The sequence below is a fragment of the Aquarana catesbeiana genome, linkage group LG06 (genome assembly GCF_042186555.1).
Source record: "Aquarana catesbeiana isolate 2022-GZ linkage group LG06, ASM4218655v1, whole genome shotgun sequence".
NCBI lineage: Eukaryota > Metazoa > Chordata > Amphibia > Anura > Ranidae > Aquarana > Aquarana catesbeiana.
In genome coordinates, this window is record NC_133329.1 from 2,938,163 (window position 1) to 3,060,058 (window position 121,896).

At 46.6% G+C, this 121,896-nt stretch overlaps 1 protein-coding gene across 2 annotated transcripts; it reads right to left on the bottom strand.

The window, feature by feature from the left end:
* Positions 1-27,335: 27,335 nt before the first annotated feature.
* Positions 27,336-117,652, bottom strand: LOC141148136 (integrin alpha-D-like). Of its 2 annotated transcripts, XM_073635319.1 has the most exons (30): positions 117,515-117,651; positions 115,009-115,111; positions 114,747-114,832; positions 113,310-113,380; positions 108,431-108,545; positions 106,754-106,881; positions 98,814-98,959; positions 74,802-74,955; positions 74,339-74,483; positions 63,570-63,643; positions 63,104-63,236; positions 59,743-59,882; positions 57,144-57,278; positions 56,726-56,953; positions 51,880-52,010; positions 51,581-51,735; positions 50,901-51,058; positions 47,594-47,698; positions 47,442-47,515; positions 45,958-46,099; positions 45,782-45,877; positions 42,193-42,272; positions 41,555-41,638; positions 38,412-38,478; positions 38,085-38,192; positions 37,767-37,850; positions 36,892-37,005; positions 36,294-36,386; positions 32,637-32,747; positions 27,336-28,841 (listed from the first exon to the last, which is right to left on the bottom strand). In XM_073635319.1, exons 1-30 carry the CDS (start codon positions 117,549-117,551, stop codon positions 28,764-28,766), a joined length of 3,375 nt encoding a protein of 1,124 aa, XP_073491420.1. In that variant the 5' UTR covers positions 117,552-117,651; the 3' UTR covers positions 27,336-28,763. The 2 variants fall into 2 exon arrangements, with proteins under 2 accessions (XP_073491420.1, XP_073491421.1); XM_073635320.1 differs by lacking the exon at positions 38,085-38,192 and having other exon boundaries at positions 117,515-117,652.
* Between the last annotated feature and the right edge of the window lie 4,244 nt (positions 117,653-121,896).

Sequence of the window (121,896 nt, forward strand, 5' to 3'; positions counted from 1 at the left end):
GTTGTGTCTCTGCCCCTCCCACAATGGGGAGATTTCCTTCAGTAGTTTTTGTCTCTGCCCCTCCCACAATGGGGAGATTTCCTGCAGTAGTTTGTTTCTCTGCCCCTCCCACAATGGGGAGATTTCCCTGCAGTAGTTTTTGTCTCTGCCCCTCTCACAATGGGGAGATTTCCTGCAGTAGTTTGTTTCTCAGCCCCTCCCACAATGGGGAGATTTCCTGCAGTAGTTTGTGTCTCTGCCCCTCCCACAATGGGGAGATTTCCTGCAGTAGTTTGTGTCTCTGCCCCTCCCACAATGGGGAGATTTTCTGCAGTAGTTTGTCTCTGCCCCTCCCACAATGGAGAGATTTCCTGCAGTAGTTTGTGTCTCTGCCCCTCCCACAATGGGGAGATTTCCTGCAGTAGTTTGTGTCTCTGCCCCTCCCACAATGGGAAGATTTCCCTGCAGTAGTTTGTGTCTCTGCCCCTCCCACAATGGGGAGATTTCCTGCAGTAGTTTGTGTCTCTGCCCCTCTCACAATGGGAAGATTTCCTGCAGTAGTTTGTTTCTCAGCCCCTCCCACAATGGGGAGATTTCCTGCAGTAGTTTGTATTTCTGCCCCTCCCACAATGGGGAGATTTCCTGCAGTAGGTTGTGTCTCTGCCCCTCCCACAATGGGGAGATTTCCTTCAGTAGTTTTTGTCTCTGCCCCTCCCACAATGGGGAGATTTCCTGCAGTAGTTTGTTTCTCTGCCCCTCCCACAATGGGGAGATTTCCCTGCAGTAGTTTTTGTCTCTGCCCCTCTCACAATGGGGAGATTTCCTGCAGTAGTTTGTTTCTCAGCCCCTCCCACAATGGGGAGATTTCCTGCAGTAGTTTGTGTCTCTGCCCCTCCCACAATGGGGAGATTTCCTGTAGTAGTTTGTCTTTGCCCCTTACACAATGGAGAGATTTCCTGCAGTAGTTTGTGTCTCTGCCCCTCCCACAATGGAGAGATTTCCTGCAGTAGATTGTGTCTCTGCCCCTCCCACAATAGGGAGATTTCCTTCAGTAGTTTGTGTCTTTGCCCCTCCCACAATGGTTAGATCCTCCCCATTAGTTTGTGTCTCTGCCCCTCCCACAATAGGGAGATTTCCCTGCAGTAGTTCGTGTTCCTGCCCTTCCCACAATGGGAAGATTTCCTGCAGTAGTTTGTGTCTCTGCCCCTCCCACAATGGGAAGATTTCCCTGCAGTAGTTTGTGTCTCTGCCCCTCCCACAATGGGGAGATTTCCTGCAGTAGTTTGTGTCTCTGCCCCTCCCACAATGGGGAGATTTCCTGTAGCAGTTTTTGTCTCTGCCCCTCCCACAATGGGGAGATTTCCTTCAGTTTTTTTTGTCTCTGCCCCTCCCACAATGGGGAGATTTCCTGCAGTAGTTTGTGTCTCTGCCCCTCCCACAATGGGGAGATTTCCCTGCAGTAGTTTTTGTCTCTGCCCCTCTCACAATGGGGAGATTTCCTGCAGTAGTTTGTGTCTCAGCCCCTCCCACAATGGGGAGATTTCCTGCAGTAGTTTGTGTCTCTGCCCCTCCCACAATGGGGAGATTTTCTGCAGTAGTTTGTCTCTGCCCCTCCCACAATGGAGAGATTTCCTGCAGTAGTTTGTGTCTCTGCCCCTCCCACAATGGAGAGATTTCCTGCAGTAGATTGTGTCTCTGCCCCTCCCACAATGGGGAGATTTCCTGCAGTGGTTTGTGTCTCTGCCCCTCCCACAATGGGGAGGTTTCCTGCAGTAGTTTGTGTCTCGCCCCTCCCACATTCGTGACATTTCCTGCAGTAGTTTGTATCTCTGCACCTCCCACAATGGGGAGAATGCCTGCAGTAGTTTGTGTCTCAGCCCCTCCCACAATGGGGAGATTTCCTGCAGTAGTTTGTGTCTCTGCCCCTCCCACAATGGGGAGATTTTCTGCAGTAGTTTGTCTCTGCCCCTCCCACAATGGAGAGATTTCCTGCAGTAGTTTGTGTCCCTGCCCCTCCCACAATGGTTAGATCCTCCCTAGTATTTTGTGTCTCTGCCTCTCCCACAATGGGGAGATTTCCTGCAGTAGTTTGTGTCTCTGCCCCTCCCACAATGGGGAGATTAACTGCAGTATTTTGTGTCTCTGCCCCTCCCACAATGGGGAGATTTCCTGCAGTAGTTTGTGTCTCTGCTCCTCCCACAATGGGGAGATTTCTCTGCAGTAGTTTGTGTCTCTGCCCTTTCCACAATGGGGAGATTTCCTGCAGTATTTTGTGTCTCTGCTCCTCCCACAATGGGGAGATTTCTCTGCAGTAGTTTGTGTCTCTGTCCCTCCCACAATGGTGAGATTTCCTGCAGTAATTTGTGTCTCTGCCCCTCCCACAAGGGTGAGATTTCCTGCAGTAGTTTGTGTCTCTGCCCCTCCCACAATGGGGAGATTTCCTGCAGTAATTTGTATCTCTGCCCATACCACAATGGGGAGATTTCCCTGCAGTAGTTTGTGTCTCTGACCCTCACACAATGGTTAGATCCTCCCCATTAGTTTGTGTCTCTGCCCCTCCCACAATGGGAAGATTTCCCTGCAGTAGTTTGTGTCTCTGCCCCTCCCACAATGGGGAGATTTCCTGCAGTAGTTTGTGTCTCTGCCCCTCTCACAATGGGAAGATTTTCTGCAGTAGTTTGTGTCTCTGCCCCTCCCACAATGGGGAGATTTCCTGCAGTAGGTTGTGTCTCTGCCCCTCCCACAATGGGGAGATTTCCTGCAGTAGTTTTTGTCTCTGCCCCTCCCACAATGGGGAGATTTCCTTCAGTAGTTTTTGTCTCTGCCCCTCCCACAATGGGGAGATTTCCTGCAGTAGTTTGTGTCTGTGCCCCTCCCACAATGGGGAGATTTCCCTGCAGTAGTTTTTGTCTCTGCCCTCCCACAATGGGGAGATTTCCTGCAGTAGTTTGCGTCTCTGCTCCTCTCACAATGGGGAGATTTCCTGCAGTAGTTTGTTTCTCAGCCCCTCCCACAATGGGGAGATTTCCTGCAGTAGTTTGTGTCTCTGCCCCTCCCACAATGGGGAGATTTCCTGCAGTAGCTTGTCTCTGCCCCTCCCACAATGGAGAGATTTCCTGCAGTAGTTTGTGTCTCTGCCCCTCCCACAATGGAGAGATTTCCTGCAGTAAATTGTGTCTCTGCCCCTCCCACAATAGGGAGATTTCCTGCAGTAGTTTTTGTCTTTGCCCCTCCCACAATGGTTAGATCCTCCCCATTAGTTTGTGTCTCTGCCCCTCCCACAATAGGGAGATTTCCCTGCAGTAGTTCGTGTTCCTGCCCTTCCCACAATGGGAAGATTTCCTGCAGTAGTTTGTGTCTCTGCCCCTCCCACAATGGGAAGATTTCCCTGCAGTAGTTTGTGTCTCTGCCCCTCCCACAATGGGGAGATTTCCTGCAGTAGTTTGTGTCTCTGCCCCTCTCACAATGGGAAGATTTCCTGCAGTAGTTTGTGTCTCTGCCCCTCCCACAATGGGGAGATTTCCTGCAGTTGGTTGTGTCTCTGCCCCTCCCACAATGGGGAGATTTCCTGCAGTAGTTTTTGTCTCTGCCCCTCCCACAATGGGGAGATTTCCTTCAGTAGTTTTTGTCTCTGCCCCTCCCACAATGGGGAGATTTCCTGCAGTAGTTTGTGTCTCTGCCCCTCCCACAATGGGGAGATTTCCCTGCAGTAGTTTTTGTCTCTGCCCCTCTCACAATGGGGAGATTTCCTGCAGTAGTTTGTTTCTCAGCCCCTCCCACAATGGGGAGATTTCCTGCAGTAGTTTGTGTCTCTGCCCCTCCCACAATGGGGAGATTTCCTGCAGTAGTTTGTCTCTGCCCCTCCCACAATGGAGAGATTTCCTGCAGTAGTTTGTGTCTCTGCCCCTCCCACAATGAAGAGATTTCCTGCAGTAGATTGTGTCTCTGCCCCTCCCACAATAGGGAGATTTCCTTCAGTAGTTTGTGTCTTTGCCCCTCCCACAATGGTTAGATCCTCCCCATTAGTTTGTGTCTCTGCCCCTCCCACAATAGGGAGATTTCCCTGCAGTAGTTCGTGTTCCTGCCCTTCCCACAATGGGAAGATTTCCTGCAGTAGTTTGTGTCTCTGCCCCTCCCACAATGGGGAGATTTCCTGCTGTAGTTTGTGTCTTAGCCCCTCCCACAATGGGAAGATTTCCCTGCAGTAGTTTGTGTCTCTGTCCCTCCCACAATGGTTATATCCTGCCTAGTATTTGGTGTCTCTGCCCCTCCCACAATGGTTAGATCCTCCCCATTAGTTTGTGTCTCTGTCCCTCCCACAATGGGGAGATATCCTGCAGTAGTTTGTGTCTCTGTCCCTCCCACAATGGGGAGATTTCCTGCAGTATTTTGTGTCTCTGCCCCTCCCACAATGGGGAGATTTCCTTCAGTAGTTTGTGTCTCTGCCCCTCCCACAATAGGGAGAATTCCTGCAGTAGTTTGTGTCTCTGCCCCTCCCACAATGGGGAGATTTCCTGCAGTAGTTTGTGTCTCTGCCCCTCCCACAATGGGGAGATTTCCTGCAGTAGTTTGTGTCTCTGCCCCTCCCACAATGTGGTGATTTCCTGCAGTAGTTTGTGTCTCTGCCCCTCCCACAATGGGGAGATTTCCTCCAGTAGTTTGTGTGTCTGCCCCTCCCACAATGGAGAAATTTCCTGCAATATTTTGTGTCTCTGCCCCTCCCACAATAGGGAGATTTCCTGCAGTAATTTGTGTCTGTGCTCCTCCCACAATTGGGAGATTTCCTGCAGTAGTTTGTGCCTCTGCCCCTCCCACAATGGGGAGATTTCCTGCAGTAGTTTGTGTCTCTGCCCCTCCCACAATGGGGAGATTTCCTGCAGTAGTTTGTGTCTCTGCCCCTCCCACAATGTGGAGATTAACTGCAGTAGTTTGTGTCTCTGCCCCTCCCACAATGGGGAGATTTCCTGCAGTAGTTTGTGTCTCTGCCCCTCCCACAATGGGGAGATTTCTCTGCAGTAGTTTGTGTCTCTGCTCCTCCCACAATGGGGAGATTTCCTGCAGTAGTTTGTGTCTCTGCCCCTCCCACAATGGGGAGATTTCCTGCAGTAGTTTGTGTCTCTGCCCCTCCCACAATGGGGAGATTTCCTGCAGTAGTTTGTGTCTCTGCCCCTCCCACAATGGGGAGATTTCCTGCAGTAGTTTGTGTCTCTGCCCCTCCCACAATGGGGAGATTTCCTGCAGTAGTTTGTGTCTCTGCCCCTCCCACAATGGGGAGATTTCTCTGCAGTAGTTTGTCTCCCCAGGACCTTCCACTTTTCTTTGCATTATGAAAAAAATCTGTTATTTGCCTTGTAGATCTCTGGCTGTTGTCTGGATCTGGAACCTCTGATGGGGAGTCACACAGAAAGGTTATATGGGGGTTGGGTGGAGATGGTCTCGTGTTGTTTTCATGTTTTTATTTTGCTTAATGGCAATAACTCTGAGTCACCACGTAGCCGGACACGTTGTGGTTTTCAGTCCTTCCTCTTATGGTTGGTCCCCGTGGACGGAGCCGCTCTCCTTCCTCTTATGGTTGGTCCCGGGGGATGGAGCCGCTCTCCTTCCTCTTATGGTTGGTCCCGGGGGATGGAGCCGCTCTCCGTCCTCTTATGGTTGGTCCCGGGGGACGGAGCCGCTCTCCTTCCTCTTATGGTTGGTCCCCGGGGACGGAGCCGCTCTCCTTCCTCTTATGGTTGGTCCCGGGGGACGGAGCCGTTCTCCTTCCTCTTATGGTTGGTCCCCGGGGACGGAGCCGCTCTCCTTCCTCTTATGGTTGGTCCCGGGGGACGGAGCCGCTCTCCTTCCTCTTATGGTTGGTCCCCGGGGACGGAGCCGCTCTCCTTCCTCTTATGGTTGGTCCCCGGGGACGGAGCCGCTCTCCTTCCTCTGTCTATAGTGCTCACTCCTCCGTCATCTAATCATTTAATGGTAACATTGGAGACATTCTGCATTTTTCCAGACTGGATTCCACTGCCATGTTTTCCTCCTATCAAAGCCGAACTCCAAGCTTCAAGATGGAGTGTGGAAAGCTAGGACCTTCATCAGGTTTTTATCATATGTGAGCCCATTGTGGAGATTTCCTTTGACTTCCTGTCCCAATGACAGCAGGACAAGAAATGAGTGGAGGGCATTGGGAAGACACAGTGGATCTCGGTCTTCCTTACTCTGCTTTACACTAATGTTAAAGCTTTGGCAGGAGATCCCTTTATTAAACCTGTAGGTGGAGCCCTGACCTCCTTTCTTAGCCTCCTGGTCTCTGGTTTCCTTCTTATGCCCCGTACACACGGTCGGACTTTGTTCGGACATTCCGACAACAAAATCCTAGGATTTTTTCCGACGGATGTTGGCTCAAACTTGTTTTGCCTACACACGGTCGCACAAAGTTGTCGGAATTTCCGATCGCCAACAACGCGGTGACGTACACCACGTACGACGAGACTAGAAAAGGCCGGTTCAGAACCAAGCGCGGCACCCTTTGGACTCCTTTTGCTAATCTCGTGTTAGTAAAAGTTTGGTGAGAGACGATTCGTGCTTTTTCAGACTCGTGGCTTTCAGATCGCTTTCTGCCGTTCAGTTTGTGCTTGTGGGTTTGTATCTGTTCTTCAGTGCGTGCAGTCAGTTCGTATCGGAGTTTTCTGTGCGATCTTGTCCGCTCGTTGCTGTTTTTCAGGTCGCTCTTCACAGGCCTTGCTGTTCTTCAGTGCGTTCTGTTACTTTGTTCTGAGCAGCCGACCGTTTTCTAGCCATGTTTCGTATGCGTACTCCTCGTAGAGTTCGTGCTGTGCGGGGGCTTGGTGTTGGGGTCCTGACCTTGACACAAGTCCAGTCCATGAACAGGGTGGGGAGGAGTTCATGGACCAAGAATTGGTTGCTTCAGCGTGACCAGTTCTGTCATATGCCTTTGTTCCGTGAGATCCGTGAGAATAATCCTGATGATTTCAGGAACTTTCTCCGGATGACGACCCCGTGTTTCACAGTTTGTTGGCTTCGCTGACCCCCTATATCAGCAGGCAGGACACCTGCATGAGGCAAGCCATCACTCCGGAGCAGAGGTTGGTCGCTATCCTGCGGTATTTGGCCACAGGGAGAAGTCTGCAGGACCTCAAGTTCTCGACAGGCATCTCCCCCCAGGCTCTTCTTTGTGTACATTTACTGCTTGTGTTTGTTTTAGCTGACCCTGACAGAAATGTGTGGAGTCCAGAAAATGTCGTGATTGTGTAACCTTATACAAAGCACTGTTGGCTGTTATTTACTAAATGCAAAGACACTTTTCACTACAAGTGCACTTGCAACTGCACTGAAACTGCACTTGTAGTGCAAAGAGGATTTGCCCTTAGGAAATAACCCCCATTTTCTCATCAAACAACAATTACATCACCCCAAAAGTGTTGTAGTGTTGAGACAATAATCCACACATTCTTGATGAGCAATCTTTTTAATACCTGCACAATCACATGTGCATTTACCAAAGGTTTTTCTGACAAACCAACATGTTTGTTGTATAACAATTTTTGTGGTGTCATTATCCCAAATCAAAATGTGCATTTTATAGAAAACAGGCATGTGTAAAACCCACAAGAAAGACACAAATCTTGATCTTACAAAGTTCACATTTGGTAGAACTGGAAGGCAATATCAGACATGAGTATTTAGGAACTGTGTTTGATATTGCGTTCAGATGGGGGGAAATCACCCCTGGAAAAGCCAAATTTGGAAGATGCACACAAATTTCCCAATGTCAACATGTGCTATCTGCCATCACGGGGGATCAAGGAACGTGTTTTGGGGGAGCAAGCCCTTCCTCACCGCTACTTTATTATTGAGGAAGGGGTTGCACCCCCAAAACGCGTCCATTGATCTCCCGTGATGGCAGATAGCACATGTTGGCACACTGTGTGCATCCTCCAAATTTGGCTTTAAGAAAAATCACAAAAACATTTCGCACATTGTAGCAGACAAAAGAAGAAAGTGATTTGGAGGGGCTTTAAACTCGCCCCAAAACATCAATGATGTTTTTATATTTTGGAATAACATCATTGATGTTTTTCTTGATGTTTTCCAATTGTAAATTACACCCCATGATCTCCCCGATCAGGATCTGGGCACTTTCTGATGTGAAAGGATCTTCATCCACAACCTCACGATCACCTAAAAAGAGAGGAACCCAAAATAAATTAGTTTTCAAAAAAATGCCGCCATCCATCTCTTATCTGAGCCTGTGGTCGCAGACACTCACCTGTTGTGGTGACTACTTCCACCACGTCTTCCTCCTCCTGCTCAGCTTGTGTTGGGGGGATTTCCCCTTCTTCCAGAGGGGGGGGGGGCTCTGGTCTCCTCGGATGAGGGGTGTCCTCCGAGTCTTTTCTCCCCTATGTAAAACAAAAATGGTATAATTAGCACACAGATATTTGATGGCAGAACTATAAAGATGAAACATTGCTTGGAAGTACGGTACAATGATCTATTTTAGCAGAGTTCCAACATGTAGCTTTTTTAGTGTCCTTTGTCAAGCTGCAATACTTTACCTGTTTGCTACAAGCTTCACAGATGTAGCCCCCCCCATAGTATACACTGGAGCACCTGTGTGGCCCCCTAATAAAAATGGTGTTCTTGTGTCCCACACTAGTGCTCCAGTGTCCAGATGTGAAAACAGCTGCTCAGTGTCCTCTCCTTACACACAATCTAGTTTGCATTTCATTCTAGTAACAAAGCCATCTACACAACACAATTCTTTGAAGACAAGTATAGGGCGTCAAAATGGTGGCCAAATGCATATGGGCTAAACAATGGTATTTTATCGTCCGAAATAACAATGTGTGATCCGAACGAATAATGTGCCCATGAACATGAAAGTTGCCATTTTAAACTGTACAACAGTTCCTAAAAGCACATGGAGCAGCACGAACGTCATAAACATAAAGAATAGGAACACAGCACAACTACTTACTTTTTTGCAGCACTCTCCGGATCTTTCTGTACTGCTCATGTTCTCGTAATTTCAGGTCCGACCACTGCTTCCTGAGCTGATCTTTCGATCGTCGTACCCCGAATTTCCGGTGCAGACTCCTGACCACTTTCGCCATGATCTTGGCCTTTCGGACATTGTGGTTGGGGTAAGGCCCATACTTTCCATCATAGTCGGCCTTCTTCAGGATGTCCACCATTTCCAACATCTCCCCAAAGGACATATTTGAGTCCTTTAATCTCCTTCTGGATCGGGACGTTTCAGGCTCCGGCCTTTCCTCCCCCTCCTCCTCGTTGCTGTACTTAGCACGATCCTGCTGTCTATCCGCCATGTGCTCTTCCTCCACTGCACCGAACGAAAAGGGGCGGGGAATAGAATAGAAAGAACGTCAGGGGCGGGCGGAGTTATACGCATGCGCAGTGTGTATAAATCGTAACGCGCGCGTCTTACGTACGATCTGTGAGCGGAGGAAGGAGCATCGGAGACGCCGATCGTGCTAACGAAGGTAGGATCTAAACTTGGGCCTATACTGCTTCGAAATTGAAGCCTATATTGTAACAAGATTAGGGGAGTTTGGCCTGACATTAGGGTTTGTCTTGTGTTGTGTCTTGCAGAGAAAATGGATGGGTTCAACGACCACAATTTCCTGCCCCTGTTTATTGACAAGTACAGAGAGATGCCCTGTCTGTGGCAGGTGAGACACCCCCACTATAACCACAAACAGAAGAGGCAGGCAGCGCTGGAGAAACTGCTGGAGTTGGTGAAGCCGGTGTTCCCCACAGCAACCATCCCCTATTTGAAAGCTAAAATTGGTGGCCTGAGGAGCACTTATCTTAGGGAGCGCAAGAAGGTCACAGATTCCCAGAGATCCGGAGCTGCAGCAGATGACGTTTATGTCCCCAGGTTGTGGTACTACGAGAGACTGCGATTTCTGTCAGACCACACTGAAGTCAGGGAATCCCTCTCTACTCTTCCTTCCACTCTTCCTTCCATCCCAGCTGAGGCTTCCGATGTCCAACCTGGGCCTTCCAGCCAGGAAGAAGTGGAGGAGCCCAGCTGGAGTCAGGTATAGCATTCTTCTACAGATTTCTGGGCAATAAAGAAATGATGTTTACTAGATGTTATTATTGATCACTAATTGCTGATTGAAAAAAGTGTTTTACATATCAATAGACAGTAGTGGGCACCCAAAATTGGGACAAGAATGCAAAATGCTGGGCTCAGAAGGATAGTCTGTTATATTTGTTAACATTGAATTTGCAGCAGTCAGGAGGTGAAAATTGTGTGTGATTGATGAAAACAATACTAAAACTATGTCCCTTTTTCATACACAGGAAGACCTCAGCCAGGAGGAGGCTGTGGAATGTGGCAGCCAGGAGGAGGCGGGGATTAGTGGCAGTCAGGAGGAGGCGGGGATTAGTGGCAGCCAGGAGGGGGCGGGGCTAAGTGGCAGCCAAGAGAAGCCAGGGACAAGTCGCAGCCTGACTGAGTCTCAGGTTCCTCCCCTCCACCTGCCATACAAAAGGGCCAGGAAGGCCACTCCCAGTCCTGTGCAGGATTCAGCATACAGGCTGATCCAGGAGGCTTCGGCGTCCCTCCGAGCCTTCCCCAGTCCTGAAGAGGCCTTTGCCTGCATGGCTGCCACAAAAGTGCAGGGCATGCAGGAGGGCCAACGCAAGATTTCTGAGGACCTGATTTATAAAGTCCTACGTAAGGGGTTGAGTGGGGAACTGACACACAAGACGGATGTCATGGAGAGGGACGATCCTCCTCCTCCTCCTCCTGCTGCCACAACTCCACCACCACAGCCAAAGGCTGGAAGGAAGCGTGGAAAGAAGACCAAAGAGTGATTGCCCTGGGTTCAGTCTGGTCTGACAGAAGATGCAGTCTCTTGTATGACCACAGCCTGGGGACACAGATGTCATCTGCTGCTTTCCGGATCTCTGGGACTTCTGGACCAGACTGCCCTCCCTTAGATATGGACTCCTCAGGCCACCAATTTTGCTTTTAAATAATTGATGTCTGCCCTGGGGGTCCAAGGCTTCGCCCACTTCTGCAGTTTCTCCAGCGTTGCCTCCCTCTTTGTTTATAGTTGTGACCCCTTAATAAAATATTTTTCGGTAAATTCTACTCTCCTGTGTGTATTTTCATCCAAAAAGGACAGTTTGTTGGTGACGATTCAGGTACATTTCTAAAGTACAATGTGAAATTAACAAGGGACAACAACACCAAACAATCTCCTGCAGATTAAATAGAACAACATATCAATGGTGTTGTGGGAACTTGTCACCAAAAACACACACAAACATTTTCGGGAGTACAAATCAAAATCACCAAAAAAAAAAAATAAAAAGAGAAACACAAAAAAAGATTCTACATTAAAGTAAAAAAAAAAAAAAAAAAGATGTTGTCAGATGTGAGAAATCAAAATATATTGAGGGAATCCCGATAAATAGTAACGAAAGAAGTTTGTGAGAAGTGTGTGTGAATATGAGCATCAAAACTACTTAATTCTTGTCACATTATAAAGAAGAAGAGAGTGTGCTGTATTAAACCATTTTGAACATTGCAGCGTGACGAAAGTGCTGTATCCATTACGAACGCTAAGTTTACCAGAACGAGCTGTCCTGTGTCGGAATTTCTTCTGAGCATGCGTGGCACTTTGTGCGTCGGAACAGGCCACACACGGTCGGAATTGACGCGATCGGATTTTGTTGTCGGAAAATTTTATCTCCTGCTGTCCAACTTTGTGTGTCGGAAAATCCGATGGAAAATGTCCGATGGCGCCCACACACGGTCGGAATTTCCGACAACACGCTCCGATCGGACATTGTCCATCGGAAAATCCGACCGTGTGTACGGGGCATTAGGCTGGCTTTGTTCCCCTAGTGAGTTTTATGAAGCACTGCAGTCTTAACCTGATGGTTCCTCTTAAACGTCCAAAGATAATCAGGATTGCTCAACCAGCGCCACATTCCCCTTTACCTTCAGCCCTGAAGGAACTCTGGAGATCAACCTCTACTGACAACACTGCTAGAACTCCTTCATACACAAGACAAGGGACAGACTAAGGATAGCGGACCTCCAACACTTAGGATTTGAGGCCTTGCCCAGGAGGTATTTGGACCCATGTCTAGCATTTGTTTTAGTGCTCTGCTGGAGCATCAACAGGCAGTGAGACTTTGGCTTCGCTTCACCTCCAGCCCACAGAAACTCCAGGGATCACCCTCTACTGGCAGCACTGCTGAAACTCCTTGATAAGCAATAACAAGTCATGGGGCAGACTAGGGATAGGAGGACCTCCAAGGATTGGAGACCTTGCCCAGGTGGTATGGAAACCCCATGTCTAGCAGGAGTTTAAGTATTCTGCTGGGGCATCAGGACTTTGGCCAACGCACATCTTGTTTTCCTTTACCTCCAGCCCCGCAGGGACTCCAGGATCAACCTCTACTGGCAGCACTGCTGGGACTTCTTCATACACAACAAGGCATTGCTAGGGGATAGGGGGACCTCCAACACTTATGATTTCAAGCCTGGCCCAGCAGGTATGAGTAGGTGTGAGTAGGAATGTAGTATATTATGGGTATAATTGTATATACAGTATCTCACAAAAGTAAGTACACCCCTCAATCTCATTTTTATAAATCTATTCTATCTTTTCAACACACAGCCATTAATGTCTAAACCGATGGCAACAAAAGTGAGTACACCCCTAAGTGAAAATGTCCAAATTGGGCCCAATAAGCCATTTTCCCTCATCTGAGAAAAGGTCTCAGATGTGAATGGGGAGCAGGTGTGTTAAATGTGGTGTTATTGTTCTCACTCTCTCATACTGATCACTGGAAGTTCAACATGGCACCTCATGGCAAAGAACTCTCTGAGGATCTGAAAAAAAGAATTGTTGCTCTACATAAAGATGGCCTAGGCTATAAGAAGATTGCCAAGACCCTGAAACTGAGCTGCAGCACGGTGGCCAAGACCATACAGCGGTATAACAGGACAGGTTCCACTCAGAACAGGCCTCACCATGGTCCACCAAAGAAGTTGAGGTCACGTGCTCAGCGTCATATCCAGAGGTTGTCTTTGGGAAATAGACGTATGAGTGCTGCCAGCATTGCTGCAGAGGTTGTAGGGGTGGGGGGGTCAGCCTGTCAGTGCTCAGACCATACACCGCACACTGCATCAAATTGGTCTACATGGCTGTCATCCCAGAAGGAAGCCTCTTCTAAAGATGATGCACAAGAAAGCCCACAAACAGTTTGCTGAAGACAAGCAGACTAAGGACATGGATTACTGGAACCATGTCCTGTGGTCTGATGAGACCAAGATAAACGTATTTGGTTCAGATGGTGACAAGCGTGTGTGGGGGCAACCAGGTGAGGAGGACAAAGACAAGTGTGTCTTGTCTACAGTCAAGCATGGTGGTGGGAGTGTCATGGTCTGGGGCTGCATGAGTGCTGCCGGCACTGGGGGGCTACAGATCATTGAGGGGACCATGAATGCCAACATGTACTGTGACATACTGAAGCAGAGCATGATCCCCTCCCTTCAGAGACTGGACCACAGGGTAGTATTCCAACATGATAACCACCCCAAACACACCTCCAAGACCACCACTGCCTTGCTAAAGAAGCTGAGGGTAAAGGTGATGGACTGGCCAAGCATGTCTCCAGACCTAAACCCTATTGATCATCTGTGGGACATCCTCAAACGGAAGGTGGAGGAGCACAAGGTCTCTAACATCCACCAGCTCTGTGATGTCATCATGGAGGAGGGGAAGAGGACTCCAGTGACAACCTGTGAAGCTCTGGTGACCTCCATGCCCAAGAGGGTTAAGACAGTGCTGGAAAATAATGGTGGCCACACAAAATATTGACACTTTGGGCCCAATTTGGAGATTTTCACATAGGGGTGTACTGACTTTTGTTGCCAGCGGTTTAGACATTAATGGCTGTGTGTTGAGTTATTTTGAGGGGACAGCAAATTTACACTGTTATACAAGCTGTACACTCACTACTTTACATTGTAGACAAGTGTCATTTCTTCAGTGTTGTCACATGAAAAGATAGAAGAAAAGATTTACACAAATGTCACTTAGGGGTGTACTTACTTTTGTGAGATACTGTATAAAGAAAAGACTGTACCTTAATGAGGAAATGGCGGCGTTTGTCTCACATACAATCCCGGAAGGTAGCAACCGCATGGAGCAGATGCGTCATCCAGGATTATATAGGAACGTCTTTTGTTATTTGTTGGGTTACAGGAGAAGTTCCATCTTGTTTTGCTCATATGCTACACATGAATATTGTACACTATCTTGTACATTACTGTCATGTTTGTTTATGACAGGGTTTTTATGTAATACATTTTTATATTTTTCTATATATCTGTTTATTTTTCTCAAAAAGTTCGCCCCTAAAGTCCCTTTTTGTACCGGGGGTGGGGGGAGGGGGGGGGGCCGTACTTACCTTTTTACAGTGGGGCAAAAAAGAGTAGAAGTCAGCCACCAATTGTACAAGTTCTCCCACTTAAAAAGATGAGAGGCCTGTAATTGTCATCATAGGTAGACCTCAACTATGAGAGACAAAATGTGGAAACAAATCCAATCACATCGTCTGATTTTTGAAAGAATTTATTTGCAAATTATGGTGGAAAATAAGTATTTGATCAATATGAAAAGTTCATCTCAATACTTTGTTATAAATGCTTTGTTGGCAATGACAGAGGTCAAACGTTTTCTCCCAATCCTCTTCTGGATCATCCAAATGCTCTCTAGCAAACCTCAGAGGGGCCCGGACATGTACTGGCTTAAGCAGGGGGACACGTCTGGCACTGCAGGATCTGAGTCCCCGGTGGCGTAGTGTGTACTGATGGTAGCCTTTGTTATGTTGGTCCCAGCTCTCTGCAGGTCATTCACTAGGTCCCCCCGTGTGGTTCTGGGATTTTTTCTCACTGTTCTTGTGATCATTTTGACCCCACAGGGTGAGATCTTGCGTGGAGCCCCAGATCGAGGGAGATTATCAGTGGTCTTGTATGTCTTCCATTTTCTAATTATTGCTCCCACAGTTGGTTTCTTCACACCAAGCTGCTTGCCTATTGCAGATTCAGTCTTCCCAGCCTGGTGCAGGGCTACAATTTTGTTTCTGGTGTCCTTCGACAGCTCTTTGGTCTTCACCATAATGGAATTTGGAGTGTGACTGTTTGAGGTTGTGGACAGGTGTCTTTTATACTGATAACAAGTTCAAACAGGTGCCATTAATACAGGTAATGAGTGGAGGACAGAGGAGCCTCTTATAGAAGAAGATACAGGTCTGTGAGAGCCAGAAATCTCGCTTGTTTGTAGGAGACCAAATACTTATTTTCCACCATAATTTGCAAATAAATTCTTTCAAAAATCAGACAATGTGATTGTCTGGATGTGTTTCCACATTTTGTCTCTCTGACTCGCTGACTAAATACTTTTTTGCCCCACTGTATATACAATTTGGTAAATTGTCATCAATTATAGCTGAATGCAAAGCTATGAGCACCAGGACCATCAGAGGTACACATTTCTTTGGAGGACTCTATACATAAATATGAGCAGTCATTGAAAATGCTAAGACCAGGCGATGGAGGATAAATTTGGGTACTTAGCATACAATTAAGGTTGAAGAACATACATTTGGCACCTCCAGAGTTGCAGGAAAATGGACGTGTACCTGGCTAGGGTCTTCTTATAACAAATATGACCATTAGGACGTGAGGTCCACTCTCGGGAGGCCACAGTGGGCATCAGTGTTCTTTTTTTATTACGGGGGGCAGAAGAAGAAACAAGGATTGCAAATAATAACTGTTAAACATCTTCCAAAGAGGCACAATGTTAAATTAAACCGATCTATTCATCAGATAAACCTGACTTACTGGAATCTTTCCACATGGTATCATCAAATAAACACAGGGCGCTAAAACATCATTGATTAGCAGTGTAGGCCTCACCTCGGTCACTGGACACAGGTACACCCGTCCCCCTGGGGCTTCTGGAGAATAATACTTTGGGGCCCCAACCACAAGAAGAGAGTGTGTGAAATTCAAACCGAGAACACTCAGCACCGACCCAAAGTACGGCCCAATCTAAGAAGATAGGTTGCATTAATGGAGGACTAGAAAGAATTCTCAGATGTTCTTATCATAAATGTCTTCCCGAAAATGAGACTCGTTCTTTTCCCATCCATTCCCAGAAACATCTTAATAATCTATATAGAGAGGAAGAGGAGGGGGGGGGGGGGGTAGAAAGGAAAAAACAGGCAATCCCCCTCCTCAAATAAATGGGACTTTGCTAGAAGAATACAGGACCATTTATACTACCTAGACGCAGGGTTACTCTATACCCCCATTTGTAAACATATTGGTCTACGACATAGCTACGACCCTAGTTTTGTGTCCTTCTTTGCCCTGGAGGTGATACCCGACCCAGAGAGGGGCGGGAATGTGGATAAAATGATCTTGCAGCGTGAGGCCAGGTGGATATATAACCAACGGGCGACCAGTCCGCCTGGCCTCAACACTGCACTTGCATTCAACCCCTTTCTGTGATGTTTTCCCTGCAAAAAACGTCTATATGACTAAATAACAACTGAAATTATGGTTGGAACCTATTTTTTATATCTATATCTGCCATTTGATACTATGAGCCGACCTTCACCCATTTTCAGTTGTAGAATACTATCAATACTCACTAGATGTTCATTTTTCATATATGACCTATCCTGTAGCAAAGGGTTATGCTATTCATAAACAATTGGAATTATAGGTATAATCCATTACATACTTGCCATACATGCTACCTGTAGAATACTGCAGGCAGACTCCCAGCCACCTCTAGTGGCATAATATCATTAATGTCCACTAGATGGTGCTATTTTCCAACTATGATATGTTGATTACAATATAGGTTGATTAAACCAACAAACCTCTCCCCCCTTTCATCTCCCCCCCCCCCCCCCCCCCTTTTTTTTTTTTTTTTTTGGAAGAGTATTTAGGGGGGAACCATGCATAAATGATTTTTATATTGTATTTTGTTGTTCTACAAAAGTTTCTGTATTAACTCAAGGTATCCGGTTTATGTTAGAGCTGTCTATATGTTCTCTGCCATTCTCTGGACTTCCTCCGCTGCTTGCTAGCAATGGTCGCCTGTTATGGTAGAGGGACTCGGACGTCCCTGCCCAGGGGGCGGAGCCTCTTTTTCTTTCCGCCCCCAGCTGCCCGTCACGCCAATGACGTAGTATGGGCAATGTGCGCGCATCGTTGGGGGTGGAACGCGGCTGCGTCCGCTCCCCTGATGCGCGCGCATTCCGACAGGGACGTCCGGACCGGAAGCAATGCCGGAGGTCAATCCTGACCTGATTGCTTCCGGTGGGACCACATCATTTAAAAGATGGAGGCGCCGGTGCTGTCTGTCAGACGCATCCTGCGGCCATCCATCGCAAACGGGCGGACGCCCGATCCTGCAACTAGGAGCCATTATAGCCCCCTTCCCTCTATTCTCTACACTCAGGGGTAAGTGAAGATCATTTTGGACGCACTTGTCTTGCTGTATTTGGATATGTTCTGTACTGGGGGGCCCCCTGCCGTACTTTAAGGGGTTATTTTACAGGGTCCTTGCACTACCGTTATTATAGGCCTACTATGGACACAGGTATGACTTCCTCACTGGCCCCTTATTATAGATGGAACAATGTTCATTGGCCCCTTTCCCCCTCCCTTTCCCCCCCCCTCCCCCCCTAGTCAAAATAATCACATACCCAATAGACTTTTTTTGAAGTGGCTCAATATATCCTATGTACAATGTACCCTAGTGGGCGTCATCCGAATTTTTCTTATGTGTTCGACCATTTATGGTCACTGCAGCATTATTTACCACTGATTTTAACTAGTGTGATTCATGGGTTTTCCGTCTTTATTTCAGTACGGGCTATCAGCATATAGTGCCCTAAGTGTGTGGTCCAGGCCTCCTACTGGCATTGTCTGTCTGGGATCTGGCACCCAGAGACAGTCCGTATTGGTTGGTTCAGCGGTTGGTGTCCAGTGAATGGTGGCTATAGCCTTATTCATTTTGAAATTGTAATAGTAGGTGAGCTATGATTTCAAATTATTGATGTCTGTTAGGATCTGATGTTGTGTATGACCATTGTATAATCTGAGACTGTTTATTATTTACACAGTTTAAATGAATCAATTGCATCGTGTCTAGCCCTGATGAAGCAAAATTTCTTTTGCGAAACATGTTGGCTTTAGTCACGCACGAATTTTGGATTCTACTACTGGATGGTCATATGTTTGTATATGTATTGATAATACTATCTTTTATTATATTTCAATAAATATTGTTAAATTTTATCAAGCCTGTTTGATTCTCACCTACGCAACTCAGTCTTTTTCCTTTAAAGTCCCATTTATTTGAGGAGGGGGATTGCCTGTTTTTTCCTTTCCCCCCCCCCCTCCTCTTCCTCTCTATACAAGTTATACTATAACCAGGGATGGAAAAACTGCCTGAGTTGTTTTCCTGATATAGTCCAACCATTTCTCCTTTATTACATATATCTTAATAATCTATATCTGTGGTCCGTTACCTCTCCAACCTTTGACCCTCCCACTCATGCACCCCTCGGTCACCTTGTCTGCGCTGAATGCAGTCACCCGGCTCCACTCCGATGTTGTTGGGTTATTCTTGTAGATGAAGACACTGCCCAGATGTTGGTATCTTGGTGCTCCAATGGCCAACGTGTCCCACTGCAACTGCTGGACTGTGTAACCTGTAGAAGGAGAAGAGAAGAGTCATGGTGGAGATAATTCCAAACTTATCATTTTACACTTTTGTAGCAACTTCTAGAATAACCATACAAAAACACCACATCACGAAAAATGTATCCCTGTACCGTCACGCCACCCAGGGCCGTTTTTAAGGCAGGGCAAAAGGGGCAGCTGCCCTGGGCCCTGTCAGTGTTGTGGGGCCCAAAGCATCTGTCTCATACTTGCCAACTATCCTGGTTTAATTTCCCTCCTCCCTTGAGGTTTTTAGTCCTGTGCTGTGTACCGATATCTCAGTGTGAAGTGCTGCTACTAATGCTTCCCAGCTCTGCCCTATTGTTGTGTACAGATGATTCACCTGCAGACCCTCTGTTTACATGCAAATTACCAGCATTCATATGTAAATAGCGACGGCATTCATATGTAAATAGCGGCGGCCAGCGGCATTGATATGTATATCATGCCCCCCTGAGGTCATATCCACAGTAATCTCTAGCAACCAATCAACAAGCAGAAATCATGTGTTGTAACCTCTAGCAACTAATCAGTGAGCAGTAATGTGTGCTGTAACCTCTAGCAACCAATCAGTGAGCGGTAATGATACACTGTAACCTCTGCCAACCAATCGCAATCGCTGCCTGATCTGATTCAGTAAACTGATTTTGAGTCTAGCTGCTATTTATTGTACGTTTTAGAGCAGGTGGAGAGCAAAACTGAAAGAAAAGTTTTGCCCAGGGTCCAATCAATATTAAAGACGGCCCTGACGCCGCCAAAAGGTAAAGACACAGAGGTCGCTGCCTAAGGATGCAAGCTGAAGAAAACACCCACCAGCCTTAGGTTAGACTTTCCATATCTACCATTTGTAGTATTTCAATGATCATTGATGCCAGTTTGTAGACAGGTGCAGTCTACTTTCTCAACTGCAGGTGGCTCTGAAGCACATCTGCATTACAGAGGGAGAGGTCGTCAAGAGGAACATAGTTCCTCTATGGTTTCCTGGGTCACTGGGGGAGATATTCAATTGGATGCTGGTGCCCCATGTGACTTTGGCGACCATCTTGGGTCAAGCTGAATTTATTTAAGACCCTGGCTCCCAGTCTTGGTGTGCATTTCATGTGTGGGTAGGGTGGGGACAGGTCACCTGTCTGTCAGGGACAGTAATTAGCAGCATAAAGAGGTTCCAGACCAGTAGGGAAAGAGCAGTAACACGCCATCCTTCCTAGAAGCCTCACTGTTTAGGCTTGGACCGGCCAGGCCGCATTCTGCCCCTCAAGACAGATGCTGTTGGTGCACCCGAGACCTACTGCTTTACTCTTCGCTACAACAATTTGTGAGTGCGGCCAGTCGGTTTGTTTCCCCATGCTTTGCTGAACTTTAACTTTAATACAGTGTGATCAATGCCGCCGCACCATGCTGCACCTCCCCACAAGTTAAGGAATTATCTGACATTATACTGTAATCTTCTGACATCGGTATAATTCTATAACCCCTGGTTTTCTCACCCATGTAAGAATCCTTCATCTCCGTACGATCCTTCGTAGCATTTATCCAGGTGCTATTCTGCCGACCGTCCAAGTACAATGATATCCCTCCAGACCAATCATAAACACCTACAGTCCTAGGGGTGGGCCCTCTCTGTGGAGGAGAAGAAGGTATTAAAGGAGGATTACAGCTTTGGTTTGGGGTTTATTACCACTTGTACCCTCTGATCCTAGATTTAATCAACTGATATCCCAAGCATTACAGGGGCCCCACTGCAATGGTGGACTTTCTTATTTCTTATTTATTTTCTTGGAGTTGGGATGTAAACCTTTGTAATGAAAGAGAAAGTCAGATAAGACACCTGGGTCAGGCAGGTACATGGGTGGTTTTATGTACAAAAGTATTGGGACGCCTGCCTTTATACCCTCATGACCTTTAATGACATCCCAGTCTTAGTCTTAGGGTTCAATATTGAGTTGGCTCCGCCCTTTGCAGCTATAACAGCTTCAACTCTCCTGGGAAGGCTGTCCAGAAGGTTTAGGAGGGTGTCTATGGGAATGTTTGACCATTCTTCCAGAAGAGCATTTGTGAGGTCAGGCATGTTGGATGAGAAGGCCTGGCTCGCTCTAATTCATCCCAAAGGTGTTCTATTGGGTTGAGGTTAGGACTCAGGGCAGGGCAGTCAAGTTCCTCCAGTCCAAACTCGCTCATCCATGTCTTTATGGACCTTGATTTGTGCACTGGTGGGCAGTCATGTCCGAACAGGAAGGGGCCATCCCCAAACTGTTCCCACAAAGTTTGGATCATGAAATTGTCCAAAATGTCTTGGTATGCTGACGCCTTAGGAGTTCCCTTCACTGGAACTAAGGGGCCAAGCCCAACCCCTGAAAAACACCCCCCACCATAATCCCCCCTCCCCCCACACCATAATCCCCCCTCCACCCCCCCACACCATAATCCCCCCTCTATCCCCCAACACCATAATCCCCCTCCACCCCCCCGACACCATAATCCCCCCTCCACCAAATGATTTGGACCATTGCACACAGCAAGGTAATCAGGGCTGTACTGTGTAGCCTTGCTTGCTGCACCCACCCAAGCTGCCACTCTCACTATGACAGCTTAGATGCAGCCGGCCAGACTTAGGGCTCATGTACACGGGGCAGTTGAAAACCTTTTGTGAACACTGCAAGCTTGATAGCTGGAAACCGAAGGCGAAAAATGTCCGTTCCACAGCTTTTACGTACCACGTTTATGTGCGTTTAGCAGCGGTTATGAGTGTTTGAGGTGTAGACTGACGCGTTTCGTGGATATTACCACTCTTCAGGAAGCAATGGGAAGGTTTGGGACTTTATATGAGGCACATATAGAATGGGCCTCCATCCCTATTTGGAGGTTGTGGGAAAAGTTTGGGACTTTAATTGAGGCCATAGACATGGTGGAGATAGATTCAATAGAGGTACACATTTATTGTCATAAAATCATGAAACAAATCAATAACAGAAACCACATAGGTAAAACACATTATAATAAATGTCATTTCATGTTTGTTCATACACACTATTGAAAGTATGCATGCAATACAGGCAACTGGGGTACATCCGAGTATAGTAGCCAAGTGCCCCACAGTGGTCTGATTGATCAGTAATACATTCTAATGAGTTCATAATGGTACAGAATTGTGTTAACAATACTTGCAAATGAGACAGTGAAACCAAACATTGCATAATCAGAACAAAACAAGAAATAATGAGGAATTTCATTGGGGTGTGGAGAGACATCCCAAGACCACCCAAAATGCCCAAAAACAGATGGTAAAGGGGGGCTTTGTATCTGCATCCCAAAATAGTAATGCCCGACGCGTTTCGTGTGTTTCACACTCATCAGGGGCGGGTGCTGATAATATATCTACAAGATATAATAAAATATTATTAGTGGAATATAGTGGAACCTATCCAAGGGGGGATAGAGAGATGTATCCCGAAATACTTACAAGGACTCACTGTAAATGAGGTATAGTACGTATGGCACTGGGGTCAACCAATCTATGCCGGGAGCTGAGGTGATCAAAAACAGCGTGCTGGCAGGGCATACATCCAGAACTTCCCCAAAAGAACACGAGACACAGCAAGGGGGTGTGCGTGGTAAGTCAGAAAAATGGAACCAAAGTGGCCACCAAAAAGCATCTGAAAGGATAAGTAGTATTGAGATGTCATGAGTCTACAAAGATACATGGTATCAGGATATCATGATGTTCATACATATTGAAAAGTGATATCTAATTAGTAGGGTGGTGAACAATCGTCCAAAATAGCTTACCAAGGCCACTGCTGGAGAATGGTAAGGTGAACTGCAGCGTCAGATGTTTGGAAGGCAATGGGGAGCTGTGCCTGGGGAAGCCAGATATACCGCTCCACACACGTGCACGCTGCCCGCCACCAGCGTCACGCAGGCACGGCTAGAGAGGGGAGGAGCTCCGACGCCGGCGGTAAAGACCGCCCTTGACAGACGCTCACTTCCCCCGCCAAGCCGGCTAAGATAGCAACGTCACATGCTTGACGTGTGGGCGTCAACACTAGACGGCACACGGGAAGCAGGAGGCGTGGCGCCGATGCGCTGTGGGGGAGCCCCCTCCCCCCAAGGCAAAACACAGGGGGAGGGAGGGGACATAGGCCCGCAGAGCGCATCGCAGCTCCCGGCAAAAGACAGAAACAGACCCAGGACATACACCTCAAATGGAGAGGGATTCAAAGCACAGAAAACTGTGCTGAATTCTCTCACTGATATGCAAGGGAGACCAGTGTCTCTATAGCATAAGTCCAGACATAATGATTGAATATGCCGGACTGAATGATCTCACACCTGGGTGACAGGGAAAAAGAGAGAGGCTGTCAGTCCAGTCTATGGACCTTCATCCCTAATGTAAGGAAGCAATGGGAAGGTTTGGGACTTTATATGAGGCACATATAGAATGGGCCTCCATCCCTATTTGGAGGTTGTGGGAAAAGTTTGGGACTTTAATTGAGGCCATAGACATGGTGGAGATAGATTCAATAGAGGTACACATTTATTGTCATAAAATCATGAAACAAATCAATAACAGAAACCACATAGGTAAAACACATTATAATAAATGTCATTTCATGTTTGTTCATACACACTATTGAAAGTATGCATGCAATACAGGCAACTGGGGTACATCCGAGTATAGTAGCCAAGTGCCCCACAGTGGTCTGATTGATCAGTAATACATTCTAATGAGTTCATAATGGTACAGAATTGTGTTAACAATACTTGCAAATGAGACAGTGAAACCAAACATTGCATAATCAGAACAAAACAAGAAATAATGAGGAATTTCATCGGGGTGTGGAGAGACATCCCAAGACCACTGAAAATGCCCACACAATTCTGTACCATTATGAACTCATTAGAATGTATTACTGATCAATCAGACCACTGTGGGGCACTTGGCTACTATACTCGGATGTACCCCAGTTGCCTGTATTGCATGCATACTTTCAATAGTGTGTATGAACAAACATGAAATGACATTTATTATAATGTGTTTTACCTATGTGGTTTCTGTTATTGATTTGTTTCATGATTTTGTGACAATAAATGTGTACCTCTATTGAATCTATCTCCACCATGTCTATGGCCTCAATTAAAGTCCCAAACTCTTACCACTCTTCAGGGGCAGGTGCACGCAAATTTATAAAAAAAAAAACATGAGTAGACCAGTATGATCCAATGTTGTACCCCTCAATGGGGAGGATATGTACAAAAAGAAAGGGAGAGGGTTACTCATCCCTATGAGTACTTACGTCGTAATAAGTCTGGAAAATGGGGGACGAGGAGTCAGAGGCTTTCCAAATTGTCTGTACCGGGAGCTGTGGAAGGGACCCGCAGGAGAGGGATCGGGTGCATAAAACATGATCCCCAAGAAAACTAAGGACAAAGATCCAGATAGTGGCGTGCCTGGGCTTCATATCTAAAAATATATATTGTGGGCAGTTGCTAGAGCCCAACACCAAGGGGCAGGTGAACAATGAATTTTATTCATTGCTGCATGTATTGTGTCATTTTGCCATGTTCCTTGTTTCACCAATAAAAACATGTTTTTGGTATCTACTCATCTTCTAGCCAGGTGTACTCACCTCATTTAAAGTCCCGAAAACCCCTCCCCTTTCTTTTTCGCAGATTTAGGGATGTAGACAGATGACCCATATGCCTCATTTAAAGTCCCGATCTTCTGTATAGGTAGGGCCGCTAATCTTGCAACAGTCAGTAAAGGTAGTTGTAGATAACTCTTGGTAACACAGAACAGTCATTTTACTTATCTCAGTGTCCCACTATAGATCTTCACTCACTGAGCTCCCAGCCTCTCACTAGACTTCCAGATCCCAGTCATCACTGGATATCCTGAGCTCTTCCTCAACTATCCCGTTGTATGCTCCTCAAGCGTCACCCCCGCTATCCTGCTAGGTCCCTGGCTTGGCACTCGCTGATGCTTTCCCACTTCTTCACCGTCCAAGGCTGGTGAGAAGACCACTCAGGTACTTGCTTCTGCTTACTCACAGTGGTCTCCAGTAACGAGGTGGATGGTCTCTTAGTGGCGACAGCTTCCCCTCTACCCCCGTCCACATCTGGTTCCCTGTCCGGCTGAACCTTCACAACTCGGCTGGACTCCAATCCTGCAGTCCCAACCCTAGGCTGCTTCTCCTGCTCCTGGAAAGGCCCTCGGGCAGCCTGGCAGCCAGGTGTCCCCGGGATAGGCCTCAGGCTTCCAGCCTAGCAGCCCAGAGCGACATAACACACGTCCACCCAGACAGCCGTCCAGGTGGCACAGAACCCCCAATCACCTGACGCCACCCAAATAAATAGGTTCTCCCAGCAGGCCAAGGGACTAAAGAAAACCCTGCCAATTGGCTGAGACACCCCATCCATCCATAATCTGTCCTTGCTATGCCCTTGTCTATCTAATGTCACCAGCTACAATGCCACCTAGTGACAGAAGAGAAAAGGTGCAGCAATTCCAGAACTAGGGTGAAATCAGTGGATCTCCTACCAATTAGGCAGGACAATTACTACCTGGCAAACTAAATTAGTTAGCGACCCTGCCTAAACACCAGGGTGCTACAGAGGTAAAAAAAGTTTTTTTTTAACCCCTTCCCTACCAGCCGCCACAGTTATACTGCGGCAGGTTGGCTCCCCTGGGCGATCCGTCGTAGCTGCACGTCGGTTTGCCTTTTGACCACTGGGGGGGGGGGGGGGCGTGCGACGCTGGAGCCGATGACTGCCGGGCAACCGCGATCGCTCCATACAGAGACAGAACGGAGATCTCTCAATGTAAACAGACAGATTTGCGTGCTGTCAGGGGTGAGGGGAGCGATCTGTTGTTCATACCAAGTTTGAACAACAAATCGCTCTCCTCACCCAGGCAGTCCCGTCCCCCCCAACAGTTAGAATCACTCCCTAGGTAACACAGTTAACCCCTTGATCGCCCCCTGGTGTTAACCCCTTCCCTGCCAGTGACATTTACACAGTAATCAGTGCATTGTTATAGCACTGATCGCTGCATAAATGCCAATGGTCCAAAAAAATGTGTCAAAGGTGTCCGATCGGTCCGCCATAATGTTACAGTCCCGATAAAAATCGCAGATCGCCATCATTACTAGTAAAAAAAATAATAATAATAAAAATGCCATAAATCTTTCCCCTATTTTATAGATGCTATAACTTCAGTATAAGCTTATTGCGATTTTTATATACTATTTATATATTGTTTTATATATATTTTAAAATATGTAGACGAATACATATCAGCCCAAACTGAGGAAAAAATAGTTTAAAAGAAAAAATGGGGATATTTATTATAGCAAAAAGTACAAAATATTATGTTTTTTTTTTTTCAAAATTGTCGCTCTTTTTTTGTTTATAGTGCAAAAAATAAAAACCGCCAAATACCACCAAAAGAAAGCTCTATTTGAGGGGAAAAAATGTTATTAGGGTACAGCGTCGCACGACCGCGCAATTGTCGGTTAAAGCGACGCGGTGCCATATCGCAAAAAATGTCCTGGTCGTTGAGCAGCCAAATCTTCCGGGGCTGAAGTAGGTTAAAGATGACCTCAGGAGACCCTCCCAAATGCCCACAATGCATGAAAAACAAGTAAATTATTAAGGATTTCAGTCATTCTGTGAGAGAAGCGAGAGTGGCCTGCTTGTAGATGGCTTATTTCTAGTGTTTTCTCTATGGATCCCATCATTCATGATCGTGTGTGAGGAAACGCTCCTGACGTTGCTGAGGCTCAGAAGGCTTCGAAAATTGCGTGAGAGGACCAGAGTCCACCGCTACTGGATTCATCCATTGATGCAGGCAACGGCATGTGGGGAAATTTATGTCTTTCAACATTTTTATTTGTTCAAAAATTATCAGAAACGCAAAAAGCTCATAAACCGCGGTTTACAAGCATTACACTACAGTCCTGAATGCGAATTTCCTGCCAGTAAACTCAACTGCCTCGAAACACCTATAAACGGCTGAGTGTACATGTGCACATGAGATAACATAGAGGAGGGTTCAGGGGCTGCTGGAAAAAAAAATGCCCAACTGCTCCTAAACTTCAGGCCTAAGGAACCCAAGCCAGGAAGAGAGCGAGTTTCTCCTTTCATAACCTCCTCGAGAGGGGATCCCACCCGCTGACATTTGTCTATACGGTGGGAGGGATCCCCTCTCGTTCTGGGCCGACGTCATGTTACGTCGCCCAGTCTCACGGCGATCTCGCGCCCACGGATCAGCTGTGTCCAAAACACAGAAACACGGAAGTGCTGGTAATCGTCTCTTCTCGCCCTCACACTGACAGAGTGTCATAAGTGTCTCTCTCCCGCCTCTGAGATTACTCTTGTGTAATCTTGCGACAGTTTGTCACCATACAACTCCACCCTCCACTCCACCCTCGTCCTCCAAATACAAATTCAGAACTTATCAGATGGCTAGACCTCGAATGTACATTACCAGAGATCATCTCTACTCCTACACAAAGCAGAGACTGGGCCAGGAAGAAATTGGGAAGACCAATTTTCGGATGGAAAGATTTATTGGTGAATGGATTCCACCGTCACACATTTGGTTCCTCACTTTATTTAGTCAGGCAGAAAATGTTATATACAAGAAATCAAACAGCGATATGCCAATGATTGGACAGGCAGTTAGTGGAAATCATGATTGGAGGGAGTGGTGAAGGGTAACACTGAGGACTGCTGGGCTCGCTGACCAGGCTGGAGATCCAGGAGAACATTAGAGAAGAACCAGGCAGGAGAAACGAGAGGAAAGGATGGGCAACACCAAGACTCACTCTTCTATCTCCATTTTCAGTATAAGCTTCTAATTTACTGTACATATGTTGGGTTAAACTCAAAGTCTATTTTTTTTTACTGGGTGGAGTGTGGAGGTCTGGATCACCCATTGCATTTTTAATGCTGTACCCAGTTAGGGGGATTTCCTCTCAGTTCCTGTCCTGTCTGGTGAGGAGGACTCTCCCCACCGTTACCTGAACTTGTAATGGACACTGCGCATCAAAACACAGATAACAGAAGACGCTTTATTTTCCTATTCTACGCATCTGGATGTCTTTGAGGAAGGTCCATATAATGGTTGCAATGAGTCCTTGACAAATAAGTCTTGGATATGCAGCCTCCAAATTAGATGAGGGAATATCACCAAGCAGGTGACAACTATCTGTAGACTCTGGTTCAAATAAAAAGATATACTTTACAGGGTTTTTTTTTTTTAATTTCTGAGGAACATCTCCATTTTTCTTCTCTGGTGTAAGCTCCAGCTTTGCTGCAAATAGCTTTTACAAAGGGGAGCTGATATTACGTGCGCTGCGCTCTGTGGACGGGCAAAGTGACGTTGGATCTGCCCTTCTCTCCCTGCAAAGTGACGATGGATCTGTCCTTCTCACCCAGCAAAGTGACGTTGGATCTGCCCTTCTCACCCAGCAAAGTGACGTTGGATCTGCCCTTCTCACCCAGCAAAGTGATGTTGGATCTGCCCTTCTCACCCAGCAAAGTGACGTTGGATCTGCCCTTCTCACCCAGCAAAGTGACGATGGATCTGCCCTTCTCTCCCCGCAAAGTGACGATGGATCTGCCCTTCTCACCCAGCAAAGTGACGTTGGATCTGCCCTTCTCACCCAGCAAAGTGAGGTTGGATCTGCCCTTCTCACCCAGCAAAGTGATGTTGGATCTGCCCTTCTCTCCCCGCAAAGTGATGTTGGATCTGCCCTTCTCACCCAGCAAAGTGTGATTAAATCTGCCCTTCTCACCCCCAAAGTGAGGTTGGATCTGCCCTTTTCTCCCTACAAAGTGATGTTGGAACTGCCTTTCTCACCCCCCCTGAATATTGAAAAAAGAAAATTAGTCCAATTTTATACAAAAGTTATTTTTGAAAAAATGTCAGTTGGTCGGATTCTTCTCATTCCGGTGCCATGTGAGTTTCTGGATCCTAAGCTTCCTCCTCCTCCATGTTGACGTCTTCGGGACTTTCCAGCATCTCTTTATATTGGCGCTTGAAGAAGCCCATCTGAGAGGAGCACATAAGGAGAACATTTGGTTAGAGAGAACCAGTCATTTTTTTACATCCTTTCAAAGTACACAGCATATGCGTGTTCTAGGACAGTTCAATCCCGCTCTGCTGATATCAGGGCTGCCAATCTGATACTGGTTCCAGATAGAGAGGTGACTCACATAACTAAACTGGACTGCACTAGAGATACTTAACAAAACACAAAGGGAAAGGGCAGATTTCATAGTACACCAAAAAACACAATCAAAGTTGTATCTCCACTTAACCCACATTCCTAATATTTGTGTCTCTGCCCCTCCCACAATGACGAGATTTCCCCCCAGTATTTTGTGTCTCTGCCCCTCCCACAATGACAAGATTTCCCCCCAGTAGTTTGTGTCTCTGCCCCTCCCACAATGGTGAGATTTCCTGCAGTAGTTTGTGTCTCTGCCCCTCCCACAATGGGGAGATTTCCTGCAGTAGTTTGTGTCTCTGCCCCTCCCACAATGGGGAGATTTCCTGCAGTAGTTTGTGTCTCTGCCCCTCCCACAATGATGAGATTTCCTGCAGTAGTTTGTGTCTCTGCCCCTCCCACAATGACGAGATTTCCCCCCAGTATTTTGTGTCTCTGCCCCTTCCACAACGGGGAGATTTCCTGCAGTAGTTTGTGTCTCTGCCCCTTCCACAATGGGGAGATTTCCTGCAGTATTTTGTGTCTCTGCCCCTCCCACAATAGGGAGATTTCCTGCAGTAGTTTGTGTCTCTGCCCCTCCCACAATGGTGAGATTTCTTGCAGTAGTTTGTGTCTCTGCCCCTCCCACAATGGTGAGATTTCCTGCAGTAATTTGTGTCTCTGCCCCTCCCACAATGAGGAGATTTCCCTGCAGTAGCTTGTGTCTCTGCCCCTCCCACAATGGTGAGATTTCCTGCAGTAGTTTGTGTCTCCGCCCCTCCCACAATGGGGAAATTTCCCTGCAGTAGTTTGCATCTCTGCCCCTCCCACAATGGGGATTAGTTTGTTTGAGGCCTTGCCCAGGAGGTATGGAGACCCCACACCTAGCAGGTGTTCAAATATTCTGCTGGAGCATCAGGACTTTGGCCAACTCACACCACATCCCCCTTTACCTCCAGCCCCACAGGGATCAACCTCTACTGGTAGCACTGCTGGAACTCCTTCATACACAATAACAAGTCATGGAGCAGACTAGGGATAAGGGGACCCCCAAGGATTTGAGGCCTTGCCCAGGAGGTATGGAGACCTCACACCTAGCAGGTGTTTGAGTATTCTGCTGGGGCATCAGGACTTTGGCCAACCCACATCTTGTTTCCCTTTAACTTCAGCCCCACAGCAACTCCAGGGATCAACCTCTACTGGAAGCACTGCTAGAACTCCTTCATACACAATAATAAAGACATGGGGCAGTCTAGGAATAGGGGACCTCCAACACTTATGATTTGAGGCCTTGCCCGGGAGGTATGGAGATCCCTGACTAGCATATGTTCAAGTGTTCTACAGGGGCATCAGGAGGCAGCAGAATTTTGTCCAACCCACAACATGTTTCCCTTTCCCAACTGCCCCACAAGAACTCGGGAGATCTACCTCTACTGGCAGCACTGCTGGAACTCCTTCATACACAATAACAAGTCATGGGGCAGACTATGGATAAGGGGGTTCTCCAACACTTATCCTTTGAGGCCTTGCCCAGGAAGTATGGAGACCCCTGACTAGCACAGGTTCAAGTGTTCTGCAGCGGTATCAGGAGGCACCAGTATTTTGGCCAACCCACACCATGTTACCCTTTACCTACAGCCCCACAGGAACTCGGGAGATCTACCTCTACTGGCAGCACTGCTGGAACTCCTTGAAATGCAATAACAAGACATGGGGCAGAGTAGGGATAAGCGGGGCTCCAAGTATTTGAGGCCTTGCCCAGGAAGTATGAGGACTCCTGTCTAGCAGGTGTTCATGTGTTGTGCTGGGGCATCAGAAGGTAGCATGACCTTGGCCAACTGACATCACAATCCCTTTTACATCAAGCCCCACAAGAACTCCAGGGATCAACTTCTACTGGCAGCACTGCTGGAACTCCTTAATAGACAATAACAAGTCATGGTGTAGATTTGGGACAAAGGGGACCCCTAAAAAAACAAAACAGTACCACCCCACCCTCAACCATCATCTATGGTTACCATCTCTCAATTAATTTCTAACATTGGAACTTAGAAGTCCAGGGAAGCACTGAGTACCCATAAGGAACCACCTGACCTACGAGACTACTCAACCAAAGGCCAAAGGGCACTCCATCCACAAATGAACTACTCATGAAAATTCTCCTCAACTCCTTTTCCCTGTCTGTATACTCATGATTGGCTAGGAGAGGTCACCAAATGTTTATTGACAAATATCACCAGTGGTTCAGTCTTAAGATACTTGAGGGGGCATATGTAATAGAACAGTTGGACAACCTGTAGTATATGGATCTGGATGGTGGTCTGAGAGAAAATGCTTCTGGGTTGAGAAGGGAATCTGTGTGAGACTGGACTATGGAGGCTATGAATTTTGATAGAGAAAACAAATACACCAAAACAGACAATGTATATTGCATAAAGGTTTGTAGGTATGGATGGAATGGGGTTGCAGAGGGAACAGAAGTGTTAAAAAAGACAAAGCAGGAGAAAGGAGACATATGGGCATGCTATGGGCGAAGATACACAGATGGCACTGAGTGAGGTAGTGTCAGGGCTGGGCTCAGCCCTTCCTTTCCTGAGCTGCCCGCTCAGCTGTTGGCTAATTGCCAGCTCCTATCTCTCCACAGTGACTCACCTGTTGATGATATCCTGCTCGTCAGACCTGCTCACGTAAGCCGTCCAGCCAAGATGATCTCTGCCTTCGCCTTGGTCAACATCACAGAGACTTTCTCCTGCGCTCCTGTTAAAGACTTGCTTAGCTGACATTCCTTCTGGCCCCAGATCCTGCTTGCTGTTCCACTATGCTGATTCCTGGCTTCCTGACTTTCTGGCTTGTCTGACTATCTGTTTTGGTTACCGAACTTTGGCTATGTTCTATTTACTTTTATTATTAAACAAGTGTGATTTAACTGTACTTCTGTCTCAGTCTGATTCATGGTTTCTGACAGGTAGGACACAACTAGGAATTAGAGGTAGGAGAAGTATAGGTAGGCTATGGGAGGACACACTCAGATGATACTGGGGAAGGCAAGAGACATCTGGGAATTGGAGGCAGTAAAAGTATAGGTAGACTATGGGAGGAGATACGCAAATGGCTTAGGGAAAGTAGGAGACATCTGGAAATTGGAGGCAGGAGAAGTATAGGTAGGCTACGGGAGGACATACACAGATGGCACTGGGGAAGGCAGGAGACATCTGGGAATAGAAGGAAGGAGAAGTATACAGTAGGTAGGCCATGGGAGGACATACACAGATGGCACTGGGGAAGGCAGGAGACATCTGGGAATAGAAGGCAGGAGAAGTATACAGTAGGTAGGCCATGGGAGGACATACACAGATGGCACTGGGGAAGGTAGGATACATCTGGGAATTGAAGGAAGGAGAAGTATAGGTAGGCCATGGGAGGACATATACAGATGGCACTGGGGAAGGTAGAAGACATCTGGGAATTGGAGGCTGAAGGAGGAAGGAGAGGGAAAAGCTAATGAGAACATCCAGAGGGCGGCTGTGGTGGAACTCCCAGAGGGAGGCTGTGGCCCTTGGCAGCCAGTGTATGGAATGATCATTTAGGCAAAAAAAGGTTGAGATTTCCTCACCTGTCACCACCCTCCCCTGAACACTTACCTTGTATAGTGCGGCTATTATCAGGGCCAGAAGAACCAAACCCCCCACACTGCTCCCGACTATTATAGAAAGGTAATTATACCCCTCCAGAACCTCCAGAACTGTCTGAGCCTGCAAGAGATGAGAGTACAGTAAAAATACAGAGCACAGGTGGCAGGAAACAAGAGGAGTCTGGGACATCGGGAGGGGGTGGGGGGGTGAGGGATTTTAGACTGAATTCCATTAATAGGTATTCAGAGTGAAATATTACTCCAAAAACCAAAAATTGTGTCAAAAAGTTTCCCCCTGAGCAGTTACAGAAGAACAATGAGCCAAATCCAGACACAGAGGAGAGTGCAAACCTCCTTTACTTCTATACTGTATAGAATAATTTTAAAAAGCAAATGTCCATCAAGTGCTATCCGTTGAATTCCTGAGGTTTTGGTCCAGAAGCGGTAACAAAGTTTCCTCTCTCAGGGGCAGCTAAACATTCCTTTCTGAGGCCACAAAGGGATTTGGAATAATACCCATAGTATACTTCAGCAATCAAAACCCTTGTGTAGCAGAGCACTGCACTGCAAACTTGTACTGTAAAAAATGTCTCCTGAATAGATGGATGGATGGATGGTGGATTGGTGGGTGGAGGCGTACTAGTTTATGCAAGGATGGATTAGTGAATGGATGAATTGGGGGGAGGGTACTGTTTTTTACATGGATGGATGGATCTATGAATGGATGAATTGGGGGGGGGGGGTACTGTTTTTTACATTTATAGATGGATCTATGGATGGATGGATATGTAGATGGATGGATTGGTGTAAGGGTGGATGGTTGGAAGTACCTGTTCATACAGGGATGGATTGATGGATAGATGAGTAGAAGAGTGAATGAGGGAGTGCTGGTTCATGCATGGATAGAGGGATGGATGGATGAATAGATGGATGGATGGATGGATGAAGGAGTACTTATTCATACACAGATGGATGAATGGATGAATAGATGGATGGATGGATGGATGGATGAATAGATGGATGGATGGATGGATGGATGGATGGATGGATGAAGGAGTACTTATTCATACACAGATGGATGAATGGATGAATGGATGGATGGATGGATGGATAGATGGATGGATGAAGGAGTACTTATTCATACACAGATGAATATATGAATAGATCGATGGATGGATGAATAGATGGATGGATGGATGGATGGATGAAGGAGTACTTATTCATACACAGATAGATGAATGTATGAATGGTTGGATGGATGGATGGATGAATAGATGAATGGATGGATGTAAGGTGGATTGGTGGGTGAAGAATTATTAGTTCATACAAGGATGGATTGATGAATGGATGGGGGAGTACTGATTTATACATGGATGGATAGATGGATGTGTAGATGGATGGGTGGAAGTACTGGTTCATATATGGATGGATTGATGGATAGACGAGTAGAAGAATGGATGAAGAGTTACCTGTTCATACATGGATGGATTGATGGATAGACGAGTAGAAGAATGGATGAAGAAGTACTGGTTCATACATGGATGGAGGGATGGATGGATGGATGGATGGATGTGTGGGTGGATGAAGAAGTACTAGTTCATACATGGATGGATGGATGGATGGATAGATGGATGGGTAGATGGATGGGTGGATGAAGAAGTACTGGTTCATACATGGATGGATGGATGGATAGATGAGTAGAAGAATGGATGAAGAAGTATTGGTTCATAGATGGATGGATGAATGGATGGATGGATAGATGAGTAGAAGAATGGATGAAGAAGTATTGGTTCATACATGGATGGATGGATGGATAGATGAGTAGAAGAATGGATGAAGAAGTATTGGTTCATAGATGGATGGATGGATGGATGGATAGATGAGTAGAAGAATGGATGAAGAAGTATTGGTTCATACATGGATGGATGGATGGGTAGATGGATGGGTGGATGATGAAGTACTGGTTCATACATGGATGGATGAATGGATAGATGAGTAGAAGAATGGATGGAGAAGTACTGGTTCATACATAGATGGATGGGTGGATGAAGAAGTACTGGTTCATACATGGATGGATGGATGGATGTGTGGGTGGAAGAAGAGGTACTGGTTTATACATGGATGGATGGATGGATAGATGAGTAGAAGAATGGATGAAGAAGTACTGGTTCATACATGGATGGATGGATGGATGTGTGGGTGGAAGAAGAGGTACTCGTTTATACATGGATGGATAGGTGAGTAGAAGAATGGATGAAGAAGTACTGGTTCATACATGGATGGATTGATGGATAGACGAGTAGAAGAATGGATGAAGAAGTACTGGTTCATACATGGATAGATGGATGGATGGATAGATGAGTAGAAGAATGGATAAAGAAGTACTGGTTCATACATGGATGGATTGATGGATAGATGAGTAGAAGAATGGATAAAGAAGTACTGGTTCATACATGGATGGATTGATGGATAGATGAGTAGAAGAATGGATGAAGAAATACCGGGTCATACATGGATGGATTGATGGATAGATGAGTAGAAGAATAGAAGAAGAAGTACCGGTTCATACATGGATGGATTGATGGATAGATGAGTAGAAGAATAGATGAAGAAGTACCGGTTCATACATGGATGGATTGATGGATAGATGAGTAGAAGAATAGATGAAGAAGTACCGGTTCATACATGGATGGATTGATGGATAGATGAGTAGAAGAATAGATGAAGAAGTACCGGTTCATATATGGATGGATTGATGGATAGATGAGTAGAAGAATGGATGAAGAAATACCGGGTCATACATGGATGGATTGATGGATAGATGAGTAGAAGAATAGATGAAGTACCGGTTCATACATGGATGGATTGATGGATAGATGAGTAGAAGAATAGATGAAGAAGTACCGGTTCATACATGGATGGATTGATGGATAGATGAGTAGAAGAATGGATGAAGAAGTACCGGTTCATATATGGATGGATTGATGGATAGAGGAGTAGAAGAATGGATGAAAAAGTACCGGTTCATACATGGATGGATAAACAAGTAGAAGAATGGATGAAGAAGTACGGTTCATACATGGATGGATTGATGGATAGGTGAGTAGAAGAATGGATGAAGAAGTACTGGTTCATACATGGATGGATTGATGGATAGACGAGTAGAAGAATGGATGAAGAAGTACTGGTTCATACATGGATAGATGGATGGATAGATGAGTAGAAGAATAGATGAAGAAGTACCGGTTCATACATGGATGGATTGATGGATAGATGAGTAGAAGAATGGATGAAGAAGTACCGGTTCATATATGGATGGATTGATGGATAGAGGAGTAGAAGAATGGATGAAGAAGTACCGGTTCATACATGGATGGATAAACAAGTAGAAGAATGGATGAAGAAGTACCGGTTCATACATGGATGGATTGATGGATAGAGGAGTAGAAGAATGGATGAAGAAGTACCGGTTCATACATGGATGGATAAACGAGTAGAAGAATGGATGAAGAAGTACCGGTTCATATATAGATGGATTGATGGATAGATGAGTAGAAGAATGGATGAAGAAGTACCAGTTCATACATGGATGGATTGATGGATAGATGAGTTAGAAGAATGGATGAAGAAGTACTGGTTGATACATGGTTGGATGAATGGATGGTACCTGGGCTCGGGTGACGTGTTGGCTCTGATGGTAGGTCCAGTTATCATATACGATCTCTGCCCAGCTCTGTAGGGAGATTTTCTCCTGTTCCATCTGAAACATGAAGAGACAATGATGACAGTGCAGGCTATAAATACACGGAACTGGGGGGATTACTGTAAAGGAGTCAAAAGATACCCCTCACCCCCTGCAGAGAGAGTATCTAGTTGTGTGTAGAGAGTGTACCTACCTGTGAGTAGAGATAATATACACTTGTGTATAGAGAGAGTATTATGTGTAAAGAGTGTACCTACCTGAGTGTACCTACCTGTGAGTAGAGGTAATATATACTTGTGTATAGAGTGTGTACCTATCAGAGTGCAGAGAGAGTATCTACTTATGTGTAAAGAATGTACCTACCTAAGTGTAGAGAGTGTACCTACCTGTGAGTAGAGAGAGTATCCACTTGTGTGAAGACACTGTACCTACATTTATCTGAATAGAGAGTGCACCTACCTGAGTGTAGAAAGAGAGTATCTACCACAACATTCACCTGTCTGTGAGAGTACCTGCCCATCTTTCGAGAGTGCAGCTACCTGTGTGTGTAGTGTGTACCTACCTGTGTGGTCCAGTCTTTAGTCACAGATCCATTGATAGTGAAGATCAGTGAACTCTGAGCCTCCAGATCATTGATCTGACAGTCCGCTCTGACACACCAACCAACTGAGCAGTTCTAAGGAGAGAGACAGAGTTCCACCATAAGAGAGATGGAGCAAGGAGTCACTTTACCACTCACACCTCCCCACTCACTCTCCTCCTATACTCTATATGACAAGTTGGCCCTCTAAGGACTGAGATCTCCTATGGAGGAAGATGAGTCCATACCATGACTGAAGAGGGTAGTAGGGACCATTCCTGGCATATCTTCCCAGACATGGTTCATCTATAACCCCCCCATGACACTCTGCACTGGGACACCTCCCTTCCTCATTCCTTAGATTTGTTGAAAAGTTGCTCTGTTTTCTGTCTTAGAGTCTGCATCCCTTAATGGTTCAGACTTTATCTTAGAGCACCTTCTAGAGGTTTCTTTGGATAGGACAATGTTAAAGTTTCTATGTCTTACAGAACACTGCAGCTTATCCTATATCTGCTGATGACTGAATGTCTGAAGATCCTGCCATGTTCATTAGCACTGGCTGAATAGGGGTGATAAATCAGCTTCCATGACTTTGCCATTGGATAAAGTATATCCTCATGGATCGGATTTAGCAATACCAACCAGTTACAGACTTCTTGTCACATTTTAGAGGACATCTCCCAGTGTGAGGTAAATCTTATTGGTGGTAGAAAAATACAGTCAGCTCTTACTTAGGTCATGTAGATAAATAAAGAATGGGGGTCCTCTGGGTGCTAGTCTGGGCCTAACAGATATGTGTTGGGTTATCTACTCTTCAGTACAGGTTACAATGGTATAATGTAGAAGATGATGCCTACCAGAAGAGGACTTGGGCTCAGGAGCTTCTGGTAGTTCTCTGTTGGCGCCATCAGAGCCTTTGTGACACATTTGGTGATCTGTGGCTGGACAGGAAGGGAATGAGGTGAACATTCAATGCTCCATTTATAATAGGTTATCCAACGTAAGAAGCTCCTTTGTTAGCAGGCAAGAAAGACATTTGATTGGTGCCACCAGGACCGTGTAGATGTATTTATAGCCAAGGGGTTGATGATTGTATATCAGTTAGCGGAACTAGGGAGCAGTGAATTTTATCATTATTAGGAACATTAATGAAAGCACAGAGGTCCAACAGTCACCTGAGAGCTGGTGATATTTGTATTTTCCCAGACAGACATCTTGCCCAATCTCACCGGGAACAGAAAGATGACAGAGAGAGGAAGATGGCGCGTCCCCAGATTCATGACCTGCAGAAGACACCCGTTATTACCTCCTGCTTCTCCCAAATCATCCTCCTGCCATAGAAGACTGGAGATATCTTAGGCCAATGGATCTCAGCTAAGTGATGGAAGTTCAGGAATAGCATATATCAGTATAGTTGGAATCTTGTGAAGGCACATCTCACCATGACATCCAGGATACTGAGTAGGACTTCAGACAGAAGCCTCCAGAGACAACATTCTTACCTTATAGATGTGTTGTATTGAAGTGTCATGGCTGGTGAAGTTCTGGTATTTGCTGGATTCTTCAAGGCTGGAAATAGATGAGGAGACATGATCTGTAGCATACAATGTGGACTTCAGACCCCGGAACCCTGCTGCTTCGCCATAACATTACTAAAAAAATCAGGCAGGCATGAGGGAGCTACTTATAACAGACATAAAAGGTGTATAGACCCAGGAACTCAGCATAGAATGGTGGAAACTACACATAATGGGCACAGAAGAAGGGCAGTCCCGGGAACTCAGCACAGGGATGGTGGGAACCCTTCATAATGGGCACAACAGGTGTACAGACCCAGGAATTCAGCACAGGGATGGTGGGAACCTGCCATTCTGCTCCTTGACAGTGAGGTTGCTGGTTGCTTAGCTCCTGTGCTTCCAGAGACCAGGGGCTAAAGTTGCTTCTCTGCCTCAGGAGGGATGCTGAATCCTGGGGAGGATCCAGGTGGGGGCCCCCTGGATAGGCCTGTGACTAGGCCTCAGCCTGTGGAAGATACTGGGACTGGCCCAAGGAGAGATGAGTCCCTGTCTGCCTTTAGACAATGGATTGTCGGTAAGATGAAACGGATTCAGAAAGAAGAAGAGAAATTGTTAGTTTTGATGGCTGAATTTGGGAAGAAAAAACAGATTTGTGCCAAAGTATACAGTAAGAAGATACCGGCTCTGAGGCCTGAGTTGAAGGCATTGGAGCAAGCTGTGAGGAAGCAGAAAGAACTGGTGAGTTCTCTGAAGGAGAATAGTGAAATATTTAAAGAAAAATATAGAAATAAGGAACGGTTTAGTGAATGAGGAGAGAAGCCGCTTCTTGCATGGAAAGTGACCCAATCAATGAGGAGATGAGGGTACCGACAGAGTCAGCAGAGAGTGAGAAAGTGGGCTAGGAGGATGAGCCCAGCTTTCAACACCTCAGGCATCTGCTGAGCCCTCAATGGCGGAGGCCTCTGTCCCCCTCCCTCTGCAGCAGCAATAAGGAACATCTGAGCAGGAGGTTGAGGGAGGTACTGACATGCTGGAGTTCATCACTAAGCTGGAATCCTATTGGATGCGGATGATGATGAGGAGATGGACACCGTTCCTCGCCCTGTGAAAGAGAGACCTATGGAGAGAGCAAGATCCACCATGAAGTCTGCAGCAGCTGGGGGGGAGTCTGATCCCACCGTCAGCCATGGTATTGTAATGGTAACAGCACAGCAAGTAGGTACAGTGTGTGTGCAGGATGGTGATGTGAACTTTAATGACAATGGGCTGCTGGGGGTTGTAGTGCTATGGGCAATCAGCCCAGACCCATAGACAATGTATAGCATACAATGCAGTCTGAATTACCTGCTGAAAACAAAGCTTCAGGTGAAATTGGTGAGAGTAACTGTCAGCTTCTAGGGGAAGAGTCTGCAGAGAGGAGCGCCATGGATAATATAGTGACTTTGCTGGACCAGACACAGCGGCTGTTCCTGAGGATAGTGGAGGAGATGCTGGGAGCAGTATTGCTACAACTCTCCAGGAGTCTGCAGTAGCCATGTCTGTGCTTGAACCCAGGAAAGAAGCTGAGTGTTCAGAGCAGGGGGAGGGGGAGGGTCCTGCCTCTGTTAATCCAAAGACTGCTATCCCAGCTTAATCAGACTCTCTGCCAGCAGGTTTGATTGTGTCTAAGGACAAGACTGCAATTGGTGTGTCTGTAAGAAAAACTTATGCTGGTGTTGCTGCTACAGGATCTGGGAAGGGGGAGAAAGCAGGGAAGGTGCATGCAAATGTTTTCTCTTCCTCACTATTTAAAAGGAGGAATGTTGTGCAGCTTAGATGGGAGGGTGGAGGACTTCCTCCGCATAGGAGGGCAGTGGTGGATAAAATTCTGCAGATGGGTTTTAGGCCCACAGATATCTTCACCCTGATCAGTTCGGCAGGTTCCTACGAGTATGATTTCTCCTTTATCCGTCCGGAGTCTTTGGACATATTTTGGGAGAAGTATGAGCACGTGTGTAGGGGCCTGCCGTAATGGGGAGGGCTCATCCCCAAGCTTGTATCACGCCAGCCCCTCATTAAAATGGTGACAATTCTTGTCCGCAATGAGTCCATACCACGAGGGGATTTATCTGTATAGCTGAGGAGGTATGGAGATGTCCTGAGCCCCCTAAAGAAGATTTTGGATGTTCCGGGAATATGGACGGGGGTGGTCTGTGCAGTTAAAATTAAAAGTAATTGACAATGTTGTCCAGCATCTGCCATCCTCAGCTTTCCTGGGGAGGGACAGGCTGACCATCTTCTACCTGGGCTAGCCAAAGCTATACAACAAGTGTGAAGATAAAGGGCATCTTGCATCCTCCTGTCCAGTAATAAAGTGCTCTCTGTGTCAGGGTGTAGGACATTTGGCAAAGGACTGTAATATTATAAGGTGCAACCTGTGCAATGCGGTGGGACATCCTTACAGTCAGTGTCCTGAGGCAATGCACAACAATCCTGAGCTCATGAGAGAGTTCTTCCGCCTGGACATGGAGGATGCTCAGAGCTCAGCAGTTGGAGTGCCTGTGATTCCCTCTGAGCCTGTGCCAATACCCAATGTGTCTGTGTCTTCCCAGTCTGTGGTGCCCCAGTCTGTGCCAATACCCAATATGTCTGTGTCTTCCCAGTCTGTGGGTCCTGTGGAAACCCTCATTATGGGCACAGCAGGTGTACAGACCCAGGAACTCAGCATTGAGATGATGGGAACCCCTCATAATGTGCACAGCAGGTGTGCAGACCGAGGAACTCAGCATGGGGATAGTGGAAACACCTCATAATGGGCACCCCAGGTGTACAGACTCGAGAACTCAGCACAGGGATGGTGGGAACCCCTCATTATGGGTACAGCAGGTGTACAGACCCAGGGACTCAGCACGGGGATGGTGGGAACACCTCATAATGGATACTTAAGGTGTACAGACCCAGGAACTCCATGTGCAGAGAGATCTCATTAATAGAGTTCCTGAGAGACAAAAGAACCCATCAGATGGGTTAGGTCTCCAGCATCCACCAAACACTGAAATATCACTTCTGGGTGAATTTTTTCATGTAACTTTCCTTTTGAATTGACTGATTCCATTTTATCTGTGCTCTCCTGGGTTCCACTGGCTTACCTGGTGATGGTCACATAGATGGCATAAAGAACTCTTAGCTGAGAAGAGGCTTTCGTGGCATCATTGGAAGACACTCTGTTATCGCTGTGAAGAGACCATGTGTTAATCACAGAATAGGGGATACCAGATTTTTAAGGGGGCAAAATGAGCAATTGTTTCAGGCCCGTCACTTACAGGGTGTCCAATATACAAAATATATATTTCTTAAAAGAAAAGTTAAACATTTGCATTGATAGGTTCAGAGTTTAGTTGCGTTGCGTAAATTGTTGAGTCAGCCATTGCTGTCTATAGAAATTAATGAGTACACAGAGGCATGGCTATGTTTTGTTTGTAATTTGTCTTCCCTAATAATCCATTTGGAGTTTGTCTGGTTTGTGCGTACATGTACAGTATTTCCTTGAGACATATAACTCATTTGTTCTTTCTATGTATGTAAAGTATAACCTGTCAGTTGACATGGAGTAAATAGACTTTGATGTGTAATTTTGGTGATTTGACGCATATTTTAATTCCTGTGTATGAGGGCCCCACCAAACCTGAAGTGTCCCGGGGCCCCCAAGGTCCAAATCTGCCCCTGATTCTACTGTAGGTGTTAGTGTCCAAGGTGCCAGGATGAAGTAAGGTGGAATGGTGGTTACCTGACCGCACTGGCCGTCAACATCAACATGTCTCCAAGATCAGCAGTTGGTGAAACATGAAAGTCCACCATGAATTCCACCTGAAAGAGATAGAGGGATCAAGATTTGAGGGTCTTCTAGAGACAATGTGTTCTGTGGGAATGGGGCAAAGATGGAGGTTAATGGAAAAGGCATGCAATATTTTAGAGTAAAGCACTAAAATATGGAGGTTCACCTAGCTCAGCATTGGGTCTCATGCATTCTTACTCTCTCTAGCAGTGTCCTCCAAACCCAGCATTGGGTTTCATGTACTCTTACACTCTTTAACGGTCTCTAGTACTCTCTAGCAGTCTCCTTTTAAATGGTGTTGGGTCTGTCTCATGCATTCGTGCTCTCTCTAGAAGTCTCATTCTCTTCCTAGCCCAGGGTTGGGTCTCATGCACTTTTTCTCTCTCTAGAAGTCTCATTCTTTTCCTAGCCCAGGGTTGGGTCTCATGCATTCTTACTCTCTTTAGCAGTCTCAGTCTCTTCCTTGCCTGGTGTAGGATCTCATGCACTCTCTCTAACAGTCTCTGTCTCCTCCTAGCCCAGTGTTGGGTCTCATGCACTCTTACTATCTATAGCAGTCTTGGTCTCCACCTAGCCCAGTGTTGAGTCTCATGCGCTCTTACTATCTCTAGCAGTCTCAATCTCCTCCTAGCCCAGTGTTGGGTCTCATAAATTCTTACTCTCTCTAACAGTCTCAGTCTCCTCCTCACCCAGCGTTAGGTCTTTTGCATTCTTACTCTCTCTAGAAGTCTTAGGCTACTTTCAGACTGGGGCGTTGTGGGCGTCGGCGGTAAAGCCCCTCGGGGCTTTCACAATGGAGACACAGGAGAGGCTCTTTACAGGCGCTATGCAGGCGCTATTTTTAGCACTGTATCGCCTGTAAAGCGCCTCAGTGTGAAAGTGCTCTTACTCTATTCCTAGCCCAGGGTTGGGTCTCATGCACTCTTATAGGGCGTACACACGGTCGGACTTTGTTTGGACATTCCGACAACAAAATCCTAGGTTTTTTTCCGACTGATGTTGGCTCAAACTTGTTTTGTCTACACACGGTCGCACAAAGTTGTCGGAAAATCCGATCGTTCTAAACGTGGTGACGTAAAACACGTACGTCAGGACTATAAACGGGGCAGTGGCCAATAGCTTTCATCTCTTTATTTATTCTGAGCATGCGTGGCACTTTGTCCGTCGGATTTGTGTACACACGATCGGAATTTCCGACAACGGATTTTGTTGTCGGAAAATTTTATCTCCTGCTCTCCAACTTTGTGTGTCGGAAAATCCGATGGAAAATGTCCGATGGAGCCCACACACGGTCGGAATTTCCGACAACACGCTCCGATCGGACATTTTCCATCGGAAAATCCGACCGTGTGTACGGGGCATTACTCTCTCTAACAGTCTCTGTCTCCTCCTAGCCCAGGGTTGAGCCTCATGCATTCTTACTCTCTCTAGCAGTCTCTGTCTCCTCCTAGCCTGGTGTAGGATCTCATGCATTCTCACTATCTCTAGCAGTCTCTGTCTCCTCCTAGCCCAGTGTTGGGTTTCATGCACTCTTACTATTTCTAGCAGTCTCTGTCTCCTCCTAGCCCAGGTTTGGGTCTCATGCACTCTTATGCCCTGTACACACGGTCGGACATTGATCGGACATTCCGACAACAAAATCCATGGAATTTTTCCGACGGATGTTGGCTCAAAACTTGTCTTGCATGCACACGGTTGCACAAAGTTGTGCAAAATCCGATCGTTCTGAACACGGTGACATAAAACACGTACGTCGGGACTATAAACGGAGTAGTAGCCAATAACTTTCGTCTCTTAATTCATTCTGTGCATGCGTGGCACTTTGTGCGTCGGATTTGTGTACACACGATCGGAATTTCCGACAACGGATTTTGCTGTCGGAAAATTTTATAGCAAGCTCTCAAACTTTGCGCGTCGGAAATTCCGATGGAAAATGTGTGATGGAGCCCACACACGGTCGGAATTTCCGACAACAAGGTCCTATCGCACATTTTCCGTCGGAAAATTTGACCGTGTGTACAAGGCATTACTCTCTCTAGCAGTTTCTGTTTCCTCCTAGCCCAGTGTTGGGTCCCATGCACTCTTACTATTTCTGGCAGTCTTAGTCTCCTGCTAGCCTGGCGTAGGGTCTCATGCACTCTCACTATCTCTAGCAGTCTCAGTCTCCTCTTAGCCCATTGTTGGGTCTCATAAGCTATTACTATCTCTAGCAGTCTCAGTCTGCTCCTTGACCAACTTTGGGTCTTACGCACTCTTACTCTCTCTAGTAGGGCTCTGGTAATCTCTTTCAGTCTACTCTTAGCTTGGTGTTGGGTCTCATGCACTTTTACACTTGTAACGAGCCCCTTGCTTGCTCAGTTCCACTCTCCCGACACTCCTCTGCAGCTATTGAATCAGATTGCAACGTCTGATGGTTCGGTCATCCGATGCTCCGGGACTAGAACTACAGCTCTGTGCCATTCTAGTACAGTTGTGATAGCTCAGAACAAACACCAGGCAGGCTGTATGTAAGTTCAAGCAGGAATCTCACTTTATTGCAAAATACAGGCTTTTATACACTAAAAGTGGAGGTGCAGACCTCCTGCTCATATTACTCTAACAATACAGCTGTAACCTAATTAACCTAATTAACATGAGCTAATTAACTAATCCCTTTAGACAGCCTAGATGACTCAGACATGATTTTTAGGCCAGACTGGCTGTCTTGTAGTTCAGAAAATCCAATCAACATTATCACAATCAACACAGACTCTTCTTCACACAATAGCAGAGTTAATTAACACAAACAACAATGGGGATCTAATCACTCTTAGATCCCATACTAGAGACTTATTTACAATACACATTTTAGCAGACAACAGACAGACAGGTGCTGGAATTGACATCAGCATCTCCTAACAGTATCTGTCCCAGTATTATGAATCAGCCACTATTCCAATATGGCAAATCCAGGGTCCCCAGAGTCTGTGTGTCCTGGGGGACCAGGACCCGAATCCACAGTAATACCACCTCAAAGGTCCCCAGGCATATAGCTCACAAAGAGCACCGTTCCCCCAAATGCAAGGGCCCCCGATCGATCGGCAAGAGGCTAGCATACAGTCCCCTCCAAAAGTCTCTCTCCCGGCTAGGTCTGTCACAACACTCTTTAGCAGTCTCTTGTAGTCTCTACCAGTCTCCTCTTAAGTGGCAATAAGTCTTATGCACTCTTCTCTCAAGCAGTCTCAGTCTCCTCAAAGCCTGGCACTGAGTTTACTGTTCTCTTCCTCTCTCTAGCAGTCTCAGCTTCCTCCCAGCCCAACATTGGGTCTCATGCACTCTTACACTCTATGGCAGTCTCTAGTAGTCCCTAGCTGTCTCTTCTTAAATGATGTTGGGTCTTATGCACTTTTACTCTCTCTGGCTGACTCTTGTAGTCCCTAACAGTCTCCTCTTAGCCTGGTGTTGGGTCCCATGCACACTTACACTCTTTGGCAACCTCTAGTAGTCCCTAGCTGTCTCCTTTTTACATGTTGTTGGATCTCATGCAGCAGTCCCCGCTTACCATAGTGTTGGCCCTCAGGAGAGGCCTGTTCACAGCACAGTTCAGCACTCTCTGGTCCTCTGTAGTTGAGCATGACACCCCCACCTTCCTGTTGCTCTACGAGACATACACAGCAAAAATGAGATTCCGCCTGAACACAGAGACCCTCCTTCATGTAGGACAGAGCACCTCTTTACCTCAACCAGAGACACCCTTCGATATGATAGACTGGAGGGAAAGGGGATAAGAATACGAGCGTTAAAGGAATCATCTCCCTCATTCCTCACAGAAACCGTCACACTGATGTCAAGATCTGCTCCAACCACCAGCTCGGTGACGCTGTCAGGAAGACATAAGAACAATCTTCGAATGCTCATTTTAGATGTGATTTTTTTTTGTGTGCGTGTTGTCAAATTGGGCACAAAATTAAGCCGTAATAGACCAGAAAAAAAGTAAATGATCACACTGGAAAGAATAACGTACAACTCAAAAAAAGAATGAAGTAACCTATCACTAGGTTGATCCTGAGCCCTAATCCTGGGCATGAAATTAACCTCTAGCCCTAAGCGTTAGCCTCAGATTGAACCTTACCCCAAACCTGACTAACTAAAACTAGTCCTATAAATTGACTTACATTCTTAGTGTTGCGCTCACCCCCAAAAAGGGCCGATAGTTTACCCCGGGTTCCTTCCCAAATTCAGAGCAGCAGCAGCCAGGCACAAGGCAACAGTCACTCTCAAGTCTCAATAAACAGTCTTTTAAATTTATTAAATTTATTGTTGAATGACTGAGATAGTAACATAGGGAGCTGTGGGGTACTCCAGAACCCTGAGCAGTAACAAAAAGGACACTCTTTACTGTGGTTACACCATATGCAATGTCCATGGGCAGGCAAACTTTGGCCTTAATGCACAAGGGGTTGAAGCAGCAGCAGTAGACACTATCATCCTGCATACGGGTCTGTACTTACAGGATACTTGGATGCCGCCTTCCAGTAGCCAAAGACTTTCCTTAGTGAACCTTCCAAACTGGATCCTCAGAAGAAAATCCCTTGTATAGCTCCAGCAAGTCTCAGCAAGTAGGCCCCTCAGTTCAGAAGAAGCTGGGACCATGGTGAACACAGGCAGATTTTCAGCTGGGCCGTCAGGAAGGCAGGGGTTTCCTTCTTCTGGACAAGAACAAGGCTGCCCGAGGCCCCAGACAATTTAGGCACTCCCCAGCTGCCTACTGGGCATCCTCCCCCAGGGATTGGCTGAGACAAGAATAAATATTCAAACTGTTGATTTTCATCCTCCCAACCCACTATATTCTGGAATCCTCCAGAAGACAGGCCCGCAAAGCCCAGAACTGCCCAAAGCAATCACAAACTGCTCTAATGATTACAGTGGAGCCAAACAGAACTAAATGTATCTAACTTTCCTAGGGTGCTACTTAAGCACAAATGTTAACCTAAACATAAACCTAAACTAAAGATTAGCCCTACTCTGAAACATAACTTAACAATACCTTAGTCCTAACGCTTCAGGTAGGTCTACCCCTTCATCTTGACATTCCAGGGTTTATAAAATATTACCATCCCTAAAAAACAAATATGTTGCTAATAGCTCAGTTTATAAATATGAAATCGTTATGGAATTTTCTTTATGGAATAATACTTGTAATATTGTCAATGTTATCTTACTTTGAGAAGGTGATGTTGACTTTCAGGTCATCCTCACACACTCCATCCCCACCGCAATTCTTCTGAAATAAAAGCTGATAAAGTGACATTGTCGGTCAATTGATTCATAGTTAAGACCCTAATCAGCCCCAGCTCATGTGTGCCCTCAGTACCTCTTCCGAGATTCTGCGTTTCGAGTCCTCACTCAATACAGCGGATCCAATAACAGAGAAGTTAAGAAAGACTCGAAGAGGGAACAGAGAGTCCTCCACACACTCCTGAGACACAGAGATGGGAGAAATGAGCAATCTCTACAACACTACAAACCTATGTCATACTGGCTGGGACCTGGTACTGGACTATTATCATGACCATGTAAGAGAAAAAGGAGGGGTGGGCATTGAGTAGTGGTAGGGTTGGATCAGGGCGAGGGTTATTCTTAGCAGTAGGATTGGATTGGATTAGGGTGAGGGTTAGCGATAGAGGTAGGGTCCGATCAGGGTGAGGGTTACTCTTAGCAGTAGGATTGGATTGGATTAGGGTGAGGGTTAGCGATAGAGGTAGGGTCCGATCAGGGTGAGGGTTACTCTTAGCAGTAGGATTGGATTGGATTAGGGTGAGGGTTAGCGATAGAGGTAGGGTCCGATCAGGGTGAGGGTTACTCTTAGCAGTAGGATTGGATTGGATTAGGGTGAGGGTTAGGGATAGAGGTAGGGTCCGATCAGGGTGAGGGTTACTCTTAGCAGTAGGATTGGATTGGATTAGGGTGAGGGTTAGCGATAGATGTAGGGTCGGATCAGGGTGAGGGTTACGCTTAGCAGTGGGATTGGATTAAGGTGAGGGTTAGTATTAGAGGTAAGGTCTGGTCAGGGTGAGGGCTACTCTTAAGTGTATGATTAGATTAGGGTTAGGGTTAGCAGTAGGTTTGGATTAGGGTAAAGATTAGTTTTAAAGGTAGAGTCGGATCCGGATGAGGGTTAGTCTTAGTGAGGGTTATTCTTAACTGTATGATTAGATTAGGGTGTGGGTTAGCCTTAGCAGTAGGATTGGATTAGCGTGAAGATTAGTTTTAGAGGTAGGGTCGGATCAGTGCTAGGGGTAACTCTTAACTGTATGATTAGATTAGAGTGAGGATTACTCTTAGACATAGGTTTGGATCAGAGTGGGGGTTACTTCTAGAAGTATGATTAGATTAATGTGAGGGTTACTCTTAGGACTGGAACAAGGTGATGGTTATTTTTAAAAGCAAGGTTGGATTAGGGTGAGGGTTACTCTTAGATGTAGGACTGGAACAAGGTGAGGGTTACTCCTAAAAGCAGGGTTGGATTAAGGTGAGGGCTACTCTTACAGGTAGGGTTGGATCAGGGTGAGGGTTATTTCTGTTGTAGGGTGGGATTCAGGTGAGAATTGCTCTTAATTGTAAAGTTTCATTAGGATGAGGGTTTCTTTTATGGTAGGGTTGGATCAAAGTGAGGGTTACTCTTAGAGGCAAGGTTGGAAAAAGGTAAGTGTTATTGTTTTTTTTTAGTATGGTTGGATCAGAATAAGTATTACCTTTAGTGGTGGGGTTGGATTAGTGTGAGGATTTTTTTTGTGGTAGAGTTGGATTAGGATGAGAGTTACCCTTAGAGGCAGCGTAGGTCAGGGTGAGTGTTACTCCTAGTGGCAGGGTTGGTTCAGGTTGAGGGTTTGTTTCTGCAGCAGGGTTGGGTTAGGCTGAGAGTTACTTTTAGTGGTATGGTAGGATCAGGGCGAGGGTTACTAGCGGTAGGATCGTTCTACAGTTGAAACAGGGTAAGGGTTATTTTTTGCATTGGGTTTGGATTAGCATGAGAGTTACTCTTAGTGGTGAGGTTGGACTATAGTGAGGGCCTGTTTTTCAGGGTAAGGTTTAATCAGGAGGAGAGTTACTTATTGCATGAGGGTTGGATCTAGGTGAGGGTAACAGTAGGGTTGGGTAGAGTGAAAGTTACTCTTACTGGCAGGGCTGGATCACCGTGAGGGTTTTTTTTTTTGTGGTAGGGTTTACTCAGGGTGAGGGTTATTCTTAGCAGTAGGGTGGAATCAAGGTGAGGTTTGCTGTTAGTGGCCAGATTGGATTATGGTGAGGGTTACTCTTAGCAGTAAAATTGAATCATGGTGAGTTTTACTTTTAGTGTGGGGGGGGATTATACTGAGGGTTACTCTTAGTGGTAGGGTGGAATGAGGGAGAGGGTTTCTCTTAGTGGTAGGGTGGAATGAGGGCAAGGGCTAATCTTCTTGGTAGGGTGGAATGAGGGTGAGGGTTACTCTTAGTAGCGACATTGGATTATGATGAGGGTTTACTTTTAGTGGCGGGGTGGGATTATGATGAGGGTTACTCTTAGTGTTTGGGTGCAATGAGGGTGAGGGTTACTCTTAGTGGTAGAGTGGAATGAGGGTAAGGGTAACTCTTATGCCCTGTACACACGACCAGTTTTCCCGTTGGAATAAACTCTGAAGGTTTTTCCGACGGAGTTCCGACAGAATTCCGCTCAAGCGGTCTTGCATACACACGATCACACCAAATTCCGACCGTCCAGAACGCAGTGATGTACAACACGTACGATGGGACTAGAAAACGGAAGTTCAATAGCCAGTAGCCAATAGCTTTCGTCTCGTACTTGCTTCAGAGCATATGTCGTTTCTGGTACATCGGAACAGCATACAGACGATCGGTTTTCCCGATAGGAATTGCTTCAGTTGGAAAAATTTAGAACATGTTCTCTTTCTAGGTCCGTCAGAATTTTCGACGTAAAATGTTCGATGGGGCATACACACGATCGGAATATACGATCAAAAGCTCCCGTCTGACTTTTTCTGTCGGACATTCTGCTCGTGTGTACACGGCATTAGAGTAACCCTTGCCCTCATTCCAACCTACCACTAAGAGTAACCCTCACACTCATTCCACCTTACCACTAAGAGTAACCCTCGCCCTCATTCCACCCTACCACTAAGAGTTACTCTCATCATAATCAAACCCCACCACTAAGAGTTACCCTCACCCTCATTCCACCTTACCACTAAGAGTAACCCTCACACTCATTCCACCCTACCACTAAGAGTAACCCTCGCCCTCATTCCACCCTACCACTAAGAGTAACCTTCACACTCATTCCACCTTACCACTAAGAGTAACCCTCGCCCTCATTCCACCCTACCACTAAGAGTAACCCTCACCCTCATTCCACCCTACCACTAAGAGTAACCCTCACGCTCATTCCACCCTACAACTAAGAGTAACCCTCACACTCCTTCCACCATTCCATCCCATTCCTCATGTTATTGGTGGTAGTGGAGAGACAGAAATGTTGTATTCTACATATAATGGTGGTGGTAAAATTATGTTTTTTTTTTTTTTTTGTATATTCCAAAGGGTAACACAACATGTAGTCAATTAGTGGAAATATATGGGATTTTCATGTATGTCAGTTAGGTTGGTATTACATGTTAACTAACAGGAATGATTATGGTGTGGTGGGCACATCTTGGCTTCTCGGCTAGCTCTAAGGAACTGCTCATTGTTCTGGAGACAGGTTGGTGGGAAAAGACGGCTCGTGTCAAAATGAACGCCGTGTCCAGCATGAGTGTGTAGTTCACCTGTGCCGAGATTCCACCTGGGGTGAAAAGAGACAGTCAGTGATTGGATTGTAATGGATTCATTGGAATTTGTAAAGTCAAATATGAATATCTTTTTTTTTCCTTTTTCACCAGGACTGTACCACACCATAAGGTACATACAGACTTTCAGATATAGGTGAAGTCTGGTGGGCTCTACGTCTGGCTTCTTATAATTGGGAGTTCCAGTGGTGGGAGGGAGGTCCCCATTCTGTTCCTACCCTTGGGATTGCCCCAATACTTCTGCTTTGTTCTCCATAATATACCACCCCTCTTATTGGGCACAGCAGCTGTTCAGAGCCAGGAACGTAACACTGAAATCTCATCTATATAGTCCCAAGTAGATAGAAGAGATGACCCCTCTAATATTTATACTAATACATGTTGGGATGTTGAGGTCTTATCTACGGAAGCCTACCATAGTTTCCATAATTTACTTAAGCATATGAAAGGAATTTATTAATATGAAATGTGTAACAGGGCAGTTGAGTCGAAAGGCCCGAAATCCGGTGGACCCTCACCTACATGCCGGGCACTCCTCAATTCCTGGGTGAAACACACTGTGATATTCGACGCCTGCTCTGTCCTATTTATTACTGAACATTCGTAGGAGGAAAGTGGAATTTCTCGGGGGTGAAATCTCATGGACACCGACAGAGAGACAACCGGATGAGATCTGAATGTCAAAAAAGAAAAAGAAAAGTAGAACCAGAGATCTGAACTTGCAATCTGAGGTGGATGCCGTAGAGTCAGATTATGAAAACATTTTTCTCGTATGATGAAACATTTATATCAGATACAATAATTCATTTCTTCTCACCTCAGTACAAAGACTTGGCCTTCACTCCCCACGGTCAGATCTGGAAGTCCATCCCCCGTCAGATCCAGATTCCCTCTCAGAGACCGCCCAAAAAACTTTATTCTGCTGCTTAATAGACTTCCAGTAATTCTCTGCAGGACAAGGACATGTATGGGATACAAGAGAGGTCAGGCCATGTGTGGATGAAGGAGCATGAGATGAAACCTAATTCCCATATATGATATCTTCCCTTAAGTTGGCCATATGCGTAAAGATTTTCAGTCAGTTTTAATCAGTCCAGAGCAGCTGGGAATGGCAAATACAAAAGTAATCACTAGAAACTGAGCAACCTACCACCTATTAATTTGATTGACCACTTGATGTCCCCTAGCTGCCCCACATGGCTGAACCTCCAGCTAATGGTCTACAGCAGGAATCTTCAAACTACGGCCCTCCAGCTGTTGCAGAACTACACATCCCATGAGGCATTGTAAAACTCTGACATTCACAGGCATGACTAGGCATGATGAGAATTGTAGTTCCTGAACAACTGGAGGGCCGTAGTTTGAAGACCCCTGGTCTACAGTAACAAGAGTCAACCAGGGGCTGAGTTGCTAAGCCAGTTTGTGGCCTAGGTGCTCAACACAGATCTTCATGTGTATACTATTCACATGATTGGCAGGTCTGAAACCTTTTTTACGCCATCCTCCCGAGCCGCTTCCACTCCGACCCTTCTTGACACGTGCACCACACTCTCGTGCAGGGCCCTTCGGTGGGGAGGTGCAGCGTGATGCAGCAGCAGTAAAAACTCCAGTTGCAGAGAACAGAACATGTATTAAAGTTAAAAATTCAGCAATGCACAATAAGTCCGGCGGGAAGGCACCCGATCGGGAACACTCACAGGTAACAGCGTTGTGTAGTAAAGCAGGTCTCAGATGTGCCAAAAGCGTCTGTCTTGAGGGGTAAAATGCAGCCTGGCTGGTTCATACCCAAATGGGGAGGTCTCCAGGTAGGATGGCATGTCCCTATCCTTTCCCTACTCATCTGGAACCTCTCACTACTGCTAATCACTGTCCTTAACAGACTGGTGAACTGTCCCTACACTACCCACCTGCGATATGCACACCAAGCCTCGAAGCCAGGGTCTTAAATAGACTCTGCCTGACCCAAGATGGCCACCAGAGTCACATGGGGCCCATGCATCCAATCGGATAGCTTCTCCAGTGACCCAGTAAACCATGTTCCTCTTGACATCCTCTCCCTCTGCAATGCAGCTGAGCGCCACATGCAGTGGAAAAAGTAGACTGCACCTGCCTACTGCCTAGGGCTTTGAGGTTAGTCTGTATACCCAGGGTCCATGTGACATGGAGGCCCAAGCTACTTGGCTCATGACACAATATAAGGCTACTTCAATCACTGGCAAGAGGGTAAACCTCTTTCCAGCTAGCTGCCACCAGCTCCTAGGTCAATCAGGTTGGCACTCAGCACTTAATACATCAAAACACATTTTCCCAGTATTGGCTGTGCATCTTGAGTTACTTCTTTAGTCTGACACATAACATGACTTTACTTTCTTAGCCCAATTGCCTGCAACCGTGGACCTTTCCGTAATAATATACAGAGGCAAGACTTAATAGCCAATAGCTTATTTATTGTCGTAACAGATTGATCTATCCACAGGACTGGAACTAAAACACTGATCCATAGATATATAGCAGAATAACTACAATCCCACAACATGGTATTAGATCCCTCAATAAAAATAGTTGCTTCTCTAGTAATAGTCTAACAAGGTGGAAGGGGGGGGGGGCATTGCGGGACTCACAGCTTTACATATCGGTTTCTCTATCCCTCTCCCATTTCCAGGGTGGAGGCCCTCAGCACCTGTCTGGGTTCCCTTCCTTGAATAGGAAAGCTCAACCAGACCTTGGTTACATCTTTTTGGTTCGTTACTCTTTACCTCTCTTCTCCAACTGGGTCCCTTCCATCCCTTAAAAGCTAAGGGAGCAGCCTGCAGGGTGGACATTACAATGAAAGGGAACTAACCCCTTCTTCGCGAACTGGGCAATCATTAGAAAGAACTAATTGAAATGAATCTAGTCAAAGGCGACTGAATTTTTCAGCTGTGTTAGATCGGCCATAAGTTCAGTTCTGTTTCCCAGAGGTTCAATTCTAATCACCATTCCATGCCTTCTATTATTTTGCCATTTTAGAAGAATGGAATTGAAAATTGTGTTGCTTTGGCAAACAGCCACAGGTATGGCCAGCTTAAAGTGTCCCCCGGATTTATGAGCAGGTGAGGCATGCTGGGAGCTTGTGTTTGCACCTCTCAATGTAAATGCCAAAGCCATGGGTAGCAACTCAGAAGGAACTCAAAAGCATCTCAGATACAAGCCAGCTCCTCCCTTCTACACTAAATCCGTAAAGGAAGTGTCAGATATTTCACCATCAGTTCATGGCGAAGACTTGGAGACTCATAAAAGAGAAGGATGATCTCTTCCTGTGTCATTTCACACTTCTGAGTTTTTAAAGTCACAATTATAAGATTAAAATGTGTCATTTTATAGACATAATTGTGAGGAGGAAAAAGTCATAAGTTTAGACTTTGTAAAATCGTAATTATGGAATTAGGAGATTAAAAATCATAATTTTCACTATTTATAGTCATATAATAAAGGGGGCAGAAGACACAGCATTATTTTTTTTTATAGGTCCTTGTTGCAATGAAAATTGACGGTTTAGCATCAAGCAATTATTGAGCCGGCTGGAGAAAAGATTGCCAACATTTATAGTGAAAAAGGACAGAAAGTCTTTAGAAACTGACAAAAGCCAATTCTCCAAATTGCTGTCCCGGATTATCCTCCCTTTCCTGTCACATGGAAAAATTAAATGACTTGCAGCAGCTTTATGAACGGGGCATACCGACGCCATCAATGAGCGTAAAATGGGTGAACTGTCAATTCAGGACTTCCACTGGTTAAATTATAAGGATGACATTAAGTCATCACAATGGTCACCTCTGAGTCTGAATTATGGGTTTAGAAAGGCAGAATTGTGGCCTGTGTGTTGTCCTTTGTGGCTTCTCCAATGGTTTTACGTTCTCCACCTCAGGTTTACCATTCCAGTAAGATCAAATAAGATGAAGAGACGAGCGCGAGAGAATCATTTTCTGTGTTGTATAAATCCAATAATTACATTTTATTTCTTTTCTGCATTTGTCATGGAGAAGTAAGAACCATCCTGTGGGGACAGTTTGATTTCTAGCCATTTGTCCTGGAGAAATCAGATTCCTCTTCACATGATGGGTAGTTTGATATCCAGTTATTTGTTATGAAGGTGTAAGGTTCTTCTTGTGGTGGAGCCATTTGATATCCAACTATTTGTCATTGAGATGTAAGGTTCTTCTTGTGATGGGCAGTTTGAAATCCAGTTATTTGTCATGGAGAAGTAAGGTTCTTCTTGTGATGGGAAGTTTTGATATCCAGTTATTTGTTATGGAGATGTAAGGTTCTTCTTGTGGTGGGGCCGTTTCATATCCAGGTATTTGTCATGGAGACGTAAGGTTCTTCTTGTGATGGGCAGTTTGATATCCAGTTATTTGTCATGGAGACGTAAGGTTCTTCTTGTGATGGGCAGTTTGATATCCAGTTATTTGTCATGGAGAAGTAAGGTTCTTCTTGTGGTGGGGCCGTTTGATAATTAGTTATTTGTCATGGAGACGTAAGGTTCTTTATGTGGTGGGGGCAGTTTGGTATCCGGTTATTTGTCATGGAGACATAAGGTTTTTCTTATGATGGGAAGTTTGATATCTACAGTAGTTATTTGTCATGGAGATGTAAGGTTCTTCTTGTGGTGGGGCCGTTTCATATCCAGTTATTTGTCATGAAGACATAAGGTTCCTAGTATGATGGGGCACTTTGATATCCAGTTATTTGTCATGAAGACATGAGGTTCCTCTTATGATGGTGCAATTTGATATCCAGTTATTTGCCATGAAGACATGAGGTTCCTCTTATGATGGTGCAATTTGATATCCAGTTATTTGCCATGAAGACATAAGGTTCTAATTATGATGGGGCAGTTTAATATCTAGTTATCTGTCATAGAGATCTAAGGTTGTTCTTGTGATGGGGTCATTTGATATCCTGATATTTGTCATGGAGTCATATTGTTCTTGTGATGGGCAGTTTGATATCTAGGTATCTGTCATAGAGACGTAAGGTTTTTTTTGTTTTGTGATGGAGCTGTTTGATGTCTAGTTGTTTAATTGTCATGAAGTGAGAAGGCACAAAGTGGCACGAGTGATGAATGTCCAACCTGAAATTAAACACCTCTGTGGTAAACTCTGGAAAATTTCATGGTTGCGGTACACTCTTGTAGATAGGCAGCGAGGCAGTGTTGTGGTCAGGAAATAAACCATGGTCACACTGGAAAGGCAAGCAGACAGAAACGAGCTGTGGTCAGGAACTAGCTTGGCCAGCAACTGGTAGGCAGAGAAGAAGGTCCAAAGCAAGCTGAGCAAGCAATTGTTAATCAGAACAGAGGAAGGTCCAAGGCAAACCAGGTTAGCAACAGGTACGCAAACAACAGGATCAGGTTACTAAGATCAGTCAGGTCACTCATGCAAATAGCTGAAGACCATCTAGCAGATCCTTGATATAGCTCTGATCTTTAAAAAGGCCTTCTGGTACTAATGCTGGAAATGCCTGGCTATGACTCAAGGTCTTTGGTCATGTGCCAAAGCATGTGCACGTTATCTGGTGATGCTGTCCTGACATTTGTCATAAAGAGGCAAAGTCTTCTTGTGATTGGGGCAGTTTAATTGTCTAGTTATTTGTTACGAAGAGGTAAGGACAACAGATCTTACCTGTATATATGAAGGTCTGAAGCCCCCTGGTTGTCCCAGGAAGATATAGACAGCCCCCTGATAGTTGTCCTCACAGGGGGCACCAACAGCCAGATCCGGCAGCTGGTCCCCAGAGAGATCTGGCAGAACTGAGATGGCAGAACCAAAATGGCCCACAGGCTGGCCGGTGTCGCCCTGCAGGGTCTCCGGACACATGATGGTAATGGGAGTGTCCCCAGTGTTCACTTCCTGGAAACCAAACACAGCTCAAGGTTTTGCTGATATCAATGGCAACTCTAACAACACAACAGAAAATTCTAATGACAACACATAATTTCGTTGCCTACAAATTATGGTGACAACTCAGAATATCCTGATACCACAGTGACAACTAGCAAACGCAATTTCCACTGTGATTTCTTCTTTGGAAGATCCTCACCTGAGTGGGGAGGGGACACAGGTAAACCCGCCCACCTGGACCCTCTAGAGAATAATATGTTGGGGCTCCAACCAGAAGAATATGTGAGAGGTTCAGGCGGGCCACACTCAGCACTGACCCAAAGTACGAGCCGATCTGTAAGGAAAAACATGACACTGATGCAATTCTAAGTTTGTTATCTACCTGGAATAAACAAGCGGCACATGTACATCACTTTCCACCAGTGGCGGCCCGTCCATACGGGGTGCAAGGGCACCACCTCCCTGATTCATGCGCCCGGCCCCTAATCTACATGCAGGGTGCCAGAAGCATGGATTCCAGCTGTTTTTTTTTTTTTTGAAGCACATGATTAGAGAGCCAGAGGCTTAAATTGGCTTTAAAAAAGGGTGGGCTCCAGGCGCAGAGCACTGTGCCCAGAGCCCACCCAGTTGTGTGACAATAGCCAAATAATATTCGCTATCGTCTTCTTGATTCTCCTCGGGAAGCAGGTCCTGAGACCCGATGTCTTAGGACTCCCTATGGTGTCTCAGGACACACTTCCTGTTCGGAGGAGAAGCAATGGCCCAGCTCCTCCTTCTCCTTGCCTCCTATGTTAAGGTTAGTCTCCCGCAGTGGGCGGGGTCGGATCCGTCTAACACCAGTCATTGGTCATTGGTGTTCTTGCAACAATTTCCACCTTCTCGTCCGCCGTCTGTCTGGGGGGTAGGGAGTGCTTGTGGCTATCACCTCCTTGCCTTCCCGTCCGTCCCCCTGGGGGGGGATGGGTGGATGGTGCTAGTTTGCTCCCCCCTCGAAATATTAAGCACCAGCCGCCACTGATTTCCACCTTTGTTAAACAATAAAAAAAAACGTTATCTTCACAGCCCAACTAACCGGCTTTAGAATTAGGATTATTTTCTATTCTATTATTTTATTTTCTATTATTTTCTATTCTATTCTATTATTTTATTTTATTTTCTATTATTTTCTATTCTATTCTATTATTTTATTTTCTATTATTTTCTATTCTATTATTTTATTTTCTATTCTATTATTTTATTTTCTATTATTTTCTATTCTATTATTTTATTTTATTTGTTATTTTCGAATCGATTCGAAATTCGAATTAGAAAACTGAATTTTTGAAATGTTGAATTTCAGACGATGGATATATTTGTTCGATTTTATTCTATTGTTTTCTATTTTTTTTAATCCTACTATATTATTTTCTATTATACACTATTCTTTTTATATTCTATTGTTTTCTATTCTATTCTAATATTTTATTTTCTATTTAATTCTTTTTTTTTTTCCTATGCTATACTTTTTTTTATTCTTTTCTATAAAACCGCCTAAGTAGGAATCATCATCTTATTTCACTTTTATACCTTACTGTATTTATTGAAATATATTTCCATTTCCATTTCAAATCAGTTTTCAAAATTCAATTCGTATATTTGTCATTTTCAATTTGAATCGAAATTCGAATTAGAAAACTGAATTTTTGAAATGTTGAATTTCAGACGATGGATATATTTGTTCTATTTTATTCTATTCTTTTCTAATTTTTTTTATCCTACTATATTATTTTCTGTTATACACTATTCTTTTTATATCCTAATATTTGTTATTGTATTCTATTCTAATATTTTATTTTCTATTTAATTCTTGTTTTTTCTATTCTATTATTTTTTATTTTTTTCTATAAAACAGCCTAGGAATCATCATCTTATTTGACTTTTATACCTTACTGTATTTATTGCAATATGTTTCCATTTCAAATTCAAATTCATTTTTTGAATTCTGATAATTCATTTAGTTATAATTTATTTTGGATTCATTGAAATTCGTTACTATTGTGACTTGGAAATTCAGATACATCCCAATCTCCGAATAGCGAAAATTTAGGCTGAATTTCGATTTGGAATAAAATGAATCGCACGTGTCTAGTCAAGGCATCATCTTTACTTTTTTTCCTCTGCTAAGTATGGGGGTAGGTGCCCTGAGCATAGACAAGAGCTCAGGTGACACTACTTCCTCCTCCTGCACCTCAAATGATCTTCTCACCAGGCCTGAGGCCTTCCTTCAGCATCATAGGATGTCCACTTGACTCCTAGCAAGGCTGCCCCCTTCACAAGCTCCTCCGCTTGCCTACTGGAACCTCCTCACTACTGTAACTTTTTTTTGGTGAGCTTTTGCATTAACAATGACTATTCTATGAGGCTCAGCACTTTCTCTTGTCCATAAATCTCTCAGCACTAAGCTATATCACAGAGCTTTCCCCTCCGAGGCTTCACTGAACCCCCCTTGTGAGCCACAGAGGCATTTCCTTGCTCACATCCACCCATCAATCCAGCCATTCATGGACCCCATTCTGTATTCCCACCCTGCAGAGAGGCACCAGAAGCCAGTTAAGTGGCAGAATGAAGTTTCTTCACAATTCTCTTATCAGACTATTACTTAGGTGTTGCAATGCCTATAAGTAAATCTTTTGATCTCTTGCGGTGTCACCACTCCTGCTGTTAAATGATTTCCTCTACACTGGAGGTTTGAAGGTGATGAAACATGTAACCTTTACTCCTAGTTCTGTCCCCACGCCTTGCCTCCCCATCCTATTTACCGTTTCCCCATAGATTGCAGCCTTCTGCTTCCACTCAGAGGTTTTTGGGTCGCGTTTGTAGATGAGGACTTTGCCGGTGTATTTGTATCTTGGGGCTCCGGTGGCAATCAGGTCCTTTTCCAGATGTAGCACAGAGTAACCTGGAAAGAATCAATCCAAAATATCTTAGGCAAATATTGGTTTACATTATTTGGAGTTGTGAAAAGCTCTATGGTGAAGGACATTATGCAGTACCCTTTTGTCTGGAGGACAGACTGTTTTACCATCAGTATATGAAGATTTTCTTTACCATAAGAGCATAAGGATACCCTACTAGATGTTGTAGCTATGAAAAATCCAGTGACACGACTACAATAACTTGTAACCCTCATCCAAAAAAAAATAGGGTATATTATGTAGGTGGTCTACTTTCTCCACTGCAGGTGGTGCTCAACTACAGCATCATTGCAGGTGGAGAGGAAGTCAAGAGGAACTTATTTCCTCTATGATTTCCCGGGTCACAGGAGGCAGCTATCTGATTGGATGCTGGCACCCTATGTGACTCTTGGTGGCCATCTTGGGCCAGGTTATTTAAGAACCTCGTTCCTGAGTTTGGCACGCATTTGGCTAGATTAGGAAGAGCTCCCCCATCTGGCAGGGAAAGTGCTTAACATCAGAGAGATGTTCCAGATGAGTAGGAGCAGTGCAGGGACACACCATCCTTCCTGAAAGCCTCCCCACTTGGGTACTGACTGTCCAGGCCACATTTCACCCCTTGAAACAGTAGCTGTCGGCACACCTGAGGCCTACTTCTACTGACGCACTGTTTCATGCTGTGAGTGCTCCCAGTCCGGTTGTCTCCCGCCCCCCAGGCCTGTTCTGTATTAGGATACAATATATTTCTGTTTCTGCGCACTTGGACTCTAAGTGTTTTTCTGCTGCTGCCCCATGCTGCACCCACCCTCAAGCATATGGGATGCCCTACCAGATGTTGTAGCTATGATGAATCCAGTGACACAACTACAATAACTTGTAACCCTCGTCCAGAAAAACTAGGGGTCCTCGCAGCCTAAAATGTCCTTACCGGAGCTCGTGTAGGACTGCAATATTTTTGTCCAGGGATTTGTCCTTAAGGCAGGTGTAGATTGGCTACAAGCACTGCCAGTATCAGGTTATATTATTGTAGCCACAGGAACACCCTCCTACCCTACTCCCCACCTATAGTGTCCTTTGACTCCATCATCATCTTCTCACTGCATGCATGTGTGTTGATTTCTTTTGCCAAGTGCTTAATGGCCACCTATACCTGTCCAAAATAACATCTGAGGGGTCAAGGAGGATTTTTCTCCACAGTGAGAGAAAATTGTCCACAGCTGCCCCGGGATAATGGGTTTTACTTGTTCTGGGGAAAATGCTGGAGCTTGGAGCTCCTGAAGTTGAAAGACATGGGAGAAGAAGATGGCTAATGGAGCCATTTGCATTGACTGGAGAATTTATTGAAATTAAGAGCACAGATACAGCATCCTAAGAACTTTTGTAGTGCTATTAATTTTATTAAATCCTCCAATCACTGGAAACAGCCTCATGGACCATGGGTGGACAGTGGCTGGTTTTTCTCATGGTATGTTCTTGATGGACATGGGACTTATTGAGCCCGATCATATGAATAAAAATATGTCTTTACTAAAAACTGAGTTGTGACGGAACTGTCCAGCACCCAGCTTGGGTACCTCTGTCAAGATAAAGCTTCCGCCAGTCTGGAACCAGGAACCAGGTATTAAAGCTGAATATTGCACCAAAGATACTAGGCGACACTAGCTTAGTTGCAAACTGGAACTGGCACTCTTTATTGTAAATTCACACACAATATATACCATGCAAGATTGGGTAGAGCCCAATCACATCTCTATAAACATACAAACTGTAAACAGTAATATATATAACTATAGCTAAGGAACAACCAACATAAACATCAATCTAATTAAACAGTAAGCTAATCAACATAAACATATAACATCCCACAATGGTTCGATAACAAGGTAAAGTGCTCACAATAATAATCACATCTCCAAGAGATAAGCAGACAAACAGAAACAATAGGTGACTCAATTAACTATGGGACTGCACACCTAGGAGGCACATACTTAATAATAAACACATCACAGCTTAATAAACAAATTATATCAGGAGACCCCAGTATCAGGTTTATTTGAGCTGATCATATTACCACTTACTCTGAGTCTCATAGTCTAAAGCAGTCATTGCTGGTTTGGGCACAAGGGCCCTAAATCTGTGTGTTTCGGGGAGACATGGACCCGAACCCGCAGCAAGACCACTCCAAGGGTCCCCCAGTCACACACCCCCCATGAATAGAGCCCCCACAAAAGCCAGGGCCCATAGTCAATAAACAAGAGGCTACCCTGCAGTCCCCTCCAAAAGCCCCTGTCCTGGTTGGGTCTGTCACAAGAGTAATTTCCCTTATGGTTCAGCCAATAGCACTGTAACATTCTCTTCTAGAAATCTTTTATATCTTGATGGTCTCCTAAGCTGCTTTACTACTGTGACAGACCTAGCCGGGACAGAGGCTGTTGGAGAGGGCTGAATGCAAGCCTCTTGCCTTTTGATTATGGGCCCTGGATTTTCAAAGGAACAATACTCTTTGTGAGGTGAATTAGAAATCCAGTCTGAACTGTACTAATCGGACTCAGTCGTGTATATATGTATATATTGTATGTTGTTTGATTCTGTTGGGGACTCCTTGCTGTGGTCATCTGGGATTTGTGTCCCTGAAGAGGAAGGGGGGATTCCTCCGGCAGCCCCCTGCTGATAAGACTGATTCATACTGTTGGGACACATCCTGTGAGGAGATGCTGGTGTCATCAACTCCAACTACCTGTGTTTATGTTAATTGAATGAGCTGATCACATTGTCCTCTATACAATGTAGGAGACAGGACGACTCCTATTGGAGCTGCTGCTATTGTGAGAAAATGTCCTGTGATAATTAACTCAGTCTGGGCAATAGGTCATGTCTTAGTCACCTAGGCTGTATAAAGGACTAGTTAATTAGCTCATGTTAATTAGGTTAATTAGGTTACAGTTGTATTGTTAGAGGAGGTTCCAACGGCATATAAAGTCTTGTAATTTTGATTCTAAACAAAGTGAGTTCATGTTAGCAACAAGCAAGTGTCACCTTGTTTTGTGCTCAGAGAGGTTGGAATACCTGATATCTGTATACAGACTGGGAGGAAGTGGTATATGACGGAAGCACTCAAGCGGAGTGTGGGACGTTCCGTGACAACTACCATATCAACATGGTACATGACCAGTGTATTACAGGAACATATGCCCTTCGATCACTAGAAAGAAAGATAAAAACTCACCCAGGTAGGAGTCCACCATGTCTGTCTGGTCCTTTGTGGCATTTATCCAGGTGCCATTTTGATGACCATCTTTAAAGATATATACCCCACCAGACCAGTCGTATGCTCCAACTGCCCCAAGTATTACTCCATCCTGAGGATAGAAAAAATGATTAATATAGAGAAAGCCTAGAGTTGGTATCTAACCCTAACCCCAGTCTGCAGATGATGGAATGTGTGAGATACTCTGCTGAGGAAGAGGGACCGAGAAAAATATGAATTTGGTAGCTCGGTTCACCGGGAAATGTTTGTGAAAGGGTCACACATCTTATCAACCTCTGAGAATGAACATATTAGAGGAGGAAGATTCCCCTATACAGGAACCCATGTCTGAGCTTGGGGTTTACTAAAACCCTGGCTGGTAAAGTATGTAACTAATGAGTATGGCTAGTAATCCCTTGTATCATCCTCCTTGTTAGGGGTTTACCGGAGTTAGATCTACACTGAATCCTTCCTGAGAAAATTCCCACTGGATAGAAGTTGCATTCTTGGTCTGTGTGCCTGCGGAGGAGAGAAGAAGAAATGTTGTCACTTCCGCTCGTAGTCAGGAGCAGTCTTGTCTCATCTTCTGTGAGAGGCACAGGGAAGGTTAAAGGTGAGGTACAGGGGAGCTGAGAGGTTGTCAGAGGCACAAGTGAGGTGAGATAAAAGGGAGTCAGGAGGGAAGGTGAAGTGGGGGGGGATGAGGGGAGATCTAGTTGAGGTGAGACACAGGTGAAGAGGAGGTGATATAAGATACAGAGCAGGAGGAGATGAGCAGTAGGTAAGTTGAGGTAAAGGACTAAGAAGGTGAGATGCAGGTGAGGAGGATGTGAGTTGAGATATGAGGGGGAGGAGGTGAGGGGGTTAGGAAGAGGTAAGTTGAGTACAAGAGAGGAAGGGTGAGGAGTAGGTAAAGTGAGATAAAAGTGAGAAGGAGGTGGGGAAGAGGTGAGGTAAGAGTGGGAGAGGAAGAGTGAAATGTTAGATAAAGGTAACAAGGTGCTGAGACATAGGTGAGGTGGAGATGAAGTAAGATGAAGCAAGATACAAGGGAGGAGGGGATGAGGTGAGATACAAGGGAAGCAAAAGAGGAGGGTTGGGATAAAGGTGAGTAGGAGGTGAGGCGCAGGTGAGGAGGAGGTGAGGTGAGAAACGGGTGAGGAGGAGGTGAGGTGAGACACAGGTGAGGAGGAGGTGAGGTGAGACACAGGTGAGAAGGGGGTGAGGTGACAAGGGGGGGTCAGACATAGGTGGGGTGAGACACAGGTGAAGAGGAGGTGAGGTGAGATACAGGGAAGGAAGAGTAAAAAAAGAGTTGAGATAAAGGTTAGGAGGGAGGTGAGGTGACACACAGGTGAGAAGGAGGTGAGGTGAGACACAGGTGATGAAGAGGTTAGGTGAGATACAGAGGAGGAAGAGTAAAAAACAATTGAAATAAAGGTGAGAAGGAGGTGAGACACATGTGAGTAGGAGGTGATGTGAGATACAGGGGGAGGAGCAGGTGAGGGGGAGGTAAGTTGCGATAAAGATTGGAAGACAGTAAGACACAGGTGAGGAGGGAGCGGGGTGAAGCACAGGTGAGGAGCAGATGAGGTGAGACACAGGTGAGGAGCAGGTGAAGTGAGACACAGGTGAGGAGCAGGTGAGGTGAGGCACAGGCGAGGAGGGGCTGAGGTGAAGCACAGGCGAGGAGGGGTTGAGGTGAAGCACAGGTGAGGAGGAGGTGAGGTGCAGCACAGGCGAGGAGGAGGTGAGGTGAAGCAGAGGCGAGGAGGGGGTGAGGTGAAGCACAAGCGAGGAGGGGGTGAGGTGAAGCACAAGCAAGGAGGGGGTGAGGTGAAGCACAGGTGAGGAGGAGGTAAGGCGAAGCATTGGGGAGGTGAAGCACAGGTGAGGTGAGACACAGGTGAGGAGGGGGTGAGGTGAAGCACAGGTGAGGAGGAGGTGAGGTGAAGCAGAGGTGAAGAGGAGGTGAGGTGAAACACAGGTGAGGCGCAGGTGAAGTGAGACACAGGTGAGGATGAGGTGAGATGAAGCACAGGTGAGGAGGGGGTGAGGTGAGGCACAGGTGAGGAGGAGGTGAGGTGAAGCAGAGGTGAGGAGGAGGTGAGGTGAAGCACAGGTGAGGCGCAGGTGAGGTGAGACACAGGCAAGGAGGGGGTGAGATGAAGCACAGGTGAGGAGGGGGTGAGGTGAAGCACAGGTGAGGCGTAGGTGAGGTGAGACACAGGCAAGGAGGGGGTGAGGTGAAGCAGAGGCGAGGAGGGGGTGAGGTGAAGCACAGGCAAGGAGGGGGTGAGGTGAAGCACAGGCAAGGAGGGGGTGAGGTGAGGCACAGGTGAGGAGGAGGTGAGGCGAAGCACTGGCGAGGAGGGGGTGAGGTGAAGCACAGGTGAGGTGAGACACAGGTGAGGAGGAGGTGAGGTGAAGCAAAAGGTGAGGCGCAGGTGAGGTGAGACACAGGTGAGGATGAGGTGAGGTGAAGCACAGGTGAGGAGGGGGTGAGGTGAAGCAGAGGTGAGGAGGAGGTGAGGTGAAGCATAGGTGAGGCGCGGGTGGGGTGAGACACAGGCAAGGAGGGGGTGCGGTGAAGCACAGGTGAGAAGGGGGTGAGGTGAAGCACAGGTGAGGCGCAGGTGAGGTGAGACACAGGCAAGGAGGGGGTGAGGTGAAGCAGAGGCAAGGAGGGGGTGAGGTGAAGCACAGGCAAGGAGGGGGTGAGGTGAAGCACAGGCAAGGAGGGGGTGAGTTGAAGCACAGGCGAATAGGGGGTGAGGTGAAGCACTGGTGAGGAGGAGGTGAGGTGAAGCACAGGTGAGGAGGGGCTGAGGTGAAGCACAGGTGAGGAGGAGGTGAGGTGAAGCACTGGCAAGGAGGGGGTGAGGTGAAGCACAGGTGAGGTGAGACACAGGTGAGGATGAGGTGAGGTGAAGCACTGATGAGAAGGAGGTGAGGTGAAGCACAGGTGAGGCGCAGGTGAGGTGAGACACAGGCAAGGAGGGGGTGAGGTGAAGCACAGGTGAGGAGGGGGTGAGGTGAAGCACAGGTGAGGTGCAGGTGAGGTGAGACACAGGCAAGGAGGGGATGAGGTGAAGCATGGGTGATGAGGAGGTGAGGTGAAGCACAGGCGAGGAGGGGGTGAGGTGAAGCACAGGCGAGGAGGGGGTGAGGTGAAGCACAGCTGAGGAGAAAGTGAGGTGAAGCACAGGTGAGGAGGGGGTGAGGTGAAGCACAGGTGAGGCGCAGGTGAGGTGAGACACAGGTGAGGAGGAGGTGAGGTGAGACACAGGTGAAGAGGGGGTGAGGGGAAGCACAGGCGAGGAGGGGGTGAGGTGAAGCACAGGCGAGGAGGGGGTGAGGTGAAGCATAGGTGAGGCGCAGGTGAGGTGAGACACAGGTCAGGGGGAGGTGAGGGGGAGGTGTGGTGAGACACAGGTGAGGAAGAGGTGAGGTAAAGCACAGGCAAGGAGGGGGTGAGGTGAAGCACAGACGAGGAGGAGGTGAGGTTAAGCATAGGTGAGGAGGAGTTGAGGTGAGGCACAGGCGAGGAGGGGGTGAGGTGAAGCACTGGTGAGGAGGAGGTGAGGTGAGACACAGGTGAGGAGGAGGTGAGGTGAAGCACAGGTGAGGAGGGGGTGAGGTGAGACACAGGTGAGGAGGAGGTGAGGGGAAGCACAGGTGAGGCACAGGTGAGGTGAGACACAGGCGAGGAGGGGGTGAGGTGAAGCACAGGTGAGGAGGGGGTGAGGTGAAGCACAGGTGAGGAGGGGGTGAGGTGAAGCACTGGCGAGGAGGAGGTGAGGTGAGACACAGGTGAGGAGGAGGTGAGGTGAAGCACAGGTGAGGTGAGACACAGGTGAGGAGGAGGTGAGGTAAAGCACAGGTGAGGAGGGGGTGAGGTGAGACACAGGTGAGGAGGAGGTGAGGTGAAGCACAGGTGAGGGGGAGGTGAGGTGAGACACAGGTGAGGAGGAGGTGAGGTGAAGCAGAGGTGAGGAGGGGGGAGGTGAAGCACAGGTGAGGCGCAGGTGAGGTGAGACACAGGCGAGGAGGGGGTGAGGTGAAGCACAGGTGAGGAGGGGGTGAGGTGAAGCACAGGTGAGGAGGGGGTGAGGTGAAGCACTGGCGAGGAGGTGAGGTGAGACACAGGTGAGGAGGAGGTGAAGCACAGGTGAGGAGGGGGTGAGGTGAGACACAGGTGAGGAGGAGGTGAGGTGAAGCACAGGTGAGGAGGGGGTGAGGTGAGACACAGGTGAGGAGGAGGTGAGGTGAAGCACAGGTGAGGGGGAGGTGAGGTGAAGCAGAGATGAGAAGGGGTGAGGGGAAGCACAGGTGAGGCGCAGGTGAGGTGAGACACAGGCGAGGAGGGGGTGAGGTGAAGCACAGGTGAGGAGGGGGTGAGGTGAAGCACAGGTGAGGAGGGGGTGAGGTGAAGCACTGGCGAGGAGGAGGTGAGGTGAGACACAGGTGAGGAGGAGGTGAGGTGAAGCACAGGTGAGGTGAGACACAGGTGAGGAGGAGGTGAGGTAAAGCACAGGTGAGGAGGGGGTGAGGTGAGACACAGGTGAGGAGGAGGTGAGGTGAAGCACAGGTGAGGGGGAGGTGAGGTGAGACACAGGTGAGGAGGAGGTGAGGTGAAGCAGAGGTGAGGAGGGGGGAGGTGAAGCACAGGTGAGGCGCAGGTGAGGTGAGACACAGGCGAGGAGGGGGTGAGGTGAAGCACAGGTAAGGAGGGGGTGAGGTGAAGCACAGGTGAGGAGGGGGTGAGGTGAAGCACTGGCGAGGAGGAGGTGAGGTGAGACACAGGTGAGGAGGAGGTGAAGCACAGGTGAGGAGGGGGTGAGGTGAGACACAGGTGAGGAGGAGGTGAGGTGAAGCACAGGTGAGGAGGGGGTGAGGTGAGACACAGGTGAGGAGGAGGTGAGGTGAAGCACAGGTGAGGGGGAGGTGAGGTGAGACACAGTTGAGGAGGAGGTGAGGTGAAGCAGAGGTGAGTAGGGGGGGTGAAGCACAGGTGAGGCGCAGGTGAGGTGAGACACAGGCGAGGAGGGGGTGAGGTGAAGCACAGGTGAGGAGGGGGTGAGGTGAAGCACAGGTGAGGAGGGGTGAGGTGAAGCACTGGCGAGGAGGAGGTGAGGTGAGACACAGGTGAGGAGCAGTTGAGGTGAAGCACAGGTGAGGAGGGGGTGAGGTGAGACACAGGTGAGGAGGAGGTGAGGTGAAGCACAGGTGCGGAGGGGCTGAGATGAAGCACAGGTGAGGAGGAGGTGAGGTGAAGCACTGGCAAGGAGGGGGAGAGGTGAAGCACAGGTGAGGTGAGACACAGGTGAGGATGAGGTGAGGTGAAGCACTGGTGAGAAGGAGGTGAGGTGAAGTACAGGTGAGGCGCAGGTGAGGTGAGACACAGGCAAGGAGGGGGTGAGGTGAAGCACAGGTGAGGAGGGGGTGGGGTGAAGCACAGGTGAGGTGCAGGTGAGGTGAAACACAGGCAAGGAGGGGGTGAGGTGAAGCATGGGTGATGAGGAGGTGAGGTGAAGCACAGGCGAGGAGGGGGTGAGGTGAAGCACAGGCGAGGAGGGGGTGAGGTGAAGCACAGCTGAGGAGAAAGTGAGGTGAAGCACAGGTGAGGAGGGGGTGAGGTGAAGCACAGGTGAGGCGCAGGTGAGGTGAGACACAGGTGAGGATGAGGTGAGGTGAGACACAGGTGAAGAGGGGGTGAGGGGAAGCACAGGCGAGGAGGGGGTGAGGTGAAGCACAGGCGAGGAGGGGGTGAGGTGAAGCATAGGTGAGGCGCAGGTGAGGTGAGACACAGGTCAGGGGGAGGTGAGGGGGAGGTGTGGTGAGACACAGGTGAGGAAGAGGTGAGGTAAAGCACAGGCAAGGAGGGGGTGAGGTGAAGCACAGACGAGGAGGAGGTGAGGTTAAGCATAGGTGAGGAGGAGTTGAGGTGAGGCACAGGCGAGGAATGGGTGAGGTGAAGCACTGGTGAGGAGGAGGTGAGGTGAGACACAGGTGAGGAGGAGGTGAGGTGAAGCACAGGTGAGGAGGGGGTGAGGTGAGACACAGGTGAGGAGGAGGTGAGGTGAAGCAGAGATGAGAAGGGGTGAGGGGAAGCACAGGGGAGGCGCAGGTGAGGTGAGACACAGGCGAGGAGGGGGTGAGGTGAAGCACAGGTGGGGAGGGGGTGAGGTGAAGCACAGGTGAGGAGGGGGTGAGGTGAAGCACTGGCGAGGAGGAGGTGAGGTGAGACACAGGTGAGGAGGAGGTGAGGTGAAGCACAGGTGAGGTGAGACACAGGTGAGGAGGAGGTGAGGTAAAGCACAGGTGAGGAGGGGGTGAGGTGAGACACAGGTGAGGAGGAGGTGAGGTGAGACACAGGTGAGGAGGAGGTGAGGTGAAGCACAGGTGAGGGGGAGGTGAGGTGAGACACAGGTGAGGAGGAGGTGAGGTGAAGCAGAGGTGAGGAGGGGGGAGGTGAAGCACAGGTGAGGCGCAGGTGAGGTGAGACACAGGCGAGGAGGGGGTGAGGTGAAGCACAGGTGAGGAGGGGGTGAGGTGAAGCACAGGTGAGGAGGGGGTGAGGTGAAGCACTGGCGAGGAGGAGGTGAGGTGAGACACAGGTGAGGAGGAGGTGAAGCACAGGTGAGGAGGGGGTGAGGTGAGACACAGGTGAGGAGGAGGTGAGGTGAAGCACAGGTGAGGAGGGGGTGAGGTGAGACACAGGTGAGGAGGAGGTGAGGTGAAGCACAGGTGAGGGGGAGGTGAGGTGAGACACAGGTGAGGAGGAGGTGAGGTGAAGCAGAGGTGAGGAGGGGGGGTGAAGCACAGGTGAGGCGCAGGCGAGGTGAGACACAGGCGAGGAGGGGGTGAGGTGAAGCACAGGTGAGGAGGGGGTGAGGTGAAGCACTGGCGAGGAGGAGGTGAGGTGAGACACAGGTGATGAGGAGTTGAGGTGAAGCACAGGTGAGGAGGGGGTGAGGTGAGACACAGGTGAGGAGGAGGTGAGGTGAAGCACAGGTGAGGAGGGGGTGAGGTGAGACACAGGTGAGGAGGAGGTGAGGTGAAGCACAGGTGAGGGGGAGGTGAGGTGAGACACAGGTGAGGAGGAGGTGAGGTGAAGCACAGGTAAGGGGGAGGTGAGGTGAGACACAGGTGAGGAGGAGGTGAGGTGAAGCAGAGGTGAGGAGGGGGGGAGGTGAAGCACAGATAAGGCACAGGTGAGGTGAGACACAGGCGTGGAGGGGGTGAGGTGAAGCACAGGTGAGGAGGAGGTGAGGTGAAGCACAGGTGAGGAGGGGGTGAGGTGAAGCACAGGCGAGGAGGGGGTGAGGTGAAGCACAGGCGAGGAGGGGGTGAGGTGAAGCATAGGTGAGGCGCAGGTGAGGTGAGACACAGGTCAGGGGGAGGTGAGGGGGAGGTGTGGTGAGACACAGGTGAGGAAGAGGTGAGGTAAAGCAAAGGCAAGGAGGGGGTGAGGTGAAGCACAGACGAGGAGGAGGTGAGGTTAAGCATAGGTGAGGAGGAGTTGAGGTGAGGCACAGGCGAGGAGGGGGTGAGGTGAAGCACTGGTGAGGAGGAGGTGAGGTGAGACACAGGTGAGGAGGAGGTGAGGTGAAGCACAGGTGAGGAGGGGGTGAGGTGAGACACAGGTGAGGAGGAGGTGAGGTGAAGCAGAGATGAGAAGGGGTGAGGGGAAGCACAGGTGAGGCGCAGGTGAGGTGAGACACAGGCGAGGAGGGGGTGAGGTGAAGCACAGGTGGGGAGGGGGTGAGGTGAAGCACAGGTGAGGAGGGGGTGAGGTGAAGCACTGGCGAGGAGGAGGTGAGGTGAGACACAGGTGAGGAGGAGGTGAGGTGAAGCACAGGTGAGGTGAGACACAGGTGAGGAGGAGGTGAGGTAAAGCACAGGTGAGGAGGGGGTGAGGTGAGACACAGGTGAGGAGGAGGTGAGGTGAGACACAGGTGAGGAGGAGGTGAGGTGAAGCACAGGTGAGGGGGAGGTGAGGTGAGACACAGGTGAGGAGGAGGTGAGGTGAAGCAGAGGTGAGGAGGGGGGAGGTGAAGCACAGGTGAGGCGCAGGTGAGGTGAGACACAGGCGAGGAGGGGGTGAGGTGAAGCACAGGTGAGGAGGGGGTGAGGTGAAGCACAGGTGAGGAGGGGGTGAGGTGAAGCACTGGCGAGGAGGAGGTGAGGTGAGACACAGGTGAGGAGGAGGTGAAGCACAGGTGAGGAGGGGGTGAGGTGAGAAACAGGTGAGGAGGAGGTGAGGTGAAGCACAGGTGAGGAGGGGGTGAGGTGAGACACAGGTGAGGAGGAGGTGAGGTGAAGCACAGGTGAGGGGGAGGTGAGGTGAGACACAGGTGAGGAGGAGGTGAGGTGAAGCAGAGGTGAGGAGGGGGGGTGAAGCACAGGTGAGGCGCAGGCGAGGTGAGACACAGGCGAGGAGGGGGTGAGGTGAAGCACAGGTGAGGAGGGGGTGAGGTGAAGCACTGGCGAGGAGGAGGTGAGGTGAGACACAGGTGATGAGGAGTTGAGGTGAAGCACAGGTGAGGAGGGGGTGAGGTGAGACACAGGTGAGGAGGAGGTGAGGTGAAGCACAGGTGAGGAGGGGGTGAGGTGAGACACAGGTGAGGAGGAGGCGAGGTGAAGCACAGGTGAGGGGGAGGTGAGGTGAGACACAGGTGAGGAGGAGGTGAGGTGAAGCACAGGTGAGGGGGAGGTGAGGTGAGACACAGGTGAGGAGGAGGTGAGGTGAAGCAGAGGTGAGGAGGGGGGGAGGTGAAGCACAGATAAGGCACAGGTGAGGTGAGACACAGGCGTGGAGGGGGTGAGGTGAAGCACAGGTGAGGAGGAGGTGAGGTGAAGCACAGGCGAGGAGGGGGTGAGGTGAAGCACAGGTGAGGAGGGGGTGAGGTGAAGCACAGATGAGGCGCAGGTGAGGTGAAGCACAGGCGAGGAGGGGGTGAGGTGAAGCACAGGTGAGGAGGGGTGAGGTAAAGCACAGGTGAGGAGGGGGTGAGGTGAGACACAGGTGAGGAGGAGGTGAGGTGAAGCACAGGTGAGGGGGAGGTGAGGTGAGACACAGGTGAGGAGGAGGTAAGGTGAAGCAGAGGTGAGGAGGGGGGAGATGAAGCACAGGTGAGGCGCAGGTGAGGTGAGACACAGGCGTGGAGGGGGTGAGGTGAAGCACAGGTGAGGAGGAGGTGAGGTGAAGCACAGGCGAGGAGGGGGTGAGGTGAAGCACAGGTGAGGAGGGGGTGAGGTGAAGCACAGATGAGGCGCAGGTGAGTTGAAGCACAGGCGAGGAGGGGGTGAGGTGAAGCACAGGTGAGGAGGGGTGAGGTAAAGCACAGGTGAGGAGGGGGTGAGGTGAGACACAGGCGAGGAGGGGGTGAGGTGAAGCACAGGTGAGAAGGGGGTGAGGTGAAGCACAGGTGAGGAGGGGGTGAGGTGAAGCACTGGCGAGGAGGAGGTGAGGTGAGACACAGGTGAGGAGGAGGTGAAGCACAGGTGAGGAGGGGGTGAGGTGAGACACAGGTGAGGAGGAGGTGAGGTGAAGCACAGGTGAGGAGGGGGTGAGGTGAGACACAGGTGAGGAGGAGGTGAGGTGAAGCACAGGTGAGGGGGAGGTGAGGTGAGACACAGGTGAGGAGGAGGTGAGGTGAAGCAGAGGTGAGGAGGGGGGGGGTGAAGCACAGGTGAGGCGCAGGTGAGGTGAGACACAGGCGAGGAGGGGGTGAGGTGAAGCACAGGTGAGGAGGGGGTGAGGTGAAGCACAGGTTGCGGAGGGGTTAGGTGAAGCACTGGCGAGGAGGAGGTGAGGTGAGACACAGGTGAGGAGGAGTTGAGGTGAAGCACAGGTGAGGAGGGGGTGAGGTGAGACACAGGTGAGGAGGAGGTGAGGTGAAGCACAGGTGAGGAGGAGGTGAGGTGAGACACACATGAGGAGGAGGTGAGGTGAAGCACAGGTGAGGGGGAGGTGAGGTGAGACACAGGTGAGGAGGAGGTGAGGTGAAGCACAGGTGAGGGGGAGGTGAGGTGAGACACAGGTGAGGAGGAGGTGAGGTGAAGCACAGGTGAGGGGGAGGTGAGGTGAGACACAGGTGAAGAGGAGGTGAGGTGAAGCAGAGGTGAGGAGGGGGGAGGTGAAGCATAGATAAGGTGCAGGTGAGGTGAGACACAGGCGTGGAAGGGGTGAGGTGAAGCACAGGCGAGGAGGAGGTGAGGTGAAGCACATGCGAGGAGGGGGTGAGGTGAAGCACAGGTGAGGAGGGGGTGAGGTGAAGCACAGATGAGGCGCAGGTGAGGTGAAGCACAGGCGAGGAGGGGGTGAGGTGAAGCACAGGTGAGGAGGGGTGAGGTGAAGCACAGGTGAGGAGGAGATGAGGTGAAGCACAGGCGAGGAGGGGGTGAGGTGAAGCACAGATGAGGCGCAGGTGAGGTGAAGCACAGGCGAGGAGGGGGTGAGGTGAAGCACAGGTGAGGAGGGGTGAGGTGAAGCACAGGTGAGGAGGAGGTGAGGTGAAGCACAGGTGAGGAGGGGGTGAGGTGAAGCACAGATGAGGCGCAGGTGAGGTGAAGCACAGGCGAGGAGGGGGTGAGGTGAAGCACAGGTGAGGAGGGGTGAGGTGAAGCACAGGTGAGGAGGAGGTGAGGTGAAGCACAGGCGAGGAGGGGGTGAGGTGAATCACAGGTGAGGAGGGGGTGAGGTGAAGCACAGATGAGGCGCAGGTGAGGTGAAGCACAGGCGAGGAGGGGGTGAGGTGAAGCACAGGTGAGGAGGGGTGAGGTGAAGCACAGGTGAGGCACAGGTGAGGTGAGACACAGGTGAGGAGGAGGTGAGGTGAGACACAGGTGAGGAGGGGGTGAGGTGAGACACAGGTGAGGAGGGGTGAGGTGAAGCACAGTTGAGGAGGGGGTGAGGTGAGACACAGGTGAGGCACAGGTGAGGTGAGGCACAGGTGAGAAGGAGGGGATGTGAAGCACAGCCGAGGTGAGACACAGGTGAGGAGGAGGTGAGGTGAAGCACAGGTGAGGAGGGGGTGAGGTGAGATACAGGTGAGAAGGAGGGGATGTGAAGCACAGGCGAGGTGAGATACATTTCTGGTTAGAACTGTTAGTGTGATAGTAGGATGAGGAAGACGTTATAGGACAACAGCATAGTGGGAGATAGAAGGAGACATTGGGGAATCCCAGCTGATAGGACTCTGGCACCTTCGATGGAGAAGATGGTGTTCTGCAGAGATGACTGTATCTGACTCAGCGTTGAAAAGTTGTAGACAGGAAAGATGTAATCTGGTGATGAAGATATCCTCTTCAGCTCCTCGTATTTCTTGCCAATAGTGAAGTTTTCGCCCACCTGCAGAGGAATCCACATAAGACTTTTAGGAAAAATGTCCAGAAAATAATGTATCTGGAAGAGGTTGGGTGAGACTGACTCCGGGAACCGACTCATTGGCACTCACTTCCATGGGCAGATAGATGAAGGCATTATCCAACATCTACACTTTAATGAACACCATCAGCATTGAGTGCCTATCCCTCCATCATGTGAGGGTCATTCCATCCATCACTATAGATATTGGTGCTAACAGTGATGATTGGGAATGAGTGTAATATCTAAGTCTGTACAGTACCAGAGACATCGATATACAGAAATATCATGATGGATAGTTACCCCGATGGAAATTCGTTTAATACCGAGCTTGTTGGCCCTGGAAATGGACTTGTCTAAAACGCCCTTAGGGTCATTGGACTCTCCATCTGTGACGACGATGAGAACCTGCTGGGAATTATTCCGGAACCTTCGCCGAGGGACAAAAAGCTGCTCTCTAGAGAAAAACAGATTGTGAGAACCAGCCGAACGCCAACATTTGCATAATTAGGACAATCTTTGCTATCCACCAAGACCCAATAAGCATTTCTAGGTCCCCCCCCTCTGGTTTCCTGAGGAAGCGATGTTCTCCAGCAATAAGTTTTGCAAGTACAGAAAAAATCCTGCCAGAAATCCAGTGTCCTTCTAATGTCCTGTGCACTGAACTGGCAGCAGGGTTGCCAACCTCCCTAAGTGAAATTTACTGACACGACACAAAAAACTTCCCTGACTGGGCCAGTTTTTTTACTGACAGGTAAACAAGTTAGCCAAAATTATCGTTTTCAGTGCAAATATCAATATTTAATCTACAAACATGTAGCTAGTACGATCAGCAATGTGCTTAAAGTGGTGCTCCACCCTAAAAAAAAAAATTCATGACTGTGCCTAAAAAAAACAAAAAAAAAACCATTTGGAAATTTTTTTTTTTACTTACCTCTAAATGCCTGTTGCTAGGGGGTCCCTCGTAGTCTGCCTCTTCCAGTGCCTGGGCTGGTGACATCACTTCCCCCTCGGCACAGGAAGGGCTCAGCTCTGCTCCCTCCCTCCTGTCAATCATCTGGGACCCATTACAGGTCCCAGGTGACTGAGTGGCCAATCATGGCGCGGGGCGCCGCTCGCGCATGCGCAGTGGGTGCCAGGCTGTGAAGCCACAGATCGGCGCCCACAGTTGCAATGCCGGCGCCGCTGAACAGAGGGAGAGGCGAGCGGGGCTTCGATCCCCCGCATCACTGGACCCTGGGACAGGTAAGTGTCCAATTAAATGTCAGCAGCTGCAGTATTTCTAGCTGCTCACTTTTATTTTTTATTTTTTTTTAAGGGCCCTCCTCTTTAAGGTATATAAAAGGCAAAATCCATATTTTTCCATTTACATGACAGTCGGGGGTAATATAATCTAGCACAGAGTCCCCCCTTATACCAGAGTCTGCAGGGTTTCCCTTTACAGTGCAAGGGGGAACTCTGTGGACTCTGTTGTAATAGGGAATTCTGCAGACCCTGATGTAAGGGAGAATGGTGCGGACTCTAATGTAAAGGGAAACTATGATGTAAGGGGGTCTCTGGTCACCAGAGCCCTCCCTCCTTGCACAAGAGTCCACAGAGTTCCCCCTTACATCAGACTCCACAGAGTTCCCCTTTGCATCACAGTCCCCAAAGCTCTCCCTTACATCAGAGTCCACAGAGTTCCCCTTTACATCACAGTCCCCAAAGCTCTCCCTTATATCAGACTCCACAGAGTTCCCCTTTGCATCACAGTCCCCAAAGCTCTCCCTTACATCAGAGTCCACAGAGTTCCCCTTTACATCACAGTCCCCAAAGCTCTCCTTTACATCAGAGTCCACAGAGTTCCCCCTTACATCAGACCCAACAGAGTTCCCCTTTGCATCACAGTCCCCAAAGCTCTCCCTTACATCGGAGTCCACAGAGTTCCCCTTTACATCAGATACCGCAGGTTCCCACTTACCTATTTTTTTTACGGGCAGCCGCTATCCATAACGGACATTTACAGACAGTTTGTAAATCGCCCAATAGTTACAAACTGTCAGTAAATTTACAGATGGTTGGCAACTCTGACTGACACTGTATTCCAAACAACGTTATCAGCTTTCTAAATGTTCTTCTCCTTACGTAATAGAGATGAGGAGAATAGGAAGTGCTTGTAGCCCAAATCAGGAGAGCCGCCTAGGGTGATAACACTGCCCCTTTTCGATATGCTACCAATTTTTTTTTGTTTCGAAATTCGTTTAGTTTTCATTAAATTTTGTTATTAATTAATTTTTGTGACAGACGCACCCGGGACAGAGGCTTTTGGAGGGGACTGAATGTCAGCCTCTATAGAAGGGAAAAACACAATGTGGGAGCCCCCAAAGCTGCATAACCCAAATGTATACAAAAAATAGGAAGTTTCCCCAGGGGTTTTTTAGCAGCAGAGAATTTGTACAAAAAAGTAGCTGATGTAAAAATTCATTTATTTAACAGACAATAATAATTTTAAAAATGAACAATAATGAATCATCCATATAGGTGGTGCGACACAAAAACAAACATGGAACATCACTCATAGCAAGGAACACCCTATGTACAAGCATGGTTTGCCAATTGGATTTATGACCAGGGGTGTTGCTAGGTCTACAAAAGATCTGGGGCTAGAGCCCATAGCAACGTAGTAAAGAAAGTCATAAGCTTGGGCGGGCATACACATGTATATAATATACGTGTGTGTGTATATATCCCCAGAGAGTCCCCCTTTACATCAGGGTCCCCAGAGAGCCCCCCTCACATTAGGATCTCCAGAGAGCCTCCCCCTTGCATCAGGGTTCCCAGAGAGCCTCCCCCTTACATCAGGGTCCCCAGAGAGCCTCCCCCTTAAATCAGGGTCCCCAGAGAGCCTTTCCCTTTAAATCAGGGTCCCCAGAGAGCCTCCTCCTTAAATCAGGGTCCCCAGAGAGCCTCCCCCTTAGATAAGGGTCCCCAGAGAGCCTCCCCCTTAAATCAGGGTCCCCAGAGAGCCTCCCCCTTAGATCAGGGTCCCCAGAGAGCCTCCCCCTGCATCAGGGTCCCCAGAGAGACCCCTACTTACATCAGGGTCCCCAGAGAGCCTCCCCTTAAATCAGGGTCCCCGGAGAGCCTTTCCCTTTAAATCAGGGTCCCCAGAGAGCCTCCCCCTTAAATCAGGGTCCCCAGAGAGCCTCCCCCTTAGATCAGGGTCCCCAGAGAGCCTCATCCTTAAATCAGGGTCCCCAGAGAGCCTCCCCCTTAGATCAGGGTCCCCAGAGAGCCTCCCCCTGCATCAGGGTCCCCAGAGAGACCCCTACTTACATCAGGGTCCCCAGAGAGCCTCCCCTCCCCTTGGGGACCCCTGCAGAGACTCGGGGCTATGGGCCCCAGATTCAGGGCTATAGCCCCAAAAGCCACCGCCTAGAGACGCCACAGTTTATGACGTATGTATCCACATGAAAAACCCCAATGCATTTCGACCCTTGCAATTTTACCGTCTCTTCAGGGGGATTTATATTCTAGGAAAATATCAAAGTATCTAATTAAAGTCATTGGACAATATAAAAAATTTGTAAGTATAGCATTTCGAATTGAGCAAAAATGATATCTCCATCCACATAGAGGTCTAGTTACCAATGGGTGGATGAAGACATGAAGATGTATCGCACAAACCAGCATTGCAGGATTGTAGTTGTCCAAAGATCCCATCGCTGCCGCACATTCCCCCCCCCCCGCGTCCTCCGGGTGGGCACATAGTCCACCGAGCTTGCAGAGGGCCACGTTCTAGGACCCGGAGAGGAGGATGGGGGGTAAAACACCTGCAGATGGACATGTTTGTAAGTAGTCGTTTAGATAATGTTGGAGGAGTGTATAGAAGTGCTTGGCAGCTGTAGGCTGGTTGTTATTTGATCACTAGTGGATTCATGTTATATGTAGCGCTGGTAGATTTCTAATCTACTGCTGATAGGTAAATTTAGTGGGTTACTTGTTAGGTGAAGTTAGATTTGCCTCTGTTCCAGCTTGGCTGAGTTGCGTGTAGTTCCACACTGTGCCTGTGGGTGTCGTTGTCATCATGGGCCAGTATTGGAAAGGCAATGTGTTGAAGCGTATGAGTGCTCCTCTGTCCCGGAGACAGCTCGGTGGAGGTGGTCCTCCGAGTTGCATTCTGGGTGAGGGTATTTATGGGACAGACGCCATGTTTAGGGGTTCAGTTCCAGCAACTTGCTGGCCCTCCTGGCCAACAGGTATGCGTTAGGAGTACCACCTCGTGGTCCTCCGATCCGGAGGCCCACGCGGCTGCAGCGTGTGGGTGGGCCCAGAAGCCTGTCTGGGGCCTACCACAGCAGCAGAGGAATGGTCCTGAGCTGTCTATCCTGTGTGAAGAAGCTGGACAACTGAGGAGATCCCAGGGGAGGACCCGTCATGGAAGGATCATGCAGAGTGCTGGTCTGGAGAGGGGCCTGGTGACTCGGTTGGAGGACGTATCCTGAAGTAATCTTACTGCATAGTACTGCCGGGTTGGCTTAAAGGTTCAAGTGCTGTGTCTGATATTCATCGTAAACCATTACATCCTGTGGCAGAGGATCGTACGGGCTTTGCTCCAAACAAGTCTGTGGCAGAGACTTTTGTTCGTGCTGCGCACTGGCTGCTAGGCAAGTGAGAGGAACCTATCCAGGCGGGCAAAGGTTGAATCCCACAAGGGAAGTACATTCAGCTACAAGTGTTCAATTCCTAACGATGTACTAAAGAATACTAAAAAAAGGTATTTGAGCTTCCCTGCAACTTTCCTTCTACCTCTTCCTGCTACTTCCTTTATTACCTGTTCATTAAAGCATTGGAAAAGAAACTCAAGTGTTTGGTGCCTACATTGTCCGGAGGTAAACTCAACGGGACCCTAGACCCGGTGACGGTGAAATAGAGGTGGCGAAAGTGAAGGTAACAGCCCACTTTAAACCAGCAGCTCCACCGTGAGTAATTGCTACATGTGGGGGCCTCGTCCGGGATTTGTTGGCCATCAACTTCCCGCAACCTAGAGAAGTGTTTCACCGGAAGTTTACGGTAAAAGCTGGACTTTGTCAATTTCTCAGGAGAAGAAGAGGTTAAAAGTTGCAGGACTTTATTTCTGACTGCATAGGCGGCGGGCGCCAGTGAAAGACTGGGAGATACGTGATCAGAGGAACAAGTGGGAGGAGCCTAGCCTACTTGATACCGCGTGGGACACGGGTGTGTGTGTTGGCACCAGAGAAGAAGAGAGGCCTCGTGATCGTGCTGAGAAGATCAGAGTGCGGCCATGTCTTTTTCGGTAATGCAACCAACTATGGGACCTAAGATGTTCCTGTCACGGACCTGGCCGGAGCAGAGGCTGTTGGAGAGGACTATATGCAAGCCTGTTGCCCACCGATTATGGGCCCTAGCATTTGAGGTGAATGAGAAATCCAGTCTGAACTGTATTACTCGGACTCAGTCATGTATATATTGTATGGGGACTCCTTACTGTAGATTTGTGTCCCTGAAGAGGGAGGGGGGGTTCCTCCAGCAGCCCCCTGCTGATAAGACTGATTCATTCTGCTGGGACACATCCTGTGAGGAGATGCTGGTGTTATCAACATGTGTTTATGTTAATTGAGAGAGCTGATCACATTAGCCACCAGCACTGGCTAATAGACGAATGGTCTAGGCTGAGGAGGGGGGAGATTGTTGTTTGTATTGTTAATTGTATTAATGTGTGAAGCTCGGTGCCCACAAGACTGTCATCTGGTCTGGGTACATTTTGTAGTAAATTAGGTCATGTTAATTAGGTTAGCTTTGAGTCATCCCTGCTGTATAAAGGTCTGTGAGATCTCAAAATAAAGGTAGTTCTGATGTACTCCAAGACTGGTGTTGTCTAGTTCTTGGGGTTCCTATAGCCAGATCCATTGGACTCGTGTTCCAGAACTTAGGAAGCGGTATATGACGGAAGCACTCAAGCGGAGTGTGGGGCGTTCCGTGACATTGGTGGCAAGCAGCGGGAAAGCTTCCTGAAGTCTGAAGTCTGGGACATCCAAACCTCCAACTGGATCCAAGATCAGCATAGCAGACTTCAGTCACCCCAGCGGAGATATGGACCTGGCATCAGAATTCCCGGGGCTGCTGCGGATCATCCTTTCAACATACACCAGGACTGTGTCTGAGGATGAATACCTGGAGCTCAGGCAGCTGATTCGGGTGGAGCTCTGGATTGCAGCCCTCCGTCTCGCTGGTATAAAACAGGGCAAGTGCTTTCCAACCCAAGAGCAACGGGCCAGTGACCAACGGGCATTACGGATGGCATTCCTGGGAGAGCAGCCCCAGGAGCAATGGGTGACTGAGTTGGACAGGTTGGTCCAGCAGGAGATAGAGCTGGACATTCGTTATCGGGCTCTGCAATGGCACGCAGAGGAGGGATATTTAGGGGAGACAACAGAATGCTCTCCGGAGGGATATGACTTTGGCGGCCCTGGATTGCTGTGGGAGAACCTTACAGATCTTTTTATGTTTGGCGATGAGGGGGAACCTGACCTTGAGGACATGAGGGACTATAGAGAGTCTATGCTCGGTCTTGCAGGGGTCTCAGAGCTCAAACCTGATCTGGACCATTTGCTAAGGAAGGAACAGCATCTGGAAAGGGCATACAGGAAACTGCTAGAACAAGTTCAGCAGCATGCCAGAGAATCGGCAGTGGAAAATCCGGAGATTGCCGTCCCCAAACCTGAAGTGCTGACAACAGGGCAGAGCTCTGCTAACCTCTGTCCAGAAATGATAACATCTTCTGGGTTCCATGGACAGGAGATGGTGAACCTCTATTCCCAGACATCAGTTGCAGAGACATGGGATTTGATAGACTTTTCTGCTGAGGAAGAACAACCTGATGAGCCTCCAGCAGAAGAGCTGCTATCATTGCCAAAGTTCACTGTGTTCTGCCCAGCACCAACAGTGGCTTCGGCCTTCCTGAGAGAAGAGGTAGTCGGCCTTTCTCCCACAACACTGACAGGGACATGTGATTTTCTGCCAGCAGCATCTATGGAGTTAAAACAAACTTCTCCAGCTGAAGATCTGGTAACTGAACAGAGGGTCCAAGACCTCTGTCCCACACTTTTACCAATTCCAGAGACTGGGGATTTAATAGACGTTTCTGTAGAGGAGGAACCACCTGGCAAACCCCCAGCAGAAGTGCTGGCAACCGGACAGAGGGTCCAAGACCTCTGCCCCACACCTGCAGCAATTGTGGAGGCCCAAGGTGAGGAGGTGGCAGTCTATCGCGAGCTGCAGATCAGGATCCAAGGAGAGAATGCAGTCATCACCTCACAACTGCAGCTTGATCTGGTGTTGGTTGATGGGGCTTCAGTCCCCACCTGTATACCCCAGGGATGCTGGGCAGTCGGCCCAGATCCCCAACAGCAGGATGGAGTGAGCCCAGTCCCCCTGTCTTCTCTCCAGCGGCAGAAAGGATTCCAGGGAGAAGGGCCAGTCTGGGCCTCTCCCCAGCGGCAGATATGTTCTCTGAGAGAGGCAGAGGATGGCTGGGTGAGTAATACACTGTTTGGAATAATTTGTTTGGGGTACTGTGTGGGTACAGGCAGTAGAGGACTGGAACTATGGACTAACTTCGGAGTCAACCCGTCTGGGGTCTCCTCCTGTGTTAGTCTCCTGCCGAAAGGGGAGAAATGTCACGGACCTGGCCGGAGCAGAGGCTGTTGGAGAGGACTGTATGCAAGCCTGTTGCCCACCGATTATGGGCCCTAGCATTTGAGGTGAATGAGAAATCCAGTCTGAACTGTATTAATCGGACTCAGTCATGTATATATTGTATGGGGACTCCTTACTGTAGATTTGTGTCCCTGAAGAGGGAGGGGGGGTTCCTCCAGCAGCCCCCTGCTGATAAGACTGATTCATTCTGTTGGGACACATCCTGTGAGGAGATGCTGGTGTTATCAACATGTGTTTATGTTAATTGAGAGAGCTGATCACATTAGCCACCAGCACTGGCTAATAGACGAATGGTCTAGGCTGAGGAGGGGGGAGATTGTTGTTTGTATTGTTAATTGTATTAATGTGTGAAGCTCGGTGCCCACAAGACTGTCATCTGGTTTGGGTACATTTTGTAGTAAATTAGGTCATGTTAATTAGGTTAGCTTTGAGTCATCCCTGCTGTATAAAGGTCTGTGAGATCTCAAAATAAAGGTAGTTCTGATGTACTCCAAGACTGGTGTTGTCTAGTTCTTGGGGTTTCTATAGCCAGATCCATTGGACTCGTGTTCCAGAACTTAGGAAGCGGTATATGACGGAAGCACTCAAGCGGAGTGTGGGGCGTTCCGTGACAGTTCCCTACAAGCACCGCTGCGAGTGCTATGCTGACCGGAACCTTGCTTACAGATACCGGCATTTGTCTGAAACCGCAGGGGAGGTTTGTTCTCTATACAGTCGGAGATAGTGAAGGGCTGGGCATGCTTTGCCACAAGTTTGAGGGACTGTTCATACATCTCCATCCATTTGTTCGCTGCCTGCAATGTGGAGAATATTTGTTTGTAGTGGAGCAACCTACCGTGTCGCCCCGTGCTTATTGTATGGACTGGGCTACAGGTATTGCCACAGTGGAAGCTGCTACTACTGCTCAAAAAGAACGGCAGGCCGTGATTTCGCCTGTTGTCACCAAAAGTGTTCCTGAGCGAGATACTGCGGTAATTGACTCATCAGCGGACATTACTTTGATCCGCATCCACTACGCCTATCCCCATTGTACCTGTCCAGAGGAAGGTGGGATATGTGAAGGCTTCCCGCGGCCGTGGTCGAGGCCTACCCCAGAAACTATCCGAACCGGATCCCGAGAGGTCTACGTCAGGAACGGGTGAGAGATCAGAGGGGAATGTATCTGGGACTTTGTGTAGATATTTGCCAGTGGAAGAGTTGAGAGAGTTGGAGATAGATTCCATGTCAGATCTCTCTGGTGATGATGACCTGTTCGAAACAATGTCACAGGAAATGTCATGGGCTCTGAGTTCTGGGAAGACATCACCTTGTGTGGGGCCGCACAGTACTGTAAATGAGACATTGTCTAAAGTTGATAGTTTGCTTCCGACACCCGTCGGGTCTATGGTGAGCAAGTCATTGAACTCATGTGTGCCTCCTGGTTTGGGGAAAAATAGATCTTTGCCGAAACTTGCACGTTTGCAGAGAGTGCTTAAGAAGCGTGTGGCCACAGAATATGGTCTGGAGTTCCCCTATGTTACTCAGGACATTATGCAAGAGATTGAAGCCAACCGGGAGCTCTGGTACAGTGAAGCTGTTTGGGACTATTTGTCTGTGCCTAAGCCTTTCCGGAAAACTGGATGTTCTGTCGCTATGAATGAACGCTCCAGTGGATGTTTCCTACACTGGAACTATGGTCGACACATCTATGCTGACAAAGTGGTCATTTGCAGACCCGGAAAAGATGACATTGTGTACTTTATTACTACAGTGGATAAACTGGGAAAGAACCTGACATTGCCAGATCCTCGGGTTCTACTGGTCATTATGAATAAAGAACTGTGGGGTATGTAGACAGTGTCAGTGTTTAGAGATCTTCGTGATCAAGATTTGATGTTCATCTCAGTGTTTTTAAATCCAAGGACTTTTTTGCTAGCCGGATTTTCTTCATTTAAAGATGTGATATACAAAAATATATATATATAGGGATGGACTCCTGAAGTTATTTTAGTTGGTTCCTTAAAGGAAATATAAGAAAGATTATGGGAAGAGAGTTTCATTCTTCTTTCGGAATGAGACTTTGCTCCTAAACTGTATATATCTCGTGTGTGCGTTTAACTTTGTTTTTTTTTCAGGAGCAAGTGGACCTCCTATCCAGCTGTTAGGCTTTTCAGCTAGATAGATAGTGGGGTTGTGACAGTCTTAATGTGGTTTTGTTTACGGATGTGAACATGTTGTTTTACAAATGTTTAAATTGTAATGTCTCTCTACTGTTTTTCCTTCTTCTTTACTCCAAGTTTTAAGTTCAAATACCTACTCTCAGGCTTGGGAGTTATTTTTGACAGACGTTGAGGACAACGTCTATTGTAGTGGGGGGAGTATGTAGTGCTGGTAGATTTCTAATCTACTGCTGATAGGTAAATTTAGTGGGTTACTTGTTAGGTGAAGTTAGATTTGCCTCTGTTCCAGCTTGGCTGAGTTGCATGTAGTTTCACACTGTGCCGGTGGGTGTCGTTGTCACCATTGGCCGGTGTTGGAAAAGCAACGTGCAGTGCTCCTCTGTCCCGGAGATAACTCAGTGGAGGTGGTCCTCCGAGTTGTATTCTGGGAGAGGGTATTTATGGGACAGGCGCCATGTTTTAGGGTTCGTTTTCCAGACACCTGCTGGCCCTCCTGGCTGACAGGTATGCGTTAAGAGTACCACCTCGTGGTCCTTCGTTCCGGAGGCCCGCTTTGCTGCGGCACGTGGGTGGGCCCAGAAGCCTGTCTGGGGCCTACCACAGCAGCAGAGGAACGGTCCTGAGCTGTCTATCCTGAGTGAAGAATCTGGACAACCGAGGAGATCCCAGGGGAGGACCCGTCATGGAAGGATCATGCAGAATGCTGGTCTGGAGAGGGGCCTTGTGACTCGGTTGGAGGACGTATCCTGAAGTAATCCTACTGCATAGTACTGCCGGGTTAGTTTAAAGGTTCAAGTGCTGTGTCTGATATTCACCGTGAACCGTTACGTCCTGTGGCAGAGGATCGTACGGGTTTTGCTCCAAACAAGTCTGTGGCAGAGACTTTTGTTCGTGCTACGTACTGGCTGCTAGGCAAGTGAGAGAAACCTATCCAGGTGGGCAAAGATTGAATTCCACAAGGGAAGTACGTTCAGCTACAAGTGTTCAATTCCTAAAGATGTACTAAAGAATACTAATGCCGCGTACACACGAGCGGACTTTACGGCAGACTTTGCCCGGCGGACCGGATTTTGTCAGACAATTCGATCGTGTGTGGGCTCCAGCGGACTTTGTTTTCTCAAAAGTGGGACGGACTTAGATTTGAAACATGTTTCAAATCTATCCGACGGACTCGAGTCCGGTCGAAAAGTCCGCTCGTCTGTATGCTAGTTCGACGGACAAAAAGCCACGCTAGGGCAGCTATTGGCTACTGGCTATGAACTTCCTTGTTTTAGTCCGGTCGTACGTCATCACGTACGAATTCGTCGGACTTTGGTTGATTGTGTGTAGGCAAGTCCGTTCATTCAGAAAGTCCGTCGTAAAGTCCGTCGAAAAGTCCGCTCGTGTGTACGCGGCATAAGAAAAGGTATTTGAGCTTCCCTGCAACTTTCCTTCTGCCTCTTTCCTGCTACTTCCTTTATTACCTTTTCATTAAGGCATTGGAAAAGATACTCAAGTGTCTGGTGCCTACATTGTCCGGAGGTAAACTCAACGGGACCCTAGACCCGGTGACGGTGAAAGAGAGGTGGCGAAAGTAAAGGTAACAGCCCGCTTTAAACCAGCAGCTCCACCGTGAGTAATTGCTACATATAGAAAAATTAATTAAGTTATACATGACATAGTGTAGTTTATTCGTTAGTTGGATTGGTTATAAAAAGGGTTGGCTAGCAGTGAAGAAAGGTGGGGGATGGGGTTTAGTGATGTGATTAGTGAAAATGCATGATGTGGGATTGACTGATGATGGGGCAAAACAAGTGTAAAAGTGAAAAAAAAAAACAAAAAACACTAAACTTCTGATTCATATAGCCTTAGAATATATAAGTGAAATAAGGAAATTCTTGTTCAGTTATATATTATCAGGTAATAACAATAGATTTATTACTTTTTAGGACAAATATGTTCAATAATCCAGAAGTAATGGAAGCTTTTTCTTTCTTTTCTTAAAACAAATATATTATTACCTAACTAGTTCCTAGAATTATGTTTTTGTTTATTCTAATCTGAAGCAATACAACCTCAATTTTATGAGTTAACATTTCTAAACAGTTACATATGAATAAAATATGTAATTGTTTACTCTAAAAGGGTTAAAATCCCAAAATAATTCAAACTATCTTCATCAATACCAAAGTTATTAACAGTACCTTTCTAACTGAATTATTTAGCCTAGGGCAAGACTAACCATATACAACCACCCTGGAATAAATAATTTCAACAAAAACTATATTCTGCACTCCAATTAATGAAACATCATTTTGATGTCTTTTGACATAGCACTTCTCTCCTGTAAGCGGAAGATCCGTGTACCCCCATTAGCCCTCCTCATTCTCCCAACCATATTATGTGTGAGTGTGACGAAGGCACTTATTCCCCTGAGAGAGATATTTACTCTCTTTCACGGGTAAATTGTGATTACTTGCAAAAAATAATTTATACAATGTATCATCTAATCTCATATGTTTTTTGTTTACTCTTTACTCCAGAATTCACTGGTTTCTTTTCTATCTATTCATCTCTTCAGTCCACACAGGTTGATCTGCGCAGTCAGCTCTGCATAACAAAAAGTAAGTCAAAACTATTTGATCTGTTGCCATGGCACCACTGAATATACTTTCCCTGAATGTTCAGGGAATAAATGTCCCTCAAAAAAGGACCAAAGCCTTCCGTACTTTCCATAACAAGAAGGCTCACATAGTATGCCTCCAAGAAACACACTTCACCAAAGATTCTACTCCAAAATATATTTCTCCTTTTTATCAACAAATTTACACGGCTTCTGCCTGTACCAAACAAAGGGAAACTCTAATTGCATTTCACCGATCCACACCATTCACCTTATCATCAGAAATTAAAGACCCAGAAGGTAGATACCTGATACTCATGGGTTATATAATGGATACAGCAATCACGGTGATTTCCTACTACGCTCCTAACAAACAACCTACACCATTCCTCTCACATATATTACAAGTGATTAATACACACAAAATAGGAACAGTGATAATGTGTGGGGATTCGAACCAGGTCCTCCTCCCATTTCTAGATAAATCACCTTTTACACCATCCAAAATAACCTCTAGATTACCTTTTTCTCAACTTCTTTCCAAATACAATCTGGTAGATTCATGGAGAGAAAGTAACCCAATGAAAAAGAAATTCACTTATTTCTCGCACCCTCATCAAACCTTCACCAGAATAGATCATATTTTTCTAACAATAGGAATGATACCAGAAATTATTGCATCAGATATAATTCCGATTCCGTGGTCTGACCATAATGCAGTATACACCACTATAGCCTCAGCCATACCAAAAGCGCATGACCCAACGTGGTACTTACCGGACATAATGCTCAAACACCCACTACATCAGATGGCCATTGAACAAGCTTTAAAGGAATACATATCAATTAATAATACAACAGACATCTCTCCAATAACACTGTGGGAAGCTCATAAGCCTGTCTTGCGTGGTACGATACAAAGACAAATGGCACTATTTAAACGGGAACGCAAAAATCTAGCAAAAAAACTAGAACTCAATTTTAATGCAGCCTACATATCATTTCAAGATAATCCATCTCAGAGTACAAAATCTCATCTGGAAAAATCTAGATTGGAATACGATCTATTTCTCACTGAGTCAGTTGATAAATCCCTCAAACACTCCAAACACAATTTCTACATGAATACAAACAAACCAGGTACATATTTGGCTCGGGCATTAAATTCAACTAACAAATCTTTCAAACCAATACGTTTGAAATTATCAAAAAATGTTTACACTTGTAATCCAGTTAAAATAGTCCATAAATTTCACTCACATCTCGCAACTTTATACAAGACAAACAATGAATTTAATCCTACAGAGGCTGAATCCTTCTTCTCAAAAATAACCTTACCTGAGTTATCTCAGAATCAAAAAAGCAGTTTGGATGAGCCTATAACTATAGATGAAGTTGCTAACGCCATAAAAGACCTAAAACTTAACAAAAGACCAGGCCCAGACGGCTACTCGGCTTTATACTATAAAACATTCTCAGAAATACTCTCTCCCATTCTCACTGAAACTTTTAACAAACTTCTAGATGGACATTCTTTTCGGCAAGAAACACTAATGGCAATTGTTTGTATGATCCCAAAACCCCTTTCTGATGATACTTCCTGTGTGAATTATCGGCCTATCTCTCTGTTAAACCTCGATATTAAATTATTAGCAAAAATAATAGCAAAACGCCTCAATAGCATTATAGGAAAATTAATACATAGAGATCAAGTAGGCTTCATGCCAAATAGACAGGCAGGCGATGATATACGCAGGGCAGTGTTATTGGCACATATTGCTAAAAAACGGAAAATCCCTTTATGTTTTCTATCTCTCGATATTAAGAGGGCATTTGACACAGTATCCTGGCAATATATGCAATATTCATTACAAAAATGGGGTTTTGGACCCCACTTTTTAACATGGATCAAAGCATTATATAAAATATGCTGGATACAAATCTGAAGCCTTTAATATCGAAAGAGGTACCCGACAGGTTTGCCCATTATCTCCCTTATTATTTGCCCTTATACTCGAACCCATGGCCCAATACATCAGAACAAACCAAACTATAACTGGCATTGAAGTAGGAGGCATTACACACAAATTATGTATATTTGCAGACGATATATTACTTTTTCTATCATCACCACAGGTCTCTGGTCCTAACTTAATACCAGCTCTTGATGGATTTGCAGCCCTATCCGGCCTTATGATTAATCCTAAGAAATGCCTAGTGCTTAATATTTCACTCACAAACATGGAATTGATCCAGGCTAGGGCTGCACTCCCATTCACATGGGCAGAAAAATCAATCCCATATCTTGGAATTCATTTAACAGCATCTCATTCTGACTTATTCTCAACCAATTATCCTCCTGTATTAAGACAGATCACAAATCTAATAAAACAATGGTCGCAACTTCCTTTATCCTGGATAGGGAAGATTAATGCAATCAAAATGACTATTCTACCCAAATTGCTTTATCTATTCAGAGTCCTCCCTATTCCAATTCCTTCCTATTTTTTGAGAATAGTACAAAAAAGAGCAACTTCGTTTATATGGGGCTCTTCTAAACCACGTATACCTATACACACACTACATCTTCCCAAAAATAAAGGAGGCCTGGGATACCCTAATTTTACTAACTACTACAGAGCAGCACATTTGGCCAGTCTGTCCAAATACCATGCAAAACAGGAAATCCCATTATGGGTATTTATAGAGGCTTCAGAAAATGACCCTCTATTAATATCAAATTTATTATGGCTTGATCCTAAAGACCGCTTTAAAATTCATAATCCCATAACTAAACACTTCTTATCTCTCTGGGATAAACTAAAAACCAAATATCAGTTACAATCTCCACACAATCCTCTCCTTTCTTTTATCAGAAATCCGGCCTTTTATCCGGCATGGATCTACCCAAATTCTTTTAAAGCTTGGACAACATCAGGCATTCAGACACTAAATGACTTCATAGCATCTAAATCATTCCTTTCATTCCCATCGCTTAGAGAAAAATATGATCTACCAAACTCTGAGATATTTAGATATCTCCAAATCAAAAATTTCTATACACCATTCCTAAAGGGGGATACACCATTATCCCAATTATCCATTTTTGAATCAATCTGTACAAAAGATCCATTTGCTAAAGGTACAATTTCATCACTTTATAATCAATTATATGGAGTAGCAAATCTTAATAGACCCTCTTACGTTCAGAGGTGGGAGGAGGACCTGGGACGAACTTTAGAAGACACGGACTGGTCTAACATATGGCTCACATCTAAGTCATCTTCACCCAACATCTTAGCACTGGAGACAAATTATAAAGTCCTAACTCGCTGGTACCTTGTACCCGCTAGAGTGGCAAAATATTCACCTAATACCTCAGCTCTTTGTTTTCGAGGATGCCCAGAAATAGGCACATATTTACACATATGGTGGACGTGCCCAGTAATCCAAACCTTCTGGAAGGAAGTCTTCGTGATTGCATCTAAAATATTTCAAAAAATAATACAACCAGATCCATATTTAACTTTACTTAATCTAAAACCGGAATGGTTAACACTCTCTCAATTCAAACTTATGATCCAACTAATAACGGCTGCAAAACAAACAGTGGCCAAGGCATGGAAATCTCCTACATTGGTACTAGCAGAAACAATTCACAGAATGAATAATACAATGTCCCATGCTAAGATGGTAGCCATCGATCAAAATCAAATTCCAAAATTTGAAAAACTTTGGCATCCTTGGATAAAACAACAGTTCCTGTCAAACTTCAATAACTCTGTCCTGTTGCCATGGTAACAGATTAAATGACTTACAGAGACACCCATTCTAAGGCTTCAAAGAGAACTAAAAAGAATAATAAACTGACGAGCGGGACAACCTTGTGGACCATACATCTACCTTTCAACCCTTTTTCTTCTTTCTCTTTCCTTTTCTCCACCTTACGATTAAAGCTCATTATCAGAATTTATTTGACCTATATACACTCTACTTGTAAACAATATGTATAGTAGGTATAAATCATTTAAATACCTACAAAAGTAACTAAGGAAATGATATATATCTTTAATTTAGGTTTACGTGAACCCAATGTTTAATATTTGAAATTTCATGATATTTACCTATATAAACCCTACTGTAAAACAATGAGCTTACTTTATAGATCCTTGTAAACTTACTTTATGTATCTTTATAACATTGTATACTTAATAAACTTCTTTTGACAAGGAAAAAAAAAACACTAAAAACTGAAAAACAAGTGTTAAAAGTGTAAACAGTTGTATATGTGGAGTGAGAAGAAAAGGGGGAATAGGTTGAATAAAATGAAATGATGAAAGTGAGATGGATTTAGGTGCCAAAAAAAAAACAAGTGATGTGACACTGAATAGTATATAAGGTACGTAAGGTAAGAGGATATGACTAAGGTTTTTACTACATAGCGATTATGGTGTAAGGTGAAAAAAATCACGATGTTGGAAAATGAAAATAAATGGGTATAACACAAGTACATAGATTGGCCAGTCAAACAGCATTCCAAAAAGCTGCACTTACCAAGCACTCCATCAGTTTTGTATTAGTATATAACAGCATTACCAGGGAACACCTCAGGATCTCCTGGGAGCTGTGAGGATTTAAAACCCTTTTTATAACCAATCCAACAAACGAATAAACTACACTATGTCATGTATAACTTGATAAATTTTTCTATAACATGAATCCACTAGTGACCAAATAACAACCAGCCTACAGCTGCCAAGCACTTCTATACACTCCTCCAATATTATCTAAACGACTACTTACAAGTCTTTGCATGTCCATCTGCAGGTGTTTTACCCCCCATCCTCCTCTCCAGGTCCTAGAACGTGGCCCCCTGCAAGCTCGGTGGACTATGCGCCCACCCGGAGGACACGGGGGGGGGGGGGGATGTGCGGCAGCGATGGGATCTTTGGACAACTACAATCCTGCAATGCTGGTTTGTGCGATAAATCTTCATGTCTTCATCCACCTATTGGTAACTAGACCTCTATGTGGATGGAGATATCATTTTTGCTCAATTCCAAATGCTATACTTACACATTTTTTATATTGTCCAATGACTTTAATTAGATACTTTGATATATTCCTAGAATATAAATCCCCCTGAAGAGACCGAAAAATCGCAAGGGCTTGTACATAGGGTGTTCCTTGCTATGAGTGATGTTCCATGTTTGTTTTTGTGTCTCACCACCTATATGGATGATTCATTATTGTTCATTTTTAAAATTATTATTGTCTGTTAAATAAATGATTTTTTACATCAACTACTCTTTTGTACAAATTCTCTGCTGCTAAAAAACCCCTGGGGAAACTTCCTATTTTTTGAATGTCAGCCTCCTGCCTACCGATTATGGGCCCTGGCATTTGGGGGAACTTCCTATTTTTTGAATGTCAGCCTCTTGCCTACCGATTATGGGCCCTGGCATTTGGGGGAACGGTGCTCTTTTTGAGCTGTATGCCTGGGGACCCTGGAGGTGGTGGAGGTGTTAGTTTAGATTCAGGACTTTGTCCCCCAAGACATACAGACTCTGGGGACCCCGTATTTGCCATATTACAAATAGTGTACAAACATTTCCCGGTGAACTCAGCTACCAAATTCATATTTTTCTCGCTCCCTCTTCCTCAGCAGAGTATCTCACACGTTCCATAATCTGCAGACTAGGGTTAGGGTTAGAGACTGTGATGGGAGTCACTTTTGGGTGCAGGGTGACCAAGAAAATAATGTACCCTGTATGTGCCAATATTAGAAATAGTGACTGATTCATACTGTTGGGACACATACTGTGAGGAGATGCTGATGCCAATTCCAGCCACCTGTCTCTGTCTGTTGTCTGCTATAATGTGTTTATTGTAAATAAGTCTAGTGTGGCTCTAAGAGTCTTCCACCCATTGTTGTTTGTGTTAATTAACTCTGCTATTGTGAAAAGGTTTTCTGTGATAATGTTGATTGTGTCTTCTGAGCTAAAAGACATGAAGTCTGTCCTAAAGGTCATGTCTCTGAGTCACCTAGGTTGTCTGAAGGATTATTAATTAGCTCATGTTAATTAGGTTTCTGGTGAGAGGTTGTATTTTCACCCTGTGGTATATATTTGTGTGAGATCTCAAAATAAAGATTCAGTCCTGTTTGACCCTCAAGACAGAGCCTCGTCTCGTACTTGGGGGGAGAATTATTCATATGGGTTTCTTGTTCGGTTGATTGAAGTGTTCGGTAGCTGCCTTTGTGTTTGGGTATGGAATGTCCTAAACGACTTTAACCCCTTTCATACTTGGGGTGTCATTACAATTTTCTAACGAATTTCCAATTTTTTGGAATGTTTCGAATTCGGATCCATTGAAAAATGTTCGTCCAATTCAAATTCTGTGTGAATAATAGCTGTATGTTAAGGAGTGGGCAGAGAAGCTGGTCACCACGTCCTTAACCTCTTGCCACCAGAAATATAGCAAAATGACCTCAGCAAAGTAGTTGTGTTTATCCTGACCGGACGTCATAGGACGTGGTCAGGATAACAAGCAGCTGCGCGCCCTCTGGGCGTGTATCAGTCTGACGCACCGCAACTCCGATCTAGGTAAAGAGTCTTTGACAGAGACTCTTTACCATATGATCAGCTGTGTCCAATCGCCATTGGGTGGGGGGACGGGGGAGTGGAGTTGGAGCACAGGTTTTTGCTCCTTGGGACTTTTTTGCTGCTACATGTGTGCTCAACTTTATGTTTCCTATATTAAGGGTCAGTGCAGTTCTGATCTTTTTCCACTAGATGGCAGGGATACTCTCCCTGATAAAGTTCTCACAATGGTGAATAAGGTTCTGGTATTCTTGTGTATCTTCATATACAGTCTGTTATGGATAATGCTGATTGATCGCCCTTCTACATTCCCTATAAGACTTAAATGACTCCCCTGACTATTTTGTCTTGGAATGTTCGAGGTCTGAACTCCAAGATAAAGAGATCTTTGGTATTTAATTTTCTGAAAAAATACAATCCACACATATGTGTACTTCAGGAGACACATTTGGTTGGGAGCAGGACGCTGGCACTCCGGAAACCCTGGGTTGGTGCATATTACCACTCAACCTATTCTTCCTATTCCAAGGGTGTCAGTGTACTGGTTCACAAGTCACTTGGGTTTACCCTGTTGGATCTCCACCTGGATCCAGAGGGGAGATACGTGGCCCTTCATGCGATGTGTGACAGACTGGAGCTGTTAATTGTGGGCATATATATTCCCCCTCCTGCCACGGTGGATATACTTGGGAAGCTTACTCCAATAATAGCATTATACCCATCAGCTGGAGTTATATTAACTGGAGATTTTAAAATGGCCCCGAATGCTGCTCTAGACAGATTCGGTGTGGGATCCCCTAGTGTCTCCCCTCTCTCTCACTGGGCGGAAAATTACGGTTTCAATGATGTGTGGAGACTGGGGCACCCGAATACGAAACAGTATACCTGTCACTCGGCTACATATGCCTCTTTCTCCAGAATTGATTTGATTTATGCCACCGACTCCCTGCTCTCCCAGATACAGGAGGTTGAGATCCTACCACGTGGCATTTCGGATCATGCACTTCTCCTGCTTAAACTACAAACAGACTCGCCGGCAGGTGGATTACAGATGAAAGGGTAGACCCACCTGGTGGAGGGAGAGCTGGGAGTCTACTGGGCAATTAACGAGGGTACGGTCCCCCAACCGACACTTTGGGATTCCTTTAAGGCATATACTAGGGGCCAATATCAAACTGCGATCGGGAGGGTCAGAATTACACAAGACTGGCATTGGAGGAGGCAGAGAGGAAGGCTCTCCTACTAGAAGACAGATATGTGCATACTAAAGATATATTGACATATGACGCTCTGCAATCCCTACACAGGGAAATTTTTTCTGATGAGGGTTGAGACCACCAAGAAACAGTTGCTTGCTCAGTCACAGAGAATTTTTGAACAGGGAGAGAAGACGGGTAGACTATTAGCATGGTTGGCTAAAGAACGCTCCTCCCTATCACATATTGCCCACATAAAAGACGATAAGGGAGAGCTCTGCTCTGACCCCATTGGCATAAACGACCAATTTGCTAAGTATTATAAACATCTCTATACTTCTAATGCCACCTTTACTAGTGAGAATCTTCATAATTTTTTGAATCAAATAGAATTCCCACAACTCTCAGACGAGGCCCGTAATACGTTAGATGCCCCGATCACTGTTAAGGAGGTCCAAATGGTGGTGAGGGCACTCCAGTCAGCTAAAACTCCGGGCCCGAATTTGACGGCTTACCAGCAGATTTTTTTAAAGCAAATAGTGAGCTTCTTGTCCCTAAATTCCACGGCCTACTCCTGACGATGTTACAGGAGGGTTTCCTACCTCCCTCTATGTCGGAGGCAGTTATTGTGGTTATAGCCAAACCCAATAAAGATCCTACATCATGTGCCTTGTATCGCCCCATCTCGCTTTTAAACGTAGATGCCAAGATAACCACTAAAATACTCTCAACTAGGCTCAACTCGGTCATCCTTTCTATAATCCATGGCGACCAAACGGGATTCATGCCGGGTAAAGGTACCGACATTAATTTACGTCGACTATACACCAACATATCCTTTGCGGGGAAAAAGGACCTCCCGGGTGTGGTGGCCTCTTTAGATGCTGAGAAGGCCTTCGACTCGGTTGAGTGGGAGTTCCTATGGCAGGTCCTTGAAAGGTTTAACTTTGGTCCCAAATTTATTTCTTGGATAAAACTCTTCTATAATAGTCCCACCGCACAAATCCGCACAAACGGAGTACTTTCCCCCCCTTCTCCATGGGCAGGGGAACCAGGCAAGGATGCCCATTGTCCCTGGGGCTGTTTGCCCTGGCTTTTGAACCCCTGGCTATCCTACTTAGAGCATCCCCGACGGTTAAGGGCATAGCGGTTGGTCCATTGACTGAGAGACTTTCATTATACGCTGATGATGCACTGCTGTATCTTCCTGATGCGTCAGCTACATTGGCGGCGGCATTGGAACTTATTAACAGCTATGGATCTTTCTCAGGCATTCGGATCAACTGGACCAAATCGACCCTATTCTCACTATCTTGCACCACAACCCCTGTGGACCCGGGGGTACCATTGGCCATGGTGTCTAAGTTCAGATACTTGGGGATTGAAATACAACGAGATCCATCTCAATATCTAACAGATAATGTTGATCCGATCCTACACCAACTTGTCACCAGATGTCAGACTTGGAAATCTCTCCCCCTCTCACCTGTAGGAAGGATTAATCTTCTTAAGATGACGTTCCTCCCCAAATTCCTTTATGTCTTACGTAATACCCCGGTTCCCATCCCTAATTCCTTTTTTGCTAAGCTGGATCAAATAGTTCACACATTTGTGTGGGGAGGAGAAACCCCTAGAGTTGCCCGGACCACCTTACAGCTTCCCTTGTCGTTGGGAGGTCTGGCACTCCCCTGTTTCAAAAAATATTACTGGGCAGCGGTTGTTGTAACTGTTCGTTGGTGGTTCTCCCAGCCAAAGTCCAATCCAGTGGTCAACCTGGAGGCTGCTGTATTGGGATCCTATTCGGCGCTGAGTAATTTGGTGTTTAGGGGCCCTAAAGCACATCCAGACATAATGTCTTCAATGCACACGACAGTTAGAGTTTGGGAACAAATGTCTAGGAAACTTACTGAACCAAATTCTGTATCCCCATACACGCCATTATGGGGTAATCCCAAATTGAAACATCTTCAAACAGTTCCAGATCCGGCCTTGTGGGCGGGATATGGAGTTAAAATACTACAACATGTAATGTCAGGGGGGAGGATCCTTCCCTATGATAACTTGAAAAACGACTTTCAACTCCCCTCACGAATGATATTTCGATATTTGCAATTGCGTCATGCGATACAGGCCCAATACCCGTCGGGGATCACTTTACACTCACATGGGGTTGAGACTTTCCTGATTTCCAGAAACGTGGACCGCATTTTATCCTCCCTATATTTGCGGATACTAAGTGAGGAACCATCTGGGGGGACTAAGCTTTTGACAAATGGAAAGAGGACTTGCCTGCCCTTGCAGCTGACGATTGGAATACAGCAGTACATTCCCCTCATGGTTTCGGCGAGAGATCGCTATATTCAGCTCAAATTTCTCCACAGAGCGTACTATACGCCGCAGAGATTGTCTAAAATATATCCGACACTGTCAGACAGATGCCCGAAGTGTGGTGGGGAACTAGGTACCTTTATACATGTTGTCTGGTCGTGCCCTATCATTCAACACCCCAGATGATGTCCTGTAGAGATGAAACGCGTCAGAACGATCCTCACTGTTGCCTATATCGATTTTATACCAGCGCTGTTTTTATCTTCAATCATGTGAGTGTCATTTCATTTTATCAAATTCAACTTTATATACGGAATTACACTATGGTCCCTTTTTTCTTTCTTTTTCGATAACTTTCTATACCTGTGGACATCTGAGCTTCGGTTTGTTTGCTGCATTACATTCCATGTGAATCCAACTTAGTCTTTGGGGGACACCTGCCAGAAGATATCGATCCAGATACCATTCCACTATACACAAGCTAGTTTGACACGTAGAGCATATGCCCTGACGTGTTCAAACTCTCTGGTAAGCCTCCCCTTTATCCGGTGGTGGTTCTCCTCACAATCTGATTTATTCACCATTTACAAGACTGAATTTCATCTTTATTTACATGGAGAATTTGTTACACTTAAAACTGTTTATGGACATTTCTGCTATCCTCTGTTTGAGTTTGGATTTGTCTGTCACATTGCAATCCTGGCATATAGTTGCAGACTGCATATAGATTGAGAATATACCGTATTTACATATATTTAATAGTATTTATAGACATTCTTTGAATGATTTTTTGCATGTAATATACTCACTATAAATTCATTTTTATTTTCAGTGTTGTAAAAACTCACCTTTGTACACCGCACTAGGCACGTTATTTTTAGCGCTACACTTTTGTTAAATTTATCACACAACAGTTTTGGTTAGAGATGGTGAATGTTATTAATTCGGTGGGTAACCTGCATATACAAGTGAACCCGATTGTCTTACTTTTGGGAGTATGTGATAATCTCATAACTAATACCCATAAAAGATTGTTTGTGTGTTCTATGCTAGAAAAACTATACTGCTTAAATGGAAGCAACCTGACCCTCCCACGGCCGCTCAATGGAAAGCCTTAGTAAATTCTACACTACCACTTTACAAACTCACTTATATTAACCGTAAATGCCCAAAAAAGTTCTCAAAGGTTTGGGGAGCTTGGTCTCACCAGTAAGATCAATATACTTTTCTTTGATGTGTGCTAAATCCCCCATCCGCTGTCCCCCCCCCTCCCTTCCCTCGCTCCCCTTCCATCATCTCTCTCCCCCCCCTCCTTTTTTTCTCTCCCCCTTTCTTTCTATCTCCCCCCCCCCCACTAAAATAAAAGAAAAATAAAAGTGACTAGCATCACCACCTGATTCTCAGCCAAAGGTATAGTCACCTTCCATTAGATATTTGAAAATGCATTAATCAAAAGATTTTGTATTAATGAATGTACTATTATTCCTTTATCAAGAATTATACATAACTTTGTATTAGGATACTTAAAGTAGTCTGATTTGAAATTAATCACCATAATTGTATATGCATATTATTTAGCAGCACTCTGTTGTTTTTTTTATTGTTTTTATATGTTCAAATACTCTCCTTCTGGAGAAAATAAAAACTTTTCTGTTAAAAAAATTCAATATTGCTCAGCTATCCGCAAATTAAATGTTTCTGGTACTTACATGGCTGTGAGGATCCCCTTTCCGGTATAGGTCATTTTTCTATGGTCAGGTAAAATTGTGTTGAGAAGACTGAAATTCAACTCGGTGGAAAATCGTGTGAAGTTGAAAAGTGTTTGGGCATAGTAGGCATACTGCATGAGAGCGAACTGGCAGAGAAGAGAGAAGACAGCTGGTTACACAATTACATAGTTAGGTTGGAAAATAAAAGACAGAAGTCCATCTACTTCAACCAACAGAGAAAGACAAACCAAATGAAAAGCTCCATATACACAATCCCATACCCACAGCTGAGCCAGAGGAAGGAAAAATAAAGACATATGGATGGATGGATGAATTGCCCATCTATCCACCCATAAAAATGGCTTTGATGTATCTTTCCGAAGCTTAACCATGTGACCAGTGCCAATGCATTGGACACATTGCTCACCATAAGCTGTATAAGGCAATACAATCTTTCTCAGTGCCCACCATTGTCCAACCAGAACCTTGGTGGTCAGGCTGGCATTTTCCTGCTGAGGGGCACCACATACAAAGGACCATGCACTTAGAAAGAAATATCTAAGCCTGGCTCAGACAAAGAATCTCTAAGTATCTGGATGGTGGGAAGCCTTAATTTCTTTCCTTGGGCTCCCACCTCTGTGTATCTGTAGCATAGCACCCAGGAGGTTCTGGGTTCTTACCTCTGTGTCTGTAGGATAGCACCCAGGAGGTTCTGGGTTCTTACCTCTGTGTCTGTAGGATAGCACCCAGGAGGTTCTGGGTTCTTACCTCTGTGTCTGTAGGATAGCACCCAGGAGGTTCTGGGTTCTTACCTCTGTGTCTGTAGGATAACACCCAGGAAGTTCTGGGTTCTTACCTCTGTGTCTGTAGGATAGCACCCAGGAGGTTCTGGGTTCTTACCTCTGTGTCTATAGGATAACACCCAGGAGGTTCTAGGTTCTTACCTCTGTGTCTATAGGATAACACCCAGGTGGTGTTGGGTTCTTACCTCTGTGTCTGTAGGATAGCACCCAGGAGGTTCTGGGTTCTTACCTCTGTGTCTGTAGGATAACACCCAGGAGGTTCTGGGTTCATACCTCTGTGTCTGTAGGATAACACCCAGGAGGTTCTGGGTTGTTACCTCTGTGTCTGTAGGATAACACACAGGAGGTTCTGGGTTCTTACCTCTGTGTCTGCAGGATAAGACACAGGAGGTTCTGGGTTCTTACCTCTGTGTCTGTAGGATACCACACAGGAGGTTCTGGGTTCTTACCTCTGTGTCTGTAGGATAACACCCAGGAGGTTCTGGGTTCTTATCTCTGTGTCTATAGGATAACACCCAGGAGGTTCTGGGTTGTTACCTCTGTGTCTGTAGGATAACACCCAGGAGGTTCTGGGTTCTTACCTCTGTGTCTGTAGGATAACACCCAGGAGGTTCTGGGTTGTTACCTCTGTGTCTGTAGGATAACACACAGGAGGTTCTGGGTTCTTACCTCTGTGTCTGCAGGATAAGACACAGGAGGTTCTGGGTTCTTACCTCTGTGTCTGTAGGATACCACACAGGAGGTTCTGGGTTCTTACCTCTGTGTCTGTAGGATAACACACAGGAAGTTCTGGGTTCTTACCTCTGTGTCTGTAGGATAGCACCCAGGTGGTGTTGGGTTCTTACCTCTGTGTCTATAGGATAACACCCAGGAAGTTCTGGGTTCTTACCTCTGTGTCTGTAGGATAGCACCCAGGAGGTTCTGGGTTCTTACCTCTGTGTCTGTAGGATAACACCCAGGAGGTTCTGGGTTCTTACCTCTGTGTCTGTAGGATAACACACAGGAGGTTCTGGGTTCTTACCTCTGTGTCTGCAGGATAAGACACAGGAGGTTCTGGGTTCTTACCTCTGTGTCTGTAGGATAAGACACAGGAGGTTCTGGGTTCTTACCTCTGTGTCTGTAGGATAACACCCAGGAAGTTCTGGGTTCTTACCTCTGTGTCTGTAGGATAACACCCAGGAAGTTCTGGGTTCTTACCTCTGTGTCTGTAGGATAGCACCCAGGAGGTTCTGGGTTCTTACCTCTGTGTCTGTAGGATAACACCCAGGAGGTTCTGGGTTCTTACCTCTGTGTCTGTAGGATAACACCCAGGAGGTTCTGGGTTCTTACCTCTGTGTCTATAGGATAACACCCAGGAGGTTCTGGGTTCTTACCTATGTGTCTATAGGATAACACCCAGGTGGTGTTGGGTTCTTACCTCTGTGTCTGTAGGATAGCACCCAGGAGGTTCTGGGTTCTTACCTCTGTGTCTGTAGGATAGCACCCAGGAGGTTCTGGGTTCTTACCTCTGTGTCTGTAGGATAACACCCAGGAGGTTCTGGGTTCTTACCTCTGTGTCTATAGGATAACACCCAGGAGGTTCTGGGTTGTTACCTCTGTGTCTGTAGGATAACACCCAGGAGGTTCTGGGTTCTTACCTCTGTGTCTGTAGGATAACACCCAGGAGGTTCTGGGTTGTTACCTCTGTGTCTGTAGGATAACACACAGGAGGTTCTGGGTTCTTACCTCTGTGTCTGCAGGATAAGACACAGGAGGTTCTGGGTTCTTACCTCTGTGTCTGTAGGATACCACACAGGAGGTTCTGGGTTCTTACCTCTGTGTCTGTAGGATAACACACAGGAGGTTCTGGGTTCTTACCTCTGTGTCTGTAGGATAATACACAGGAGATTCTGGGTTCTTACCTCTGTGTCTGTAGGATAGCACCCAGGTGGTGTTGGGTTCTTACCTCTGTGTCTATAGGATAACACCCAGGAAGTTCTGGGTTCTTACCTCTGTATCTGTAGGATAGCACCCAGGAGGTTCTGGGTTCTTACCTCTGTGTCTGTAGGATAACACCCAGGAGGTTCTGGGTTCTTACCTCTGTGTCTATAGGATAACACCCAGGAGGTTCTGGGTTCTTACCTCTGTGTCTATAGGATAACACCCAGGTGATGTTGGGTTCTTACCTCTGTGTCTGTAGGATAGCACCCAGGAGGTTCTGGGTTCTTACCTCTGTGTCTGTAGGATAGCACCCAGGAGGTTCTGGGTTGTTACCTCTGTGTCTGTAGGATAACACCCAGGAGGTTCTGGGTTCTTACCTCTGTGTCTGTAGGATAACACCCAGGAGGTTCTGGGTTGTTACCTCTGTGTCCGTAGGATAACACACAGGAGGTTCTGGGTTCTTACCTCTGTGTCTATAGGATAACAACCAGGTGGTGTTGGGTTCTTACCTCTGTGTCTGTAGGATAACACACAGGAGGTTCTGGGTTCTTACCTCTGTGTCTGCAGGATAAGACACAGGAGGTTCTGGGTTCTTACCTCTGTGTCTGTAGGATAACACCCAGGAGGTTCTGGGTTCTTACCTCTGTGTCTGTAGGATAACACCCAGGAGGTTCTGGGTTCTTACCTCTGTGTCTGTAGGATAACACACAGGAGGTTCTGGGTTCTTACCTCTGTGTCTGCAGGATAAGACACAGGAAGTTCTGGGTTCTTACCTCTGTGTCTGTAGGATAGCACCCAGGAGGTTCTGGGTTCTTACCTCTGTGTCTGTAGGATAACACCCAGGAGGTTCTGGGTTCTTACCTCTGTGTCTGTAGGATAACACCCAGGAGGTTCTGGGATCTTACCTCTGTGTCTATAGGATAACACCCAGGAGGTTCTGGGTTCTTACCTCTGTGTCTATAGGATAACACCCAGGTGGTGTTGGGTTCTTACCTCTGTGTCTGTAGGATAGCACCCAGGAGGTTCTGGGTTCTTACCTCTGTGTCTGTAGGATAGCACCCAGGAGGTTCTGGGTTCTTACCTCTGTGTCTGTAGGATAACACCCAGGAGGTTCTGGGTTCTTACCTCTGTGTCTATAGGATAACACCCAGGAGGTTCTGGGTTGTTACCTCTGTGTCTGTAGGATAACACCCAGGAGGTTCTGGGTTCTTACCTCTGTGTCTGTAGGATAACACCCAGGAGGTTCTGGGTTGTTACCTCTGTGTCTGTAGGATAACACACAGGAGGTTCTGGGTTCTTACCTCTGTGTCTGCAGGATAAGACACAGGAGGTTCTGGGTTCTTACCTCTGTGTCTGCAGGATAAGACACAGGAGGTTCTGGGTTCTTACCTCTGTGTCTGTAGGATAACACACAGGAGGTTCTGGGTTCTTACCTCTGTGTCTGCAGGATAATACACAGGAGATTCTGGGTTCTTACCTCTGTGTCTGTAGGATAGCACCCAGGTGGTGTTGGGTTCTTACCTCTGTGTCTATAGGATAACACCCAGGAAGTTCTGGGTTCTTACCTCTGTATCTGTAGGATAGCACCCAGGAGGTTCTGGGTTCTTACCTCTGTGTCTGTAGGATAACACCCAGGAGGTTCTGGGTTCTTACCTCTGTGTCTATAGGATAACACCCAGGAGGTTCTGGGTTCTTACCTCTGTGTCTATAGGATAACACCCAGGTGATGTTGGGTTCTTACCTCTGTGTCCGTAGGATAACACACAGGAGGTTCTGGGTTCTTACCTCTGTGTCTGTAGGTTACCACACAGGAGGTTCTGGGTTCTTACCTCTGTGTCTGTAGGATAACACACAGGAGGTTCTGGGTTCTTACCTTTGTGTCTGTAGGATAACACACAGGAGATTCTGGGTTCTTACCTCTGTGTCTGTAGGATAGCACCCAGGTGGTGTTGGGTTCTTACCTCTGTGTCTGTAGGATAACATCCAGGAAGTTCTGGGTTCTTACCTCTGTGTCTGTAGGATAGCACCCAGGAGGTTCTGGGTTCATACCTCTGTGTCTGTAGGATAACACCCAGGAGGTTCTGGGTTCTTACCTCTGTGTCTATAGGATAACACCCAGGAGGTTCTGGGTTCTTACCTCTGTGTCTGTAGGATAGCACCCAGGAGGTTCTGGGTTCTCACCTCTGTGTCTATAGGATAACACCCGGGAGGTTCTGGGTTCTTACCTCTGTGTCTGTAGGATAACACCCAGGAGGTTCTGGGTTCTTACCTCTGTGTCTGCAGGATAAGACACAGGAGGTTCTGGGTTCTTACCTCTGTGTCTGTAGGATAACACACAGGAGGTTCTGGGTTCTTACCTCTGTGTCTGTAAGATAACACACAGGAGATTCTGGGTTCTTACCTCTGTGTCTGTAGGATAGCACCCAGGTGGTGTTGGGTTCTTACCTCTGTGTCTGTAGGATAACACCCATGAAGTTCTGGGTTCCTACCTCTGTGTCTGTAGGATAGCACCCAGGAGGTTCTGGGTTCTTACCTCTGTGTCTGTAGGATAACACCCAGGAGGTTCTGGGTTCTTACCTCTGTGTCTATAGGATAACACCCAGGTCGTGTTGGGTTCTTACCTCTGTGTCTGTAGGATAGCACCCAGGAGGTTCTGGGTTCTTACCTCTGTGTCTGTAGGATAACACCCAGGAGGTTCTGGGTTCTTACCTCTGTGTCTGTAGGATAACACCCAGGAAGTTCTGGGTTCTTACCTCTGTGTCTATAGGATAACACCCAGGTGGTGTTGGGTTCTTACCTCTGTGTCTGTAGAATAGCACCCAGGAGGTTCTGGGTTCTTACCTCTTTGTCTGTAGGATAGCACCCAGGAGGTTCTGGGTTCTTACCTCTGTGTCTGTAGGATAACACGCAGGAGGTTCTGGGTTCTTATCTCTGTGTCTATAGGATAACACCTAGGAGGTTCTGGGTTCTTACCTCTGTGTCTGTAGGATAACACCCAGGAGGTTCTGGGTTCTTACCTCTGTGTCTGTAGGATAACACCCAGGAGGTTCTGGGTTGTTACCTCTGTGTCTGTAGGATAACACACAGGAGGTTCTGGGTTCTTACCTCTGTGTCTGCAGGATAAGACACAGGAGGTTCTGGGTTCTTACCTCTGTGTCTGTAGGATAACACCCAGGAGGTTCTGGGTTCTTACCTCTGTGTCTGTAGGATAACACCCAGGAGGTTCTGGGTTCTTACCTCTGTGTCTGTAGGATAACACCCAGGAAGTTCTGGGTTCTTACCTCTGTGTCTGTAGGATAGCACCCAGGAGGTTCTGGGTTCTTACCTCTGTGTCTGTAGGATAACACCCAGGAGGTTCTGGGTTCTTACCTCTGTGTCTATAGGATAAAACCCAGGTGGTGTTGGGTTCTTACCTCTGTGTCTGTAGGATAGCACAAAGGAGGTTCTGGGTTCTTACCTCTGTGTCTGTAGGATAGCACCCAGGAGGTTCTGGGTTCTTACCTCTGTGTCTGTAGGATAACACCCAGGAGGTTCTGGGTTCTTACCTCTGTGTCTATAGGATAACACCCAGGAGGTTCTGGGTTCTTACCTCTGTGTCTATAGGATAACACCCAGGTGGTGTTGGGTTCTTACCTCTGTGTCTGTAGGATAGCACCCAGGAGGTTCTGGATTCTTACCTCTGTGTCTGTAGGATAGCACCCAGGAGGTTCTGGGTTCTTACCTCTGTGTCTGTAGGATAACACCCAGGAGGTTCTGGGTTCTTACCTCTGTGTCTATAGGATAACACCCAGGAGGTTCTGGGTTGTTACCTCAGTGTCTGTAGGATAACACCCAGGAGGTTCTGGGTTGTTACCTCTGTGTCTGTAGGATAACACACAGGAGGTTCTGGGTTCTTACCTCTGTGTCTGCAGGATAAGACACAGGAGGTTCTGGGTTCTTACCTCTGTGTCTGTAGGATACCACACAGGAGGTTCTGGGTTCTTACCTCTGTGTCTATAGGATAATACACAGGAGATTCTGGGTTCTTACCTCTGTGTCTGTAGGATAGCACCCAGGTGGTGTTGGGTTCTTACCTCTGTGTCTATAGGATAACACCCAGGAAGTTCTGGGTTCTTACCTCTGTGTCTGTAGGATAGCACCCAGGAGGTTCTGGGTTCTTACCTCTGTGTCTGTAGGATAACACCCAGGAGGTTCTGGGTTCTTACCTCTGTGTCTATAGGATAACACCCAGGAGGTTCTGGGTTCCTACCTCTGTGTCTATAGGATAACACCCAGGTGGTGTTGGGTTCTTACCTCTGTGTCTGTAGGATAGCACCCAGGAGGTTCTGGGTTCTTACCTCTGTGTCTGTAGGATAGCACCCAGGAGGTTCTGGGTTCTTACCTCTGTGTCTGTAGGATAAAACCCAGGAGGTTCTGGGTTCTTACCTCTGTGTCTATAGGATAACACCCAGGAGGTTCTGGGTTGTTACCTCTGTGTCTGTAGGATAACACCCAGGAGGTTCTGGGTTCTTACCTCTGTGTCTGTAGGATAACACCCAGGAGGTTCTGGGTTGTTACCTCTGTGTCTGTAGGATAACACACAGGAGGTTCTGGGTTCTTACCTCTGTGTCTGCAGGATAAGACACAGGAGGTTCTGGGTTCTTACCTCTGTGTCTGTAGGTTACCACACAGGAGGTTCTGGGTTCTTACCTCTGTGTCTATAGGATAACACCCAGGAGGTTCTGGGTTCTTACCTCTGTGTCTGTAGGATAACACCCTGGAGGTTCTGGGTTCTTACCTCTGTGTCTGTAGGATAACACCCAGGTGGTGTTGGGTTCTTACCTCTGTGTCTGTAGGATAGCACCCAGGAGGTTCTGGGTTCTTACCTCTGTGTCTGTAGGATAGCACCCAGGAGGTTCTGCGTTCTTACCTCTGTGTCTGTAGGATAACACCCAGGAGGTTCTGGGTTCTTACCTCTGTGTCTATAGGATAACACCCAGGAGGTTCTGGGTTCTTACCTCTGTGTCTGTAGGATAACACCCTGGAGGTTCTGGGTTCTTACCTCTGTGTCTGTAGGATAACACCCAGGAGGTTCTGGGTTCTTACCTCTGTGTCTGTAGGATAACACCCTGGAGGTTCTGGGTTCTTACCTCTGTGTCTGTAGGATAACACCCAGGAGGTTCTGGGTTCTTACCTCTGTGTCTGTAGGATAACACCCTGGAGGTTCTGGGTTCTTACCTCTGTGCCTGTCTCATTGAAGCCAGAAATAACATGTGATACAAATTGCGCCGTTTTATTGAAGTCTGTCACATTGACACTGCTGGAGCTATCGATGAGGAAGACGATGTCCAGGCAGAAGCTGCATTCTATAGAAAGAGCATAACCTATTGTTATTACAGAGGAAGAGACAGTTTAGGACAATGGAGAATGTGTCTGTAAGTTCCTGTGTGATAGACACCACTTGAAGCTCACCCAGCCCTGCAGTCAGAGAAACAGCCAGACAGAGAGCAGAACCTGCTGGGCTGCTTTACATTGGTGGTCAGTGAGAAGAATGTTCCTTACATTGGTGGTCAGTGAGAAGAATGTTCCTTACATTGGTGATCAGTGAGAAGAATGTTCCTTACATTGGTGATCAGTGGGAAGAATGTTCCTTACATTGGTGATCAGTGAGAAGAATGTTCCTTACATTGGTGATCAGTGAGAAGAATGTTCCTTACATTGGTGATCAGTGAGAAGAATGTTCCTTACATTGGTGATCAGTGAGAAGAATGTTCCTTACATTGGTGATCAGTGAGAAGAATGTCCCTTACATTGGTGATCAGTGAGAAGAATGTTCCTTACATTGGTGATCAGTGAGAAGAATGTCCCTTACATTGGTGATCAGTGAGAAGAATGTTCCTTACATTGGTGATCAGTGAGAAGAATGTTCCTTACATTGGTGATCAGTGGGAAGAATGTTCCTTACATTGGTGATCAGTGAGAAGAATGTTCCTTACATTGGTGATCAGTGAGAAAAATGTTCCTTACATTGGTGGTCAGTGAGAAGAATGTTCCTTACATTGGTGATCAGTGAGAAGAATGTTCCTTACATTGGTGATCAGTGAGAAGAATGTCCCTTACATTGGTGATCAGTGAGAAGAATGTTCCTTACATTGGTGATCAGTGAGAAGAATGTTCCTTACATTGGTGATCAGTGGGAAGAATGTTCCTTACATTGGTGATCAGTGAGAAGAATGTTCCTTACATTGGTGATCAGTGAGAAGAATGTCCCTTACATTGGTGATCAGTGAGAAGAATGTTCCTTACATTGGTGATCAGTGAGAAGAATGTTCCTTACATTGGTGATCAGTGAGAAGAATGTTCCTTACATTGGTGATCAGTGAGAAGAATGTTCCTTACATTGGTGATCAGTGAGAAGAATGTTCCTTACATTGGTGATCAGTGGGAAGAATGTTCCTTACATTGGTGATCAGTGAGAAGAATGTCCCTTACATTGGTGATCAGTGAGAAGAATGTTCCTTACATTGGTGATCAGTGAGAAGAATGTTCCTTACATTGGTGATCAGTGAGAAGAATGTTCCTTACATTGGTGATCAGTGAGAAGAATGTTCCTTACATTGGTGATCAGTGAGAAGAATGTCCCTTACATTGGTGATCAGTGAGAAGAATGTTCCTTACATTGGTGATCAGTGAGAAGAATGTTCCTTACATTGGTGATCAGTGAGAAGAATGTCCCTTACATTGGTGATCAGTGAGAAGAATGTTCCTTACATTGGTGATCAGTGAGAAGAATGTTCCTTACATTGGTGATCAGTGAGGCAGTGTACAGTAACAATGAATGGGATCTGGAAATAGTGTTTGGATTGAGGGACATGGGCAGCTTCTATCTGCAGTTTCTCACACAGCTGGTCTTACCTGGCAGAGACTTGGGCAAGGTGTACTTTCTTCTCAGGTTCCCGTCCAGTAGGTGGCAGCGTCCATTGACGTAGATGTTGTGTCCACAAGTTCTCTGCAGGGTCGGCCCACATACCTGGAAGATGGAGTGGACAATAAACCGTTACAATGTATCCAGGGGACCTGGAGCGGATGTGTTTGCGCCAGCAAAGTTGGAGTTTCCCTTTAATACTCTTAATTTGTATAAAATTCGAACATTTATATTTAGAGTTTATTTCTATGAAAACAGATTCACTTCCTCTTTCGGGGGGCTCTTCCTGTTACATAAGAGATGTAGGAGCAATGAAAGTGATCCTGTCCCTGGGGGAGGGGGGGTGTCCTCCGCCATGGGCTACAACACATGACTCCTATGTGGAGACAGGCCGGCGCCCGAGAATTCCGAGGAACTCTTCATACAAGAAGTTGTTGTTGTTTACACTTTTACTGAATTTTGCAATCATGCTAAACAAAAAGGAAATGACAATATTTAGAGTGTAAGCTCTCACGTGCAAGGCTCTCCTGTCCCTCTTCTGCTCCTCTATAATAATAATAATAATAATAATAATCCATAAAAAGAAAGAAGAGAAAGTCTGGACATCCTTTCTGGTAAGAAGATCGGACATCACATGTCAACGTTAATGTATCTGTGATACAAAGAAAGACATTTGCAGGGTTCAGAGTAGGGATGGGCTGGATGTCCGAGTCGATCATCAGCTGTTAGTTTGTTCTGCTGCGGAGCTCCCCATAATGCACTGTGAGATCTCAGTGTGCTGCTGATTGGCCAAAGTATGCACCTGACCTGCATGCTTTGGCCAATCACAGCGAGATGTGCTGTGAGAGCTATGATTGGCTAAAGGCAGGGTGCCTTTGGCCAATCATGGCTCAGGGGCTAAGTCCACGCCCCACACTAAATAAGGCTGCTTACACGGCGGCCGTGTGTAGTGAATGAATGGAGATTAGGCAGGTAGTGTGTAGTATATATAATACAGTTCAGAGTATATAGTGCAGTCAGTGTAGTATATATAATACAGTTTAGAGTATATAGTGCACTCAGTGTAGTATATATATAATACAGTTCAGAGTATATAGTGCAGTCAGTGTAGTATATATAATACAGTTCAGAGTATATAGTGCAGTCAGTGTAGTATATATAATACAGTTCAGAGTATATAGTGCAGTCAGTGTAGTATATATAATACAGTTCAGAGTATATAGTGCAGTCAGTGTAGTATAGATAATACAGTTCAGAGTATATAGTGCACTCAGTGTAGTATATATATAATACAGTTCAGAGTATATAGTGCAGTCAGTGTAGTATATATAATACAGTTCAGAGTATATAGTGCACTCAGTGTAGTATATATATAATACAGTTCAGAGTATATAGTGCAGTCAGTGTAGTATATATAATACAGTTCAGAGTATATAGTGCACTCAGTGTAGTATATATAATACAGTTCAGAGTATATAGTGCAGTCTGTGTAGTATATATAATACAGTTCAGAGTATATAGTGCAGTCAGTGTAGTATAGATAATACAGTTCAGAGTATATAGTGCAGTCTGTGTAGTATAGATAATACAGTTCAGAGTATATAGTGCAGTCAGTGTAGTATAGATAATACAGTGCAGAGTATATAGTGCACTCAGTGTAGTATATATAATACAGTTCAGAGTATATAGTGCACTCAGTGTAGTATATATAATACAGTTCAGAGTATATAGTGCAGTCTGTATAGTATATATAATACAGTGCAGAGTATATAGTGCAGTCAGTGTAGTATATATAATACAGTGCAGAGTATATAGTGCAGTCAGTGTAGTATATATAATACAGTTCAGAGTATATAGTGAAGTCTGTATAGTATATATAATACAGTTCAGAGTATATAGTGCAGTCTGTATAGTATATATAATACAGTTCAGAGTATATAGTGCAGTCTGTGTAGTATAGATAATACAGTTCAGAGTATATAGTGCACTCAGTGTAGTATATATAATACAGTTCAGAGTATATAGTGCAGTCTGTGTAGTATAGATAATACAGTTCAGAGCATATAGTGCACTCAGTGTAGTATATATAATACAGTTCAGAGCATATAGTGCACTCAGTGTAGTATAGATAATACAGTGGAGAGTATATAGTGTAGTCAGTGTAGTGTGTGTGTATATATATATTTATATTTTATTATTATTATTATTATTATTATTATTATTATTATATGATATAGTTAGAATATAGTAGTATACAATAATAACAAGGAGGCCCCCAGATCCCGCCCCCCCATGTGAATGGGTATTGAGTACATTGTACCCCCTAAAACAAGGATTTCCCGGTATGATGTTGGGAGTGGGGGGGGGGGGGGGGGCAGCTGCCCTGGGTGCAGTGTTTTCATGTGGGGGGGGGGGGGGCACGGCATAGGAACTGCTCTGAGTGCAATTTTTTTTATGGATAGAGCAGGAGGAGCATCTGCCCTGGGTGCAGTGTTTTCATGTTTTTCATGCCTAAGCAACTCATGCTATATAAGGGGATGCAAACTAGACATCTCATATCATGCACGGAGTGACAAACGTGGCATCTTATGTTATACCAGGGGAGGCAAACTGGGCATCTTATATCATGCAAGGGGGTACAAACTGAACATCTCATGCCATGCAAGGGGGTACAAACTGAACATCTCATGTCATGCAAGGGGGTACAAACTGAACATCTCATGCCATGCAAGGGGGTACAAACTGAACACCTCATGCCATGCAAGGGGGTACAAACTGAACACCTCATGCCATGCAAGGGGGTACAAACTGAACATCTCATGACATGCAAGGGGGTACAAACGAAACATCTCATGCCATGCAAGGGGGTTCAAAGTGACCGTCTCATGCCATGCAAGGGGGTAAAATAAGGCTTCCATGTTGTAGAAGGGGATTACAAATCTGGAATCACGTGTTATACCATGAGATGCAAACTGGGCATCCCATGCCATGCAAAGAGAGTGAAAATTGTCATAATCTATTGCAATATAATTTGGGCAAATTTAGCAGCCAATCTAGACCTAAAGGTGCAAACTAAGTATCTAAGTTTGGCATCTTTGCCCTAGACATTGCATGCCCTTTGTCCCAGAACTGCCAGGTCGTAGTGGGAGGAGTTTCTTGGCGTAGATGAACAGAAGTCTAGTATTTTTTTTTATTTTTAGTAGGTGTATGTAGTGGCAGATCCTCCAGCAAGCACAGTAAACAAATGTTGGGGTTACAAATGTTGGGTAAGGCCAGCTGACATTCCATGAGTCCAGTGATCTATGGATCAAAATGTTTGACTTCTGTCAAGGTTCCCCCACCAGATGGAAGTCCACCATTGCTCCTCAGCCTTTAGGACCTTAGATTTAAGTTTTAACATATGGAATTCGGCTGGGGTGTAGTAGATCCATTGAAACTATGGCAGTTGCATCACCCCATCTCTAGAGGAAGAAAGTCTAGTTTTACTAATGAAACTGCAGGAGCCGAGCAACTTTCTGCAGCAAATGAAAGAGGAAGTTCAAGGACCCGTCTACCACAAGTAATACCAGGCAGATAATAAAGAACAACAATGGGAATAATTGGAGCTCATTCACAGGTTGGATATCTCGCAACCAGAGAATGCCATGCAGCTGCACAAGGGTCATCTTTTACCTTAGGAGCCCATTTATGTTAGATGTGGGTCAGATGGGTTATGGGACCCCACCAGCTGTCATATAGACCTGGACAGATTCTATTTGGCTCTCATCCAATAGACATTTTTTATTTGACCAGTAGTTGAATTTGGGTCTCCTGGTCTTTCACCGGGTCACTTTAATGACCCTATCCACAACTGCACACACGGAGATCGCTTTGCACAACCCAGGATTGCCAGGTTTGGCCAATCCTTCACCGACTTCTAAAGAACTCAAAAAAAGAAGGCTTTAAAATCCAAGTCTAAGCTTATAACTGCCCTCTCTGATCCTCACAAAGGCTGACCTCCCTTACAGCCTCACTCCATCCTTTCCCTTGGCATTTGTAAAAATGTCCTGGAAATTCACTTCTTTCAACCTCCCTGGTCCCTATCCACTCTTGCATCTGGCGTGTGTCGGCCCATGGACCTCAGGGGTGCCCCAAAGATTCTGGGCTGCTTGTAGGCAGGTGCCGTTTACTTTCTCCACTGCAGGTGGCACCAAACTGCAGCAGCATTGCAGAGGGAAAGAAGGTCAAGAGGAACTTGGTTCCTCTATGGTTTCCTGGGTTGCTGGTGGAGCTTTCCAACTGGATGCTGGTGCATGGCAGCCATCTTGGGTCAGGCAGATTTATTTAAGACCCTGGCTCCCAGGCTTGGCGCACATTTCGCAAGTGGGCAATATAGGGACCGGTCACCCGTCTGTCAGGGACAGTAATAGCAGTAGGGAAAGGATAGGGACATGCCATCCTTCCTGGAAGCCTCCCTGTTTGGGCTTGTGACTGATAGCCCCCCACCAAAATACGCTGATCAGCGCTCTCCGCCATTGGCTGAGAGTGCTGATCAGGAGTCAACAGACTGCTGGTTTTCCAGCATGCACGACCGATGGGCTGAATGTTGGACGTTTTCTTTTTTTTTTTAACCGGCCGACGTCCCCCGACATTTAGCCAATTTGTACGGGGCTTTAGTACAGCGATTCTGACCAGAGCTGACACAATCCTACTGTGCACCAGGCTTTAGAGAAGGGAGCGGAAGTCATCAGTAGGTGTGCTTTGTCTCAATGATCTACCCACTGGGGGGGCCCCAGTAATCTACCCACAGGGGCCCCCACCCACCCAAAGACCCTGTGGGCATCTATACCTATAGTTACACTACTGGTAATGAGTACAGAGGGGACTCACAATTAATTGAAGTGGATTATCCCAAGCAGCTACAGCCAGTCCGAGGGACATGTTCATCCCGTCTTCCATTCCTGTAATACAAAGAGAGGTGACTCGATACGTATGGTGTGACAGACTCACCCGGGAAAAGGGGCTTTTGGAGAGGACTACAGGCTAGCCTCTTGCCTACTGACTATGGGCCCTGGATTTTAAGGGAACGATACTCTTTGTGAGGTGTATGCCAGGGGGACCCTTGGAATAATGTTACTTTGGATTCAAGTCCATGTCTCCCCAAGACACACAGACTCGGACTCTAGGCCCGGGGTCCCTGTACAGGGCCTGGCTGCCTCATTACCAATAGTGACGGCTTCACATCGTGGGTATCAAAGCAGTTGGTGATGTCAATACTCATATGTGAATTGAGTGTTCATATAGAGATTGATATAAGAAAAAGGAGAACAGTTGGGACTTTATATGAGGCGGTGACCTGGTATGGTCAATTGCCTCCATCCCTATCTATATGTCAAAAAAAGAGTGGAAAGGGGATTGGGACTTTGAAAGAAGCACGTAGGTATAAAGAATTCAGATTATTATATAAATGGACATAAAAACGCATAATCATGAGTATAATAGAATAACTGGTACAATTCAAAGAAAATGTATATCTATACATACAATATAGACGGGGTGACTACGTGATTATAAACGATTAATATCAAAAACCATACATACTGACAGATATCAATTGAAGCATAGGGACACGGCATACAATAGCTCTATGCATTTCATGGATTGATCCACTCTTCGTGAGTTCAGTAAAATATAATATAATAGAAGGAGTTGCTGTATGGTCTGATCTTACCCAAGGAAAAAAAAAAAATCATAAAAATTAAAATAAAACCAAGTATAAAAACCCACTCTCTACCATACTTACAAGGTTGACTATAATAATAAAAGGGTGGCACTGTAGATCGGGGACCCCCAAAGGGGGACATCTCCAATGGGAGCTGAGGTGGTGTGAGTGGCCTGCTGTCCAGCAAGAAAATCATCCAGGGGAGACGGATTTCAAAAAAATTGAAGTAGCCGAGGTAGAACTTTTAAGAAAGGTCAAAGGAGGTCAAAACCATGGCAGAAGAAGGTCAACCAGGGGGGTCAGAGGATGATCAGCTATGGGTCAGAAGGACAGCTGCAGGTCAGGAGAAGATCAGCTGCGGGTCAGAGGGAGGACAAATGCACAACAGAAGGCCATCTACAGGTCGGACAACACGGACAACAACTGTTCTTCGAAAAGGATGATGGCAGGTCAGAAGGACATAACTACAGGTCCAATGAAGCTCCTTCCACCCCCATACCAAAACAATTGACTCACGGTGACACTAAATGTATTGATTTTACGGATCTTTATAAATAGGTCTCCTAATATGGAGCTTCTACAGAGAAATCTAAATACAATGTTACCAGAGATGGGGAAGCACCGGGTAGTATTCGGGTTGCAGCGATACAACTTTCCTGTCCCTTGGTGGAGCGGAGCACTGACTATCACCCTGAAAAGACACAACAGACGGATATCACTTTTCTCATCTGTAAAAGGAGTTCTTCTCCAGTATCCCCAGAGTGCCTCTTTATATACCCCCACCTTACATTTATCATCAAATCTCTGAATGCATACATGGTTGTCTGAGAGAATGGAAGCGTCAAAGAGGACCTGTCACTCACTCACCATCCATCTAGCTGCACCACCTGATGACCAAAGCTCTTGTCCTTGTTCTCGAAGATAATTGGATGCTCCACATCAACAAAAAAGGTCCCGGCATAGGAGAAGGCTGTTCAATAAGAAACAAACAAACAAAAATACAGTAGTTTCAATCCAGATTGTCAGGCCAGGGCATGAATGTGCAAGCTGCATGGATTAGGGTTGTGGGTTAGGGGGATAGTATTAAGGTTGGGGGGTTAGGGGAGAAGAATTGGGGTTTAGGGCTATGTTAGGGGTGATAGGATTAGGGTTGTGGGTTAGAGGAATGAGATTAAGGTTGGGGTGTTGGGGGATGTAATTAGGGTTGGGGTTAGGGGGGTAGTATTAGGGTTGGGGGTTAGGGGGGTAATATTAGGGTTAGGGGGATAGAATTAGGGTTGAGGGCTAGGTTTGGGTTGATAGGGTTAGGGGTTTAGTGTTAGGGGGATAGGATTAGGGTTGGAGGTTAGGTTTGGGGTGGTGGGATTAGGGTTGGGGGTTTAGTAATAGGGTTGAAAGATTAGGATTGGGGCATTAGGGGATAGTATTAGGGTTGTGGGGTTAAGGGGGATAGAATTAGGATTGGGGTTAGGGGGGTAGAATTAGGATTGAGGGCTAGGTTTGGGGTCATAGGATTGGAATTGGGGGTTTAGTATTAAGAGGATAGGATTCAGGTTGGGGATTAGGTTTGGGGTGATAGGATTAGGGTTAGGGGGATAGAATTAGGGTTGAGGGCCAAGTTTGGGGTGATAGGATTAGGGTTGGGGATTTAGTAACACGGTTGGAGGATTAGGGTTGGGGGGGTAGAAATAGGGTTGAGGGCTAGGATTGGGGTGATAGGATTGGGGTTTAGTATTAGGGGGATAGGATTAGGGTTGAGGGCTAGGATTGGGGTGAATGGATTAGGGTTGGGGGGGTTAGAATTAGGGTTAAAGGGATAGAATTAGGGTTGATGGCTAGGTGTGGGGTGATAGGATTGGGGTTTAGTATTAGGAGGATAAGATTAGGGTTGGGGATTAGGTTTGGGGTGATAGGATTAGGGTTGGGGGTTTAGTAATAGGGTTGGAGGATTAGGGTTGGGGGGTAGAATTGGGGTTGGGGTTAGGGGGTTAGAATTAGGGTTGAGGGCTAGGTTTGGGGTGATAGGAATAAGGTTGGAGGATTAGGGTTGGGGGGGTAGAATTAAGGTTAGCGGGGTAGAATTAGGGTTGAGGGCTAAGTTCGGGGTGATAGAATTAGGGATAGGGGTTTAGTAATAGTGTTGGAGGATTAGGGTTGGGGGGATAGAATTAGGGTTGGGGTTGGGGGGGTAGAATTAGGGTTAGGGGGGTAGAATTAGGGTTGAGGGCTAGGTTTGGGGTGATAGGATTAGGGATAGGGGTTAGTAATAGGGTTGGAGGATTAGGGTTGGGGGGTAGAATTGGGGTTGGGGTTATCGGGGGTAGAATTAGGGTTGAGGGCTAGGTTTGGGGTGATAGGAATAGGGTTGGAGGATTAGGGTTGGGGGGTTAGAATTAGGGTTGGGGTTATGGGGGGTAGCGTTGAGGGCTAGGTTTGGGGTGATAGGAATAGGGTTGGAGGATTAGGGTTGGGGGGTTAGAATTAGGGTTGGGGTTATGGGGGGTAGCGTTGAGGGCTAGGTTTGGGGTGATAGGAATAGGGTTGGAGGATTAGGGTTGGGGGGTTAGAATTAGGGTTAGGGTTAAGGGCTAGGTTTGGGGTGATAGGAATAGGGTTGGAGGAATAGGGTTGGAGGATTAGGGTTGGGGGGATAGAATTAGGGTTGGGGGTTTAGTAATAGGGTTGGAGGATTAGGGTTGGGGGGGTAGAATTAGGGTTGAGGGCTAGTTTTGGGGTCATAGGATTAGGGTTGGGGTTTAGTATTAGGAGGATAGGATTAGGGTTGGGGATTAGGTTTGGGGTGATAGGATTAGGGTTGGGGATTAGGTTTGGGGTGATAGGATTAGGGTTAGGGGGATAGAATTAGGGTTGAGGGTTAGGTTTGGAGTCATTGGATTAAGGTTGGGGGTTTAGTAATAGGGTTGGAGGATTAGGGTTGGGGGTTTAGAATTAGGGTTGGAGGATTAGGGTTAGGGGGTACAATTAGGGTTGAGGGCTAGTTTTGGGGTCATAGGATTAGGGTTGGGGGTTTAGTATTAGGAGGATAGGATTAGGGTTGGGGATTAGGTTTGGAGTCATTGGATTAGGGTTGGGGGTTTAGTAATAGGGTTGGAGGATTAGGGTTGGGGGTTTAGAATTAGGGTTGGGGTTAAGGGGATAGAATTAGGGTTGAGGGTTAGGTTTAGGCTGATAGTATTAGGGTTGGAGGATTAAGGTGGGGGGGGTAGGATAAGAGGTCATAGACAGGTTTCGTTTTGGGTGAACTGACCCTTCACAATAAATGATATAAAACTCCTCTGATTAATTCTCCTGCTAACCCTCCCGTGGTTCCCCCTCAGCAGCACACACAGGATGTGGTAATGCCCGTACTCACCCAGAACGCAGATGACCCATCGCTGGAGAACTGACATCGCCCAACCACCGTCTGTATCAGGGTCTAGCAGTATGAGGATTACTGTACTGATATCACAGAGACTGCAGGAAACTGAACTGTCCCAGAGAAGGAAATCAGCAGAAAGTCAACTCCCCCCCCCCCACCTACCCTCCTCTCCATCCACTGACTGCATACTGCACAGGGTGCTCAGGTACCACACCGGGGGGGATGCTGACTGTGCAGAGCCTTGTATAGAGGGAGCCCATATACTACACAAGGTTATACTGAGCTGTGTGTATAATCAGATTATGTTCTGTATTAGGGCTGTGGTTGGGTTCTGTGGTTGGTGGTTTCCTCTCGTTGAGGTGCTCTGAGTATTGCGGTTTGGTTTTTGAGCGTCAGCTCTGCGCTCAGGAAAGGCAGCGTGGGAAGCGGCGCTCGCGCTTTGATCTCTGTAGACACCTCACGTTCTGGGTTCACACCTGGAGGAATGGAGAACGGACCGACCCCCTCCATATAACACAAGACGAGGACTTCTGATGATATTTTATTGTACTTTTCTGTTTCAATAGATTTTTGAATTATAATAATAATAATTATAAGGTAAATAGTAAAAAAAAAAAAAAAGTTACATAAACCCCAAGAGCACATCTCCAGAAAGCTGGACCGCGTGTTCCCGGGCCCTCCCATAATGAGAATCGGGGGCTCATCGGAGGCATGGAGGACTCTTTCTGGAGGTCGGGGGGTTGTGAGAAGGTCAGCCATCTCTGTGGTGTAGTTTAGGTTTGTAGCTCACGGTTTCAGTGATCTCTCTGGTAAAGCTGGCCATACACCGGTAGAAATTCGTTTAAGCGTTGTACGGAAATTCTGACAAATCGTTCATCAAAGCATTAAAGCGGTAGTAAACCGCAGTTGTTGATAAAAGAAAAAAATTCCCTGCAAGGCAATGTCATAATGCGTGGGGTGCATCACATACTAGCACATTATGAGAGACATAACCTTAGAACGAAGCCCTCCAGCGCCGCGCTGTCACTGCTGAGAGGGCTCTTCCCCTGGTCCTCGTGTCCTCTGGCTACATGAGTGGCCGGGGGCACGATGACGTCACTCCCGTGCATGCGCGGGGAAGCCGCACTGTATGCCGGACCTTCAGAGCATGTTCGCCAGTGACGTCACTGGCTGCATGCACTTTGAATATCTTCCTAAACTGTGCAAGTTTTAGGAGATATTCACAGTACCTACCAGGGGCGGACTGACCATTGGGGCACTCGGGCACTGCCTCAATAAAACCATGGACGGTATGTAAAAATCCGCCTCTCCAGTACCTTTTCAGTGTTTGTATGTGTATTCTGTGTGTGTATACTGTGTGTGTATATTGTGCGTCTGTGTGTGTATACTATATGTGTGTATACTGTGTGGCCCCATAATCTATTGTCTGGGGGCCCCATAATCTCCTATTTCCTGGGGGCCCCATAATCTCCTATTGCCCGGGGGCCCCATAAGTTGTCAGTCCGCCCCTGGTACCTACAGGTAAGTTTTACTATAGGCTTGCCTGTAGGTACAAATGGTAGAATCTAATACCACTTTAAATCTTGCCATTAATGAGTCAACAAATTGTGTTCGATGGTCATTCAAATTTGCTGCTTGTATGGAATCCCAGACATATTAATCGGGTTTCATTACAATATGGAGGAGTATTCCCAAACAAAAACCACCATTCATGGTTGGAATTGGGTTCGTTCGAGAAAGTTTCCATCCCGCTCCTTCCAATTTTCTCATGACTAGTTGAAAACCATTTTGGATTTGACCCCACTAATCATTAGAAAATCGAATGAATGCTCCTAAAATGGAATGTATGGCCAGCTTTGGTTGGTAAGTAAAAGCAGATGGTGAAGGTCTAGAAATAAATGGCAGTAACCAGGGATGTGAGCTTAGAATAAGATTGCCATTTGTCCCTCCTGAGAGGGGCCTGTCCACGGGAAATGGGATTTGTCCCCCCCCCCCCGGAGCTGCCGGGTCGTGTAAAATTTGAGCCTCAAGCTTCCCCCTCTGACCAACTTTTTTCAGTTTAACAAATGGCGGCATGGTTTTGCGGGTGTGGTTAAAAATTAGGGCGTTAAAGATCTGGTAACCTGAGCTTAGAGGAAATTAGAGAAGCGGTCAGAAGAAAGAGGAGGAAGAAGCCAAGCAGGGGACATCATCACGGGGGGAGGATGGACGAGGATAAGGATCGGGGACCAGGAGATGGATCCATGACAACTGGTATCCTCGTGTGGACTAAATTTTAGGCTGGTTCCTTGTATTGGAGAACCAGCCAAAGTCTCCATAGAAGTGTTCCATCCATGGGATCCAGATTTGTTCCTGTTTTGCCGTCTTATAAAGATGAATGGTCAGGGGGGGACACAAGTCCGTTGGGTTCAACTGGTTAGAAAATAAACGAGTAAACTGAAACCCTTCATCCATATGTAGCCAAGGTCAGCTATTATGCTTATAAGTTAGAGACATTTTCTGTGTTGTTAATGTGGGGTTGGCTCTCTCTAGTGTTTGCTGGACTCTATGTGTGAATTTCCTCTCTTCCTGTGTGAGGATGTAGAGCAAAGCATCATGGGACGTGTAGTTCAGAATGCTGAAGTGACACTGCGAGCAGGACTGATCTGAACTACAAGGAACAGAATGCTGAGCGAACAGAACAGACTGCTGGGAGAGGATATAAAAACGGCGGGCGTGGCCTAGATCAGCCTCTCTGGACACCGTTCTGACTCCGCCAGCAGGAGGTCTGTGAGACCGGGGAGTTTGCTGACGATTTGTGGCCTGCACAGCGGGGAAGCCGGACAGCTATACCCAGAGGGATCTCTGCGGACAGCATCGCTTCTTCAGTGCAGCGGACCGGCGGGTGTTTCAGGTCATCCAGAGGGGCCTGCAATTCAGATCCCAGCGAGCTGCAGCTGTATAATAATGGAGCGGCGGCCGCCATTTCCAGAGCGAAGACAGAAAAAGAGATCCGGCCGGAGTCTTCTCATCATCTGCACCGTGATCTAATCCATCCGATACTTGGAGTGGTGAGCGGGCATAGCCCAGGTTAACGGTAAGGACAATGCTGTTAAACAACACCCACACAGATTGGCTGGTGGTACTTGCAGTCCCACGGAAGTTAAACCCTCTATTATAACGGACACGGCCAGTAGATGCCTATGCTCAGTACACATCAGATGACATCTTTAGGATTATAAAAAGAAATGAAGTTATACCAGGATAAATCACGGCTTTGCTAACATTGTTACACCTTGCCTTTTTGGATTACTTTATTTACAACATAAAAGAGGCTAGCTGAAGACACCTGGATTTTAATGAATTACCCTTCTCACCTTTTTATAAGTTTCTGTCCTCATCTGCTCAAATTGCATTGAACTGCTAAAGCGAGCCGTCCTATAGAATATAATATTGTTTATACTGTTTGAATATTGTGCAGGATTTGCTGGCCTGTGAGCTGAGGAGGCAGAAGGGAGAGATCTGACACATAAGATATAGTGCCGGCTGTTTACTCTTCTGTTAACCTGCTCACGTAGGTCCCTCTATTGAGTTAATATTTGTGTTCATTCACAATTCAGGGAACCTTACACCAATATATTGTGTTTACTAGATAAGCTAGAGATAAAGGGCGGTGTATACAGGAGTGTTTTCATTATGGACCAAAGCTGGTATATACCGTATTTTTCGCTCCATAAGACTCACCTGACCATAAGACGCACCTAGGTTTTAGAGGAGGAAAACAGGAAAAAAAAATATTCTGAACCAAATGGTGTACTAAAATATTTACCAGTGCCCATGAAATGCAACCTGACCTGTGCCATCAATGCAGCCTGAAAAGTCCCATCAATGCAGCCTGACCAGTCCCATCAATGCAGCCTGACCAGTCCCATCAATGCAGCCTAACGTGTACCATCAATGCAGCCTGGCCAGTCCCATCAATGCAGCCTGACCAGTCCCATCAATGCAGCCTGACCTGTGCCATCAATGCAGCCTGACCAGTCCCATCAATGCAGCCTGACCAGTCCCATCAATGCAGCCTGACCAGTCCCATCAATGCAGCCTGACCTGTGCCATCAATGCAGCCTGACCAGTCCCATCAATGCAGCCTGACCAGTCCCATCAATGCAGCCTGACCTGTGCCATCAATGCAGCCTGACCAGTCCCATCAATGCAGCCTGACCAGTCCCATCAATGCAGCCTGACCAGTCCCATCAATGCAGCCTAACGTGTACCATCAATGCAGCCTGGCCAGTTCCATCAATGCAGCCTGACCAGTCCCATCAATGCAGCCTGACCTGTGCCATCAATGCAGCCTGACCTGTGCCATCAATGCAGCCTGACCAGTGCCAAAGAAA

Coding starts and splice junctions, on each gene's coding strand:
- LOC141148136 (XM_073635319.1), bottom strand. CDS start 117,551: ATGTCAGTTCTCCAGCGATGGGTCATCTGCGTTCTGG. Junction 74,484..74,801: donor TTAAACGAATTTCCATCGGG/GTAACTATCCAT, acceptor ATTCCTCTGCAG/GTGGGCGAAAACTTCACTAT. Junction 51,059..51,580: donor GAGGAGTGCCCGGCATGTAG/GTGAGGGTCCAC, acceptor TTTTCACCCCAG/GTGGAATCTCGGCACAGGTG.